At 41.4% G+C, this 144,179-nt stretch overlaps 1 protein-coding gene across 1 annotated transcript; it reads left to right on the top strand.

The window, feature by feature from the left end:
- Positions 1-37,218: 37,218 nt before the first annotated feature.
- On the top strand, positions 37,219-127,984 carry LOC124775372 (uridine 5'-monophosphate synthase). Its single transcript, XM_047250207.1, has 7 exons — positions 37,219-37,479; positions 38,060-38,317; positions 68,573-68,695; positions 82,006-82,129; positions 104,735-105,020; positions 111,073-111,287; positions 126,285-127,984. Exons 1-7 carry the CDS (start codon positions 37,330-37,332, stop codon positions 126,596-126,598), a joined length of 1,470 nt encoding a protein of 489 aa, XP_047106163.1. The 5' UTR covers positions 37,219-37,329; the 3' UTR covers positions 126,599-127,984.
- The last annotated feature ends 16,195 nt before the right edge of the window (positions 127,985-144,179 follow it).

Here is a 144,179-nt window from a genome sequence, read left to right as displayed (position 1 = left end):
CTCAGTGTAGACAGTAGGCAATGACAGGTACTCTGTGGCTGAAGCTGTTGCTATTTATAAGGGATCAACCCAGAGATATTATGGAAAAGCGCTGCTTCTTGTCATCTTTGGAGCCGGAGCAGCAAGTGTAAGTGCCCATGGTGTGGTAACTGTATATGCTTAAGTGCCAGAGTGGCAGATTTTGCCATGCCAGCTCAGTACTTTTCTGCTCCACATATTAGAACTTCATGGGCAGCAAGCTGGCCTATCTGCCCATGGATTGTTGAGTCCACTAGGAAGATGTTGTAAAAAAAGAATGTATGAGGAGGTACAGCAAAATTAATTGAAATGGGTGACTGGGATTTGATAATGGGAAAATGAAGAGAAGGGAAAATAGGAGAAAATGGACTGGGGAAAGAAATGAAAGAGGAAGGCACTGAGTAGAATTTTGCACAGAGCATAATTTAATCACTGCTAATGCTTGGCTTAAGAATGATGAAAGAAGGATGTATACACGGAAGAGACCAGGGACACTGGAAAGTTTCAGACTATTGTATAATGGTAAAACAGAGATTTCAAAACCAGATCCAAAACTTCAAAATATTTACAGGTTCAGATGCAGACTCTAGCCACAATTTATTGGTTATTGATTGAAACTGAAACAGTTGCCAAAAGCAGAGACTTAATGGGATGGAACCTGGTTAAACTGAAAGAACCAGAGGTTGTGAGAGTTTCAAAGGGAGGATTAGGCAATGATTGACTGAAACACAGGAGACAAACAAAACAGAAGACAAATGGGTGGTTTTGAAAAATGCAGTAGTGGAGGCAGCTGTGGATCAACTACGCACAAGGACAAGACTCAATAAAAATCCTTTGATAACAAAGAACACATTGACTGAAACTGATAAAAGGAGAAAATGCAGCATGTGAAAGAAAGTACAGAAATGAAAAAAAATAGATTGACAAAAAGTGCTAAGTGGCTAAGCAGGAATGACTAGAGGACAAATGCATTGCTGCAGGAACATTTGTGACTATGGGAAAGATATAGGCCGCCTATATGAACATTAAAGAGACCTTCGGAGAACAGAGAAGCAACTGTATGGATATCAAGAGTTCAGATGGTAAGCCAGTACTAAGCAAAGAAGGAAAAAACTGAGAAGTGGATGGAATATACAGAGTCTATATACATAAACAAACTTCTGGAGAATATAATAGAAAGAGATGATGAGATATAGAAAGAGAAGGTGAAAACAAGGTGGGAGATATTATACCTTGAGAAGACTTTGAAAGAACACTGTAAGACCCAAGTGGAAACAAAACCCCTGGAGGAGATGATATTCCATCAGAATTATTGATTTGTGTGGCTATATTGTCCGTAGTTGCTTTACGATTCTTGAGGGTATTTTTGTTCTTTCGTTGCAACTACAAAAATGCATGATTTTTTTCACCAGATGCATTTCGTTTTATTGAGGTAAAGCATCATCAGTACTTCTGAGAATTTCTTATGTTTTTCACAGCACACTTTTACGCATACCACTGTTTTATGTTTGTTTTTGTACTTCTGAGAAGTACAAACATAAAACAGTGGTGTAAGTAAAAGTGTGATGTGAAAAATATAAGAAATGCATAGTGCTGCAGAACAACTAAAAATTAGACAAAAATTATCAGTGTCTAATGTAGAAAAACAGCAATGTGCTAGCAGAACAACGATGTGCTAGCAGCGGAATTTCCTGACGTAAGCAAGAAATCTAGCTAAAATCACCATTAAGCTCAAATCAACATATTCTTAACTAACTTTTTTTATCTTAAAGCAAATCAAAATGTAAACAACTTAATTACAGACCACTGATGATGCTTTACCTCAATAAAGTGATATGTGTCTTGTGAAAAAAAATCACGCGTTTTTGTGGTTGCAACAACAGAACAAGAATCCCCTCAGGGATTATTGAAGTCCTAGGGAGAGCCAGCCATGACGAAACTATTCCACCAGGTGTGCAAAATACCTTAGGGTTCAGGAAGAATGTAATAATTTCAGTTCGAAGGAAGGCTGATGCTAACAGGTGTGAGTACTACCGAACCACTGTTGCAAGATATTAACACAGGTTACTTACAGAAGAATTGGAAAATTGCTAGAAGCTGACCTTGGTGAAGATCAGTTTGACTTCTGGAGAAATGTAGGAATACATGAGACAGTTCTGACCCTAAAAGATACGATATCATCAAAGGCAGGTTGAAGAAAGGAAAACCTACATTTATCACATTTGTAAATTTAGAGACAGCTTCTGACAAAGTTAACTAGACTACACTCTTTGAAATTTTGATGGTGGCAGAGATAAATACAGGGAATCGAAAGTTATTTACAACTTTTATAGAGATGGGAATGCAGTTACAACAAGAATTCTTTTTTGTCTTCTTATAGACAGTATCTGAAATGAGTATAGTGAAGTACTCTAAACACTTGCGTGCATGTGTGCACACGCACAGAGACACAAAACACACACACACACACACACACACACACACACACAGACACACACACACACACACACACACACACACACACACACATGGAGAGAGAGGAACAAGCAAGTGGAGAAAGGGAGACAGCTAAGAAAGCAGTGATGTTGCTGCCTTTTAGACCTATATTAATGTAGATAAAGCAGGAAACAGAAAACAATAAGCTGTTGATAATGGGGGAGGGGGGGGGGGTAGTTGGACATTGTGGTGGGAGCAATAGCAGAGGTAGGTACAGGGCAAGAAACTAGCTGATGCCGCCAAGCCCTCAAGAACATTAATAGCAGGCTCTGCCACTGTCAGGTCAGACTTGTCACTGCTAACTTTTGATGGTGGCTGTTCATATGGATGGACACTTGGTTGGAGGTCATTCCCAGGAGAAAGGCATGCAGCAGACTAAATATATTTCATAGTTGGTGGGTGATGGTGGTGGTGGGGGGTTATTATTATGCTGTTCCATTTCATGGTGGTAGAAGATTCAGGGAGATGCTCTTTTCTAGCTAGTTAGTAGGTGGAGTTGGAGTATTGGGAGCATGCGAGAATATGGCACAGAGTATTTGATTATGAACCAGGCTGGAGGTGTAATACCTGTATGCATGGCAGACTTGGAGACAAAACCTTCACTAATTTGGGATCAGGCTTTTTGAACACCACAGTGCTCCATTTGTGGATGGCAAGATTGTACTGGAGAAACATTTAAGTATAGAAAAGGCTGTCAGCCATCAAAATGAAGATTGGAGGTCAACAACCAGGGAGATAATTTACTGGGTCAAAGATGACCACCTTCCTGAATGTCAGTCTTAGCCTTTGATGAAACTATCTTCAGATAATAGAAGTTTCCAAGAAACACACTGCAGTTATCAAAATTATGAACTATACAAACAGCAGAAGCAATGCAAATGATTTAAAAAATGTAAAATGGTGTCACCCTTGTATTTATTTCCAAGAAATAATAATGCATTTCAAATACACGACATTGAGAAAACAGATTTTTATTTAGAATAAAAGTGTCTGTGATTTTAGTGCAGCACTAAATGGTGCTTTACATATTTCTTGGGCCATGGTATGACATCGACAAGTATACAGTGAAAGTAGTTTACATCTGTTGAACACATTTATCAACTGAAATGCTCAGAGCTATCCATTTCAGGTGTCACTGGTGTAGTGCTGCATGCGCACAGCAGGTGTGGTGACGTGGTCGGTGAACAAGCTGCCCCTTGCAGCCGCTTCTGATAGTTTTGGGCATGCCATTTGAATGTTGGTGCACACTCTCCTTGCTGTAGTGGCCCAATTTATGTTCACTGTGCACGGTAGGTTTAACAACTGGTGGGTTGCTACAAACAACAGTGGGTTGACCATAGACCCTGTGATGAAGCAGGCAGCAAACAAAGAAAATAAAGCAGGCAGAACTGCTACAACCTGAACACTTGCTGCAAGTGTGACAAGGTATTCCCCCTCCCGACAGATGCCTGGCCAAACACATGATGGAGCACCAACAATTTTGTGTGATAGGTGAAGCTGATGACCTCCAGTCGCAGAGGCACTGGAATACTGATGCGGGGAGTAAACCCTTCCATCAACAGAAGAATAACCCCATCCTAGAGGGAGAGGTGGTGGCACAACACACAAAATCATGAAACAGCTCCAATGCCCTGCTAGGCAGACAGTTGCTAGGCATCCGCATTGTATCATGCATTTGACCTGCCAGAGCACTGGATCCATTGCCATAGCAGAGGCAATATGGGAACTGGTGATGGGGAAGCCATCCACCATGTGTCTCTCCTCTGTATCCATTTGACAACACAGCAGTTTCTCCAGGTCGAACAAAGGGTTAGGGCCCTTGGGGAGCTGGGGCAGTGCATCCACGTTTGCATGTTGTGACATGGGATGAAAATGGATCTCGTAACTGTACAAAGACAAGAACAGAGTCCAATACTGAAGTCGATGAGCAACATTGTCCAGTAAGGACACTGACAGGCTGAACAAGGAAGCTGAGGGCTTATGGTCGGTAATCAAACGAAATTTTGCACCTTACAAGAACAGATAACATTTTTTTATAACAATGGCAAGAGCTTCTTTTTCCACCTGAGAATAATGTTTCTGAATCGATTTGAATGTTTTCAACAGAAGAATAATGTTTCTGAGCCGACTTGAATGTTTTCGACACAATTGCAATAGAAAGTTCAGAGCTTTCCAAATGGAAATGGGCCAGGACTGCCCCACCCAGTACTAGGACACATCCATGGCCAGAGCCAAATTTTTGCTAGGTTGAAATGATGCAAGACACAGCACAGAGTGAAGACTATTCTTAAACTGCACAAAAGCATACTCACGAGCTGCAGAGCAAACAACAGCAGCACTTTTCCAAAGCAACAGATGCAAGGGGTGGGTGACAGTAGCTGCTTTGGAAATAAACTTGCAATAGTACATCACTTTGCTGAGGAATGCTTGAAGTGTTCATAAATTAGACAGATGTGTCAAAGCTGTAATGGTGGCAACACATTGTTACCTGTCAAAATCTTTTGACAGTGTAAGTCACCATGTTCTCTTGAGTAAAGCCAAGACCCTAGGAATGGGTGGAACCGTAGGCACGTGGCTTGAATCCTATCTGTGTGGTAGAAAGCAGAAAGTAATCGTGGAAGGACTGCATGGTGGCCAGGTATCTTCAGAATGGGGCTCCATTACTGCAGGAGTACCTCAAGGCTCAGTATTGGGCCCACTGTTCTTTCTAATATTTATAAATGACTTAGCACTATGTACAGAATATGGGAAAATACTCATTTTTGCTGACAACACCACTTTATCAGTTAATAATCTCTCAGGGAATGTGTCAAATGAGGCTGCAAATAAAGCTTTTGCAGATTTGACAAACTGGTTTGAAACCAGTGGCCTTACAGTCAACCTAAAATGACAAATTGCATTCATTTCTCTTCTAACACAAATGTTACTAATGAAATGGACCTAAAACTGGGTGAGCACAAGATTTTGAAGGTTGAGTCCTCCAAATTCTTGGGTCTGCATATAGATAGTAAAATGAAGTGGCACCACCATATTCAAGATCTGTGCAAAAGGCTAAGCTCAGCAATGTTTGCCTTAAGAATAATTTCAAACACTAGGGAAATGAGCACAATAAAAACTGCATATTTTGGCTATTTTCACCAACTTATGACCTATGGTATAATATTTTGGGGAAATCAACCAATAGCAAAAAAAGTGTTCCATGCACAGAAGCGAGCAATAAGAATTATGTGTGGAGTACATCCTAGGTACTCGTGCAGTTTAGAGCTTTACAAATCCTTACAACACCTGCCCAATATATTTTTTCCCTGATATGCTTTGTTTCAAAAAATAGCAACTTATTCAAAATCAGTAGCTCATACCACAGTTATAACACCCAAAGGAAACTGGATATCCATTATGAGCTAATAACGAAAATCATGGTCCAGAAGGAGGTTTTATACAGTGGCACCAAGATTTTTAATGCCCTCCCACTGAACATTAAAGAACTGGTTGGAAACATGCCAAAGTTTAAAGAAAATCTGAAGCAGTTCCTTTTAGATGAATCTTGTTATAGTATTGATGAATTTCTTAGCAAAAATGCATAGAATCTCTTGTTTGTGCTTAAACCTTACTATGTGACCTCTACAATTGATTAATCATACTCTGTAAGTACAGTGTAACTTAATACAATACCCAAATTTATGTATGTCTGTATATGACGCCTGTATAGCTTAAGAACCATACCCAAATTTATGTATGACTGTGTATTCTTTTAGATGTCCTGTATCTTAACTAATATGTAAGGGTATATGCTAAACTTCATAGTTTCTTTAATCTAATGATAAAATCAATGTATCCGTGCACAAAACAATAATCTGTAAAAAACCTTGACTCATTCTATATCCAGGGATATGTTCCCATATGGATCTATGGAACACGAAATAAATAAAAACACACCCTGCTGCAAAATTTCATGACCCAAACAAACAACGGAACACTAGAAAAAGTGAGACTTAATGAGATCGCATGTGAGGCTTACACCCTGTAGAATAGTAAACAAAGAGTGCAGGTTGCATAGGTGATCCTCTGTGATAGCACCTGTCACAGCGATATCATGACGGAAATTAATGCAGTGCAGGACAACTGTTGTAACCTATTTTTATTAAGGTTGAAAGATGGCAGGTGCACTAATGACCCAAGACATGAGCTGTTGACATTGATAGAGTCTGAAAGTCACATTAACCTCGGCCAACTTTGCGAGCAGCTCCTCGGGCAAAGCAGGTGGTAAGCATCTATGACAACCTGTACCTTAATACTGACCTCGAAATCGTCAAAGAGCTGAAGCTGACCAGACAGCTTCCTTAGAGTCACTTGAGGAAAGTGGTCAGATCACTTGCACTGAGATTAAGCAATCCAGCTCCGTCTTCACCAAGCCGTGTAAAGCAATTGGTATGGGCCACATTGAAAAAAACAGAGGGCAGAGCTTGAGGGTGATGTGTGTGGTGTAATTGTTTGCACAACCTAACCCTGGAACAAACTGATCTGAAAACTCAGAACACAAGGGATCCCGTTCTTGATGTGGCACTTGATCTGACAACTGACGAACAGCATCCACAACAGAAAACCAAAACTAGCAAAGACATCTAACCCAAACAGATTTTCAATACTTACATCATTAACCACAAAGTACATAACAGAAGGGACTACAGAACTGTAAATTGTGTCTGCCATGAATTGGCTAAGAATAAAAATCTGCTGTTTGTTATAGCTTACCAACTGGTGCCGATGGTGCCTGACATACATCTGTGAGCTGAGTGGGGCCATGGCAGTCCCCATGTTGACGTGTAGGATTAGTGGATTATCTATCACTGGCACTTCAATAAAAAGTTTGTTCTGGTCTGCAGACAACAGTGAACACAACAACAAAATAGTATGAATGTCAATGTCCATTGATTCCTGCAATGCCTCCTTGAGAGGGGACATTGTAGAGATTGACATACTGCTGCTATGTGACTTTTCTTTACATTCATGATAACAGGCCCACCACTTGGCACAGACAGCCTGATCATGCTGTACAAAACGAGGGGCAAGAAAGAAGCGGCATTTGCCATTCTTGTTGCCAATGAAATGTTTGTCTGCATTGGCCCAGTTGGCTTGTTTGTACCGTGGCTACCTCCTCTATCCCCAGTGTGCTAGGCTCCATGCACCGGGACTGCCTGCTGTCAAAAACAGCAACATCACTCCAAGCATCTAATTGGTGGTGCGAGAGACCTCAAACAACCCCGCTATATTTAAAACCTCTGCTAATGTATGCTCCACTTAGTTGTGACAAACTGACACTTATGACTGAGGCTATGAAGCTCATCTGCACAAGCTCAATATGATTGCTGCGGCTGTTTGCTACATTGGTAGAATTCAACATGCATAGTGACCACATGTGTAAGTTTGTGGTCATAGGAGGACAGAAGACAACACATATCACCAGAAGGAAGTAGCAGGGGTTCTTGCAAAGGAGCTACCTGGCACATTAAGTGATACATATGAGGGAGTATCCACAATAAGAAAAGAGCTTTACATGTCTCTATGTCGACCAATCAGAATGACATGAAATGTTGATGAAGCCACTTCTCGTAAGTGTCCCAGTCTTCTGCACATTGGTAACAAGTGGGTAATGGCAGCAGGTGAGCAATCCTTCATTATGAGTATTGTGCCAGCTGTGCGCTGAAAAATGACTGATTTCTTCTTTATTTATCCATTTATTGATTTTTTGTAACTTGCTTAAAATCTGTCATTCGGCATGCTACATACTGTTTTGGCATTATCTGCTCAGATTGCTACTACATATATTTAAATTGATATATAAATACTTTGTTGACATTACCCCCATGACAGAAAGCGAGATAACCTTTCCTCCAGTTGAAGACATGAAAAAGTAGCTTAAGACAATCAAGTAAATAGTCAGTAAGCATGTTACCATATTTTTCACTGAGAAAATGTACTATAATTGTGAAACTGACTTTTTCCACAGCATAGCAGTGATGTACGGAACATTCAAATAAAAACTAAACTTTCTTATTTAACAACCTTCTTATGTTACAGTAGAAAGATCCAAAAGTACCATGATTGTTATCTTTTGTGCTGTCCAAGCTGCCATTTTTTGTTTCTTCACTGACTGTTGCTACTGTATTTATTTGGCAGCTCTCAATTTTGGAAATTTACTGTAAAAAGGCCAAGTGAAAATATTGGTAAACACAGGGGCTGGGTAGACAGTGCTCTGGCTATATTGGTTTTGACAGTAATGTGCCAGATGTCATCCTCAATTGTATAATTGAGGCTATGGTCCAACTGTTTCTCTCACTCCCAGTGACAACTACACTACTGGCCATTAAAATTGCTACACCAAGAAGAAATGCAGATGATGAACGGGTATTGACTGGACAAATATATTATACTAGAACTGACATGTGATTACATTTTCACACAATTTGGGTGCATAGATCCTGAGAAATCAGTACCCAGAACAACCACCTTTGGCCGTAATAACGGCCTCGATACGCCTGGGCATTGAGTCAAACAGAGCTCGGATGGCGTGTACAGGTACAGCTGCCCATGCAGCTTCAACACGATACCACAGTTCATCAAGAGTAGTGACTGGCGTATTGTGATGAGCCAGTTGCTCGGCCACCATTGACCAGATGTTTTCATTGGTGAGAGATCTGGAAAATGTGCTGGCCAGGGCAACAGTCGAACATTTTCTGTATCCAGAAAGGCCCGTACAGGACCTGCAACATGCGGTCGTGCATTATCCTGCTGAAATGTAGGATTTCACAGGGATCGAATGAAGGGTAGAGCCACGGGTCATAACACATCTGAAATGATATAACGTCCACTGTTCAAAGTGCCATCAATGCGAACAAGAGGTGACCGAGACGTGTAACCAATGGCACCCCATACCATCACACTGGGTGATACGCCAGTATGGCAATGACGAATACAAGCTTCCAATGTGCGTTCACCATGATGTTGCCAAACACGGATGCGACCATCATGATGTTGTAAACAGAACCTGGATTCATCCGAGAAAATGACATTTTTGCCATTTGTGCATGTAGGTTCATCGTTGAGTACACCATCACAGGTGCTCCTGTCTGTGATGTAGCGTCAAGGGTAACTGCAGCCATGGTCTCCGAACTGATGGTCCATGCTGCTGCGAACATCGTCGAACTGTTTGTGCAGATGGTTGTTGTCTTGCAAACGTCCCCATCTGTTGACTCATGGATCGAGACGTGGCTGCACGATTCATTACAGCCATGCGGATAAGATGCCTGTCATCGTAACTGCTAGTGATTCGAGGCCGCTGGGACCCAGCATGACGTTCCGTATTACCCTCCTCAACCCACCGATTCCATATTCTGCTAAAAGTCACTGGATATCGACCAACGCGAGCAGCAATGATGCTATACGATAAACTGCAATCGTGATGGGCTACAATCCAACCTTTATCAAAGTCGGAAACATGATGGTACACATTTCTCCTCCTTACACGAGGCATCACAACAACGTTTCACCAGGCAATGCTGGCCAACTGCTGTTTGTGTAAGAGAAATTGGTGGGAAACTTTCCTCATGTCAGCATGTTGTAGGTGTCACCACCGGCGACAACCTTGTGTGAATACTCTGAAAAGCTAATCATTTGCATATCACAGCATCTTCTTCCTGTCGGTTAAATTTCACGTCTGTAGCATGTCATCTTCATGGTGTAGCAATTTTAATGGCCAGTAGTGTACATGAAATACATAAATATAATTGTAAAACTGACTCTTTCCACAGCATAGCAGTTATGATGCACGGAAAATGCAAATAAAAACTAAGCTTTCTTATTTAACAACCTTCTTATGTTACAATAGAAAGATCCTCCCGAGAGAGCCTAAATCACAGGTTAAATCACTATGCCCTGCATTTCACTTAAAATACTAGTCACCCGGTATTCTCTATCAAAGGAGCTCTGTACTAACTTGGATTCTATCTTGAATATGTTGTTAGTGCTGCTATCAGTGACAGATACTACTTGGTAATAACACAGCAGCTCCACACATGGGTTCCTTCTGTGGCCTTGAAATTGGTCTGATGATGGCTGTATTGTAATCAAAACTGATAACTGTCAGTAAATCTAAAATTAATATGATTTGGAATACATCATACTTTTTATTTGTACACATTAGTGTCAGTGGCATTGAGAAACAGTTGTAATGGCTGAAACAAACAAGATTATGATGGAATCATTTCCATATTCTATTTAATATACATGAGTGACTTAGCTCCATTTTAACCATATTACACTGTAGAGTCCTCAAACAAAAAATTGTCCTGTAGTTGGGGAAAGCAGAGATGACATCTGTTTAAAAGAAGAGTAGGAGAAGATCTGCAGGTCTGTTGTACAGTACCATTGACATCCACCTTAGAGCATACTCAGAGCTCACACATAATCCAGTATCTCAAACAGAATGACCTCTGCTATGCCAACCAGCATGATTTCTGAAAGCACATTGATCATGTGAAACCAACTCGTGGAACTTTTTTCACATGACATCCTAGAAGTCTTGTGTCAAAGCAGTCAGCTAGATGTAGTATTTCTTGGCTTTCGAAATGCAATTGCCTCAGTACCAAACCAACACTTATTAACAAAAATATGATCATATGGGTGCTCCAGGGAAGCGTGTTCAGACCCTTGCTATTCATGTTACATGATAATTGTTGAATTGTGGCTTGGAAATAGGAACAGACAGTCCTAAAACAGTAGTTAATCATGATACAATCTTGGGTATATTTATTCTATAACCTGCAATGAAGTATTATCTGGAGAAAAGCTGCAAATCTTGACAATATTTGAAAGTAGTCCAGATACTGGAACTTTATTTTAAATGTTCAAAAATATAAAATTGCTCACTATACAAAACACAGAAAAATTGTAGCCTATCACTACAATACCAGTGAGTTACAATTGGAACCAGTCAACTCATATAAATACTCGGGTGGTTACAATGCAGATGGTAAGTATGGACAGAGTTGGTTTGCATGATGGCACTCTGAAGTCTTCCAAGAGTCAACTGCCATAATACACCACCCATAGGTGTTACCACACATTCACAAATGCATAACTCTCACACACTCATGGCCAATGTCATCTCTGGGCACTAAGGTTTGATTTCGATTGTGTCTTAGATGAGCAGTGATCTTTGTTGGCGAGACTGTGTGACACGTGCTACATCAAAAGTTCCTGCGGGTACATAGCATGTGTTGTTTCCTACTGCATGTTATTCCACCCCAGATATCCAGCTGTTTGATTTTTACCTAGTGTCTTCTCTTCCATTCTACAACCCAGTGCTGTTGCCCTTTGCTGCTACTCACTGTTGCATTGTCCGGCCCCGGTAGCTGAGTGGTCAGCGTGACGGAATGTCAAGCCTAAGGTCCCGGGTTTTATTCCCAGCTGGGTCGGAAATTTTCTCTGCTCAGGGACTGGGTGTTGTGTTGTCCTAATCATCATCATTTCGTCCCCATCGACACGCAGGTCGCCGAAGTGGCGTCAAATCGAAAGACCTGCACCAGGTGAACGGTCTACCCGATGGGGGGCCTTAGCCACACGACATTTCATTTCATTTCACTGTTGCATTACATTACATGGTGCCCATCCTTTTCTTTCTCTGCTTTCCACATTTTCTTGCTGTCTTCTAAACAGCACACACTTTGCATCCAATTACCACACCCATTTGAAGCTCTTATTTCTGAGCTACTCTCTATTAACAGTCTCATCCATGCACAACACACAGCTACATGCCTACATGAACTGTAGGTGCAATGCCTCATGTCCCCCTTTAGTGCCCAGAGATGATATTCACCATGTGTGTTGATGAAGGAGTTAGTCCTATAGCTAATAAACTCTAGCACTCTTTTTCAGTGCCCCCTTAAAAGAAATTTTCTTACATGTCTCATTTGTTTACCTGTCTACTTATTGTAAAGACGACATATTATGTTGTAAACATGCACAAATAAAAGACACTTACATAAAGCTTTCAGCCACAGTCTTCATCAGCAAAAGACAAACACACACCATTCATACACACAGTCATGCACACATGACCTCAAACTCCAGCAGCTCAGGCTGGAATTCATTTTATCTTTCTATCTTTGCCTGGAAACCATACTGTCTTGTTGATATTCCTACCTGTAGTTCCCACTATTTTCTTTTTTAAATTATATTTTGAGAAATTAGCCTTAAATAAAAGATTCCTGGTTGCTGCAGTAAGTTATGATTATCATCATGAACATCCTCTGAAACGTGTCTGAGGGAGTGCAAATTCCAAAATTGTAATTTTTTATGTAATTAATCAGTGAGTTTGAACTGTGTCATGCCCCAAGAACTAAACTGTACAGGAGATGAATGAAACTTTATCTGTTCCAAATGATTTGATGGATATATAATGAATATTTATTGTATGTATATTACTATGAAACCTGAAAAGTACACAGGACTCATTACACAGTATGTACAAATCATCACTTTTTATAACTGTGATATAATCATTTTGAATTGACAGGTGGTTTCCACACTGACAGAACTGAACCACACCATGTGTTTCATGATTCGAGGATGGCCAATGCCAGCTGAAACAGGTCATTCCATTTTAAGTTAGTATTTTGATGAGGACTGAGTCCACAACCTAAGTGAAATTTTTAGATGAAGCCATTATGCATTAGGCTTTAAAATATTATTTATTGTGATTGCAATTTCAACACAATGTTTTACAATGGCAATGAGTCAAAAATGCAATCGCAATAATAAATATTCTAAGAGACTATAGCAGAATGACTTCATTTAAATCAGCGTGATTGTTCTGGACGATAAAATATGTTCAGTATCATCATTCATGTAACTTTTTTAACTTCAAAATTTGAAATTATATTGTCAGTTAATTCCCAGTTCATACCTTCAGGTGGTGCCCCTTGTCATCACAGCAAATGGGTGCCTCTCACACTGGGGTCTGAGTGATCTGCTTTTTCTTGTATCCTTTCCAAAACTATCTCCTTCTATCCCAAGGAAGGAACTAATAGTTCTGAAAGCTATGATAATTTTGTTCATTTTTATATGTGTCTATTGGCAACACTAAAAATTTCACTTCCTGAAGGTACATGCTGGCTATCAATTCTGCCCCATGATTTTATTAATTATGTACTCATATGATCACATCCACCAAGCAGCTAACAAAATGATCAACAACTTGAGAAACAAAGGCATAAAATATTCACAAAAGTATTTTATTCATATATCCACGATGTTACACTGACAGTGAAAATTAAGACGCTGAAATAGAAAAACATGAGAGTAATGAGATATACTACTGGGTATCAATAAAAATAGCCAGTAACAGTGCACCATTGGCTACCATTTCTCAAAATTTGAGGAGAACAAACTTAAAAACTTTGATGTCATCTCTGGACTGCCTCTGGAAATTCTTAAATCTTTCAAGGAAAAATTCCTCATAGCAAAGCAAGACTAAAAGACCAGATAAAAATATGTTCTAAACTCTTCCATCTTGGAGTTATAATTTTAGATCAACGTATTTTAGGTAAAATTCAACAACTGCAGTTTATAACCAGTAATTATAATTATTTACATGAGAAAAATGATAAAGTTAACTTGCTTTTGTACTTGTCGTATCCTTGATGTTGATGTGGTGTTATGTAGATATATTTGACATTTTTGTCCATGTCTCTTATTGTATAGCACACAATCTAAATTATTTGCTTCAGGAACAGAAGACATGTCAAAACTATGGTAACACTTAGTTTATGGTAAAGTTTTACCGCAATGCTGCAAGCTGTATGGCAATGCTGTGTTGTTCTACTAGTTTAGCATAGACCAGTTTCTTCATCCCTTCCAGATGCTCAGCCGAGTTTCAGCTCCCTACAGCCATCATGTGACTTTTGAGAGCACCATCAGTGAAGTTACTTTCTTGTTGTGTGTTACGAAAATGGCACAGCAGAATTTATAGCAATGTTATGCCATCAAGTTTTGTGTCAAACATGGCAAATCTGTGAGTGTGACCTTTGAAAAGTTGAAACAGGCTTATGGAGAACATTCCTTATCAAGCCAACAAGTTTTTCTCAGGCACAAATCATTTTTCGAAGGCCAAGAACATGATGAAAATGAACCTCATTCAGGGACACCTTCTGCCGTATCCTGCTAGTAGTGTGTGTGAGTGTGAGTGCATCGTGTGTAATGTCTCCGCTTGCTTGTACTTAAATCAGCTGCCAACTGTATCAGCATGAGCTGGCTACTAGAGGCTTCCTGTAGGAATGTGCACATGGTACTGTCTTTGCCACACTGTCTGCTGCTGATTCGTGACTATATATGTGGGAAAAGTGCTGACCCACTCTTACTATGTTCTTTTAGTTTGTACTGCTCAATCAGTTGTTCTGTATATTAGCACCTTCTGTGTGATTCTTTTGTCTTGTTACTTGATGAGTCACAAGAGTTTATTTTTGTTGTGGTTCAGAGGTTTATGAATAGAGCCACATTTGTGTTACTTAGATCAGTTTTGTGCATTACTTGGTTACTACACAATTGGCAGTGAGTTTGGAATAGTTTTTGCATGGGCAGCCTTTGAAGTGCGGTTTCATCATCTTAGTCATTATGTACAACATGCTACAGGCCCTGATTGAACACCTTGCTTTGTCAGTGACCACTTATTGGCTTTCATTAACAGAGAGGGTACCATTCTACCGGTCTTTCCACCTACTTTTCATCCATATGATGATTCAGCCGAGGATTGGGAAGTGTACAAAGAAAGACTCTCAGGCAGCATTTTTTGGCTTTTGGTGAGACGGACTCAAATTTGTAAAAAGCCTTATTCCTCTCATGCATTCCACCTAAGGTGTATCAATTACTGTGTCAGCTTGCCCCTTTACAAGAACTATCAGCTCTTACTTTTGATCGCATCTGCAGTTTATTCAGCAACTACCATCAGAGATGAATGATGAATGCATGTCATCATGGCATGAGTTGAATTGTACTGATACCACATGAAACCAAACTAATCATACAGGGCTTGGGCAGTCGAACTTCACAGCCTTAGCCGTAAGTGTCAGTTCATTAATGATGCCCATAATGACTCTAATGCAGACTCTATAGTGCAAGTTGCAACTATCTGTTCAGCTCTGGATGAGGAAGTGTGCCAGAAGGCTTTACTCTGTGGAAAACCTCCACTGGCAGAAGTTTTGCAAATAGCACAATCTTTCGAAGTTTCTCGGGCAGCGGCTGATCAAATTGAAGAGTGGGGTGATGTGGCAGTAGTGTCACAAGATGTGCCCACTAGGACAACAGATAGCTTGCATGAGAAAGCGGCAGTGGCAGCTGTAAACATGGGGGCCCAGCACTAAGCAGACCAAGGCCAGCCCCAGAAACTGCAACCGCCACAACACCAGCATCAGTGTTCTCTGTTCCTGTCATGTTCTTTCTGTTTTGTCCAGCTTGAACGTTTGGCATGCTGGGCTATTTGTAATGCATACCAGAAGAAAGGCCACATTGCCTCCATGTGTTGTACATTGCCTCCATGTGTTGTTCGCAGAAGGTTGGTCAGGATATGGACACAGACATAAACTGTGTGACTCCAATACTTGTGACCTCTCCCAAGTTGTCTATTGAGTTATGTATTTTTCACCAAGTGCTCTGGCTACAGGTCAACACAGGTGCTGCAATGACATTGTTGTATTCTCAAAGCTATGTGAGTTTAGGCTCGCTGCTATTGACGATGGTCATGTGGAAGCTGGTCAATTGTAACAAACAGAACATTGCACTGTTGGGACAATTTATGGCTTATGCCTGTTACAAGTCAGTGGTTTCTTCCATTACATTTTTGGTGTTGCTGATGCCGGTGCTGAGAACTCGTACAGGATGGGATACATTTCATGCATTTGGACTTTCTATCACTGAGTGGCATTTGTCTGCTTTATTTCTTTGGTGATAGTCCTCAGCGTCAATGTTCTGTGTTGTTATACTGGCTGAAAAAAGGGGGGTGGAAGTTCAACACTGTCTACTGTAAATGATGTAGCCGACAGTTTCACAGTTGCATTCACAGTTCTTTACTTTCACTGTTCACAACCACCTAATATTACACAATTATATAGCCAGTTTACTTTTGGTAAATGTTGAAAAGCCTCATTAATAGGTTGCAAGCAACATCAGCATACTGCTACAAAAGTTTGCTGTTGAACGTCTATGAGCAGTAAAAACCCAACCACACAGTTCAAAGTTCTTGCAGAATAATACAATACGGTGACACTATTTTTCAAATAAATTAAACAGACATTGTCATTAATTGTTCTAACACATGGCCTATTTATGTTACCCTATTCCACTGTTAAGTTCATGCACTGCTGTTATTCTAACCAGTACATGTTTCATGTCTGAAAATCGGCCATGGATTGACTGTGTCGGGAGCAAAAATCGGTCCTTTATATATCCTCACAATAATAGGCACTGAAACTATATATTGTTTGATGTTTAAGTTACAGAAAATACAATTAAAATGTAACTCATTCAATTAACTGAATACACCAAAAATTCCTTCTACCACAAAGGCTAGGCTGAATTATTTATTTAAATAATGAAATTAATGGATATACTCTTGACAAACCTGGTAGTTATTCTGGAATTAATTAAAGGCTGGCTTTGCCAATATGTTTTTGAGTAGAGCAAAATAAATGCTTTAAGGATCCTAGTAGTTCTTCTTCCAAATGTTTTATAATAAGTACAGAATTTATATTTGTTTATAAGCCAACAATAGAACCTAATTCACGGAACAATTACTGATTTCACCCTATAGCAAAAGATATTAACTAGGAATGGTCAAAATAAATTAGGAAACTAATTACATACACAAAACTAAACACAAAATTCCTTAAGGCTGAGGGCCAATCTTTCTCTTTTATTGAAATGCATATTACACTCATGCATGTTAATGGATATTAGGCAGAAATGAAAATAAAATGAATTTAAGGAGGCAGATGGCAAAACAAGAGAGGAAGTAAAGAGATCCCAGCTTGCTTCATCACAACTGACACAGTTCATCTTGTGTCCAATCATGTGCTGTATACTCAATTGGAAACATTATGCGAGGAGTTTTCGGATTTGTTTTCAGAAGGAAGGTGTGCTACAAATTTTTCTGCTCATATTTCTTTGAAATCCACAGCTCAGCCTCATCTTTGTCATCGGCATACTATTCCTGTTGCTCTGAAAGGTCACATGGAGGCACAATTGGGCAGACTTTAATCTCTGTGAGTGGTGCAGCCTGTGTTGGCTAGTGAATAGTCTTCTCTGCTGGTTGTAGTTCAGAAGTTTTCGGGCCAACTTTGCCTCTGTGGTGACTTTGGCACTACTGTCAATGTGCAGTCAATCATGGATAAGTATCCTCTCCCACAGCAGGAGAAACTGTTGGCAAAAATATTGGCTGGCCAGTACTTTTTTTAAAACTGATATGTGTGAAGCATATCTGCAGGTTCCTGTGGATGAAGAGTCTTGTCAAGTTCTGGTTTTGAATACTCATTTTGGTCTCTATTAATATTTGTGCCTTCCTTTTGCTGTGGCTAGCGCCCCCTGCTATTTTCCAACGATTTTTCGAGCACTTGACTGTTCCTGTCCCAGGTTGCATTAATTATCTAGACAATATTATTGTCACAGGCTCCTCCACAGCCAATCACTTGAAAAATATGCACACTTTGTTTTCTGTCTTACAGTCCACAGGCCTACAGTATAACCCGATGAAATCTCAGATCAGATTTTTTCAACCTTATGTTGTTTATTTGGGGTTTGAGGTCTTGCAAGGTGGGGTTCGCCCTCTGCCAGATCACATCTCTGTTGTTATGTCTATGTGTCACCCCTCACCCATGAAGGAGCCTTAGGCCTTCCTAGGGATGAGAGCCCACTACCATAAATTGCTGTTGGAGGCAGCCACATTGATGTGCCTGTTGCATGCTTTGTTATGCAAGAATGTACCTTTTTGCTGAAGCCCAAATGGTGAACATGCTTTTCAGATGTTGAAATCTGAGCTACTCTCAGCTCCTTGTTTAGCTATAGTCTCTCTGAACCAGCATGTAGTTTTGGCAACTGGAACCTAACAGTATGGCCTTGGCATGGTCCTAGTGTACCAATATGCCGATGGCTCTGAATGACCTGTTCTTTCACCTATAAATCTCTCACTCTGAGAGAGCAGTGTTACTTTCAGGTGGAAAAAAAGAGTCTCTTGCCTTATTGTATGCTCTCCAGAAATGTCATATATTTTTGTATGGCTCCATGTTTCACCTTATTACTGACCAAAAACCCTTGGTTTCCTGGTTTAACACTTACTCACCCTTGCCTCACAAAGCAGCACACCGTCTACAGTGCAGGGCACTGTTCTTGGCTCACTAAAATTATGAAATCCATTTTCGACCTATGTCTAAACATGCCAATGCAGATGCCTTGTCCCACCTTCCCGTGGGTCCTGATCCTGACTTTGATTGTGAAGGATTCTTTGTTTCCATCCTGATATTGAAACACAGGCTGCTGTCGAGGGTTTCCCAATTATGAGCACAAGCATAGCAACTGCCTTTGCTGCCAACTCAGTCACACGCTAAACTATTAGCTAGCAGATATGTTTTTTGGCCAGGGATTGATGGTGAAAGTGTCCATTTTGTCATGGCTTGTGAGCAGTGTACCTGACAACAGGCAACAGGCAGCTCCCAGGGTGTCTCTGTCCCTGTGGCCCATTCCATTCCAGCTGTGGGAACACATTCAGGTAGACTTTGCACTTCCCTTCTTGAATCCCTATTGGCCCTTGTTGTGGATGCATTTTCCCAACTTTATTACAGTCTCCAGTATGCACCAATGTTAACTGAGGTCACAGTTGGTATGCTTTTGAGCGCTTTTTTATTCAGGGGTTGCCTTGTACCTTAGTTTCCTGTAATGGGTCCCATTCCATTTCTCACATCTTTCAATTGTTTTGCTCCCGTCACAGCATTCATCATGTTATTGCTCCAACATTCCACCCTCAATCAAATGGCGAGGTGGAACGACCAGTACGTTCATAAAAGTCCCAAATGAAAAAAAAAAAAAGATTGTTGTGGGTTCTTGGCTGGATTATGCCCTTCTCCATTTTCTGAGCACCTATCACTTTACTCCTACGTGGGAGCAGAGCCTGGTGGAGTTGCTTCATGGCTGACAGCCACGCACACTCCTCCACCTCCTGTGGCCTGCTGTGCACTTGCCGAGTCAGGTTTGTCTGGCCTCTTTGTACTGGTGGGTACTGACCACTGTTGTCCACCACCGGAGCACCTTCCATATGGCCGTTGGGCTAGTGGTGCGCCACTTTGATCAGTTGTGCTTCTGCTCGCCGCCGAAAGCTATCGGTTTGTGGCTGTGTCTCCTGTTGCCACAGCCTGCCCCACCACCCTCCACCTCAAGTTGATCGTCACCTAGTGTGTGGGTACATGTGGTGCTCTGGCATCACAGCTTCCTGGCACTGGGCACCGGTCTGTCTCTGGCCTTCAGTCTATGCCCACAGCCTGCTGTCACAGTTGCACTGCCTCCATTGGCCCCCTCGCCATCATTGCCCCAGCCATCATCGGCAGTGGGTGCAGCCCTGTCTCCTCCACACTAGGACCTGCCTGCTGATGACAATGTAGAGATGCCGATGGCACCCTCCTCCCCAGTGCCATCATCGGGCACCGCACAGGTCTACCACCTTTGGGCATGGCCACGTCTCTGTACATTTCAGCCCTATGCTCCACTGCCCTCCCAGCACATCATCCCGCACCCACTGTCAGCACCAGCTGCTGCCACTCCACATCTGATGGATGTGTCCCTCATCAGGCTGCTAGCATCTCCTCCATCACTTGGGCACCCTCCTCACATGAGGGATAGGTGTGCTGTATCCTGCTACTAGTGTGTGTGTGAGTGTGAGTGCACTGAGATTGGTGTCGCTATGCATGTGTACTTAAATCAATTGCCAACTGTATCAGCATGAACCAGCCACTACAGGCTGCCTGTAGGAAGCGTGCACACAGGATGGTCTAAGTTGCGCCACCTACCCGCAACTCGTGCCTATATGCACATGGGGCAGCACTCACTCACTTCTACTCACTCTTACTGTTTTCTTTTCATCTATACCACTCACATCAGTTGTTCTATATATTGCTTATGCTTCACCTTCTGTATGATTCTTTTGTCTTGATGCATGTGGAGTCACAAAGGGCTTATTTCTGTTGTTGTTCAGAGGTTTATGAATAAAGCCATATTTATGTTAGTTGGAATCAGTTTTGTGTATTACTTGGTTACTAGAATGTCAACTTCAAAAACTGATGAAAACAGCAAATGGGTGCATTCTCTTGTGAGATCGGACTGACTTTTAACAAGAAGTATGATAGGTGACCTGTAAACCTTAAACACTTTCACCTTACATCAAATTTTGACCAGAGTTTCACATATGTGAAAGGGTTGTGCCAAAATGGTGCTGGAAAACCTCACAACTAAGCAGAAGTAAAATCGAAGAAATATGTGCGTTGATCTTCTTGAAAGGACTGGTTCAGTTGTGTGATCACAGATGATGAATTCTGGAGTTTTGAGTATCTTCTTGAGACAAACCAACACAGAAAGGAGTGGCACACTGAGACATCTCCTCAACGAAAAAAAAAGTTTGAATGAACAAATCAAAGATCAAAGCAATGCTGATTTCCCTAAAATTGAAAAATGTGTTACAGCGACGCTATTTTGGGGATCTGGAGAACTTTCAAAACAATAAGACTGACATGTTAAGGGCCCTTAGCAGTTGATTCCTTTCAACACTGTTACCAAGACTACAAACGACGACTCCACCAGTGAAGCTGAAGCGAACTACTTCAAATGGAAAAATATTGTTGTTTGAAATAAATAAAAACTTTGGTACATAAAAAAGAGTCTCATAACTTTCCTGACACATCTCATACATTGCTACTCACCATATAGAGGAGATTTTGACTGCAGACAGGTGCAACAAAAAGGCTGCTAAACAAGCAAACTTGCAGCCAAAAGGCTTTCACCTGAAGTAGACAACACACACACACACACACACACACACAGAAACACACACAAATTCAAGCAAACACAAACGACACACACGATCACTGCCTGTGGCAGACTGCAAGCAACTGTGCATGATGGAAGAAGCAGACTGACTAAGTGGTGGGTGTAAGGACATGGCTGAGGCAGGGGGGGGGGGGGATAGCATGGTGGGGGGGGGGGGGCAGTAGAGTGCTGCTAGTGTGAGCTTGCAGGGAAGTGGTGGGTAGAGTGTAGGGCACTTTGGTGCAGTTGAGCGGTTAGCCTGAGGGCAGAGGAGGGGAGCGGATGGGGGTGGACCAGGAAAGGGAGAAGGAGAGAAGTAAAAAGACATAGGGCGCATTAGTGGGATACTAGGCTGTGTAGTGCTGGATTGGGAACAGTAAAGGGGATTGGTGAGTGAAGGACAGTGACTAACGAAGGCCAGGGGCTTATGGGAACATAGGATATTCTGCATGGAGAGTTCCCACTTGCACAATTCAAAAGAGCTGCTTTCTGTAGGAAGGATCCATATGCCACAGGCTGTGAAGGAGTCATTGAAGTGAAGAGCATTGGGCTGGGCAGTGTGCTTAGCAACAGGGTGGTCCAGCTGTTTCTTGGCCACAGTTGCCATTCACATGGACAGGCAGCTTGTAGATGGTGCAACAGTACAGGGTTTGCAGCTTAGCTTGTAGATCACATGACTGCTTCCTTTATTGGAATAGGTGATGTTCATAGCCAGACTGGAGTAGGTAGTGGTGGGAGAAAGTATGCGACAGGTCTTGAATTTAGATCTATCATGGGGCTATGGTCCTGCTCAACTCAACAAGCCACCTTCATTGATGATGATATCCACCTCAAAGATGGCTACATCAGTACCTCCACCCAAATCATATCTATCGATCACCAACAACACATGCTGCATTCTATATAGGAATGACAATGAACAAGCTGTCTGTCTACGTGAATGGTCACTAAAAAACTGTGGCCAAGAAACAGGTGGACCATCCAGCTGCTGAGCATGCTGTGCAACACAACATTCTTCACTTCAACGACTGCTTCACAGCTTGTGGTATCTGGATCCTTCCTACGAACAACAGCTTTTCTGAATTGGGAACTCTCTCTACAAAATATCCTGCAATATATCTTATGTTCCTGCAACCCCCTTGGCCTCAACCCTTGTTAGTCGCTGCCACTCAGCCACCTCTCCCCTCCCTACTCCCACTCTAGCACTCTATAACGCTCTGTTCCACCAATGCAAACTCTTGGTTTCAAAATATTGTAGAAAGAGAACCACTGCTCAAAATGACATCGAATTAGAACAGCATGTAATTGATGCAGAGGGGAAGATAACGGAACAAAAAAAATTGACAAAAATTTTACCATTAGCTGGCATTGCAAGCACCTTAATGTAAATGGGGGTGGCTAAAAATGACAGGTGAATCACAATACAATGATCATAATTTGATTTGCAAATTGCGCCACCTGTAATGTTGAATGTGCATGACTGCACTAGTTCAGCAGTCAACAGTTGTGGCCCTTCACTTATGTAAGCCCATCCACCACGGCAACATTGGATAGGAAAATTGGTTTTTAAATGTCCTGAGGCAAAAATCAACATAAAAAGCAAATGGCATCAGCTTTTAATTGTACTGGAGTCAAAAATCATATAAAAAGCAAAATGACATTGGTTTTTGATTGTCCTGGGGCCAAAAATCACATAGAAAGCAAAATGAAATCGGTTTACAATTGTCAAGAGTCTAGCACAAGACATGGTCAGTACACTGTCCACTGTTACCGCAAATTGAAATTGAGAAACAACGTGTTCCACAACAGATCAGAGTGTCTTGGGGGTCATGTTCAGAAGGTATTGCGCAATGTATGCCTTCAGTTCAACTACATTTGTAACTGGAGCACTGAACACAATGTCTTTGGAAATGGAAATTTGTGGTAAGTTCTGTGGGACCAAATTTCTGAGGTCATCAATCCCTACGCTTACTCACTACTTAAACCAACTTATGCTAAGGACAACACACACACATCCATGCCCAAGGAAGGACTCTAACCTCCGAAGGGGGGAACCACGTGAACCGTGGCCAGGCACCTTAGACCGCACAGCTACCCCACGCGGCCACAATGTCTTTAGATAACCACACAGCCAGAAGTCACACGGATTAAGATCAGGTGATTTGGATGGCCAAGATGTAGGGAAATGATGGCTTACAATTTTAGTATTTCCAAAATGCCTCTGCAGCTGCCACTTTCCTGGCCATGCAATGTGTGGAGCAGTGGCATCTTGATAAAAATGGTTCTACATCTATGCTGTTGAAAGCTTGGGATGATGTTGTTGCGCAAAAGACTCTCATAGCGTTTACCAGTGACATTACAGATAACAGGATTCGCAGGACTTGGCTTCTCGAAAAATACGGCACTATGATAAACAATGCTGTCAACCTGCACCACACAGTCGTCTTTGCAGAATGACATGGTATTGGTTGATGTGCATGTGATTTTCTATTGCCCATATTCTGTAATTCTGGATATTGCCATGTCCTTGGAGATAGAAATGGGGTTCGTCCATTCACAGAATGTTCCATGGCCATTCATTGTCCACTTCCATGTGGGAAAGAAATTTCAGCACAAACATTTGTCTTTCTGGCAGGTCACCAGGAAGTAGCTCTCAACATGGATGATTTTGTGTGGATAGCAATGCAGGATGTTTTGTAGGGCGTTATGAACTGTATTCACAGGCATGTCAAACATTGGGGCCATTTTTGGAGATATGTACTGTCTATTCAACTAACTGAAGGCAGTTTGTTTATTGCCATACACGTTTTGCTTCTTTTATTTGGGAAGCATTATCAGTGGCCTGTGATTGGGGCAATTCCTGTGCACTGCATTTTTGCACACCATGACTCAAACCTTCCTGCAGTGCTGTGGCCACATCTTTGACAGGCATCGAACGAACTACTTTCCCTCACCTGCCACACTGCACTTCAAAACAACCTGTCAATTGGAATTTTGTAATCATTTCTTCCAGACCCTTAGCAGACATTGGATCACTGCCCTTTATCATACCCTTGAGTGTCTGGAATTTATGCAGCGCTGCTGGTCACCATTCTTGTCAAATTGCCTTACCAACAGTACTCGATCCTTCATGGAGACAGTCATGTTAGGTACTGTACATCTTTTGGTGTGCATATTCTGATGCACACTGGGCCATCTCTTGGTCAAATTTTTTTTTTTTTTTTTTTGCAAATTTGAAATCATTCTAAAAGAGGTTGTCCTTCTGTAGAATATTTATTTCCTTTCAGTATGTTTTCCATACAATTGGCATCATCAGTGTGTTCAATACATTTTTTAAAAAAATTACAGTAATTATTATTGTACATAATTGTGCCTGTGCAGATATGCATGCTAAAGTAATATTGATAATACAACAATTATTCATTCACAATAGAAATAGTAATAATATCCATGTAAAAAGTCTTTGTTGGTACATTACTCTCAAAAACATATAGGTATAATTCATATGGCAGTTTTTTGTTTCATGTAGTGTATCTCTTTTGTGTCACTGTTTAGAAACTCATCAAGTGAGTAATATGGCATACATTTGAGCCACACTTCTACTGTTTGCTTAAACTTATTCATCGGTAGTTCGCTCACAGCCTTTGGGAGTTTGTTATAAAATTTCAAGCTAAGGTGTTTATGGCTCTTCTGTGTTAATGTCAGCCATGTTTATGGTAGGTCTATGTTACTATTATTTCGAGTATTATGAACATGCACTTCAGATCTTAAATTAAAGTTCTCTACATTCTCTTTAGCATATATTAAACAATTAAAAATGTATATATTAGGTAGTGTCATTATCTTTAGTTCTTTAAAATAATTTTTGCAACTTTGTCTTGGTGCTAGTCCTAAAATGCACCTGACTGCTTTCTTCTGCCACTTGAAGATGGTACTTGAACCCACTGAGTTACCCCAAAGAAGTACCCCCTATTGCAGTTGTGAATGGAAAAAAGCAAAGTATGTGGAGATTAGCAGATTTTCACTGATAACGTGTCTCAGCTTGTGTAATAAAAAGAGAGTTCAAGCAATTTTGCCACATAGATAATTTGTGTGTCTGTCCCATGTAAGTTTTTGATCTATATGTAAACCTAGTAACTTGACATTATTTGTATTCTGTTCAGTTGGTTTTAGGGTGAAGTAAATTTCTTCAGTTTTCAATTTGTTTATTGATAAAAGGTTGGCTCTGCAGCAGTCACTGCTCATTTCAGTTACTACTTTGTTGTATTCTATGACATCTTGCATATTTTCTCCATCTGTTACTCTCTTTACTTTCATAGGTGTTGACTTTTGATAGTTTGTTTTTACTAATTGTACCCTATTGCTTAAGTATGATTGAAAAAAATGTAATGGTTTATTTACAATACCATAATGTTCTAGTTTTTTTATCATTATTTCATGTGTGACTGAGTTGAAGGCCTTTGTTAAACCTAACATGGTAGCACAAGTGAGTTTCTTGTTTTCATATCCTTCATATATATTACTACGAGGCATTCAACTGCTTTGGTTGTCGATAGTTCAGATCTAAAGCCAAACTGCTTCTTACTCAATAATTTATTACTTTCAAAATAATTATAAATTTGGATATGTATGCAGTTTTCTATTACTTTTGATATAATGGGAACTATTGATATAGGTCTATAATTGTTTGGTATTTTTCTGTCACCTTTCCTATAGATTGGGAGTGTAACTCATTTTCAGACATTCAGGGAATATTCCTTCTTCAAGTATGTGATTCGTCAGATATGTTAGTGGCATTAAGATTGCAGTGGCTATGTGTTTAACAATACTGTTACTAAGCCGTAATAGTCCTCTGTTTTGGAGTTTTTAAGTTTCTTTATAGATTTGGTGGCCGGAGGTGATTTTTGACCAAGAGAATTTCTTGGTTGCTGGTGCTTGTTGTTTAAGAAGGGTTACAGCAGCTGAAATATTATCAGAATTATTTTTACTAAAAGAAGAAGAAGAAGAAGAAGAAGAATGCGAGCTGGCACAATTTATAAAATATTCGTTAAGGATGTTGCAATCTATAGGCACTGTGGCTTCCTGTTTGCTCATATTGATTTCACTTTTTATTATACCCAAGCTGCTTGACAGGCATTTTTTGAGCATTCAATATGTTCATCATTTACTTTACATTTAGCTGATTTTATTTCATATTTGTACAACTTCTTAAGGGTCACATAGTGTTTCCTGGCTTCCTCATTTTTATTACTATTATTATTTTAATTATGGATACCCTGTATGTATGTGTGTGTGTGTGTGTGTGTGTGTGTGTGTGTGTGTGTGTGTGTGTGTGTGTGTACGTGGTATAAAGTTACTTTTATTTATTGTGTCATATGTGTGGTTAAAATGATTCTCCAAAAATCATTTTTGTCTGCTGTGTAGGAGGATTGCAATTTCATTCATTTATATTGAAAGAAGAAATTTCGTTGATATATATGGAAGGAGGAGTTAGGATTTGTAGTTTCCAAAATAATGAGTGACAAGATTCTTTTTACTGAACAGTACACATGTGTCCAACAATTTTCTTCTCCAGTTACATTATCTGAGATGCACTATTTGAACTTACCCAGAAAATTGTACCATACCTTATAACAGATTCAAGGTAACTAAGATATCCTATTTTTCATTTATTCATGTCACCAGAGTTTGCTAATATTTGCAATGCTGTTGCAAAACTGCTTAATTTGTTTGATAGGATACCAATAGGGGGTGTATTCCAGCTTAAGCTCTTGTCCACATTTAGACCAAGGAATTTGATCATGTCAACTTCTTTCATAAATTGGTTGTTCAGTTGTATTTTAAGTTCCAAACATTTCAAATGTACCTTATGAGTGTTAAATTTCAACCTATTTAACTGGAATTAGTTTTCTAAAGTATTCATGTGCTCATGATAGAGCTCAGAATTTTCTCTGGATCATCATCTTCAGTTAAACCAGGAGTATCATCTGCAGTCAGAAGCGATGAGGAATTTATAATTAAGGGTGTGTAAAATAGGAAAGGAGTGGCCCTACAATGGTGTCTGAGACACATCTTGTGATACTGTACTCCATTTAGAATAATAACTCACTGCATTTGAAGTGACATCTACCCTTTGTTTTCTGTTCTGTAGATATGATGTAAGCTATTTCAGAATATTGCCCTTAATCCCATATCTGTTTTCATTGTAGATGAGCAAGGCTTAGTTTATGGCTTTTGTAAGATCACAGAAGATAGTTGCAACTTTACTCCACTGATCCAGGGCTTTGTATATCTCCTCAGTAACATTATTCTCTGCATCCAAAAGGTTTTTTCCTTAAAATAGACTAACATTTTCTCATAGTCATAACAACAAAGAATGCATTTGGCTGGCTGACAGAGAAGCTTTGGGTATTAGAGTATGACACATTACTGTGCCATGTGAAACATGATGTAGTACCACAGAAAGGGTATGTCATAGACAGTTTATGGTGTCTGGCTCATCTTCAATGTGGGCAGGGTCTTTGCCAACCAAGTACCTACTATGGAAGAACTTAAGGCATGTTCTAAGAAACATTCTAAGTAGGCTTTTATGAGATAGCTTGTGTTTAGCTTGAAGCACCTGCCAGTTCATTTCTCTCAGCATCTCCAAGACACTCTCTCATGAGTCAAACAAACCTGTGACCTTTTAGCTGCTCATCTTTATATATGTTTAATATCCCCTGTTAATACTATTTGTTGTGGGGTCCCACACACTTGAGCAGTGTTTAGAATGGGTTGCACAAGTGTTTCGTGTGCGATCTCCCTTGTAGACTGATTGAAGTACCCTAGTATTCTACCAATGAACCACAGCCTGCCATCTACATTACCTATGACTAAACCTACTGATTGTTCCATTTCATAAACAAATTGCTACACCCAGGTATTTGTACGTGTTTGACTAGTTCCAGCTGTGACTCACTGATATTGTATTTATACGATACTATGTCTTCTTTTTTTTCATTTTTTTGCAGTGATAAACTTTTCACTTATAAATATTTAAAGTAAGTTTGCACCACCTTGAAATCTTATCAAGATCTGACTAAATATATGTGAGCTTTTTTAGAGAGTCTTAGATTACTAAAATTATTGTCTAAAAGGTCATTAACATACAAAATAAACAGCAAGGGTCCCAATACACGTTACCAGGGCACACCTGAAGTTATTTGATATGATCGTACGTTTTATGATCAATGTTAGTACAGTACCAAGCCAATACCTTTTGGAATGCATTTATCTGACTGCCTGATCCATGGTATCAGGACATCATGTGACAAAAGTGCAAGTGTTTGACATCATTGATCATCTGGGACTCTTACTAGGTAGGACTAATAGAAGAGATAGAGAAGATCCAATGCATAGTGATGTGTTTCATCACGGGATCTTTTAATTGGTGCAAGAACATTTTAGAAATGCTCAACAATCCAGTGACAGACATCGCATGAGAATGTAATGCAGCAAGTTATTATGAGATAACATTCGTTGCAGTAAGGCACGCAGCCATCTAGTATGGTGGCTGCAGGATGGCTATGTTTTTTTTTTTTTTTTTTCCCCCCTCGCTTTTTTCACAGCACAGCTGACACTGCCTGCCGTGAGAACTGCATAGCGTAACAATCAGTCGATACAAAGATTCATACCCTCTATGAATCTAAATAATCCAATTAGTTATTATCCGATTTTGTTCAAATTTGGTACACAGCCTTTTGTTACTAATGGAATGATGCTGTCAAAATTTCAGATTTTTATGTATTATAGTTCTGGAGATAAAGAGAATTACCTAGAAGTCCTAAAACCTACGCTTGTTTTTTAAAACCAAGTTAGGAACAATAACAGATTGACCTTCCTTATCATTTGAAGCCATTACAAAGTTATCAGTGCATAAAACTCAATTAATTAGAATTTTCTTTTTAAAACTTTATTCACTTTACATTGCGTAATACAAAAATCGGTCAAAATTCTTATTTGATTATATTTTGTTGTGTGAGTGCATGAGAATGATTGAGAGAGTTTAAAATTTAATATATCATTTTATGTAAAATGAACTGTGGGAAAGTTATGTTGCAACCACGATTCAAGTGATGTATGTCTGTGTGAGCATGCTTTTGTATAAAAGCAGCCAGAATGGAAGTTAGAGACAGAATAAGTTGATTTATCAATTTGAAGAATAATTTGCACTTTGCTTAGTTTGATTAAACATAATACAAGAAATGGAAGTTTTGCTGATGTTAATTACTATCGAATTAGTGATTGGATAAGGCAAGATTTGGAGCGAGAATGATCAGGAAGGAAAGTTCTGATTGGTCCTTTAGATCAGCAGCCAATCAGAATCAAGCAGTTCCTGTGTGAATAGAGGAGTGTGCAGTAGAGATGGGCAAACTGAAACACGTAACTGTTTCGAAACAAATGAAACAGTACAATGTAATGTTTCGATACGCTGCTTCGAAACAGTGAAACAGTTTATGTTTTGTAATCTAATAAACCTACACATTTTATGATCTTGACTGTCTGCTGTATAAGTATGTCCACATAAACATAAATGAGGTGCGAGAGCGCTAATCATATCGCAGAAAGTATGAAATTATTAGGCGTCTTGGCAGTTCCGTATTTCTGTAGCAAATGCGCTGCTTTCGTGTCGTGTGACTTTCATACTGTTCAATTGGCTGAGGACAGCCATAGCTAAAGACAGAAGAGCCACCACGAACGGAACTGGAGGTGGGAGCAAACTGCAGAAACAACGGATATGCTACTGGGATTCCCACATTCCCTTAGTATGGGTAATATACCCATCCTGCTAATTTCCACGCACACAAAGGGAATCACTGAGGATAATAGGCACAGTGACTATAGACTCACAAATAACGCCAAATAATTCGAATAAATAACAAAATATAACAGAACAAAATGTTGTCTTTCAAGGTGTTTCGAACCGTTACTATAAATTCACCATGCTTCCTAGTCCTTCCCGTTCACCATTACACTATCAGTGATATGTCAAACAGGTTGCTTGCAATTATACCTACATCAAATTTATGTATATGACTAATACCTGTCACTCTACGCCTTTTTTTATTCAAAATGTTGTAGGCTTACTTACGTTTCTTAATATGATTACTGTACATGAACAGAGAAGCGTATGTTATCAAAAAGTGTAACTTAACTGAATGATTTTCACATATTTATTATTTTGAATGTGAATAGTATGCGTTGTTTTATTGCTTGGTTAGTGTTTATAAAGCAGGTGTTATGCCATTTCGGAATATGACAGTCAGCTAGAAACGAAGCTTTATTTTCGGATGTCTTAAGCTTCATGCTATTGCTTGTCAAAAAGATTTCGACACTCTTGAAAGTGTTTCATGAAGAGGTATGTTAAATGTGTTTCAGTACCTGTGCCGAGCCCGAATCTCGTCCGACACAGAGGGGAATAAAGGTGGGCAAACTAAAACACATAACTGTTTCGAAACAAATGAAACAGTACACTGTAATGTTTCAAAACGCTGTTTCGAAACACTGAAACAGTTTGTGTTTTGTAAAAGTATAGGCTGTCACATTATATCACCTTGGTTGTCTACTGTATAAATATTGTCATAAAAACACAAATGAGGTGCGAGAGCACCAATCATATCGCAGAAACTATGAAACTTTCACTTAGGCGTCTTTGCAGTTCCGTATTTACTATAGCAAACGTGCTGCTTTCATGTCATGACTTTCATACTTTCCAATTGGCTGAGGACAGACTTCATATGTTTGATATAACAGATTTTGCCAAACTTGTTTCACTGTATTCTACTGGCTAATTTTGATAGGTTTTATGAGTGGTAATCTGTATGTGCTCTTGAAAAGGCATATCATGAGATATAATTTATTGAGAGAATATTCTGGGAAGTGAGGCATTGAATTAACATTTATGAGTGTACCACACACACTTTTCTTACTCACAATTAAATTATCCATTTTTTGTCACACATAGCAGGATGCAATGACTGATGCACACAAATCAAAAAATTACCTTAACAGACTGGAGCATATAGCACAGTGGCGAAGTATGGCAGTTTTTCATAAAACATTCACAAGTTATCTGGATAATCTCATAATATGTACACATGATAGAGCTGTAAAACATGTTAAAATGTTTCAAGGTAACTGAAATGCAGAGATCGGTATGTTTCCTCGAAGTATAAAATCCAGACTAAAATTTAAAACAATTCATACAGTGTAATGCCTTTGTGACACCTATATCATGGCAGATCTGCTAAAGAAGTTTGTTTGAGGTACCAGTATAAGGTGTTCCATCAAGTACTGACAGCAAGCAGATGTATTATCATTTTATTATAAACTTCCCCAGGCATTCAGAGATGAAGTTAAGTTGCTGTTGCAATGCAATTTTTATCACAGCATCTGTATGCCAAAAATGGAGGTATCGAAGTATCATTGTTGATTTGCCTGAGAATTATTTATGATACACACTATAATGTAATAACCAAACATATCACATTTACAAAAATAAACACACAAACATATACATTCATAAATCAGATAATTATTCTCAAACACATAAATAAATAACATACTCAAAAAAATTAAACTCACTGAATGGTGAGCAAAAACGTGTCTTCTGTGCACAACAAATATCAGAAAAATGTTCTTGTAAGGTAGCTACATGTAGGATTTAGTGGACTAAATAAAATACAATCAAATACAAATTCAGTGCACATTGTCCAGAGAAGGGCAAAATCAACTGAAATTTTACTGTTCCATTTCTGAGTAGATCTGCTGTACCTGTTCTAAGTTGTAGTTAAGAAATATCATTTTTGATGCTTTTTCGCTTGAAAGACAGGATCGTCTGTCTGTTATTGTTTACTCGTACTTTGAAAATATGCGCTCACATTGAACAGAGGTGGCCATAATACAAGAGGTAGTTTCATTATTTCAAACAGTGTAGGAAACAACACATGATTTTCTTTCCATCACAGCAGTGGATCTCGTGATCTGTGTATCAGTGGCATCTTCATATATTTATCAAGCTCGACTGTACTTGCAGCACGTGGATTGTCTACACTTTGGATCAAGCCACCTACAGCTTGGTCAAAATGTTGCCACTGCTAGTGTTGAATGTGCTCACCACAACTGATTTGGCTGGTGGTGGATTGTCTGTAGAACACCAAGAGTGTTTCTGTCATACTGCACAGCACTTGTTAATTATGACATCTTTTGTTTCTTTTAGTAGATGCCGAGGTTTTGGAAATCCATGCTCCCTGAAGTGAGCATCCAATAATGTTGATTCACAAGCAATTGCTTTATCTGCAAACTTTTGGACGAGGTGGGTACAGATTCCATCCTCAAGTTTAGCAATTACTGTATTAGTGGCTTCATTGCTGTAATCTGAGTTTTTCAGTCTCAGGCAATGACTTTGTAAACCTTGGCTTACTAAGGCAACTTTTGACAAAGTTACATTTCTTTCACTGCTAATTTCTGCTGTGACTTGTTCAAAAGGAGATCATATTTCACAAGATTTTCCAATAACTGACCAGTCTTCATTGGACAGTTTTGTTTGTGAATCCACACTGAGGATGGTGAGAGTGCTTTACAATGGCTCTTTCATTTTCAAAAGCCTGTCAAACATTTCACATGTGGAATTCCATCTCACAGGGCAATTTTGTTTCGGTGTTAAAACAGGAAGCCCATTTGCTTCTGAATATTGTGTAATTTCTCAAGTGCTTGAGTACTTCTTTTGAAAAATTTCACAATTGACTTCACTTTTGCCCTTGTGTCTGTAATTCGTTCATGGCTTGGTTGCACATTTAAATTCAGTGCATGTGCAAAACAAGGTACATGCCACCATTTGCACATCATCACTACTATCATCATATTAGGTGCAGTATCTGTAGTGCAAGCTACAATTTTATTGGTAATACCCCAAGCTGAAGTCACATTTTGTAATTCACTGGAAATGTTCTCTGCTGTATGCTTGTCATGGAATTTAAAACTACACAACAAATATGACTTCAGATTGCAGTTTTCATCAATGAAGTGAGCAGTCAATGTAATATAATTATCATTTTTCGCAGATGACTATACATCAGTCATAATGCAGATGTAGGATGCAGCTTGCACTCCAGTTCTTACTCGCACTAGTGTGCCGTCAAATACTTGAGAGAGTAAACTGTGGGAGAGTGTTTTTCTACTGAGAGATACATAGTTTTCATTTAATAGTCCGCCCCCAGTAGCTGAGTGGTCGGCGCGACAGAATGTCAATCCTATGGGCCCGGGTTCGATTCCCGGCTAGAAGGGACTGGGTGTTGTGTTGTCCTAATCATCATCATCGCCGAAGTGGCGTCAAATCGAAAGTCTTGCACCCTGCGAATGGTCTACCCTACTATTATTTCATTAATAAGTCAATTAGAAACAAAGCTTTATTTTCGGAAATTTTAAGCTTCACTGTTGTGTATCAAAAAGATTTCGACACTCTTGAAAGTGTTTTATGAAGTAGTATGTTAAACGTGTTTTAGTATGGTTAGACACTGGACTCGCATTCGGGAGGACGACGGTTCAATCCCGCGTCCAGCCATCCTGATTTAGGTTTTCTGTGATTTCCCTAAACCGCTCCAGGCAAATGCCGGGATGGTTCATTTCAAGGGGCACGGCCGACTTCCTTCCCCGTCCTTCCCTAACCCGATGAGACCGATGACCTCGCTATCTGGTCTGCTTCCTCAAAACCAACCAACCGTGGTTTAGTATCTGTGCCGTGCCTGAATATCGTCCGAGACAGAGCGAAATAAAACATCACTGTTTCGATACAATTAGTCCGTTCCAAGCACAAAAGGACCGAAACAGCGTTATTCGGAAACAACGAAACAGTTTCTTTGTCTGGCTCGAGTTCGAATCTGGCCCCGTTATCCGACACACAGCGGAATAAAACACCACTGAAAGTCGCCACGTATCGATGCACTGTATCGAAACATAGAAACAGTGGCCCAATCTACTACACAACAAACGGAAACTACAATTAGTGCAGCGGGTTGCCACTAGATGCCAGGAGCGTACAGAAAAGGTAACTCATATTCCCTAATGAAACAGATTTAGTGAATAGTGGGGAATATATCCCCCACGGCCCGCGAAAGGGTTTACGCGCAGTCATGAATTATTAAATTCGTCTGAAATCGTTACTCGCTCCACGCCAAGGACGGCTGCTGGCACTCGTAAGACCTGCAGGTCAAGTGCTGTGAAGTACGCGCCATGGCCTGTCTTCCCTGTGGGGGAATTGTAGTGAAACGAGTGATAACCGTAAATGTTTAGAAAAGAGATCCAACCGGCTCTGCTTGTGCATTGGTACTCTCAATTTCAATTCTTGGCTTGTATATGAATGCTTGGACCAACAAGTTTAACTTAGTCATTAAATACAAGAATTTCTTACAGGTTTGTGAGAGCTCTTCCGACAAGGTTCAGGCATGGTACTTGTTGAAAACTTCACCTATTGTCTTCAGTGTAGTGTGGCGTGACTGGCCTAGAAACCTACGCCAAGCCAAAGAAAACTGCATAATTATCGCAAACAGCACGATAAGCAAGCAAAAATTATGGAGCGATTGAGAAGACCACATAATTTCCCAACTGGCTCGGAATAACAATCATTTCCAAAAACGCATGAGGACTCTGCACTGAACAGGAAGTCTGTGTTCCAGATTCTTACAGACGGCAAGAGCCACCTCTTGCAGATACTTATGATTTGTACAATACAATTATCGGACCGACTTCGACGTTTTTGGAAAACGCAAATTATTCTATTTTCTTCAAGAAGAAGTGTCACCACATCTATGGTATCGTTATTGTATCCTTTGCAATACAATGTGATTGCTAGTTTGAGAATTAATAAATCTTCTACAAATCAAACAAACTAGTAATAAAAAATGAAATACAATAAGAACCTCTTGGAAAATGACGCTGTAGTTATCAAACATGTTTGGACAAATCACTTGTATTTCGCAAAATGAGGCATAATCCGGTCTTGTTTTTGTGGTCTTCAGTCCATTACATTTTTATTGGTCCTTTTGATCATTTGTTGTACAAGATATACAATACATACATATTAATGTTTTTAAATCATACAAGAATATTTACATTTATTTAGGCTTAATATTATCACAACTCACAACTGAAGGTTCAGCTTTCATACATTATTTTTAACTAAAGTAATTCAATTTATTTTTTTTATGCAGCTCTCCGAGCTACTCTGTCTTGTGCAAGCTTCCATTCCTACAACCTTTTTTTGAAATTTTCTTATTCATTCAGCGGCTGTCTTGCAGTAAACATGTTTACTTATTGTTTGATAGTACGCACTACTGTAAATGCATTATAAAAACAAATAAATATACTTGACAAATGTAAACACATCAAAATATTTGTTTTTAAAGGTTTTTCTGAAGAAACTTGTTTACGATTCAAGAAAGTTCGTAAATCTCATTACAAGCTTTAGGAAAGGAATACTTAATTTTAAGCTGGTTTAGTGACACACATACTAACGCCGTTTACATTTCGTAAATCGATTTTCGAATACCGTTTTTAGATGAACATGTAAACACTTCAAAATCGATTCTCGAAATTTATTTAATTTTTTTATTTATTTATTTATTTACTTAGCATCCTTGTATCTCATCATTATAAAAATGATGAGATCCACTTCTCGTTGCCGGTTTTCAAATTCCACTGTCGATTTTCGGTCCCATGTAAAAGCACAGTACATTTACTCACTAATGAAATTTGTTGTCAACAACATGGACCAGTTTAAAAACAATAGTGATATTCATGATTATAATAGCAGGAAAAAGAAAGAGTTCCACTATCCTTTACTCAACCTAGGTTTGGCACAGAAAGGGGTAAAATATGCTGCTATAAAAATTTTCGACAAATTACCAGATGAAATAAAATGTCTGACAGACAGCAGTAATAGCTTCAAAACTGAATTGAAATCACATCTCCTTGACAACTCCTATACCATACATGAATTCTTGAATAGGTTTAAATAAATCTTTAAATATAGTATACGCATTTTGTGCCATTTAAGGGAATGGGGTAAATGATAGAAATATTAACCTTTAGCTCTGTATTAAAAAATCTTGTATCATATGTGCATTGCTTGTGCTCATGACACGTTTCACATCATAACGGCTACCGTACCGTGTGATTGATCAATGGAACACGCAACTAACTAAGTAGCAACATATTTTGAAACGTGATTGAGGTGTCAGGTTTCGTCTCCTTTTCAAAAATTTTCGATTAACATGGACGGAGTGGCTTTATGTACAATGATGGATAAGTTGAAATATTAGATTCAAGCTGTTTACATCTCTTCTAACTCAAGGAAAATAGCGATTGTGCTGACTAAATCATAAACTATAACAGCTGTTATTCACGCGCCAAATTTAACTAGGCTAGCAAATCCGCTTCAGGCCTTTTAAATGTAAACAAGACAACTTGTCACGTATTATAATCTGTACAAAATTTTTACTTTCCATATGTTGGTAACGGGCTGTCACGTGGATTTTCTTAGCGGCTTGTTTTCATAAATGCGGTTGCACAGTACAGTACACAGCCGCAAGTGGCGAGGGGGTAGTGGATGAGTTGTAGTGTTGTATTAAGTGACCAGAACATACTACTCCTAACGTTTGAGTGAAAATGTCGTCAGTCAGCGAAGAACTTAAAAGCCTTGTAGTACAGTTATACGAAATTGATGCTTTAAAATTTGGGGATTACAAGATGAAAGTGGGAATTAATTCCCCAGTGTACTTTGATCTGAGAGTAATTGTGTCACATCCTTCCCTGATGGTTAGCAACTATTAATGAAAGTATTTTAAAGAAATAGATTAACATCCATTCATATGTTTGTATAGATGTTAGATCTGATAATTACCTTTGCGTCTCTTATTAATCACTCACGTAAAAGTTTCTTCCTCGTCTGTGGACTTCAGTTTACGTTTCACTGTGGTCTGCAGCCTTGTTACACATTGTTTGTGCAGTACATCGATTTAATACTGGAAAACGTCCGAATGTTGTTAATTGTATGTAGTTTAGATTAGATCCTGTTTTCCTTCCATAGACCCAAGAATGAGATGATTCTCGTGGGTGTGGAACGTGTCAGAAAGTGAAGACTAACATAAAACCATAGAACATTTGAATATGATACTCACTTCACTGATCATTTGTCAGGAGTTGAATACATGAATACATTGCAGTAAAATTGAACTGCTAATATTTACAGAATTAATACACTGTCTGAATGAAATGTAGTTATGCTTTTCACACACCAGTTTGTAGAGCTGATGTATGCCTTTCATTCATAAATATATTGCAGTGCCGGTCTATATGTGTTTGTCTTCAGAACGTAATTGGTACCTTATATTTTCAGAGCGTACTGTCAAAACTTCTCTGGAACTTTGCACAAAATCGTGCAAAATGTAACCATATTTGTGGCGTTCCATATACAGCTTTACCTATAGCATCTCTCATATCTGTGAATGCAAACATACCAATGCTTATACGAAGGAAAGAGACCAAAAGCTATGGCACCAGAAAACTGATTGAAGGAAAATTTAAGAAAGGTGACACATGCATAATTATCGAGGATGTGGTTACCTCTGGCTCGAGCATCTTGGATACCTATAGGGTAGGTAAAGTAAATTTATGTATTTATACAGCTAATTCTTTTTTAAAAGCAGTTAGTAAACCTACAGGAAGCAGTGCAGCAAGTATTTTGTATTTTTACTTACACCTTAACAATAATTGCTACTATGCTGACGTCAAGTTTAACAAACTGAACTCTGACAATTCAAAACTCCATTCAGACATAAATATTACATTAACTGAAGCATTAGATGCCACTTCATCAGTTCACAACAAAATTGTCATCTTTCAATCGTACCTAGACCTCAAGCTCTGCTGTAAGTAAATGTGCCCCCATAACCTGCATTCCAAAAACTATTACAGATACAAAAGAATTATTGCCTTTTTTCTTTACCCTGTTTGTAAACTATGTCATATGCCATATCCTGATTACAGGACAGAGCTGACATGCAGTATTGGTAGATTCAATCGATGCAAAACATTCAGTAAAACTGCGTACTGGTACCACAAATGAAGAATGTCGATTCATTCTCACAATGACCAAGGTTCTGTATGAAAATGAAATTTATATTGTAATGTAAAACACAGAATTTGATGGAGAAAGGTGTGGTGGAGGGGATGTTAACCTTCTGTTAGGAGAAAGAGACAATATCTTAAAAGGGCTAATCCATATTGTTCAGTTTGGAGGAAGGGATTGGTGAGGAAGCTATGTATGCTAATGGGAACTGGAGTGGAGTTCATGAAAGTAAAACTAAAAATTGTGTTTTAAAGTGCCACACACATTTGTAATGGCATCTAAGGCACTAAACTGGCATCTCATGCCTTGTAATGTACAGCTGCCTGTGCAGTTTTGTTTTTATTAATATTTGAGATGAAAGGGGCATTATAAGGTCATTGGACTCCTTAATGTGGGAAATAGAACAACGACTGGAGTGTTCTCCAGGTCTTGCAGTCATTTTGTCATATATATTGAGAAAATTTCGATAGTAGGCTGAGATCTTGAATCTGCAAACTTAGATTTGATGACCAAATCCACTATATACAGCACAGCAACATTCTTGACATATCCCATGCACGTGACACTGTGGGGCAGAATGAGTTCTAGAAAACAATTCTATTGTAATGTTTCTAATTTCTGAATTGCGCAGGTGGGAACTTTCCCTATCCTGTGTTCCCATAATCCTCCTGGCCTCGTCCTCACCCATCCAGTCCCCTCGCTATTCCCAATCCAGCACTACACAGCTATCATTTCACCGCCACACCCAGTCTTTTAATTTCTTTTATTTTTATTTCTCTCCTTTCCGCTACTTACCCCCCTTCCCCCTCTGCACCTTCTCTCCTACCCTCCGTCTAAACTGCAACACTTCACTGTCTGCCACTCCCACCATACTATCCCTCCCCCTCCCTGCCCCAGCCTCCTCCTTACCCCCACCCAGTTGCCACTCCCATCATGCACTGGTGCTGCTGATCAGTGTAGTTTCAGCTCTCTGAGGCTGCAGATGTGTGTGCAAGTTGTGCTTGTGTGTGTGTGTGTGTGTGTGAGTGAGTGAGTGAGTGAGTGAGTGAGTGAGTGAGTGAGAGCGAGCAGAGGGCTCGCCTTAACCACTCGGACCGTGAGGATGGGAATAACTTCCTTTATTATAATAAAAAAAAACCTAATCATCAGTGCATATTGTGTGCCAATGTGGTGGTTGACTGGAAGCAAAGCAGTCGTTAGTGATCCACTTCTGGAGCACATGGTTCACATCAGTTTTATTATAATTACCAAAGCTAGTGAATCTCTAGGTGAACATTTAAATCCTTGCTTCTTGTGGGACCAAAATGAAACTCACTACTTCAACCAATAAGATTCCCAACTGCTCAGGTGAACTGATAGTAATAAGAGAGGACGACGAGACCTCCGAATTTTCCTTAAAGGTCCTACGACTCTTTCATGGGTGTATGGGGTAAGCATGAGGCCCCAAGTTACTGTAGCTCCTACTTCCTTTCCTCTGCTGCTATCTCCCATCACCAACTGTCAGCACTCTTGTCTTTGTCATGGTGGCAACCTTTGATGTTGACTCAGCAATTTCACTAGGTTACCCTTTCTTTCACACACATCTTCATTCATTTCTCTTATATCACTCTTGGGCTGAAGTAATTTTGGTCCTCTTCTGGGGTGTGACATCCAATTTCTATAGTGTGGACTGACTGGGGAAGAATGCCTTAAATAGAACCTACTGCGTACAATGATGATGACCCTCTGTGCACAGTGACTGCTTAGACACGTATATGGACTTGATGGCCAATCCAACCTGGTGATATTGTTATGTACCCTTGTGATAGAACGCAGTTACATCATAGGGATCGCACTTCTGTTGCCTGAGCTGGTAGCTCCCTACGCCTGCCATGGGGGAGATGCCAATCTTCCTGGAGCATCAGGACTCCTGGCAGTGGCCGTTGTGCCTGATGACTTTTGTTGTAGCTGGGTGGTGCCTGTGAGAAGGCCCCTTGATTGGAGTAAGTGGTATCTGGGTGGACATTTTGCACGTAAAATGTATCCAGTTTAACCAGTACAATGGTCATTCTGATTTTCCTGTTTTGACAGACAGGGCTTGGTATTTCAATGCGGACAGTTAAAATACTGCTGCTTTGTCTACGTTGGCTACCCCATGAGAAGAGGGACAAGCTAGACGACTGGTAGTGAAACAATTTACTCAGTATGTGATGTGCTCTAGAACAGATGCAGATACTTCTGTGATGCTTAAACCATTATTTTTTTGGGGAACACATAGAAGACAAATTTGGAGAAGTTGGCTCATTGGGAAAAATGTTCAGTGGATCACTATTACAGCCTCCTCTGCTGTACAGTCTGAAGCTATTCAGGCTTATGAATGACTGGGTGACATAATGTGACTATTGCTCCACGTGAAACTTTGAAACATGGTGAGCCTGTATTGAATGGCAGGGTGTACATTTTGTCAAATGTGCACAAAAAGGTCCTAAGGACAATTGAATAGATACAGGTGCTTTCACCTTAGTGTTTGAAGGAAATGTCCTACAGAAAAAGTTAGAATTACAGTGTACAGTTGTGATATGAAACCTTATGTCCCGAGACGCATGAGGTGTTTCCAGTGACTACATTTGGGTCGTATGTCATCCCAGTGTATGGCAGACCCAAAAGGTAGAAACTTCAGACGATCACTATACGGAAATTGTCCTTTTAAACAGCCAATTGTGTGTGTCAGTTGTACTAAGCAGCATACTCCATGTTCACCAATTTGCACAGTCTTCAAAAGAGGAAAAAATACGAGAATATAAATCATTTGACCACAGTCATATACTGAGGAAAAAATATGAATGGCTGCATCATGTTAACCTAACCAATTACGCAGAAGCCACTGCTGTTGTATTGTATGGAACTGGGGATCTAGAAACGATGGAGAGGCTTCGTCCCCACCATAGCCCTCAGTGGTTCACATCCCACAACAGGCTACAGCAGTCCACTCATCCCACTGCCGCCCCACACTGAACCCAGGGCCAGTGTACGGTTCAGCCCCCAGTGGACCCCACATGGAAAGCAGTGCTTTAGACTGCACAGCTAACCGGGCAGGCCAGTCACTGCTGTTACTCTCCTGTAGCTCAGTTTTTTTCTGCACCAGATCAATCACTGCCCTCCACCCTTGTGGATCCCGTGACATTGTCTTCGGGAGTTACTTCCCACATCCATTTGTAGAAGCAGCTTCCTCCTCTGGAATCTACCAGTGAGAGGGCTCCCTGTCTGTACTCCCTCACCCTGGAAACCCAAAGATCAGAGGATTGATACCAGGTAATGGCCAAAGCAACCGTGGCCTGCGAGTCCCATTGCTGCCTACTCTTCATCCATCCCCTTGTGTACAGTCGATGAGCCCTCGCAAGACTCTGAGCCACTAAGATTGCTACTCACCATATAGAAGAGATATTGAGTCACATAGAAGCACAACAAAAAGACTGTCAACAGTGAGCTTGGCCAGAAAGGCCTTCATCAGAATTAGGCAACATACCCTCACATAAACGCAACTCACACACGTGTCCACAGTCGCTGGCTGCCAAGGCCAGACTGCAAGCAGCAGCGCATGATGGGAGAAGCAATCTGCATGGTACGGATAAGGAGGAGGCTGGGGCGTGAAAGGAGAGGGAGGGGAATAGCAGGGTAGATGTGGGGTACAATAAGGTGCTGCTTGTGGGAGAATACAGGGACGAGGTGGAGAGAGTGTAGGGCAGTTAGGGCAGAAGGGTGGTTAGATGGAGGGGCAGGAAAGGGGGGGAGGTTAGACGGAAAGGGGACAGCAAAAATGGCGAGAAGTAAAAAGACTGTGGGTGCATTGGTGGAATAGGGGGCTGTGTAGTGACAGAGTGAGAACAGGGAAGAGGACATGTGGGTGATGTACAATGACTAATGATGGTTGATGCCAGGAGGGTTACGGGAACATACGACATACTGCAGGGAGATGTCTCACATGTGCAATTCCAGAAAGCTGGTATTGGTAGGAAGGATTCAGATGGCACAAACCTCAAGCTTCACTGGTCATTTTTCTATCCCCTTCCCTGTCTTTTTACCTCTCTCTTTTTCTGCTGTCCCCCCCTTTCCCTGTCCTCCATCTAACCGCCTGGCTGCACCTAGCAGCCCCATCATCTCCTCCTTGTCCCTGTATGCCCTCACAAGCAGCACTTTATCGTCCCCCACCCCTATCCTGCCATCCCTCCTCCTTACCCCTACTAGCCAGATTGCTTCTCCCATCGCGTGCAGGTGCTCCCAGTCTGGCCTTGACAGCCAGAGACTGGTCATGTATTTATGAGTTGAGTTTTTGTGAGAGTGTGTGTGTATGTTGTCTAATTTCGATGAAGGGCTTGTTGGCCGAAAGCTTACTTGCTGTAAGTTTTTTTGTTGTGCCTATCTGTGACTCAGCATCTCTGCTGTATGGTGAGTAGCAATCTATCCTTCTCATAATACTGTTGTTGTTCCTGCCTGGAGATTTTCTGTTGTGTCCAGCCAAACACCCGAGTCTTCATCTAACTGCAAAGGCTTAAAGAGGTCCTCCAAGGGTAAAGGGTCTTCTCCTTCGCCACCTCGTAGATCCTGTTCGATGGTGTCGGCACATGATACCTTAGCCCGGCCAGCCTCCATGTCATTGGTGCACACCAACAACCTTTTCTCAGCAAAAGTAAGCTGATGCTTCTGGGGACCCCATGAAGCAGGATCCTCCTGCTTCTGTGCCCTGTAGTAGCACCTCTTCCCCAGCTGTCACTCGGCAGCCGCCGAGGTGATGCCCCCACTCTCCTCTAATGGAACATTCGCGGCCTTAGGTTCCACTAAGTGGATTTACGGCTGCTTGTAGCGTCACATTGTCCCCTTGTACCCTGCCTTTAGGAAATGAAATTGTGCCCTCACGACCGCTTGGAGCTTTATTTCTTACTGATTCATTTTGACCTTCCCCCTAAGGTCGGCATTCCCTCTCATGGGGTGTCATGCTGCTCATACGGCATGACATTCATAGTCAAACCATCTCACTGACTACCAATCTTCAAGCTGCGGCAGTTCGCCTTTTCCTTCCCCATGTGACGTTTTCCCTCTGTACTATATATGTCCGTCCATCATTTGCTGTCACCAGGGCAGACTTCCAGCAGCTTATTGCGCAGCTACCTCCCCACTTTTGCTTTTAATGCGCATCATCCCAGTTGGGGTTCTCCCAGAACCTGGCAGAGAGGTGCCCTTTTGGCTGACTTTCTTAACCAACTTAACCTCTTTTCCCTTAACACTGGAGCACCCACTTTCCCTTCCGACTCCTTGCACATCTATTCCCATTTGGACCTATCCTTCTGCACTGCCCAGCTTGCCCATTGTCTTGAGTGGTCTTTTCTTTCTGACACCTACTCGAGTGACCTTTTCCTGTGTGCTACCTGTTTGCTGACCCCTACTCCATCCGCATGCATGCCTAAATGGCAGCTTCCTATGGCTGACTGGCAGCTTTACTCCTCCCAAGCGACCTTCGAAGAATGAGATTTCCACCAGGTCAAATATCTCACCAATGTTATCCTTACTGCTGCAGAACGTTCCATCTGCCGCACTTCCTTTCTACCATGTCGTGTCCTGGTCCCTTGGTGGACTGAGGCATGCCGCAACACAATTCGCGCACTTAAACATGCTCTCCGCATTTTAACCACCACCCTACACTGGCAAACTGCATTCGCTATAAACAGATGTGTGCAAAATGTCATTGCGTCAGCCTGGTTGAGAGTTTGTATGCTGAAGCTGCTGAACTACCACTGTCCTACCACTGTGACTTTCTCCTCAGCAGGTATGCTTGCTGTTTGTCTGCCAAGTGTGGCCACCCCTCCTATGCCTCCTTCTTTGATGATTCCTTTGATCGTCAGTATGGGGCTCTTACCTCTTCTCTGTTACCCCCTGCTGGAGTCCACTTTCTCCACTTGCTACGGTGGCTTAACTTCACACTACCTGCAACACTCCCAGTGGGTGTGAACTCATCACCTTGGCTTCATGAAGCGGCCCATGTTAACCTTGTCCTTTATTCGCTACACCAGCCTCAGTCTGTCGCCTCCAGTTTCACTACCTTTGCGTGGAACTTTGCGATAGTACCTTTGTCTACACTGATGGCTCTCGGACTGACCGTGGGGTCGGATATGCCTTCATCATTGGCACCCATATCTTTCAATATCGGTTTCCGTCACACTCAGCAGTAATTACAGCCGAGCTCATCAACTTGTGTTAGGCCACGGAGTACATCCGGTGACACAGCCTTTCCAGTTGTGTCCTCTACACAGACTCATTCAGCGCCCTCCAAAGTCTCTGTGCGCTGTACACTGCTCATCCCTTAGTGCAGCAGGTCCAGGAAAACTGTCACTTGCTCACTCTTGGTGGAGCCAATGTCGTGTTTCTGTGGGTCTCTGGTCATGTCTGTCTGTCTGTCAGGAAATGAGACTGCTGACGCTGCTGCCAAGGCTGCAGTCCTCATACCTCAGCCCACGAGTACCTGTATTCAGTCTGATGCTCTCTGCGTTGCCGTCTGTCAGGAGGTGATGTTCCTTTGGCATCATCAATGGTCCTCTCTTCGTGGGAATAAGCTTCGGCTTATCAAGGCTCTCCCAGTGCCTTGGACGATCTCCTCTCAGCCCTCCCGCCGGGAGAAGATTACTTTAACTCGGCTGCGTATTGGGCACTGCCTTTTTAACCATCATCATTTGCTAAGTGGCGCTACCCCACCACTTTGTACACATTGCACCCAAACTTTAACTGTCCACCACTTCCTGCTGGAATGCCCCTTTTTTAACAATTTACGTTCCAGCTTGGGTTTGCTGTCTGATTTATCAGCAGTTTTTGCGAATGATGTGCGGGCTGTCAACCGCGTTTTACTTTTTAGCCGTGAAAGCAATATGGCAAAGGACATTTAATTTTTAGTTTTGGACCTCCATTTCTGTGTGGTGTCTTTTATAGCCCTTTCTCCTGTCCCTGTTTTTGGCTGTCTTCTCTTATGTCAATTGGGATTGACATTTAATCGCTTTTTAACTCCTCTCTGAGTTCGTGTTCTATAGTTTTGACTTGGGCACGTATGACCCCAGTTGTTTTTTGCGCCCTAAAGCAAAACAAAACAAAACAGGTGACCAGAAGTCCAGGTCCTCACCCTCTCCCTGTGCTGAGGCTCCTTTGTCGACTTGATGGCAGCTGCTCATTTGTGGTTGATCTCTTGTGGTTCACAGTTGATGCAGTGTTACATATGAACTATAGGAAGCTGAATAGATTTGTTAGTGTAATAGCTAACAATTTCTTAATTTGTTCTAATTTCCTGAGCTTACTGTAATCAGTGCATCATACCAACAGAGAAATCTGTCCAGTTCATCAGCAGCAGCAATTTTATGTCCACTGTGGGATAAATGCAGTGTAGAAACTTTTCCATGCATAACAGTCATCAACTCTACGACTCTGTGTTGCTCTTGTATGTTTTCTAATGTCATCTACCTACTTTTCCTTTGTTCATTGTCTTGGTCACTTTTATCTTTTGGGTTCCAACAAAATACTTCCATGGAATATCTGCCATCCATTTGCCCAACTACATGTCCAACACACTTCCATTTTGTATCAATTAAGTCACAATTCTATCAGCCTCTCCAATCAGTTTGTAGGTCAGTCTGTTTTCTTGTCTCTCTAACCAACTCCAACACCTTTGTCTCAATTACACACTGAGCAACCTGCAGTTTTTGGATTTTTCAGATTGAAATTTCATCTTCCAGTACCAGACAGAGCTAGTAGTGCACACTAATTGTAAACTTACCATTTTAGACATGTTAAAAGCTCAATTTGGAAAATGCAATTTGGTTGCCCAAAACCACTCCAGGTCGTTTACATGCCTCTTTATTTCTTTTCTGTACATACAGTCATCATCCTCATCTGCATAACAAACACTACCTCGTCCACTGACTGAATTCAATATTAATTTCCCAAAACATTAAAATTGTGCTGTAAAATGATGGGGCAAAATGTTAAAACAGCTGCCTGTAGCATGCCACCAAGTGACATTGCAGTTACTTGATGAGGTATGGAAAGTATATTGGTAGCGGAAAGATTAGCAGGGAATCATCATAGTGATGATACAGACCACAAATGGGGAAAATCCATTGACGTAAGTGACCTTGGCAAAAGGGCAGTATGCTGTGGCCCAGCATTTGGGAACAAGCATCTTGGAAACAAAGAAGCTGATTGGCTGTTCATATGCTGCTGCTGTTGTTAGTGCCTATGGAATGTTGGTAAAATATGGTAAAAAAAATTACCCATGGGCAATGTGGTATTGAACATCCATGCCTCATCACAACGTATTTTCAGAAACTTGCCTGCTTAGTAATATAGGATAAGTGGCAATCTATAGCAGACTTAATGACAGAGTACAGTGCTAATGCAGGCACCTGAGTCCCATTTTTTGTAACACCAGGTCGTAATCCAGAGAAATGGCTGCAGGAAACATGCGCCGTGCTACTGACTCGGGTCAGTGGGGGCAGTATTATATTATGAGGGCATTCACCTCAGCTTTTCATGGGACCTCTGGTTGTAATTAAAGGCACCATGACAGCTGTGAACTACGTGAACACTATTGTGGACCACTTGCAACCCTTCATGCTTGATGTCACCATCGCCAATAGCAGTGGCATATTCCAGTAGGATAACTCTACTACAAGGTCATCATTTTGCTACAGTGCTTTGATAAGCATAATAGTGAACTCGCGTAAATGTCTTGATCACCAAATTCCACTGATGTGATCCTGGTGGAACTGTCATGTACCAGTTCATGCTACGTACCTCTGAACATGTCGAATTTATGCCATACAGAATAGCTGCTGTATTGTATTGATGCTATTAAGCAGGTAGTCATAATGTTTTGCCCCACCAGTATATATCTTTAATGTGTTTAAAATAATGAAATTGTGAACAGCCAACAAGCTACTATTTTAGTAATAATTTATTTTGCTACTGGTTTTTGTTGTAAGACTGTCGTGCCACCTCTGACATATCAACAGCAGTGTGTGATTACATTTAAAAAAAAATTATATATAAAAACAAAGATGACGTGACTTACACATACATATGTGTGGATGGATATGTGCGTGTGTGCGAGTGTATACCTGTCCTTTTTTCCCCCTAAGGTAAGTCTTTCCGCTCCCGGGATTGGAATGACTCCTTACCCTCTCCCTTAAAACCCACTTCCTTTCGTCTTCCCCTCTCCTTCCCTCTTTCCTGATGAGGCAACAGTTTGTTGCGAAAGCTTGAATTTTGTGTGTATGTTTGTGTTTGTTTGTGTGTCTATCGACCTGCCAGCACTTTTGTTCGGTAAGTCACCTCATCTTTGTTTTTATATATAATTTTTCCCACGTGGAATGTTTCCTTCTATTATATTGATATCATTTAAAAAAAAACCTTGACATCTGATTTGCTATCGTATAGCATAGAGTTTATTTATCTGTGATATTGTTGCCGAGTGAGGTGGCACGGTGGTAAGAAATTGCTTTTGTATCTGGTAGGATAGTATTTGAAATCCATCTCTAGCCACAGGAATGATAAATTTTACAAAAGAAAATAGTTTCTTGCATTGGCTTTTTTATATATATTTTATTTTTATTTTATAAACGACCACATTTCATTTGTGCAGCCATTTTCAAGCAAAATGTTTAACCTACGTTACAGTAATTTTATGGACTGTGTGTAGTTTGCTGTGTTTGAGAGGTAGAGATTCTAAAGTTCAAGCATGATGGTAAGTTAGTGAACATTTATGTGTTTAATAACTCCTGATCATCTGTCAGCATGTCTAAGTACTTTCAGTTTGACATTGTTTACTTCAGCCATTATCTTCATTTTGTTACTGACATATATAGAAATTTCTGTGTAAAAGCTGTGTGTATGAAGCATTTTCTCTTAAATTGTTAGATTTATTAGTTAAACTTAGAGTAATAGTAATTTTTCAGAAAGGAACTTGATTGAGCAAAAAGCATTTGCCATTCAGTACTGTATAATTTGCTAATAAGCTGCAATATGTTAATGTTTTTTGTAGGCATTACATGTTCTGAGATGATGAAACTTGTCAGATGTTACATTTAGGATACTTATCTTTTCACTATCTGATATACATACATGCGAGTGGTGTCCAGACATGGATATGACAAGATTAGTAATTTGTTAATAATTGTTGCCACATACATTTACGCGGTGGCCAGTGCTGAATGAGATCACACAGTATTTAAGATAACAGATTTATATTTAAGAGCAAACTTGAAATCCTTGACAGACAATTCTAATTTATGTTTTCCACAGTTTCTATAAATTATGTCCAGTAATTAAATATTGTTGCATCTTTGTGCAATGTGAGAGTGTTTTGCACCACTTTTGATTATAAAGTTGCAGAGATGTGTAAACTTAATCTTCTTTACTTTTTCCGTAAACATTAATCATTCATAGTGTGAAGTTCCATTGCAGCAAATAATAATGAGCTTATGAACTTTTTCAGGTGAAGAGCTGAATTTCGCATGTGATCATTTTTCATAATAGTGAAAATTGTGATAATGTATCTTATTTTTGTCTCATTTCACTTGTGTGTGCTCAGTACTTCAACACTTCTGTCTTGGAAGAGAAAATACACAATTTAGACAGTAACACAAGTTGCTGTTCAGTGAACTCATGCGTGATCAACATACTGAATGTTTTGGCTGTTAAAACCTGATGATCTGATTCATATTCTTTATTTATTCATAAATCTTTGTCCTCGGTTTCCAAATCTCCAAAAAATTGACCTTAACAATGAATTTACAAGATCTCAAAACTCTCTATTAATTTGAGAGAGAATTTCTCATTCCATCCATTTTATCTACATCTTAGAAGACATGTCAAACTGCAGACAGCCACAAATAAGACAGTTGCCTTTTACGTGTGCCTATCTGCAACTTGACATGTCTGCTTTACGGTAAGTAGCAATGTGTTGTTTCCTACATTGTTGATATTCCTACCTCGAGTTTTGGTCATTTTATTGTGTACATCTTTGGTGGTGGTGGTGGTGGTGGTGGTGTAGTATTGTTGTCATCTTCAGTCCAAAGACTGGTCTGATGCAACTCTCATGCTAGTTGGTCCTGTGCTAGCCTTACCTCTATGCATAACTGCTGTCACTATTCATGCATTTGAACCTGTCTACTGAAGTCAAGCCTAGGTAGCCCTCTACAATTTTTACCCTCCAGATTGTCCTCCATTATAAAATTGACAATTCTTTGATGCCAGAGGATGTTTTCTATCAACCAAACCCTTTCGTTTTCAGGTAGTGCATCAGCTTCAGAATTAGATGAGAGTGTACTAGTGAACCTTATCAGTCATCTTCTCTAAAATCCCCCCACCCCCCACCCGGTGGGCTCGCCCGTTTTTGATGGGTTTGAGCTTGGCTACCATGGGGCCCAAGCCTTTGCATCATATTTTCTCTCCCGTGCTGTATGTCTATCCTCATGCTATTCTTTTTTCCCTCCCTTGGGAACACATCTAGGGTGCTATTGTGAATGTTCTGCATTGTCTTTTGCTGACATAAGAACAGTCTCACTACTGTTTTTCATTCCGTTTTTCTTTCTTTGTTTTCCTTCTCCTCTTGTTCCTCCACTTTGGCATTTGAGGTTCCTCTTTTTCTTCTTCCTCCCTGTGTGCTCCTGGAGGCCGGCCCATGCGTCTAATGCATAACAGGTGACTTAGTTACGCGTAATCCCTAGGCCTGGGTCAATGCGTAGGGTTCTCATGTACCCCCTGGTACAGGCCAGGACCAGGAAGAGGTGACTGCCTGAGGTTCTACCTTCCCAAATTGCTGATTGGTCCCTCTGTCAGGTATTCAGAAAGTGTGACCTGAGGTGTGAACAATCACCTAATGCGGCTGCACCACGGTTCTTCGTGGTCTCACATACTAAAGACAGTCAGTCCTTCACCACAGTAAATCCGTTTATTATTCAGAAAGGTGTTGGTGCAATTCTCGGCCCTGTTATATCCTGCTGTCATTTACGGAATGGCACTTTGCTTTTGGAGACTATTTCTGATTCGCAGACACAACTGCTTGCTGCCTTGCTTCTCAATGGCTACCCTGTTCGTGTCGAGGCCCTTAGAACTCTGAATTCTTCCCGTGTTATTTACACTAGGCTGCTCAACGGTCTGACCGAGACTGAAATCCAATCTTACCTCTCTGATCAGGGTGTCAGTGGCATTGATCGGGTGATGAAAAAGGTAGATTCCTCCTTAGTGCCCACCCACACACTTTCTCTCACCTTTGATCAAGTGGTGCTTCTGTCAAAGATCAAAGCAGCCAATGAAATTGAAATTGTCAGTCCAATCGTACATTCTGAACCTGATGCGCTGCTACCAGTGTCATCATTTCAACAACACTAGACTGTTTGATTGACACCCAGCCAAATGTGTAACCTGTGGTACGGATACGCATGAGGGATTGTCCGACGCATCCTCCCCACTGTGTCAACTGCAATAGTTGTCATACTGCCTCCTCTCAGGATTGTCCATTGTATCTTGATGAGAGTGTTGTCCAGGAGATCCAGGTAAAGGAAAATGCGCTTTACCCAGTCGCTCGTAAGTTATTGGCTAGTCACAAACCCTGCGTCCAGCCATCTGGCACTTACAGTTCTGTTCTTCTTACCTCTCTCTCCGTGTACGATATGGTCACACAGACATGCGACCTCGAATTCAGCTCTGAGCTTGTGAAATCGCACAGTGCCAAAATAGCATCGCCATCACCCTGTTCAGCTGTACAAGCAGCCATCAAATCCTCGCCTAGAGGGACAAAGCCACCAGCTACACAACCAGTAGGCCGGAAAGGACAGGAGGAGTATTCCCGTGAAGACTTTCTATGTCCCTCCAACCAAATAACACCTGGGTCTTCCTCTGCTAACTGGAAAGTCTTGATTTCCAACAAAGGCAAACGGTTTTCTCGACGACTCAAAGAACCTCTTCAATGGTGTTGTTAAGTGATGCCTTAGCTCGGCCAGACTCCTTGTTGCCAGTGCGCACCACCAACTATTTTTCTGCAATGGACTCCACAGACCAACAGCACAAGCAAGACAATACTTCTGTGGACCTAATGGAGCAAGATCCTCCTGCTTCTGTGTTCCGTAGCAGCGAGTCTTCACAAGATGTCACTCGGCAGCCACCGACTCTCCTCCAATGGAACATTTGTGGCCTTCGGTCCCACAAAGATGATTTGTGGCTGCTTTTAGCATTGCAGCGTCCCCTTGTACTCTGCCGACGGGAAACGATAAAGTGTCCTCACAACCGCTTTGAGCTTTCACATTTTGTTCCAGTTTGTTTTGACCTTCCCCCTGAGGTCGGCATTACATCTCATGGGGTATCATGCTGCTCATGTGGGATGATATTCATAGTCGACCCATCTCGCTGACTACCAGTCTTCAAGCTGCGGCAGTTTGCCTTTTCCTTCCCCACCTGACTTTTTCCCTCTGTACCCTTTATGTTTGTCCATCATTTGATGTCACCAGGGCAGACGTCCTTCAGCTTATTGGGCAGCAAGCTCCCACATTTCTGCTACTCGGTGACTATAATGCACATCATCCCCGTTGGGGTTCTCTCAGAACCTGTCAGAGGTGCCCTCTTGGCTGACCTTCTTAACCAACTTAAACTCTTCTGCCTTAACACTGGAGCACCCACTTTCCTTTCCGACTCCTCGCACACCTACTCCCATTTTGACCTATCCTGGTGCACTGCCCAGCTTGCCCATCGTCTTGAGTGGTCCATTCAGACACAATGGCAGCTTACTATGGCTGACTGGCGGCTTTACTCCTCCCTGGTGACCTTCAAAGAACATGAGTTCCTTAGTTGTGATGACCGGGTGGAATATCTCGCCAACGTTATCCTTACTGCTGCAGAACGTTCCGTTCCTTGCACTTCCTCTTTACCATGCTGTGTTCCAGTCCCTAGGTGGACTGAGGTAAGCCACGATGCAGTTCACGGACGGAGATGTGCTCTCTGTGATTCTAAATGCCATCCTACAATGGCAAACTGCATTGATTATAAACAGATGCGTGCAAAGTGTTACTGCATTGTTTGGGATGGCAAAAAAGCTAGCTGGACTTCATTCACTAGTTCTTTTAACAGTTACACCCCTTTCTCTGTCGTTTGTGCCAACCTCTGACGCGCTCTGGCACCAAGTCCATTCACCAGTTTCCGGCCTGACAGTCGCTGACGATGTCATTGTGGACCCTATTGCTACCTCCAACACCTTGGGCCGCCATTTTGCAGAAATTTCGAGCTCTTCCCACTATCACCCAGCCTTCTTCCATGAGAAACGAGCGGAGGCGGTTTGGGCGATACCCTTCTCTTCCCAGAATCATGAGTGCTACAATTCCACCTTTACTGTGAGGGAGCTAGATCAAGCTCTCAGTTCATCCCAGTCCTCCACCCCAGGGCCAGATGCTGTCCACATTCAGACACTGCAGCACCTTTCTCTCCCGAGCAAGCACTTTCTGCTTAACAAATACAGCCGCATCTGGGCAGAGGGCACAAGGCACATTTCCAGGGCGTTGGTGTGAAGCAGCCGTCATACCCACACCCATACCTATGCCCAGTAAGATCAAAAACCCTCCTTCTAGCTACTGCCCCATCCCTCTCACCAGCTGCATTTGCAAGGTATGGAACGTATGATTCATGCCCGGCTGTTATGATGGCTTGAGTCTCACAATTTACTAACGACTGCATAGTGTGGATTTTGAGTGCGGCATTCTGCAGGTGACCATCTTGTTATTTCATCCACCCATATCGTGAATGGTTGTCTGCGAAAATCCCAGACACTGGTAGTGTTTATCAAGTTGCAGATGGTCTGCGACACCTGCTGGAGAACTGGTATCCTCTGTACTCTACACGTGGGGCTTCCGTGGCTGCCCGTCCTGTTTCCTTCACGAATTTTTAAAAGACCGAGTTTTCAAGGTGTGTGTGTGTGTGTGTGTGGGTTCTGCCTTGTCAGATATCTTTATCCAGGAAAACAGTGTACTTCAGGGTTCTGTCCTCAGCATTGTCCTCTTTACTATCACCATTAACCCTATAATGGCTTGTCTCCTGCCAGGCATCTCCGGCTCCCTTTTTGTTGATGATTTTGCCATCTGTTGCAGTTCTCCACGGATCTGTCTCACTGAGCAGCGTCTCCAGCGATGTCTTGATCGTCTTTACTCCTGGAGCAGTGACAATTGCTTTCATTTTTCCCCTGACAAAACTGTCTGTACAAATTTCTGGCAGTGCAAATGGTTTCTTCCACTGTCTTTACATTTTGGGCCTGTTGCTCTTCCGTCCATTGAACCTATGAAATTCCTGGAGCTCATGCTCTATAGGAAACACTCTTGGTCCTCCCATGTGTCTTACCTGGCAGCAGTCCCTCAATTTCCTCAATGGTGCTTCCTGGGATGCCATTCAAAACTCGATTATGGGTTCTTTGTCTATGTGTCTGCATGTCCGTCCCTCTTGTGCTCCGTCTCGACACTATCCACCTTCGTGGCATCAGTTTGGCCACTGACGCCTTTTACACTAGCCTGGTTGAGAATCTGTATGCTGAAGCTGCTGAACTACCACTGTCCTGCCGCTGTGACTTTCTCCTCAGCAGGTATGCATGCCATTTGTCTGCCATGCATGGCCACCAAATCCTATACCACCTCTGATGATTCCTTTGATCGCCAGTATGAGGCATGTCCCTCGTCTGTTACCTCCTGGAGTCCATTTTCGGTGCTTACTTCAGTAGCTTAACCTCACACTACCTGCAGCTTTCCCATTGGGTGTGAACCCTTCACCATCTTGGCTTCGTGAAGTGGTCCATGATAACCTTGGCCTTCATTCGCTTCCTAAGGACACTACTCCCGCTTCGTTCTATTACATTCAGTTTCAGGACCTTCGCATGGCATTTTGCGATAGCACTTGTATGTACGCTGATCGCATTCTGACTGACCGTGGTGTTGGGTGTGCCTTCGTCATTGGCACGCATTGTTTTAGACATTGGCTTCTGGTGCACTGCTCATTATTTACAGCCGAGCTCTTTTCAATGTTTCAGACCACCGAGTACATCCATCGACACAGACTTTTTAATTGTGATCTCTGCTCACCCTCCCAGTGCCCCTCAAAGTCTATGTGCACTGTACACCGCCCATCCCCCCCCCCCCCCCCCCCCAGGGGATCCACAACTCTTTTGTGGATATGTGTGTAGCGAGCACGGGACCCCGAGCTAATGTGGCCTTCCTTCCTTTCCGGGCTGCATACCTTCCCTTTCCGTATCCTTCCCCATCCCCCATCTTCGCCCCCCCCCCCCCCCTCACCTCTGGCTCTTTCCTTCCCTTTCTCCCCCTCTGGGGAGTATGGTTTGTGCCTACGTCCGGAGACGGACGCTTGTAAATGTACCGCACTCTTCGCCTTCCTTGCTTGTATGTCTTCATCTTTCTTCGTCCTTCTCTTTTCCTTACCTCTTCTCTTTACCTCTTCTCTTTACCCTTTTCTCCGCTGCGGCGTTTGAGACCCCTCTTCCTTCCTTTCCCTGTCTCTTTCTTCCTCCCTGTGCGTGTCTGAAGGGCGACCCACGCACTTCCATGCGTAGCCGGTGACGGGGTAACGCGTAATTCCCCACCCCGGGTAGACAGGTAGGACACGTACGTACCCCCTGGTAACGGCCAGGCCCAGGGAGGGGTGATTACCCGAGCTGATACCTTCCGAAAGTGCCGATTGGTCCCTCCGTCCGTTTGTCGGGAGGTGTGACCTGAGGTGTGAATAATCACCTAAGGCGGGTGTGCCCTCGGTGAGGGCCCCCACAAGGGAGGAGCGCGCCATCGGAGACGCCGGTAATCATGGGGGATTCTTCCGCAATGGTTTCCTCACCTTCCACTATGTCTGCTCACAAACGTAAGTTCACTGAGTCTCAGCCACAGACGGTTCTTCCATCGTTGCCACAGTTCCTTGTTGTTTCTCGGTCTGACGAAGGTCACGACTTTTCCACAGTCAACCCTTTCATTATTCAGAAAGGTGTCGACGCAATTGCGGGTCCTGTAAAGTCTTGTTCCAGATTACGGAATGGCACCCTGTTGTTGGAAACACACAGTGCCCTCCAGGCTCAAAAATTGCTGCGTACTTCTCTGCTCCACACCTTCCCTGTACGGGTGGAACCGCACCGTACCTTAAATTCCTCGCGTGGAGTCGTTTATACACGCTCCCTCGATGGATTGTCTGACGAAGAAATTCAGCACTACCTGTCTGACCAGGGCGTCACAGCTGTTCATCGGGTTATGAAAAGGGTTGACTCGAACATCATTCCAACCCGCACTGTCTTCTTGACATTTGACAAAGTTCAACTCCCATCAAAAATCAAAGCAGGCTATGAGATAATTTCCGTTCGCCCTTATGTCCCAAACCCTACGCGTTGCTATCGATGTCAGCGGTTCAATCACACCAGCCAGTCCTGTTCCAATCCGGCCAAATGTGTTACGTGTGGCAAGGATGCCCATGAGGGTGCTTGTCCACCTCCATCCCCTCGCTGCATCAACTGTATGGGTGACCACGCTGCTTCCTCTCGAGATTGCCCCGTTTTTAAGGACGAAAAACTTATCCAGGAAATAAGAGTGAAGGAAAAGGTGTCGACCTTTGCTGCTCGAAAGTTACTCGCCAGTCGACAGCCCACTGTGCCTCAGAAAGGAAAATACAGCTCTGTCCTTGCTTCTCCTCGGCCAACAAAGGAGGCGGCCACGCAGACTTGCGACCTCACCTTTAGTACCATGGTCGTCAGATCGGCCAGCACAAAGATCGCCCGTTCAACCTCACCACTTTCGCCTGCCCACTCTATGGCTCACCCTTCGTCGGGTTCTGCTAAATCTCGAGCCCAAAAGTCAGATGCCAAGTCTTCGAAAAAAGAGCATTCTCGTGAAGAGTTTTTACGTACCGCAACTTCACAACCATCGGTTCCTCCTTCCTCTAAACATCATCCTTCCAAGAAGGCTACGAAGAAACACAGTTCCTCTCCTTCTCCGCCAAGGCGTGTCCCATCTACAGCACCACCTGGCGGAAATCGCCCTCGGCCGTCTTCTGTGTCGCCGGGGCGCACTGCTGGTGGCCGGTCAACTGGCCGATCGTTGGTGGCTGGAGCTGCTCCTGACCAACCTATGGATCAGGATCTTCTGCCTTCGACTGAATGCCATTCCATGCTGTCGGTCGCAAGCTCTGAGCAGTCGTTGAGTTGACAACACCCTTGGTCACGTTCCTCCATTTTCTGTTCACCCTATGTCCATTATCCACTGGAATATCCGCGGCATTCGAGCCAATCGGGATGAATTGTCGATCCTCTTACGATCCTACTCGCCGGTCATCTTCTGTCTTCAGGAAACAAAGCTGCGTCCCCATGACCGCTTTGTTCTCCCTCATTTTCAGTCCGTCCGATATGACCTCCCCTCTGTTGAAGGCACTCCAGCCCATGGAGGACTCATGATTCTGCTCCACGATACTCTCCATTATCACCAAATCCCCTTAAACAGTTCCTTCCAAGCTGTCGCCGTCCGTCTTTCCCTTTCTGGATACACGTTCTCTCTTTGTACGGTATACATTCCATCGTCCACACCAATGGCACGAGCTGATCTCCTTCATCTTCTTGGTCAGCTTCCACCCCCCTATTTGCTGGTCCCCCCAGGGGGTCCACAACTCTTTTGTGGATACGTGCGTGGCAAGCACGGGGCCCCGAGCCATTGCAGCCTTCTTTCTCTCCCGGGCTGCATTTCCTTTCCCTTCCCCTCCTTTCCCCTCCATACCCCTTTCCCCTCGCCCTCTCCTCTCCCTCTATTGGTGTCCTTGCTTATGTTGGCCCCCGCTATCCTCCTGGTTCTGTTGGTTTTACACTCCGGCTTTGTTGCGTAATCATCTCCTCCTTTTGGCATTCCTTGGTCCCCCTCTGGGGTTTGACCTCCATTCCAAAATTTCTCTTCCGTAGTGTGAGCCATTTGGGGAAGAGCACCTTACCTAGTGTCTCCGACGTGTGCCCTCCTAGTACATTCCACCTTTTGTTTTCCGTCGTTGTCTGATGCTAGGGTGCATAGCCAGCACGGTAGCCAGCCCGTGTGGTGGGGTCGCTATGTACCCTTTTGGTTGAGCCCCCTGAACACACAGGGATCACACTTCTGATACCTGAGCTGTGACCTCCTCATGCATGCCTTGGAGTGGTTGCTCGTCATCCTGGAGCATCGGAACTCCCGGCAATGGCCGCCGTGCCAGACGGCCCTTGCTGTGGCTGGGTGGCGCCCGTGAGGAGAGCCCCTGATCGGAGTGGGTGGTATCAGGGTGGACGCTATGCAGATGAAACGCATACGGGTCCAAAACTCTGGCCGCTCTTCTGCGGCCGTCTCTCTGCGTGGTACTGATTCCTCAAGTGCTTCTTCTCTTGCCCCTTCGGCCTTCCCTTCCGTGGCTACCCCCTGGGAGGAGGGTCAGGCCCGTCGTCTAGGGGCAAAACCTTTCCCCCGTTATCTAGTTTGCACCAGGACTGATGGAGATACTTTCACCAGTGTCAAACCTTTATTCTTTGTGGAACACATTGAAGACAAGTTCGGCGAAGTGGACTCCCTGAGCAAGATGCGGTCGGGTTCGTTGCTGGTAAAAACTGCTTCGGCTGCCCAATCTGCGGCCCTTCGTGCCTGTACCCATCTTGGCACAATTCCCGTGTCCATTACCCCTCACCAGTCTCTAAATATGGTACAAGGTGTGATTTTTCACAGAGACCTCATCCTTCAAACTGATGAGGAACTTCGGGACAATCTCGGACGGCGGGGTGTTCATTTTGTTCGGCGTGTTCAGAAGGGTCCTAAAGATAATCGTATTGATACTGGTGCCTTTATCCTGGCCTTTGAAGGGGATACCCTTCCTGAGAAAGTTAAGATTATGGTCTATCGCTGTGATGTGAAGCCGTACATCCCACCTCCTATGCGGTGTTTTAAGTGCTTGCGTTTTGGCCACATGTCTTCTCGCTGTTCTCAGGACCCTCTCTGTGGTGACTGTGGACGTCCACTCCATGAGGGGAGTCCCGGTGTTCCCCCTCCTGTATGTGTAAATTGTCATGGTAGTCATTCTCCACGTTCAGCGGATTGCCCAGTCTATAAGAAAGAAAAAAAGATACAGGAGTATAAGTCCCTTGATCGTTTAAGCTACACAGAGGCCCGTAAGAAATATGCACGATTGCACCCTGTGTCCATGACATCTAGCTACGCCTTGGTTACATCTTCATCCCTTCCTCCCCCTTCCTTACCCCCATCCCGGACCCCTCTCCTTCCCCCCTCCCCTGCGGCTCCCACACCTTCTCCTCTGGGCGCTGCTCCCCCTCCCCAGCCGGAGAAGTGTCCCACTCCTTCGGCGTCTGCCGGTCAAGGGCGCCTCTCCCGGGATGCCCCTTCCCGGCACCTTCCAGGTCAAAGGTCTGCTGCAGCGCGGCGACCACGAGAGCCGCGGTCTATCGGCCCCCAGGTCGCCCGGTCTCTTTCTGTTCCTGATCTTGCTGCAGCTGGCTCCATTATGCCACACAGCCCTCCTCGATCTCAGCCTGAAAAGAAGAAGAAACATAAGTCCCGGGACAAAGAGCCTCTGGTGTCACCGGAGGTCCCTTCCCCGACTTCACAACCGGATTCTGACCTGTCGTTTATGGATGTCGCCCCCTCCTTGTCGGTGACGGGTGGGGACCCGGCGGTATGACTGGATTTAGCATGTTCAGCCCTCCTTTAAACCATCGTTCTGTGGTTCTCCAATGGAACTGTAATGGATACTATCGTCACCTTCCAGAATTAAAATCCCTTCTTTCGTCCTACTCTGCAGCTTGTGTGGTTCTCCAGGAATCTCATTTTACTGATGCTCACTCACCGACCCTCCGTGGGTTCCGTGTTTTCTGTCGAAATCGGGTCGGACCCTTGCGGGCTTCTGGTGGCGTTCGTACGTTGGTCCGTACAGACATTGCTAGCACGTGGATTCCTCTCCAGACTACATTGGAAGCGGTTGCTGTTAGGGTCCACTTAGACTCTGCAGTCACAGTTTGCAATCTTTATCTCCCTCCTGACAGGACTCTTACACCTGCTGCCTTATCCACCCTTCTTCAGCAACTTCCTCCTCCCTTCCTCCTCCTTGGGGATTTTAATGCTCATCATCCTTTGTGGGGCAGTGCCTTTCCATCTAGACGAGGTCTTCTTATAGACCAATTTATTGCAGACCATGACCTGTGCCTTCTTAATGATGGCTCCCCTACTCATTTCAGTGCTGGTCATGGTACCTTTTCTGCCATTGATCTTTCTCTTTCTTCTCCCTCTCTCCTCCCTTCATTACACTGGTCGCCACACGACGACCTTTGTGATAGTGACCATTTCCCGTTGATTATCACGCTCCCTTCCCGCTCCCCGATGGAGAGGTTACCTCGTTGGTCTTTCCACCGCGCCGATTGGCCTCTATATACTGCACAGGTCGAGTTTCTCCCTCTTTGTCGGGTTGTATTGATGACGTCCTACGTGACGTGTCTGACGCGATTGTTCGCGCTGCTAACCTTGCTGTCCCGCGCTCATCTGGACAATTTCGTCGTCGGCAAGTCCCGTGGTGGAGTACGGCCATTGCCATTGCCATCAGTGATCGCCGTCGAGCTTTGCAATACTTTAAGAGGCACCCATCTGTAGCCAGCCTTTCTACCTTTAAGCGCCTTCGCGCTAAAGCCCGTTATTTAATCAAACAGAGCAAGCGGATATGTTGGGAACGATTCGTTTCTTCCCTTGGTTCCACTGTCCCTCTGTCACGGGTATGGGCTACACTTCGCTCTCTCCAAGGTTGCCATCGGCAGTCCACCCTCCCAGGCCTTCACCTCCCAGATGGCATTTGTACGGACCCATTAGTTCTCGCAGAACATCTTGCGACTCATTTTGCAGTGGCATCAGCGTCGGCCTCCTATCCAGCTGCTTTCCTTCATCAAAAACAGCAGGCTGAAGCTGTCACCTTATGTTTCACCACTTGTGAGTCAGAATCTTACAACGAACCTTTCACTGAATGGGAATTTCTTTCTGCTCTCTCTTCTTCTCATGATACGGCCCCTGGCCCAGATTCCATTCATAACCAGCTGCTTCAACATCTCAGTGCTCCACAACGGCACCATCTTCTTCGGGTGTTTAACCGTATCTGGCTCCAGGGTGACTTCCCTTCTCAGTGGAGGGATAGCATTGTGGTTCCTGTCCTTAAGCCTGGTCAGAACCCCCTATCTGTTGACAGCTATCGGCCAATTAGTTTGACCAATGTTGGTTGTAAGTTACTTGAGCGGCTGGTAGCCCGTCGGCTCACTTGGGTCCTCGAATCTCTGGATCTATTGTCCCCTTACCAGTGTGGCTTTCGAGAGGGACGATCTCCAATCGATCATTTACTTCGCTTGGAATCCGCAGTTCGGCAGGCTTTTTCCCAGCGCCGCCATTTGGTTGCAGTGTTTTTTGACCTTCGCAAGGCCTATGACACGGCCTGGCGCCATCACATCTTACTAACCCTTCATCAGTGGGGTCTTCGGGGCCCACTCCCGATTTTTATCTGCCAGTTCCTGATCCATCGGTCATTCAGAGTTCGAGTTGGTACTGCTTTTAGTTCTCCACGGACCCAGGAGACGGGCATCCCACAGGGTTCTGTCTTGAGTGTCCTTCTTTTCCTCATTGCTATCGATGGACTTGTGGCCTCTGTCGGTCCCTTGGTCGCCCCTGCCCTGTATGTGGATGATTTCTGCATTTGGGTTAGTTCCTCCTCGATGCCATCTGCAGAACGGCAGCTCCAGGTGGCTATACGGCGTGCCTCTGCATGGACCCTCTCACACGGGTTTCAATTCTCTCCTTTAAAATCGCGGGTGGTCCACTTCTGTCGCCGTACTACGGTCCACCCTGATCCAGAGCTCTATCTCGCTGCCCAAAGATTGCCTGTGGTTCCACAGTTTCGTTTCCTAGGTCTTCTTTTCGACAACAAGCTCACTTGGCTGCCCCATATCAGACTCCTGAAGGTAGGATGTTTCCGTAAACTCAATGTCCTTCGCTTCCTTGCCCACTCCTCTTGGGGTGCGGACCGTTCCCTCCTCCTCCGTCTTTATCGTGCTTTAGTTCTGTCACGTTTGGACTATGGTTGTCAAGTTTATGGTTCAGCTGCTCCTTCCACGCTGCACGTGCTGGATCCGGTCCACCATCGTGGTATCCGTTTGGCCACCGGTGCCTTCCCTACTAGCCCTGTTGATAGTCTCCTGGTTGAAGCTGGGATCCCCCCCCTTTCTGTTCGGCGGTCCCAGCTTCTGGTGTCTTATGCCCTTACTATCCGTTCTTCTCCCGCTCATCCTTCCTATTCTATCCTATTCCCAGACCATGGACGTCGCCCGCCTGACTCCCGCCCTCGGGCGGGTTTACCGGTTGGACTGCGCCTTGCGTCTCTTAACCGTGATTTTCGGCTTCCTTCTTTGTCCTGTCTTCCTCACTCCCTCCCCTCCACCCCTCCTTGGTTAGTTCCTCGGCCTCGAATTCGGATGGATCTCCACCGCGGTCCGAAAGATTCCATCCCCCCGGTGGTGTTCCGTTCCTTTTTCCGCCAAATTTTATGGGAGTTTCGGGATGCTGTTGTTTTTTACACTGATGGCTCTAAATCTGCTGATCATGTTGGGTATGCCTTCACGTCCTTTGTTGGAATGAAAAATCATCTACTGCCACCCTCATGTGGGGTGTTTACTGCGGAATTGATGGCAATTTCCCGGGCCCTTACCTTTATTAAACAATCCCAACACAACCGCGTTTTGTTATGTACGGACTCGATGAGTGGCCTTCTTGCTATTGACCGGTGTTTTTCGCGCCATCCCTTGGTCTCTGCCATCCATGACCACCTCGCTGATCTTCACCGTGCTGCTTGTTCCATTGGCTTCCTGTGGGTCCCGGGCCATGTGGGTATCCCGGGTAATGAGCTCGCTGATCGTTTGGCTGGGGGAGCAGTTACTTACCCCCCGTTTTCTGTCACACCTCCTGCAGCGGATTTACGGCTTCACATCAAATCCCACTTTGCACAGTCATGGGCCAATTCTTGGGAGGCTATTCCACTGTCTAATAAACTTCGTGCCATTAAGGTGAATCCAGGCCCATGGCGTTCTTCCTTTCGCCTCTCCCGCAAGGACTCGACCACACTGTGTCGTCTCCGCATTGGCCATACCAGGCTGACCCATGGTTTCCTTTTGCGTGATGAGCCACCCCCACTATGTGGTTGTGGAGCCTTCCAGTCAGTGGCCCACATTTTGGTTGAATGCCCCCTTCTTTTGGCTCTGCGTGCTAAGTACCGACTCCCACACACTTTACCTTTGATGTTGGCTGACGATTCCCGGATGGTCTCTCTGGTTCTAGGTTTCCTCCGGGAGAGTGGTTTTTATTCTCAGTTTTAAAGTTTTTAATCTCCCTCTGGTGTTGGGGCAGGGCGGTGAGTGTTTGGGTGTCTCCCACTGTAGGCAGTGTTCAGAGATTCCCGATTCACCTCCCTGACCGGAATCCTCTTTTCTTTCCCTTTTACTCTGTTTTTACCCCCTCTTTTTAAGGCTTGGTTAGTTTTTCTATTCCCATACGTACTTTCTGCATTATAGCAGTTGTACCTTTTAAGTCACGGGTGGTCTTGGCTATGCTGCTTCAGCATAGTGTTGGGTTCGTTCTCTTGCCAACTTCCCTCATTTGTTTTTACTATTGACAACGTGACTGCCCTTTTACGTTTCCCCTTTTTCCGTTTTATTGTTCTGACTTTTCTGAGATGTCCCGTTAGCAGAATGGAGTCTATTTGAAACAAGGGACTGATGACCTTGCTGTTTGGTCCCTTTAACCTCAAACAACCAACCAACCTATTTGCTGGTTGGGGACTTCAATGCCCACCACCCGCTTTGGGGATCTCCACATCCTTGTCCACGTGGCTCACTATTGCTAGACGTCTTCCACCAAGCGGATCTAGTCTGCCTCAACACTGGGGTCCCCACATTTTTGTCTGCCTCCACGACAAATTTATCTCATTTGGACCTTGCGGTCGGTACTGTTCCGCTAGCTCGGCGCTTCGAATGGTTCGCCCTTGATGATACACACTCGAGTGACCACTTTCCATGTGTTCTTAGACTGCAGCCTCAACTGCCATACATGCGCTCGCAACGCTGGAAGTTTGCCCAAGCCGATTGGACACTTTTTTCGTCTCTAGCGACATTCGATGACCGTCGCTTTCCCAGCGTCGACGATGAGGTCACACATATTACCGACGTTATTCTCACAGCTGCGGAACGTTCAATACCACGCACCTCCGAATTGCCCCGGCGCCCCCCAGTTCCTTGGTGGAACGAGGCATGCCGTGACGCAATACGTGAGCGGCGACGTGCTCTTCGCATTTTCTGTCACCATCCAACTTTGGCAAACTGTATCCGATATAAGCAGCTCCGTGCGCGATGCCGTCGCGTCATCCGCGATAGCAAGCTGGAAATTCTTTATTAGCTCATTTAACACCTTCACTCCCTCCTCGGAAGTTTGGAGTCGGCTTCGACGGTTCTCAGGCGCGCCTAGTTTCTCCCCGGTCTCTGGGCTCACTGTCGCACATGATAGCTTAGTGGACCCCGTCGCAATTTCTAACTCATTGGGTCAGCACTTTGCTGAGATTTCGAGCTCTTCAAATTACCCGCCAGCGTTTCTCCTGAAGAAACGTGCAGCGGAAGTGCGACATCTTGCTTTCTCCTCTCAAAATCACGAAAGCTACAATACTGTTTTCTCCATGTGGGAACTCCAACATGCCCTCTCTTCTTCTCGCTCCTCCGCCCCAGGACCGGATGGTATCCATGTCCAAATGTTGCTGCATTTATCAACCCATAGCCTGCGTTACCTCCTTCGCCTTTACAATCGAATTTGGACCGACAGTACCTTTCCCAGGCGATGGCGGGAAGCTATTGTCGTTCCCGTTCCGAAACCTGGAAAGGACAAACATCTCCCCTCTAGCTATCGCCCCATTTCTCTCACGAGTAGTGTCTGTAAGGTTTTGGAGCGTATGGTGAATTACCGTTTAGCTTGGTGGCTGGAATCCCGCAGTCTTTTAACACCAGCCCAATGCGGATTCCGAAAGCATCGTTCTGCCGTTGACCATCTTGTTGCTCTCTCCACTTATATCATGAACAATTTTCTCCGGAAACGCCAAACGGTAGCAATATTTTTTGATCTGGAGAGAGCATACGATACCTGTTGGAGGACAGGCATCCTCCGCACACTGTTCTCTTGGGGCTTTCGAGGCCGGCTGCCCCTTTTTCTTCGCGAATTTATGGCAGAGCGCACATTTAGGGTGCGGGTGAACACTACTCTCTCCCGTACGGGGTACCCCAGGGCTCCGTGCTGAGTGTTGTACAGTTTGCCATCGCCATTAATCCAATTATGGATTGTCTCCTTCCTGATGTCTCGGGCTCCCTCTTTGTGGACGATTTTGCGATCTACTACAGCTCTCAACGGACCAGCCTGCTTGAACGACGTCTTCAAGGATGTCTCGATTGTCTCCACTCGTGGAGCATCGAAACCGGCTTCCGTTTCTCACCCAGTAAGACTGTTTGTGTTAATTTTTGGCGACGTAAGGAGTTTCTTCCGCCCTCCTTACATCTGGGTCCTGTCAACCTTCCGTTTTCCGACGCCGCTAATTTCTTGGGTCTTATGTTTGACAGAAAACTGTGCTGGTCCTCCCACGTTTCCTATCTTTCGGCTCGCTGTCTGCGTTCCCTTAACACCCTCCGTGTCCTGAATGGTACCTCCTGGGGAGCGGACCGAGTGGTCCTTCTCCACCTCTATCGCGCCTTAGTGCGCTCGAAATTGGATTGTGGAAGCATAGTCTACTCCTCTGCTCGGCCGTCTATTCTTCGGCGTCTCGACTCTATCCACCACCGTGGATTACGTTTAGTGTCTGGAGCTTTTTACACCAGCCCTGTGGAAAGCCTTTATGCTGAGACTGCTGAACCTCCGCTGTCCAATCGGCGGGCAGTCCTTCTGAGTCGTTATGCTAGCCATCTGTCTTCCATGCCTGCTAATCCAGCCCATGACCTTTTTTTCGACACCTCCTATGATGTCGGGTATGCAGGCCGCTCCTCTTCCCTACTACCCCCGGGAGTCCGCTTCCGTCAACTGCTCCATTCTCTCTCCTTCCGCTTTCCTAAAACCTTCTTGACAACTTGGGGTACAGCACCGCCTTGGCTCCGTCCCCGGATCGACTTGCTCAGAGACCTATGTCAATTTCCCAAGGATGGTACCCCTACACTTGTCTACTGTCGGGAATTTGCTGCTCTATGTGCACAAATGACGGAAGCCACATTTATTTACACCGACGGCTCGAAAACATCGTTAGGTGTAGGGAGTGCCTATATTGTTGGCGACACCCCAAATCACTTTCGGCTTCCCGACCAGTGTTCGGTTTATACTGCGGAGCTTTACGCTGTTCTCCAGGCTGTCCACTACATCCGCCGCCATCAGCGGATACAGTACGTAATCTGCTCAGATTCTCTCAGCTCTCTCCTAAGTCTCCAAGCTCTTTACCCTGTGCACCCTCTGGTCCACCGGATTCAGGACTGTCTGCGCTTGCTCCACCTGGGGGGCGTCTCAGTGGCGTTCCTCTGGCTCCCGGGACACGCTGGTATCTGTGGGAATGAGGCGGCCGATATAGCGGCCAAGGCTGCAGTCTCTCTTCCTCGGCCAGCTATTCAGTCTCTTCCGTTTACCGATCTACGGAGCGGTTTATGTCGCCAAGTTGCCCATTTATGGCATGCGCATTGGTCAACACTTCCCCATAATAAATTGCGGGAAGTGAAAGCCCTTCCTTGCGCTTGGACCTCTTCCTCCCGAACGCGTCGTCGGGAGGAGGTAATTTTAGCTAGACTCCGGATAGGGCACTGTCTTTTTAGCCATCGACATCTTTTAAGCAGTGATCCTCCCCCACTCTGTCCCCACTGCTCTCAGCTGTGGACGGTCAGACACCTTTTAATTGAATGCCCCTATTTTAATCCGTTACGCTCCCGTCTACAGCTATCGCCTGATCTATCTTTGATTTTAGCAGATGACACGCGCTCAGCTGACCGCGTTCTACAGTTTATTAGTGACAGTGAAATGACGTCAGTCATTTGATTTTTTTTTTTGGGACAACCAACCCCTTTCTATAGTGGATTTTTAAGCATTCCTTCTGCCTTTAGTTTCTCAAATTTTCTGACTTTGTTCTCCTTGCTGCTGATTTTAAATTTCGTTTTTTTCCTGTTTCCTACGTCACGGGCTGGGCGCTAATGACCATAGAAGTTTTGCGCCCTAAAACCACAAACAAACAAACCGCCCATCCCTTACTGCAGCAGGTCCAGGAAAACTTTCACTCATTCTTGGTGGAACCAGTTTGAAGTTTGTGGGTTCCTGGTCATGCCAGGAAATGAGTCTGCTGACGCTGCTGCCAAAGCTGCAGTCCTCGTACCTCAGCCCACTAGAATTCTGTGTTGCTGTCTGTCAGGAGGTGGTGTCCTTTCCTCATGGGAATAAGCTCAGGATTATCAAGCCTCTCCCAGCGGCTTGGATGACCTCCTCTCGGGCCTCCCGTTGGGAGGTGGCCATCTTAACTAGGTTGTGTATTGGGCACTGCCTTTTTAGCCATCATTATTTAGCAAGTGGTGCTCACCACCACTTCGTACAAATTGCGCCCAAGTTTTAACTGTCTGCCACTTCCTGATGAAATGTCTATTTTTTAACCATTTATGTTCCCGTTCTGAGTTATCGAGCATTTTAGCAAGTGACGCGCAGGCTGTCGACCGCGTTTTACTTTTTATCTGTGAAAGCAATATGGCAAAGGCTATTTAATTTTTAGTTTTGGGCCTCCATTTCTGTGTGGTGTCTTTTGTAGCCCTTTCTCAGGTCCCTGTTTTTGGCTGTCTACCCCTATGTCAACTGGGATTGACATTTAATCGCTTTTTAACTCCTCTCTGTCTTTGTGTTCTGCAGTTTTGACTCGGGCACATATGACCCCAGTTGTTTTTGTGCCCTACAACAAAACAAAACAAATCTTCTCTAAATTTACAAAAATGCTATAAATGAGCATTCCCCTTATTTCAGACAAACTAAGAAATTTTAAGCGAGATTTAAAAAAAGTAAAACTGAGCGGCAGAAAAACATTGAAGTATCTTAATAAAGAATTTTTAGATAAGCATAGTGGAGAGTACAATTATAGAATTGGAATAAATAGTATCAGCCATTGAAACATTCTTTCATTGCCAGAAATGGAGTTAATATATGGAGGTGTAGTCTTTTATTTGCTGAGACTGTCATCATAGAGTATTTATTTAACTGAATCACCTGCATCACACACTCGTACTAAAAATAAAGATTTTACATTTAATACCAAACCACACAATTTGTTAAATACAAAGAATGTGTTGTACAAACAATTTATAGAAAGTCTGTTACACTTTATTGGCCAAGCATATTAACAGAACTGGTCTCATAATATACGTTTTTAACATTTAGTGTTGCTAATTGTTTGAAATAAACATTTGTAGCTGTAGCAACTGAAGCACTTATTTTCTGATGTAGAATTTATAGATGCTATATTCTGTAAAATTTTGTTGTACTGATTGTAATGCTAAGTGTGCCAATTTTGTGACTGTCATTTGTTATTGCTTCTATTTGAAAGAAGGTTTAGTCATGGTAACAACATTAATTATAAATATTTGAACCATGTAAAAAAATCCTTTTTTCCCCAAAACAGGATTTGACACAAGAGGGCCTTGTTGTCACAGAAGCAGTCGTTGTTGTTGATAGAGAGCAAGGCGGTACACAAAATGTTGCTCAGTATGGAATACAAATGAGTAGTCTATGCACTCTTTCACAGGTAATGTGTTCATAATTTTCTGTTTGCTTACTGTATTATCCTAGAGTGTTTAATCATCATTCCTGCATGATTAAGAAGGAATGAGCCTGTCTCTCTGTAGTTATTGTTTACAGTGACAGTATTTCCAGCAATGTGTTTGTTTCCGTGTGCAAATATCTCTGTATGGCTGACATATTTGTTAGCATTTTCCAATAATGAAAACATGATGTGATAACAACAAAGAAATGCCACAGTAGTACTCATATAAAGCATTACAGACTGTTGATACTAAAACAATTAGCAACAAATAGGAATATCAGCAGTATATAAACTCAGAAAGAAAATCAGCTGACCATTGTTTCACTTTTTTATGGACATTTAAAAATAGAAAGGACATTGACAATTATGGACAAAGTGCTGGATGTGTATGTACGCTCATGGGCTTGTACTTTATTTCTTATCTGCAATTTGAAATCTTGAGAAAGTATTTTTTTTATTTTATATCAAAACGAAATTGAGTGAGGACATCAAATTTGGGCAAGAATAAAGAGGACCGTGTGCAGGAAACTATATGCATATGGCTTATTGGAATCTACCTCAGCCCCTTTGTGGTGGCGCGGTTCCTTTCTTCCTTTTACCTGCACCTACCTGTGAATTCGTTGCAGCCGGCTGTGGTGGCCAAGTGGTTCTAGGCGCTTCAGTCTGGAACCGCGCAACTGCTATGCTCGCAGGTTCGAATCCTGCCTCGGGCATGGATGTGTGTGATGTCCTTAGGTTAGTTGGGTTTAATTAGTTCTAAGTTCTAGGGGACTGATGACCTCAGATGTTAAATCCCATAGTGCTCAGAGCCATTTGAACAATTTTTTTGAACTCGTTGCAGCCGATTGCCACTAGGAAAGCCGAGCAGAAACCTACCATACTGCAACTTATACACCACGCTGCATACAACATAACTATTCCAAGAATTGGGAAAAGGTCTTAATTTTGAATGAAAGGTGGAAATACTGGCAAACCTTTGGTATATTCTGAACCTTAATAATTTACGCTTTCACTGCCAAGCCCATGCTAATCTTACCACAGTCATGCACAAACCCTTTCATTCACATTAGCAAGTTTATGGTAACATATTTCCCGAAATCTGAATAGCTACTAAGCACTGATTGTTCTTAAATGAAAATGCTTGCTATTCTATAAAGTTAATCGGTGTCTAATGCACTCAGGTTTTTAGTCGCCGATCTGCCGTGCTTTCTAGAAAACACACCGGAATAAATATGCCTTCACTTTAAAACACTTTTGGAACATGTAGCACAACTAAAACGGGCAAATTACAATGTCCTTTGGAACTCATCCCGCACACAACCATACCATTGGAAGGCTGGGTTCCAACTCTTTGACTGCTGACAATATTCTATATCTCTAAGAGAAAAGACGCATGAAGAATGCTCCGTTCTGATTGGTCCGTTTTCTTTAAGGCCAATAGAAAAACATTATTCTCTTGCATTAGTCCACACTTTTCATGACTAACCAATCAACAAATAAGACTTTCGAAGTGTACTTTTCCCGAAATAAATATTTAACATTCTGATATTTTGTTCATACTTTACGTTACTAACCATTTTCATTTGCACTTGAATTATTTTTCCTTTTACCATAAACTTACTTAACATATTATGGTACAAAATTCCCTGTCTGCATTCACACTGTCTCAAAAATTTCTCATGCTAGTTCGTACAGTGTTTATCAGCAGAACAACGATCTACATATTTACTTTAGACCACATTCATGTACCATTCACACTACTAAAAGCATATACAAAACTGTACAAACATAAACAAACAAAAAAACCTTCAAGAAATAAACAGAACAATTCAAAAAGCATTCTCTTGACCTTTTTCTTGAATGTCTGTGCACTACTGGACTATGGTAGATGAATAGTAGAACTACATACTAAATTGAACCTGCTTCAGACCATCTGTCACTATGCACGCACGAGTCATTCTCCCAATACGTGGGCTCCAGGCAGGAGTGATAAAAGGTGCCATGCCTTACCTTTACTTTGTTACCAAAAAAGGTGAACACTAGTCTCACAGTCATCCAGATTTAAATTTTCTGAAGTTGCTGAAGGCAAATTCCACGACAGTTCCTTTGAAAAGACTACAACCAATTTCCTTTTGCATCCTTCCCTGGGCCAAGCTTATGCTCTGCCCTTTGCTCTTGTTGTTGAGAGGATGTTTCACCCTAATCTTACTTTCTTTTCCTTCAAGGAAAGACAGAGCAAGGTGGCGTAGTGGTTAGCACACTGGACTCGCATTCGGGAGGACGACGGTTCAATCCCGTCTCCAGCCATCCTGATTTAGGTTTTCCGTGGTTTCCCTAAATCGTTTCAGGCAAATGCTGGGATGGTTCCTTTGAAAGGGCACGGCCGATTTCCTTCCCCATCCTTCCCTAACCTGAGTTTGAGCTCCATCTCTAATGACCTTGTTGTCGTCGGGACGTCAAAGAGCTAACTAACCTAACCTTCGAGGAAAAAGTAAAAGTAGTGCAGTGCTTAAGCTACAATCCTAGTAGTAGCTGAAGTTTTTGCGTTCAGTTGTCAAAACAAAAATGCTAGCAATTATTTATTGCCGATGTACTTCTGTGGCCATTTGTAAGTCTTCTCTCCCTTCCCCATCCTTAGTTACTGGAGTAATTAGCATGTTGGATAACTTATTGTAATACAGGATCACAGCCTCTATAAATTCTTTAAGCAATGAAAATTTCCCTCTTTCTGCTGTAACTGTTTTTATTATTCAAAATGTTAAATATATGCCTGCTGTTGTTCTCCTGTTATGTCTTTCTTAGTACATTGTATTATATCTTTATAGACGCACAACAACAAAAATTTACAGCTAAAAGTGGGAAATTACGTCGTACATTACATCCTGGTGGTTAAAAGTTCCTGTGTTCTCACAGGAATTTCTCCAGTGACGATACCGGCCCCTCCCCTCCCCTCCCCTCCCCTCCCCTCCCCTCCCCTCCCCTCCCCTCCCCTCCCCTCCCCTCCCCTCCCCTTTGCCACTGTTCCCTCCAACCAAAGCAACTTAAGCTCAACATTGAACTGTGCCACTCCCAGTTCATACTACCATCCAATTGTGATCTCCCCCCCAGCCCTACCCCCAATTAACCATATGCTGGTTACCTCCCAGGAGTTCCATAGCTCCAGCTTGGCCTCACCGTCCTTTTCCAGGTCCCTTCCTCAGAACACCAACCTTTCAGCTGAAGAAAGAGTAGCCATACACAACCTAAAAACAAATCCTGACCTGGACATCATACCTGCAACAAAGGTTCCACCACTGTTGTTATGAATCACAATCTACAAAAAGATCTCCCATGCCATTCCCCTCATACCTCTGTCAATTATCTGTCTCCTCCAACTATAAGCTCTGTCAGAGTGATCCCATTCCAGAAGTCCAACACAACCTCCAATACCTGCTTAAAGGCTTAGGCCTCTCCCAGAACCACTCCCCTGAATCCATTCCCCTCCTCATCCCTGCATCACCCTGCACACCCAGCTTATACATACTCCCCAAGATCCGCAAATCCAACAATCCTGGATGTTCCATTGTGGATGGTTATTGTGCCCCACTGAATTTTGGTTCTCATTGACAGTTGCCTGTACATCTGCCCCCCCCCTCTCCCTGCCTCTCCCCGCCCCCCTCTACCCCCCCTCTACCCCCCCTCTACCCCCCCTCTACCCCCCCTCTACCCCCCCTCTACCCCCCCTCTACCCCCCCTCTACCCCCCCTCTACCCCCCCTCTACCCCCCCTCTACCCCCCCTCTACCCCCCCTCCCTCTACCCTCCCTCCCTCCTCTCCCCAAAATTCATTGAGGAGAAGAATGTACAAGAAATTGAGGTAACATGGAGAATACCACAGACAGAAGTAAAGGAAGCTTATGCTATTAAACTTTCAGAATCCACATTACCATACAAGTTGTGAAGAAAGTGTTTCCTACAAAGGATTCTTAAACATAATGTCAGTAGAAGCTGGATCAAACATCCATAACTGAAAGTTTTCTCGTAAAGATACCCATGCAGCAAAATCAGCAGGCCCTAAGGAATGCAGAAGATAACATTGAGGATCAAAGTCAGTTACGTTGACTAGAATGATGGTTAGAAAAATCAGCTAGTATATCAAGAATAATATAAATGCCATTTGCTTCCCTGGAGCATTGAAATTCAGGGTTAAACAAGACCAGACCTTAAGACCACACCACATAGGTTTTCTTTCTGACTTACCAGAATGTAATTATCCAGACTACGAGGACAATTGAAGAAAACAATTAGACACTCATCAAAACTCTCAACCACTGTGGGCTTAACAACATTTGCAGAATGTGAAGGATAGCAAAAAGCCATACATCGAAAATGGCTCCCATTTTACAGTGGATCACAATGAGCTCAGGATTAATGTGTAGGTGTTTGGCCTCTTACCACAGATGCATTTTTTGTCCAAGGCTTATTTCCTCTCAACCGTCATTCCAACTTGCAAACAGCTGCTTCAGTAATGCACTTGGCATATGGATGACTGTTCTTGCTCCTAATGAATCGCTTAGACAGCAAGATTCTCAACAGCCACATCACACAGTTCCCATAACTATTTCTCCTTTTGAGAGACTTCAACACACACACAGTGTGCTATGAGGCTCCAGTAAAAAAATTGCTCAGAGTAAGTGTTGGCCTCACAAACAGCAAAGGAAAGGTCTTGCCATGACAGTTGAACTACCATCTTGTCTGGGTTTTTTAATAAAAAAAGGTCCATAGTCATATCCAATGTGAATCCAAGTGATGTCATTATTGGTAAGCTGTTCCTTTTGTTGGTGACAGTATTCAGGATGAGTGCTCACCCATTAAGTTATAAGGGATGTGCTCAAAATCAGGTGCAGTGGCCTCTCCTGTGGACTGTATCTTAAGATTTATGCAGTGTGACTCTGACAGATACCTTAGAACAAGGATATAGCCAGGATTTTGTGACAGGAGGCGTCCAATTTGTTGAAGAGGACCTTATAAGGTTCATTTTTTTATTGTATGCTGAAAAAAGATGTATTTATTTTTTATTTATTTAATGTAAATAATTTGCCTTCAGCTAGACTTCTAATGTATGCAACCTCATAAATGAGTTCGTATTTATCCATGATAATATGGATATACAGCCGTTGATGCCAATAAACTCCTCTACAATTTGTTCTGGAGATCTAAGTGATGCCGGAATTGTAGTTCAGTTTGTCCTGCCTCTAATAAAGCCCACTGAGTGAAGTATTCAGTGATGAACTTGAAGGGGTGACACATGATGTCTGCTGAGACCAGATGATAACAATAACTAACAAAATGAAGGCAAAAAGGGGGTGGCATCTTTGACTAGTAAAAAAAAGGTCTTGAGTACTAGGTTCAAACCTTGCCACTGCTTAAATTTTGAAATTAGCAATGGGGGCTGAAGACTTCCACGGGAAGAAGTCGTCCTCATTCTACCAACTGCCTTGTCAAAGGGGGCAGATGAGAAAACAGAATTTCAAGGCACTTGCTTGCCCTTGAGGTAGGAAATTGCCCCTAAAAGGCAGATTAATCAGCAATGATCAATGGCATGAAGACACAGAAGGCAATAGAAACAACTGCATTAAAGACACATAATGTGTATCATCAGGACCTGTGCTCTGTAATTGGAAAAAGGTGTCATGTTGATCTCTCCATTGGCAAAATATTCCACATCAGTCTCCTATTTGGATCTCTGGGAGGAGACTGCCATAGGTGGAGGTGACCATGAGAAAAAGATAAAATAACCAACTAAAGGCACCATTCTAAGAGTTAGGGTGTGGTATGTCCCACGTTTGAGCATGCTAGGGAAGCTAGAATATCTGAAGTGGGAAATCCTACAGCTCAGTTTAGATATAGTGGGGGGCCAGTGAAGTGAAATGGAAAGAAGACAAGGATTTGTGGTCAACGAGTATAGGGTAATATCAACAGCAGCAGAAAATTTTATAACAGGAATAAGATTTGCCATGAACAGGAAGTGGGCCTGAGAGTGGGGTGCTATGAACAGTTTAGTGACAGGGTTCTCCTCATCAGAATTGACCACAAACCAACACCAAAAAGAGTAGTTTAGGTACACATGCCAACAAGATCACGAGCAGAAAATGAAGCAATAGAGAAAGTATAAGAGGATATTGAATGGGTAATTCATTAAGTAAAGAGAGATGAAAATCTGATAGTCATGGGATATTGGAAGGGGAAGGAGCAGAAGAAAGGGTTTGCGGAGAATATGGGCTTGGTAGTAGGAATTGGAGAGAAGGACTAATGGAGTTCTGCAACAAATTGGAGCTAGTAAAAATGAATGCTCTGGTCACGAACCGCAAATTGAGGTGGTGTGCTTGGAAATGGCCAGAAGATACTGGAATATTTGTTACATTACATTATGGTCAGGCAGAGATTTCAAAATCTGGTATTGGATTGTAAGGCAAACCCAGGAGCAGATACAGACTCAGTTTATAATTTAATAATTATGGAGAGGAGGCTGAAGTTTGAGACTTGTCACGAAGAATCAATGTGCAAAGAAGTGAGATGCAGAGGTAATAAGGAATGAAGAGATACACTTGAAGTTCACTGATAATGAATAGGGTTTGGAGGGAAAATGTAGGCACAAGGAACAGTGAAAAAACCATGGATAATAAAGAAATACTTCAGTTGATCAATGAATGAAGTAAGTACAAAAAAGGTTCATGGAAATTCAGGAATACAGACTTACAAATCGCTTAGTGATGAAATACATAGGAAATACAGGGAAGCTTGGGCAAAATGGTTCCATGAAAAATGTGGGGGGTAAAAATGATTGAAGATATGACTCGTATAGAAAATTCCCAACTACCCTCAGTGAAATTAAAAGCAGGAGTGGTAACATCAAGAGTGCAATGAGAATTACACTGTTAAATGCAGAGGAGAATGTGAATATGTGAAAGAATACACTGAATGCCTCTATGAGGGGGAGGACTCGTCAGATGACATGATGGAAGATGGGACAAAAGTCGAGAGGGAAGAGTAAAAGAGTTTTGGACTTCTTAACATCAAACAAGGCAGAAGGGAAAGGTAACATTCCATTGGAATATCTAAAATCATTTGGAGTGCTGGCAACCAAATGTCTATTCACTTAGGTGTGAAGAATATACCTTTAGACTTTCAGAAAAACATCATCCACACAACACCGAAGATAGCAAGAACCTAAAAGTGTGAGAATTAACAGCTCATGTATCAGAGTTGCTGACAAGAATAATGTACAGAAGAATGGAAAAAATACTGATGACCTGTTAGATGATGAAAAGTTTGGCTCTTGGAAAGGTATTGGCACCAGAGGAGCAGTTCTGATGTTGCAGTTAATAATGAAAAAAGACTGTAGAAAAATTGACACACATTTGTCAATTTGGAGAAAGCATTCAACTATGTAAAATAGTGCAAAATGTTCAACATTCTGAGAAAAATAACAGATAGGCTATAGGGAAAGGTGGATAATACACATTATTTATAAGAAGTGTGAGTTAACAACAAGACTGGAAGATCAACAACGAAGTGCTTGGATTAAAAAGTGTATAAGACAGGGATATAGTGTTTCGCCCCCTACTGTTCAGTCTATACATCGAAGAAGCAATACTACAAATAAAAAAGGGGTTCAAGAGTGAGATTGAAATTAAAGGTGGAACGATAGATTTGGTGATGACATTGCAATCCTCGGTGAAAGTCAAGAAGAATTGTAGGATCTGTTGAACAGAATGGACAGTCTAATGAGTACAGAATATGGATTGAGAGTAAATTGAAGAAAGACAAAAGTAAGGAGAAATAACAGAAATGAGAACAGTGAGAAAATTAACATCAGTATTGGTGATCAAGAATTAGATTAAGGAAAGGAATTCTGCTACGTAGGTAGTAAAATAACCCATGACAGGTGGAGCAAGGAGGGCATAATAAGCAGACTAGTGCTTGCAAGTAGGGTGTTCCTCGTCATGACAAGTCTGCTACTATTAAACATAGGCTTTAGTTTATGGAAGAAATTTCTGGGAATCTCAAGAATGAAGAGGTTCTCTGCAGAAATGATGAGGAAAGGAGTATATGGAAAACACTGACAAGAAGAAGGTGCAGGATGATAGGACATCTGTTAAGACATCAGGGAATAACATGATAGGACATCTGTTATGATATTGGGAATAACTTCCATGGTACTAGAGGAAGTCAGAGACTGGAATACATCCAACAAATAATTTGAGGACATAGGGTGCAAGAGCTACTCTGAGATGCAAAAAGCACAGGAGAGGAATTTGTGGCTGGCTGCTTTAAACTAATCTGAAGACTGATGACTCAGAAACACATGTAAAACATACGTTGTCATTTTTTAGAATGTTTATTTAAAAGTAAGTTAGAGGTGTGATGATTGGACTAAAAGCTAAAAGCATTTTATGGATAAGACATTTCACAGTAGATCATTGTTCTTGTAGTAAAATGTGAAGACGTACTATTAGTTCTGCAACTGAGCCATCTTTACACAGATACCTAGCACAAAATGATGATCCAATGTAAATATGGCTTTCAGTGCCAGAGTCTCTGAAGAGATGTTCAGCTTGCCTTCGATACAGCTCTTTTCATTTAAGCAGAGAAGCTGCTGCTTTAATGGAACTGGCATCTTTCAAGAAAGAAGTAGTTGGGGACCAGTACCAGCATTTGCCTGAATTTAAAATAGGAAACCACAGAAAACCATTTCTCAAGGTTGCCGACAGATAGATTTTGATCACCCTGCTCCCTAAATCCTGATGTTGCTAGCTCAGTCTCGAAGTTGGTAAAACTGGTTGTTGTACATTGTTCTCAAATAAAATAAAATGCATCACAACAAAAGATGGAATTCTGATGTTGCATGTTTTCCTTTAATTGTACATGTCTCGCCATTTAATAGTTCATGAAAGTGTGCATATTTTAAGATTTAGTGACCTCAGTTATTGTAATATTAAAAGAGCATAAATAGATTTTGGACACGGGAAAGGGGGGGGGGGGGGGGGATGCAGAATGCAGTCACCATCGGCTAGGACAAATTCAAACACCCTGCTGAAAAAAATCTTTTAGAAACGAACTAACTATAGAATTTAATGTCTTCGCTTACACCTTATGTTCCTCACAAACTTCACCCCGTCACTCTGTATTGGAACGGTTTCCATACCTGAGTATTGTCCGGGTGACCAGATTGGCCGATATTTTGCCTTTCGTGCTAATAATGATAAAATTTTGAGCAAATTTTTTCAAGAAATGCACCATAGCCATTTGGGTGATATTTTTGGTGGTCAATGTGACTTCTGGGTGACACAAGCAAATCACTTTATTTTTAAGCACTAATTTTAAGTGAATGTTGTTTGGAAGATGGTTTACCTCTCTGCTGCCTTGTGAAATACTGAATATTGCAACCTCAGAGTTCTGTTCATCTCCAGATAATGACTCCAGTGTTAACATTAAACTGTTAGAGATAGGTAATTAGTCTATTATAGGAGAGCATGCATATTTTTAACTTATCGCAATGTTAGTGAACGAATCAGAATCGAATCGGAATTGGTTTCTCTCTGCTTTCTTGTTAGAGCCTTCTCCATAGTTAAAAACTATTAGAACAGCACACAGTACAAAAATAATAAACAGCAGCAATTGTATTACGAGGGTGAGTCAAATGAAAACCTTAAATATTTTTTAAATATTATTTATTGTGCAGAAGTGGTACAAAGCTGTATCACTTTTCAACATAATCTCCTCAACCCTCAATGCAAGTCCTCAAGTGCTTACAAAGTGCATAAATTCCTTTAGAAAAATATTCTTTTGGTAGTCCGCGCAACCACTCATGCATTGCGTGGCGTACCTCTTCATCAGAACGGAACTTCTTTCCTCCCATTGCGTCTTTGAGTGGTTCAAACATATGGAAATCACTTGGGGGCAAGGTCTGGTGAGTATGGTGGATGAGGAAATTGTTGCAACTGTTGTACGGGCAGTGTGGGGCCTTGCATTGTCATGTTGCAAAAGGACACCTGCTGACAGCAATCCATGTCGCTTTGATTTGATTGCAGGCCGCAAATGATTTTTTAGGAGATCTGTGTGTGATGCACTGGTGACAGTGGACCCTCTAGGCATGTAATGCTCCAAAATGATGCCTTTTTCATCCCAAAGGAGAGTCGGCATAACCTTCCCTGCTGATGGTTCTGTTTGAAACTTCTTTGGTTTTGGTGATAAGGAATGGCAACATTCCTTGCTCACTCTCTTTGTTTCCGGTTGGTGGAAGTGAACCCAGATTTCGTCCCCAGTTACGGTTCTTACAAGGAAGCCATCATCTTCTCATTCAAAGCGCCGAAGAAGTTCTTCACAAGCATCAACATGTCGTTATCTCATTTCAGGAGTCGGCTGCCATGGCACCCATCTTGTAGACACATTGTGAAACTGGAGCACATCATGCACAATGTCGTGTGCTGACCCATGACTAATCAGTAAACATGCTGCAATTTCATTCAGTGTCACTCGGCAGTTTTACTTCACTATGGCTTCAACTGCTGCAGTGTTCTGCGGAGTCACAGCTCGTTGTGCCTGACCTGGACAAGGAGAATCTTCCACTGAAGTAACACCATTTGCGAACTTCCTACTCCATTCGTAGACTTGCTGCTGTGACAAACGTGCATCACCATACTGTACCTTCATTTAGCGATGAATTTCAATAGGTGTCACACCTTCACTACGCAAAAACCGAAAAACAGAACGCTGTTCTTCCCTGGTGCAAGTTGCAAGTGGGGTGGCCATTTTTATACTGATACTGCGACGGAGTGTGTCCATCTGCACTATGCTGCCACCTGCAGGCCATTCTGCATGCTGTTTGTAGCACACTTACCAACTTACAGTTTAACGGTGTGAAATTTCGTTTTGTTATTACAAATCTAAGGTTTTCATTTGACTCACCCTCGTAAATTCAGCTGTAAGCAAGCACTGAACTGATTAACAAAACAATTAAATTCAAGTAAGGCCAACAATGTAAAAGAGTTGGTCTTGGCTAAAGTATGGATATGTGATAGCCAATAGTGCTACTAATGTATTGATAGTTTAAACTTATTGATTGCACTGTTGACTATTGATAGTGCATATCCCATTTTTGTTGTATGACTGAACTTCAAAATACAAAGGCCGATCCAAATTTTCCGCTCGAAAGCCGTACAGTCCATAATTGGCATGTCGTTCAGACAAAAGCGCCTTGGACGTTGAGGCAATCATCCTACCGATGCAGAAGGTTAAAGATACCCATTTGGTGAAATACAGTGTCCTGATGCGTGAAGAAGTCTGTAACTGCTTGTTGCCTATCCTCGATGACGGGAATGGTCAACTCTTAAAGGACTAAAAACATGCTAATCACATGGGAAGAGATCAACACTACATGGCCAGTGCTAGAGTATTTCCCACCTGAGTTCCTGTAATTTCCGTGTTATGACATTTGTGAAATGGGTATGTGCGTTTTCATCAAGCAGAAGCACCCCTTGTCAGATCATTCCACAACTCTGTTTTTTGACTAATATGCTGCCCCATACACTCTCCATTCTCTGATAGATGTCTACCATTGTCTGTTCTTCTGTACTTTGCCAGCCAAGAAAAAGATAAACAGTATGCTGGTACTTGTCGCACACATTTGGTAATAACATCACCATAGTTCATGTTTCCTCATTTAACACACACACACACACACACACACACACACACACCGAAAAGACACAAATGTCACTCTAATTCCTTGCCCACATATATGTACTTATATACCAACATATGTTGCACATAAGCTGCAGCACTGTTGTAAAGTGGAAACTTTTTGATCGCTCTTTGTATTTTTCAGCCATGTCGTGTGTAATTTCATTTAGGTTATTGTGGGGGGGGGGGGGGGTGATCTGGACCTGCTTTGTGGCTACATCCTTTTCTAAAAGCTGAACCAGCTCGAGATGATTTTAAAACTACTCAAATGCACATGGGGAGCACACAATTGCACCCAGACGATATTATTTTATCACACCTTTTGTACACCGAACTGTGGATTTAGTTGACTGCTCTGCAATCCATCCTCAAGCTTTACTTGTGAAGTCAGTTTATATGACCTGGAGGAAAATGCAGTCTGAGGGTTTCTGGAACACATGAGCTGTTTTAGAACTATGGAACTCATCTCCTCAGATTCTGAGTACACTGCAAGCCATATTGTCTAGTCTGTCGTAGACATTCTGCGTCATTTAATAAACAAAGAAAGATAATATTCTACTGGGTGCAGGGAGATGTGGGAATTCAGCATAGTCAGATTGTGAATGTAGCAGTCAAAGTGATCTGTATATATTCTAAAGTCTAAAAATACAAAATCCCACTACATCCAGTTGTTGGGGCACAGGGCAGTATGTCATTGGGAGGGGAAATAATTGGAAGTGTGGGCAAGAAGCTGCAGGTGGCAAAGTCAGTTACACAGTCACACCATATTAACTTCTGACCATGAAGGTGAATGGAACTCTTCATTTGCCTCCTCTGACTTGTGGATTTGTACCACAAAGTAAAACACAACAGTGTGTGGTGTGCGGTCACATAAGTAATGTCCACACAATAAATTTTGGTTCATATCATGAGCTTTTATACAAAGTCTTGGGAAGTAAAATTTAATCATCGTTAACTAGGCGAACTCTTCCCATTTGGATATTTTTCACAGTTTACTTCAATTTTGCACACATTTATTTTTGTGTTTTTCGTAATGTACACTTAAGTGTGTGAAAAGAAATATTGCTACTTATCGTAAAGAAGGTACATTAAGTTGCAGACAGGCACAATTAATACACGCTTCCATAAAGATTTCAGCCACAGTCTCCATCAGCAAAAGAGAAATGCACACCATTCGCACACAGGCAAACACATCTTGTGGCACATTTGACAACAGACTCCAGCAACTCAGTACGGAATGCAGCTATCACATGGGACACATTTCCGTGGCATAATTTACACTTAATTATTCTCTAATTTAGTGTGAAAGTACATCGCGTTGGCTCGGGAGCTGACAGCTTGTAACCTACGTCCGTACGACAACACAGTGTTTGACATTCTTCAGAACACTGATTTTCACCGTGTATTTATGGCCATGTGATATGTGAATATGCAGAGAAATATCTATTACAATCATTTAAGTTTTATGTAATTGCTGCTTTCCTCTCATTTTCAAGACAGTCTTCTTTGTCAACCGCCCTGTGCTCCACTAATTTTAAATGATTTTTTTTTTTCTTTTTGTTTTGTCAGATTATGGATATTTTACATGAAGCTGGAAAAGTGGATCTGTCTGTTGTGGACAGTGTAAGGAAATACATATCAGCAAGTCAGATTCCTCTGATCAATTACATCAATACTACAGTTGCACCTGCAGGTAAAGTCTGCACATTTTAGCATTCATAATTGTAATTACATTGTGAAACTCCTACTCTGTACTAGCCTGTGTGGTGTGATGAGCCTCACTGTCAGATTAAAAATTTGTTCCAAAGTAAAGACTCTCACTCATCTGTAGCCATATTCAGGTTCAAGTCATGGTCTGTCACACAGTTTTAATACCTCAGAAACAGTTATAACTGTAATTATTCATTAGTCCCTATTATTAGCTCGTCTGCCCCATTATAATATCAGTTGTTTTTCATCAGGATTGGGCAAACTGTGAACATGGTAAAAGGAAGTTTTGATGTAGTTATTCCAGTTTCTATGAAGTGGTCAAACCATATATTTGAGGTCATTTTCTTTTAAAATTATTTTAAATTAGAATTCTATCCATAATGAAGCCTCATATTATGCACTGTTAGGACATCCATAAATTGGAATGTCAGTTTCATTACTATAATGCTGTGTCCAGTGTGGTTCTATTGGAGACATTGTGTTCATTTATTCCTGTGACCTATAACCCGGAGAGGTCACACAGTATTGAAGACTTAATTGTGAACTGCTAACTTGAAGACAGGCATAAACTATCCAGAGAAAGTCTGTTAACAAAGTTTCAAGAACCAGCTCTAAATGATTACTGTAGTAATATACTACAACCCCTTACGTATCACTCACATGTGGATCGTGAGGATAAGATTAGAATAATTACTGCGTGCATAGAGGCATTCAAACTATCATTTTTCCTGTGCTCCATACATGAATGCAACGGGAAAAAATCCCTAATAATGGGTACAATGGGATGTACGATCTGCCACACACCTCATGGTGGTTTGTAAAGTATAATTGTAAACATAGCTGTAGAACTTGATTAGTTTTATTGGGTGGGTGGGTGGGGTGGGGGGGCTACTGTTTATTGTGGAATCTCGGCACAAATCATTCCCAGTGGTAAAAAAAATTTATGTAAATAACATTTAATATTTGGAGTTGCGAAACTATAGTCTTTACTGAGGTAAAAGACACATATTTTATACTACCCTTACAGAGAGATCATTTTTGCCTTCAAAACATTTACTGGAGTCAATACACATACTTTGGACAGGGGTGGGCATAAAATGATTGGATCCTTTTATCACCCACTAGACTCATCTCATGATGTAACTGAAAACTTAAGAGAGAACGTCAGTTTTACTTGTACATAAGTTCCACAATCGTACTGTGATTAGCGGTGGAGACTTTAATCATCCAACAATCAATTGGGAAAGTCACTGTCTTGTTAGTGGTTGGCGTGTGAAGACATCCTGTGAAACATTACTGAATGCCTTCCCTGAGAATTACCTGCAGCAGATAGTTCAGAACTCCACTGGTAATGGAAATATATTGGATCTGATGGCAATAAATAGTTGTGATCTCTTTGAGGACGTCCACATTGAAAATGGTATCACTAGGATGTGGTCTTGGCAGCAATGACTACCAAAGTACAAGGATAACTAAAACAGGCAGGAAGATATACAGGGTGTTACAAAAAGGTACGGCCAAACTTTCAGGAAACATTTCTCACACACAAAGAAAGGAAATATGTTACGTGGACATGTGTCCAGAAATGCTTACTTTCCATGTTAGAGCTCATTTTATTACTTCTCTTCAAATTACATTAATCATGGAATGGAAACACACAGCAACAGAACGTACCAGTGTGACTTCAAACACTTTGTTACAGGAAATATTCAAAATTTCCTCTGTTAGCGAGGATATATGCATCCACCCTCCATCGCATGGAATCCCTGATGCGCTGATGCAGCCCTGGAGAATGACATATTGTATCACAGCCGTCCACAATACGAGCACGAAGAGTCTCTACATTTGGTATCGGGATTGCGTAGGCAAGAGCTTTCAAATGCCCCCATAAATGAAAGTCAGGAGGGTTGAGGTCAGGAGAGCATGGAGGCCATGTAATTGGTCTGCCTCTACCAATCCATCGGTCACCGAATTGGTTGTTGAGAAGCGTACGAACACTTCGACTGAAATGTGCAGGAGCTCCATCGTGTATGAACCACATGTTGTGTCGTACTTGTAAAGGCACATGTTCTAGCAGCTCAGGTAGAGTATCCCATATGAAATCATGATAACGTGCTCCATTGAGCGTAGGTGGAAGAACATGGGGCCCAATCAAGACATCACCAACAATGCCTGCCCAAACGTTCACAGAAAATCTGTGTTGATGACGTGATTGCACAATTGCGTGCGGATTCTCGTCAGCCCACACATGTTGATAGTGAAAATTTACAATTTGATCATGTTGGAATGAAGCCTCATCTGTAAAGAGAACATTTGCACTGAAATGAGGATTGACACATTGTTGGATGAACCATTCGCAGAAGTGTACCCGTGGAGGCCAATCAGCTGCTGATAGTGCCTGCACACGCTGCACATGGTACGGAAACAACTGGTTATCCCATAGCACTTTCCATACAGTGACGTGGTCAATGTTACCTTGTACAGCAGCAACTTCTCTGACGCTGACATTAGGGTTATCGTCAACTGCACGAAGAATTGCCTCGTCCATTGCAGGTGTCCTCATCGTTCTAGGTCCTCCCCAGTCCCACGAGTCGTAGGCTGGAATGTTCCATGTGCCCTAAGACGCCAATCAATTGCTTCGAACGTCTTCCTGTTGGGACAACTTCGTTCTGGAAATCTGTCTCGATACAAACGTACCGCGCCACGGCTAATGCCCCGTGCTAATCCATACATCAAATGGGCATCTGCCAACTCCGCATTTGTCAACATTGCACTGACTGCAAAACCACGTGCATGATGAACACTAACCTGTTGATGCTACGTACTGATGTGCTCGATGCTAGTACTGTAGAGCAATGAGTCGCATGTGAACACAAGCACCGAAGTCAACTTTACCTTCCTTCAATTGGGCCAACTGGTGGTGAATCGAGGAAGTACAGTACATACTGACGAAACTAAAATGAGCTCTAACATGGAAATTAAGCATTTCCGGACACATGTCCACATAACATCTTTTCTTTATTTGTGTGTGAGGCATGTTTCCTGAAAGTTTGGCCGTACCTTTTTGTAACACCCTGTATATCTTCAGAAAACTAGATAACAAATCAGTAGTGTCATATCTCAGTGAGGAACTTTAAACTTTCAGGGCAGGAGCATGTAGAGAAACTATGGCTCAAGTTGAAAAGAATAGTTGACCGTGCACTGGATAGATATGAACCCAGTAGAACAGCTGATAATGGGAGAGAATCTCCATGGTATACAGTCAACATAAAGAAATTTTCAGTGACTGCCATAGCAGAATATTGTCAAATGATCTTTCACAAAATCCAAGGGAATTCTGGTCATATGTACAGGTTGTTAATGACACCAAAGTTAGTCCAGTTCCTTCAGAATGAGTCAGGAACTGAAATTGAGGATAGCAGAGCAAAAAGCTGAAATGCTTAACTCCGTTTTCAGATGTTTCTTTAAAAGGAAAACCCAGGAGAATTGCCCCAATTTAATTCTTGTATCACTGAAAAGATGAATGAAATAAGTATTAGTATCAGTGGTGCTGAGAAACAGCTGAGATCATTAAAATTGAACCAAGATTCAGGGCCCAGTGGAATCCCAGTCAGATTCTGTACTAAATTTGTGGCTGAGTTAGCCCCTCTTCTAACTATAATCGGTCATAGAGCACTTGAACAAAGAACCGTGCCCAGTTCTTAGAAAAAGGATAGAAGAAGTGATCGACAAAACTGCCGTCTGGTGTGCTTGACATCGATTTCTTGTAGAATCCTGGAACATACTCTGAGCTCAAACATAATGAGGTATCTTGAACAGAATGACCTCCTCCATGCCAACCATCATGGATTCCAAAAACATCGATCATGTGAAACCCAACTTGCACTTTCCTCACATGACACACTGAAAGCTTTGTATCCAGGTAGTCAGGTAATGAGATATTTCTTGTTTTCTGAAAATCATTTAACTCAGTACCACACTTATGGTTATTGCCAAAAGTACAATTATATGGATATCAAGTGGAATTTGTGACTGGATTGAGGAGTTTTTGATAGGGAAGACGCAGCATGTTATCTTGGATGGAGAGTCATTGTCACATGTAGAAGTAACTTCAGGTGTGCCCCAGGTAAGTGTGGTGGGATCCTTGCTGATCGTGTTGTCCGGGGTAAGAATAGGGCCGAGGTATTCCTGCCTGTCGTAAGAGGCGACTAAAAGGAGTTTCAACCGTTTCGGCCTTCCATGTGATGGTCCCCCTTGGGGTTTGACCTCCATTTTTCAAAATTCTACAGAAGTACGAGCCTTTTTGGGAAGGACGCCTTACATGGTGTACCACTGGTCCTCAGTGCACTAAGACCTTGGCACTCAGCATTGTACCGGCGTTGTAACCATACCCACTATTCCTCAAATTGGCCCTAAACGCCTGATGGGTTGTAAAAGTTACGCCCATAGTGCGTCCCCATCTGCACCTACGATCATGATGGACTTTCCATGGCACCAGAAATCCAGCACGGTAGCCAGCCCGTTGTGGTGGGGTAGTCATGTACCCTCTAGGTTGTAGCCCCCTGACAACACAGGGATCGTACTGCCGATGCCTGAGCTGCACCCTCCCCACGTCGGCCAAGGAGTAGATGCCCGTCTCCTTGGGGCATCAGGACTCCCGGCAACGGTCATCCTGCCAGGTGCCCCTTGCTGAGGCTGGGTGGCGCCCGTGGGGAGAGCCCCTGGTCGGAGTGGGTGGTATTGGGTCGGACGTTTCGCAGATGAAACGTCAACCCATATCAGGTCGCTCTGCGGCCGAGTCTTTCAAAAGGAAAGGTACTGTTTCTAGTTCTGGTTCTCCTGCCCTTTCCCCCTTGGCCACTCCCTGGGAGGAGGGACAGGCCCGCCGGCTTGGGGTGAAGTACTTCTCCCGCTATTTGGTCTGTTCTCGAACCGATGGGGGGACGTTTGCCACCTCCAAGCCCATGTTCTTTGTTCAGCACATTGAGGACATCTTCGGGGAAATCGAGGCTCTCAGTAAGATGCGTTCGGGGTCCGTTCTTATAAAGACCACCTCCGCCACACAGTTGGCGGCGCTCCAGGCGTGCGACTGCCTAGGGGACATCCCAGTGTCCATTGTCCCACATCTGGCACTAAATAGGATGCAGGGGGTTATTTTTCATCAGGATCTCCTGCTGCAATCTGATGAGGAGCTCAGGGCCAACCTGGAGCGCCGAGGTGTGCATTTCGTCCGGCGAGTCCAGCGCGGCCCCAAAGACCGTCGCATTGACACCGGGGCCTTTATCCTCGCCTCCGAGGGCGATGTTCTCCCAGAGAAGGTAAAGGTGATTTTCTACCGGTGCAACGTGCGACCTTACGTCCCGCCTCCTATGCGCTGTTTTCGGTGTTTGCGCTTGGGGCACATGTCGTCATGGTGTGAGACTGAGCCCCTTTGTGGCGATTGTGGACGTCCTCTTCGTGAGGAACACACATGCACCCCACCACCTCGGTGCGTTAATTGTCCTGGCATCCACTCGCCTAGATCCTCAGACTGCCCCGCGTATCAGAAGGAGAAGAAGATACAAGAACTCAAAACTTTGGATCGGCTCTCTTATTCTGAGGCCAGGAAGAAGTATGACCACCTCCATCCCGTGCCGTTGACCACTTCGTTTGCCTCAGTTGTGTGCACTCCTTCCGCGGTATCCTCACCCCTATCCTGTCCCTCCTCCACCTCCTCCCCCCATCCGGAGTCTCTGCCTCCGCCTCCCAAATCCCTCCCTTCCAAATCCTCCTCCCCCGTGGCCCCCGCCTTTTTAACGGATCGAAAGTTTAGGGTACGTGTGGGTTCCGTATTGTCCGACGTCTTCCTCCAGGAGAACGGAGTGCCTCAGGGCTCCGTTTTGAGCGTAGCCCTTTTTGCCATTGCGATCAATCCAATTATGGATTGCATTCCACCTAATGTCTCAGGCTCTCTCTTTGTCGATGACTTCGCGATCTACTGCAGTGCCCAGAGAACATGCCTCCTGGAGTGCTGCCTTCAGCGTTGTCTAGACAGCCTATACTCATGGAGCGTGGCAAATGGCTTCCGGTTCTCTGAAGACAAGACGATTTGTATCAACTTTTGGCGATATAAAGCGTTCCTTCCACCATCCTTACATCTCGGTCCTGTTGTTCTCCCATTCGTGGAAACAACTAAGTTTCTAGGGCTCACGTTGGACAGGAAACTGTGTTGGTCTCCGCATGTCTCTTATTTGGCGGCCCGTTGTACATGTTCCCTTAATGTCCTCAGAGTTCTTAGTGGTTCATCTTGGGGAGCAGATCACACTGTCCTGCTTCGCTTGTATCGGTCCATAGTCCGATCGAAGCTGGATTATGGGAGCTTCGTCTACTCGTCTGCTCGGCCATCCCTCTTACGCCGTCTCAACTCCATCCACCATCGGGGGTTACGTCTTGCGACCAGAGCCTTCTACACTAGTCCTGTCGAGAGTCTTTATGCTGAAGCTGCTGAATTACCGTTGACCTACCGGCGCGACGTACTGCTGTGTCGGTATGCCTGCCGGCTGTTGTCTATGCCCGACCACCCCTCCTACCAGTCCTTCTTCGCCGATTCTCTTGACCGTCAGTACGGGTTGTATGTGTCTGCCCTGCTGCCCCCCCGGAGTCCGCTTCCGTCGCCTGCTTCAACAATTGGATTTTGCCCTCCCTGCCACCTTCAGAGAGGGTGAGAGCCCGACACCACCTTGGCTCCAGGCTCCGGTTCATATTTATCTCGACCTCAGCTCACTCCTGAAGGAGGGTACTCCGGCTACAGTGTATTGCTCACGGTTTGTCGAACTTCGTGCTCGACTTGCCGGTCACACCTTTATTTACACCGATGGCTCCAAAACTGACGATGGTGTCGGCTGTGCCTTTGTCGTCGGGGCCGCCACCTTTAAATACCGGCTCCTCGACCAATGTCCGAGCTTTACGGCCGAGCTTTTTGCTCTCCATCAGGCCGTTCAGTATGCCCGCCGCCACCGCCATTCATCGTATGTACTCTGCTCTGACTCACTCAGTGCTCTTCAGAGCCTTGGAGCTCCCTATCCGGTCCATCCCTTGATTCAGCGGATACAGCAGTCCCTCCATTCTTTCGCTGATAATGGTTCTCCTGTCAGCTTTCTGTGGGTTCCCGGACATGTAGGAGTGCCTGGGAATGAGGCTGCGGATGCTGCAGCCAAGGCTGCAGTCCTCCTGCCTCGGCCAGCCTCCCGTTGTGTCCCGTCATCTGACGTTCGTGGGGATGTTTGTAAGAGGCTTGTGTCGTTGTGGTGGGATGCTTGGTCATCCCTCCAGGGAAACAAGCTCCGGGCAGTAAAACCACTCCCAACTGCTTGGACAACCTCCTCCCGACCATCTCGGCGAGAGGAGGTCCTTCTGACCAGGTTGCAGATTGGGCGTTGCCGGTTTAGCCACCGCTACCTGCTCTCCGGTGACCCAGCCCCGCAGTGCCCTTGTGGTCAGGCATTAACAGTGCGCCATGTTTTATTGTCGTGTCCCCGCTTTAGTCAATCTCGTGTTGTCCTGTCCCTGCCATCTACTTTACCGGATATTTTAGCTGATGACGCTCAAGCCGCTGCTCGTGTTCTGCGTTTTATAACTTTGACTGGCTTGTCCAAAGACATCTAACCTTTCTACTTATTTTATGTGCATCTTTGTCAGGTCTTTCTGGTGTCCCCCCCCTCCCCTTGAGTTTTACTAGATTCCATCTGCTCTAACAGCGGTGACTGGGCGCTAATGACCTCAGTAGTTGAGCGCCCTTAAACCCTACAAAAAAAAAAAAAAAGATATTGATAAGATTTCAGAGTGGTGCAAAGGTTGGCAACTTGCTTTAAATGTCCAGATATGTAAAATTGTACACTTCACAAAACAAAAAAACATAGCATGCTATGACTATAAAATCAATGAATCAGTGTTGGACTTGGCCACCTCAATCAAATACTGGGTAATACTCTATAGGGATATGAAATGGAACGATCACATGGGCTCAGTCGTGGGTAAAGTGGGTGGTATAGTTCGGTTTATTGGTAGAATACTGGGGAGGTGGGGGACCTGTACCAAATAGCACTAACAGGGGATATTGAACATATATAGAGAAGGGCAGCATGGATGGTCCCATGTTTGTTTGATCAGTGGGAAAGTGTCACAGAACCGGCAGACTCTTGTAGATAGATATAAAGTATCCCAAGAAAGTCTGCTAATGAAGTTTCAAGAACCACCATTAAATTGTGACTCTACGAATATACTACAGCCCCCCATTATCGCTCACATAGGGATCATGAGGATTAGATTAGAATAATTACAGCATGCACAGGGGCATTCAAACAAATAATCCTCCCCCACTCTTTACATGAATGAAACAGGAAGGGACCCTAATAATTGATACAATGGGATATAACCTCTGCCATGCACTTCATGGTGGTTTGCAGAGTATAAGATGCAGATTTAGTTTCACCCCTCAGGATGGTACACCTAACCACACACTCGTAGACGTTTCTGAGCAATGTGCTTTCTTAACTTCATTAATACCAACGCTACTGCCAACGCACTGAGGCGGAGTGGTACTGTGTATAAAGTGACTACTGTTAAATTCCAATATGGCTATCCTTAATGAAATGATTTACGTCTTGTTTTCCGTAAATTTCTTATTGAAGTTAAGTTCGTTCATTATTCCTAGTGAACAGTCTGTGGTATAGTGAGCCATCAGTAGAATAGGAGTGTGAAATATCAAATGCCATTGAGTGCTCCAGCGTGCAGCTTCATAACTGGACTCATTATCAAACAGTGAGAGATATTCAAAAAAGATCATAATAAGCAACTTCAGCCAGTGGTGATAATTACCTATTGCTAGGGACTGAAAATGTAGCATCTTATTTTGCAAGATTAGCATATATTTTGTGCAGAATTAGCATCTATTTTTTGCCAGAATTAGTATCTTCCTTCTCTTTTTTGTGAATTACTAGACGTATCGATTTAAATGTATCAATTTAAAATGTTGCCAATCATGTGCCTGTAGACTAAATTGATCACAAATCACAAACAATAAAAAAATAATAAAAGGAAACACCATTATCTAAGGTGAAATAATAATAATAATAATAATAATAATAATAATAGTAATAATAATAAACCCAATACCACAACAGATAAATGCAGACTTTGCAAACAACAAATAGAAACAGTAGATCACATCACAAGCGGATGTACAATAGTAGCAAATACAGAATACCCCAGAAGACATGACAATGTAGCAAAAATAATACATCAACAACTTGCCATACAACAGAAACTAATAAAACAACACGTTCCCACATACAAGTATGCACCACAAAATGTACTGGAGAATGATGAATACAAATTATACTGGAACAGAACCATTATAACAGATAAAACAACACCACATAACAAACCTGACATCATACTCACCAATAAAAAGAAGAAATTAACACAACTAATCAAAATATCCATACCCAATACAACAAATATACAGAAGAAAACAGGAGAAAAAATTGAAAAATACATCCAACTGGCTGAGGAAGTCAAGGAAATGTGGCATCAGGAGAAAGTTGACATTATACTATCAACTACAGGAGTCATACCACACAATATCCACCAGTACATCAACGTAATACAGCTACATCCAAACGTATATATACAACTACAGAGATCTGTAATTATTGATACATGTTCAATTATCCGAAAGTTCCTAAATGCAATGTAACATATACCGTACAGTTAAAAGGAAGTCACGCTTGATCAAGGTTCGCGTCACTTTCCATTTTTAACCAGACATAACGTCTGAGACAGGAAAGAGAAATAATAATAATAATAAATAATGGTTTTTATTCTCTCTAAATAGAGTTTCTTGTGTGGAATGTTAATTTTGCAAAGGTTTAAACATATTTTGTCCCGAAATTGTCTGGTTTCTCTCTCTCTCTCTCTCTCTCTCTCTCTCTCTCTCTCTCTCTCTCTCTCTCTCTCTCTCTCTGGGTTCTTGCGACAAATGATTGACTGTTGAGAAGCAGCAGCATTTCCTAGCTGGTCAACAGAGTTCTTCTTATTTAAGGAGTTTTTCAACATTATTTTCTTTTCAGACCCAGTTTATTAACGGCAAAACCTTCAAAACATTGGTTTCAAATCTGTAGCATAGAAACCCTGATTAATATATGGCAGAGCCCTACTGCAAGTACTCATAGATACGTAACTTTTACTTGACAGTGTTACAGATAGAACCAACAATGTCTTAGCAGCATCCTCACTCATTTCAAAATAAGAAAAGAAAGAGTTACGCACAATGCAAAGTAAAGCAAAGCAAAGCATTCGGTAACTTCTACCACACAGTTGTTTGTCAGCTTGGCAGCATCTCTACAGAAATCGTACAAATCGTATGCAACCATAGTTCAACAGCCGCACTTAAAGCTTCCATTTTAAAGTATCAACATAATACCAACTTTAGCTAACAGGCAAATATATGTATTTCTTTTTTCTGAAGTGCTAGTCCTGTGGCTGATTCCTCAGTTACAATACATGGTGTATATCTTATAGAGGCTATTCACCATCTCACAGTTGACATGGGACCAGAGCTTAACTTACGAGCACACTGTTACATCATTGAGCTTGTCCATTAATGTGATCTTTATTTTGCAAACATGTTCTTATGCACATGCTCTTTCCAAATTTGCATTTGGCAGATGTTGTGCAATACCAGTAATTAAAAAGTGATTACTTTTTGGATATTGTTCTATGCAGAAAATAAAGTTACTTGAAACTATCTTGGATAAAATAGTATATCTAGATAAAGCTTGCTATGGACTGTTATTAATTAGATAAATTCCCATCATCACATTTTGAGGCAGAATTTGCATCCATATTCACATTTATCACAAATGCAAATTTTTCAGTTCCCTAACTATTGTTCGTAAATCATCGTATAGCATGCAGAATGTATCTACATTGCAAACACTAGTAGCCCAAAACTGTTAGAAGTCCTCTTCGTACAGGTGGCCATTATCCTCATATCCCATTGATATGTGGTCCATTAGTCAGTTGGCATGGCAGTATCCAAAGACATGAGGTGCAGAAACATGGACAGGGGCACACCCAGTGGAGCTGCCTTTTGCTGTCCCGTGAATCTAGATTCATTGTATAGCCTGACAGTGATGAATTTGCTGGTGGAAGGAATGTGAAATATGGAAGAATCCAAAAATTTAACACATGGTGTGTACATGAATCAGTATTGACTGGTGTAAAGACTTCCACATCATTCAGAAATATTCTTTATCAACACAGAGGTGTGGGAACAAGATTCTACCACCTCTTATTGTATGTGTATGTGTGCTGGTGCAGTTGTTGATTCTTACAGACACCAGTGAGACTATCATTGAGGCCAATTAGTGAAGACATGCTAGAAGGTAAGGGGGTAATGATCTGCCATGACTGTCCCTTTTTCAGGACTAGAAACTTGAAACTGGTGGAGTATCATTTGGTAAACAAGTAGTTAGGTAGTTAAACAGAAGTTTATCTTCAGATTGCTACGCCTCCATAATAGCAAAACAAATGTCCTTCTGGAGCTTGCACTGAATCCATACTGTGCTAATCTGTACCAACCTTGTCTGTTCAGTGCTTATATGCCTTATTATGAACACGTGTTATGCTTGATTGGCTTGCTTTTGAGCTATTATGTTAATGCAGAAATTGGTCTCTTCTGAATTTACTCATATAGACACTGATCAGTAAACCCCTCTGTTCATCTTTTTGTTGCAGCGTGGGGTAGCCACGTGGTCTGAGGAACCTTGCCGCAGTTCGCGTGACTCCCCTCATAAGAGGTTAGAGTTCTCCCTCAGGCGTGTGTGTGTGTGTGTGTGTGTGTGTGTGTGTGTGTGTGTGTGTGTGTGTGTGAGAGTGAGATTGTGGTCTTAGTTTCAGGGACCCTGCCGCATTGTGCTGATGTTTGGCCTGGGTTCAGGTTTCATCAGCCAATCTTGCAGAAGGTTTTTGTGGGAGGAACGGTCAAGATGCAGAGTTCCATCAGGACCAAGATGGCATTCACTTCCTGTCATCATATAGTGGGCAATGGATGTTGAAACCCATTGAAAGAAAGTAAAAGGATTTATTCCATTCCAGCATCGACACTTAATAATCCAGCCTTCCATTCCTACGATACCAGGAACAATGAGATACACTTTTTTTTTGTTATGAACTGGGTAAATCGTTACACTTCAAATAATACTGTTAAGTATTAAAAGCTACACATAAATAAACCAATAACCAATTTTGATTTTTAATCTTCGGTGCATCTATAAAAAAGCATGCAGGGCAATGCTTCAGCTAGTCAGAGGCTAATGGGTAAACTGTCAAGATCTCTGTGGGGGGAGGGCGCGCGCGCGCGCGCGCGCGCGCCCACACACACACACACACACACACACACACACACACACAGCCTTTCTTAGAACATGGCATTGGACCCACAAAATCTACAAATATTCTTTCCATAGGACACTTGGCTGGTCATGAGGCCCTGTATCCCGTCAAGGAATGCAGTGCACGCTTACTAGAAGTACACTCTTGACATTCCTTGAAAAACCTTCTTGTCCTTGTCCATACCTACCCAGACAAAATCTTCCTTAACCTTCTTCCTAGTTTTAAACAATCTAATGTGACTGCCCATTGGCGACACATGACAGTAACATAGAAAAATAGCAGACGCAGGGACCACAGCTCTTGCACGAGTTTCACCCCATGTCTGAAAACACAAAATCTCATAAAAAGGTGCTTCATTTCAGTTCAGTGCATGACACAGTTACTATCAATGAATGACAGTCTAAAAAGCAATCAGAATCAGAGGCGCACTACGAAACCAAGTACTATGTTGATTCTATCAATGAAATTACCCGACTTTACAATTTGAAGAATGGCCAATGCAGATGTTTCACCCCCCCCCCCCCCCCTCTTAGGTGTGAGTTATTAATACATGAGTAAGGATGTAATGAAGGAAAAAGTAAAGACACGTCAGTTCATATGCAAGTTGGGAAAAGAGTTGACTCCATTACATGAGTCTACATCGGTACTCCTGTGCACTCACACTCATAAATTAAGGATAATTGCAGAATGTGGTGCCACACAATGTGGCACTACACAAAACTGGTGCTAATAGCATAGGCACATAGGTAACACACATGCCACAGATTTGTAAGTCCACAGTATTTGTGATAAGTTGAGAAAACCATCCCGAAACATATGTGCTACAAAATGTCACTGTTTCCTGCGCATGTACCCCGACACCCATACGGGATATGATCACGATGCACACGTACACAGCCCACACAATGGGTTGGCATACTTTGGATCAGGTAGTCGAGCAGCAGCCGGGGTATAGCCTCCATTCTTGCACCAGTGCCTGTCGGAGCTCCTGAATGGCGTAGGGGTTTGAAGACATGCAGCGATATGTCAACTGGAAGCATCCCAGATGTGCTCATTGGGGTTTAGGTCTGTGGAACAGGCAGGCCATTCCATTCACCTGATATTTTCTGTTTCAAGGTACTCCACCACGATGGCAGCTCGTTGGGGCCGTCCATTATTATCCATCAGGAGGAAGGTGGGACCCATTGCTCCCATGAAAAGGCAGACATACTGGTGCAAAATGACGTCCCAGTACATGTGACCTGTTACAGTTCCTCTGTCAGACATGCAGGGGGGTGTACGTGCACCCGTCATAATCCCACACCACACCACACCACGCCATCAAACCGCAACCTTCATACAGGTCCCTTTGAAGGTCATTAAGGGGTTAGTATCTGATTCCTGGTTCACGCCAGATGAAAACCCGGCGAGAATCGCTGTTCAGACTATACCTGAACTCGTCCATGAACATAACCTGAGACCACTCTTCCAATGACAATGTACTGTGTTCTTGACACCAGGCTTTATGGGCTCTCCTGTGACCAGGGAATGCACTTTCCACTCTCCAGGTGATAAACCATATTCTGTTCAGCCGACTGCAGACTGTGTCAAGAGACAATTGTTCCAGTGGTTGCGATAAGGTCCCGAGCAAGGCTACCTGCAGTGCTCCGTGGCCGTCTGTGGGCACTGATGGTTAGATATCAGTCTTCTTGTGGTGTTGTACACTGTGGACGTCCTGTACTGTAGTGCCTGGACACGTTTCCTATCTGCTGGAATCATTGCCATAATCTTGAGATCACACTTTGTAGCACACGGAGAGCCCATGCTACAACCTGCTGTGTTTTACCAGCCTCCAGTCGCCCTAGTATTCTATCCGTCATAACGTCATCAATGTGTGTTCTTTGAGCCATTTTCAACACACAGTCACAATTAGCACGTCTGAAAACGTCTGCATACTTACTGGCTGCACCGTACTCTGACAGGCACCAACACACTTCTGCGTATGTGGACTGCTCCCAGCACCACTGTGCGATGACCGCAGGTCAAATGCACCGTATGGTCATACCCCGAGGTGATTTAAACCCGCAAACTGCCCACCAGAGTGTTGTTTCACCATGTATCAGCATTATCCTTAATTTATGAGCATGAGTGTAGATGTAGAAACAGATTTGCTGATACAGTATTGCAATATAGCAACATTCACGAGACTTGGAGGATGTACAGGGAAGAATAGGAGCCAGCAATTATGTATGAAGTACAGCAAGTATGTATGTGGACCATGTTTAGGCAACGCTGAATACTCGTATTTGTCACCCTGCAGCAGGTAGATTTGAATGAGCGGAATGAAGGTTATAAATGTTTTCTGCACAATATATTGTGCTATTCAAAATTTAATATTAACACTTGTTTTTACTAAGGGGAGTTAACCATTCAACATTTTGTTGTCATATGTATTTGGATTAATTATTAGATATAAAATGTTCATTCTACCATGTGATTCTACAGAAAAAGCGAAACTTTAGTCACGTAAACTGTATAAATATTAATATAATAGAGGGAAACATTCCACGTGGGAAAAATGTATCTAAAAACAAAGATGATGTGACTTACCAAACGAAAGCGCTGGCAGGTCGATAGACACACAAACACAAACATACACACAAAATTCAAGCTTTCGCAACAAACTGTTGCCTCATCAGGAAAGAGGGAAGGAGAGGGAAAGACGAAAGGATGTGGGTTTTAAGGGAGAGGGTAAGGAGTCATTCCAATCGTGGGAGCGGAAAGACTTACCTTAGGGATTTAAAGACTTTAAATATGCCTGCTTGTGTCTGTATATGTGTGGATGGATATGTGTGTGTGTGCGAGTGTATACCCGTCCTTTTTTCCCCCTAAGGTAAGTCTTTCCGCTCCCGGGATTGGAATGACTCCTTACCCTCTCCCTTAAAACCCACATCCTTTCGTCTTTCCCTCTCCTTCCCTCTTTCCTGATGAGGCAACAGTTTGTTGCGAAAGCTTGAATTTTGTGTGTCTATCGACCTGCCAGCGCTTTCGTTTGGTAAGTCACATCATCTTTGTTTTTAGATATAAACTGTATAAATAGTATGAACTAAATTAGTATACATCCAAATTTGTTTACTATTTTTAAAAAAGGCAAATAAAACTACACCCATCAAAATGACCAGTTGGTCCTTCCAGGCTGTCCATAAGCCCCTGTCCTAGTGTTAAGGATGGTCACAGTGTAGCAAACAAACATTGCCAACCTCAGAAGACAAAATTATGGAATTTTTATCTAAAATTACCCTATACTGAAAGTCATAAACCATAAAAACAATAATGCTGATAATATGACATAAGCAATACATGTTTTCAATCGCGAATAGCAAAGTCGTCATCTCTTAAAATTTTTATCCATAAAATTTGTGAATTACGAACCCAAACATCTCAAATCGCGATCCTTTGCACTAATCTACTTCAGAACAAGATAAACTCAGAAGATTCCAAAGCATCACAGACTTTGTGCAAACCTGATTGAAAAGTAGCATGGGTATGTAATATAATTACAAATAGTAATATAATTAAACTCACCCTAATAGGCATCGTTATTGAACTCCACCTCGGCATCACTATCCCGAGGAGATTCCTTCTCCTTGACATAAATGTTGGACGTGTTCATTGATCCAATCATTATACTGGTTGGTTCGAACTGTACAGAATTCTTGACAAGCTGGGAAGTGAGCTTACTGTACCTTAATGTAACTTACTTCTCAACAGCGTCTTCACTACATTCATTTTTTAAAATACTCGCTCACAACCAGAATTGGAATCTGGTGAAACTAATATATCTTGCACAGTTTCCTATTTGGAGGAATTCTTGGTTACCATGAAGGTCAGTAGCGTTCTTTATGAAAATCGTCTACCTCTTTGATTTTCGGGAAAGTCTGCATGTGGCAATGCTCTCCTCTGATAGTCATTTGCACAAGCATCTTGTCTTTTCGAGAAATCCTCTGAACCTATTTATAGAAGTGGAACAAGCATTGATGGCCTTTTAGCACTTTTTGCCAATGCTATTTCTGGTGTTAGCCAACTCAACATTTTTAGAACAGAATTTTTGAAATAATACCACTCCTTTTATCTCACAACAAGACATTATAAGGAACTGTTGCACTGTGTAGTGGAAATGACTAGATTTTTGTGAGATGTTTTCCGATTGGCTCATGAACTTAATCACACCTACATCTAAATACGAGAGTTGGAACTTTAATAGTGGCAACTATTTATTTACAGCTCGTACGAAATAGATACCTGTTTCAAAGTTTTACTGACATTCAAAGTAGTCACCAGCATTGTGTATAACCAGTTGCCAGCCATGTGGAAGTCGTAGGATCATAGGATACTCTTAGCAGTGACAGTTGCATTGACGGTTCGAGCAGCTCGGTCTATTGCCCGACGAATTTGCAGCAGTTCTGAAGTGAATGCCGTGAAGTGTTTCCTTCAGTTTAGAAATAGAGTTGAACTCACGAGGGCTCATGTTAGGGGAGTGCAGTAGGTGGTATAGCACTTAGTAGCCCTTCAGTCTGACAAATCAGTATGTGCTTGAGCATTGTCCTTCAAAATGATGGTCAGGTCCTGCAGAAAGTGTCATCAATTCTGTCTCTCTGCTGTTTATTTTTGGAACACAACCTACAACCAGCTTAGAGACAGAGGTGATGACACTTTCTGCAGGACCTGACCATCATTTTGTAGGACAATGCTCAAGCACGTACAGTGCAAGGTATTAGGGCCTACTGATTTGTTTGGCTAATGGGGCTGCTAAGTGCTCATGAGTTCAACTCTATTTATAAACTGAAGGAAACGCTTCACGGCATTTGCTTCAGAACTGCTACAAATTCGTCGGACAATAGACTGCGCCACTTGAACTGTCAACACAAGTGACACTGCTAAGGGCATCCTACGATTTCCACATGGGTGGTAACACGTTATACACAATGTTGGTGACTACTCTCAACATCAGTAAAACTTTGAAACACGTATCTATTTTGTACAAACTGTAAATAAATAGTTGCCACTATTAAAGTTCCAACCCTCGTACACTTGTGTATAAAGCACAAGTTGGGCTTAGTTTGCTGGACCTACGTTTGTGGAATCAGTTTTGTTGATATAATCAGGAGACATGTAGCAGAGAATGATTTCTTTGTGTGTTTCGTACATTCTATCATGCGAAGAGCAAATTACTAATTTCTCTCTTTGAAAATACTGATTCAGTGACACAAAGTTGGGTAGAATCCACTCAAGAAATATAAAAATTACACATTCAAAGTTGCCTCGGAATGACTTTAACTGTTCAGCTGCGTACAGGGTTTCTTCTTCCCACTTGGAAGCGAAAAATAATTGCAGTGCATTCCACTATTCTATAATACGTGAAACAAGTTAACAAAGACAACATCTTGTTTGAGACGGATGCAGTGTCGTGTTAGGTTCGATATTACAAAACTCTTGGAATTCTGCAAACTAGACGATTCTTTTTTATCTATGCTTAAAGAATGAATATGTATCCGTTGCTATGTCTTCGCATATCCTTTGTAATTGTTTGCAATGGATGGCATTTACATTTCTCTATAAAATTGCCAGGAAAACCTCAAATTAGTCGACTAGCAACAGAATTTCTTTCTCCATCATTGTGTTGCACCCTCTGAAGCAGATCCTACCAAATTTTCTAGAGAAATATTATGTACTGACGAGGTGTTACGTAGGAGATCGTACAAACCATTAGCAGTAGCACCTACATGAGCGGACGTGCATCTTTCTTCTCAAAAACTTATAACAACTGCCAAAATTTAGTATTTATTTTGGAGCTAACTTCATCAAAATACCGCACAAAAATGGCGGTAGATTCGTCAATTTTGCAACCTAACTTTTGTTTTCGTAGAACTTCATTCGATTCATCCAAATGACACTTACCTATGACATTCTTTATCAGCCCTGTGGCTTTTGTTCTACTTAATTCTATGTTTTCATCAATTTTAGAATCGGGAAAGGCACTTTTTCTACAGTTTTTGCCCTCTACAGCTCCCTTTGGAATCATGGAAGTCATTTCTGATGTCTTAACAGATGTCTAATCATCCTGTCCCTTCTCCTTATCAGGGTTTTTCACATATTCCTTTCCTCTCCGATTCTGTGCAGAAACTTCTCATTCTTTACCCTGTCAGTTCACCTAATTTTCAACATTCGTCTGTAGCATCACATCTCAAATGCTTCAATTCTCTTCTGTTCCGGTTTTCCCACAGTCCATATTTAACTACCATACAATGCTGTACTCCAGATGTGCGTTCTCAGAAATTTCTTCCTCAAATAAAGGCCCATATTTGATACTGGTAGAACTTCCTTTTGCCAGTGCTAGCCTACATTTGATGTCCTCCTTGCTCCGTCCGTCAATGGTTATTTTGTTACCTAGGTAACAGAATTCCAAACTTCATTCGTTATTCTCACTTCTGCTACTTCTTATTACTTTAGTTTTTCCTCTGTTTACTCTGTCCTTATTCTGTACTGATCAGAATATTCATTCCATTAAGCAGATCACGTAATTCTTATTCACTTTCACTCAGTATAGCGATGTCATCAGCGAATCGTATTATTGATATCCTTTCACCTTGAATTTTAAATCCATACCTGAAGCTACCCGGCTTTAATCCGAGCACTGCGTTCTTGGTTGTCCACTCTCATTATTCCCTCTTGGCTCTTGTGCATGATCCTCCTCCACCTATAGCTTACCCCTATTTTTCTCAGAATTTCGAACATCTTGCATCATTTTACATTCTCGAACGCGTTTTCCAGGTCGACAAATACTATGAACCTGCTTTCTTGATTTTTCTTTCCATTATCAACCGCACGTCAGTCAGAATAACCAAATTGATCATCGTCAACACATCCTCGATTTTGTTTCCCATTCTTCTGTATACTATTCTTGTAAGCAAGTTGAATGCAGGAGCTGTTAAGCTGATTGTGCGATCATTATCGCACTTGTCGCCTCTTGCAGTATTCAGAATTGTGTGGATGATACTCCTCCGAAAGTCAGATGTTATGTCGCCAGACTCATACATTCTACACACCAACGTGAAAAGTCATTTGTTGGCACTTCCCCACTTATGTTCTGCCAGAAATCCACGTAGCAATATTTCAGCCTTCTTGCTCTGCGTATCAAGTGTATCGGACGACTTCGAGTGTGGTGAAAAGTCAAGCGTCTTTTATAGGGGCCCGACACATTTTACGGCACGTAACTTTTTAAATATATTTTACTACAGTCAACTCCGCATTGAATTCACATTTGCAGACTATACACCATCACTCTTTGAAAGACAAATCAGTCAATCATTCCTGTCTGAACTTTTGCTTCAAACATTTAATTTCAACTCACCATGCAGCCTCAATTTCGTCAGTGGAATCGATGGAGAATATAAATTACTGTTGCACACACACTCTGTTACAGTATTTAGTTGAAGAATACCACACTTAAAGAGAACCCGTGTATTCATGTCCCAATCTCGCCGGCAACTTATGACGATGACCTAATGGTTGATGGCACATATCGGTTGTGTAACAATATTCGTTAGGAAGTGAGAGTATTCCCCGGAAGAGAATATACAGTTGAGACACGTGGGACTGTTGCGGGGAGCGGACGGATGAAAAAGGAGAAATTGCTTTTATTGAATGGAGTGTGGACTTAAATATATGAAAACACATTATTTTTGTATGAAATTACTACAAATATCAATTTATTTTCATTTTAAAGCATCACAAAAATTATCACGGATTCCACAATTATCAGCAACGTACTATAGTATATCGTGTTCACATTGTAATTATCGTATATCGCGATAATTTGTCATATAGTTGGCAACGCTGTAGCAGACAACGGGCGATTGTACCAGCTGCCGACAGCAGCTCACCCGATCAATGCTAAAAACATGACCACGGTTTCATTGTTCTTGACCGCCTCTGGCATAACACCGACGTCGGACGGAATTCATTCCAGATCATCGCCATCATCTATGTTCGAAGGAAAAGATAAATGTAATTGTTTGTTGCTAAAAGATTTTTTAACATACCGCGCCCCACCCCTTGCACGCCATCCAGGCCTCCACACTGGGAGACTCTTGAACATAGACGTAAACTATCCCGTGAAAGTCTATTAACAAAGTATCGCTCACATAGGGATCGTGAGATAGGATTAGAATAATTACTGAACGCACAAAGTCATTCAATCATTCTTCCCGCGGTCCACATGTAAATGGAACAGGAAGAAAACCTGATAACTGGCACAACGGGACATACCCTCTGTCCTGCACCTCACGGTGGTTTGCGGGGTATAGATGTTGAGTAACCGTGCATTGTACTTTGAAGCTACCGTTCCAGCGGAGGAGGGTATTAAGTGTTTAACGTTCCGTCGACAACTGTTGGAAGGACAGACGCCTCCTATTTAGTTAGTTCCTTGGGTTTTCATGTTGTGTATGCCCTTAGTTTTCACGTTTTGTATGCTCTTTGTTGTAGGCACGTATTTCTCTGAATAGTGACGTACAAAGACACGTTGTGTGACGTTGTCCGAAGTGTAATACGCCCCACACTTTTTGACACAAAGTGATGTGTTTCGTGTAGCAAATTCAGTCTTTTATGATGTAATTGACACAGCATTTTTCCCTCGGGCATGGATGTGTGTTCTGTCCTTAGAACTATTTAAATCTAATAAACCTAAGTTCTAGGGGACTGATGACCTCAGATGTTAAGTCCCATAGTGTCAGAGCCATTTGAACCATTTGAATTTGAACATAGCATGCTTCATTGAGAAATGATCATAACTGCATTTCTCCGAAAGGACTGATATATCGCACAACGGACTTTTCATTTTCATATAACTATTCTCCGAAGCATGTGCGTTTCATTCGTGACGTATTAAATTGCGCTCCTGTTTACCCTTAAACTACCCAAATATGTCTAAAACTTTTGCACCTTTAACTGTGGAGGGACAACACGTAACTTTCCTTGGTGTGATGTGCATATGATAAGAATTTTATCAGATTCTTGTTATAATCGTAGCGTCTTCCACACGCTGAACATATATATGAACGCAATTCATCATCATTTCGGTGGTTCTGTCCTAGTTCACGTGACGGCAACGAAAACTATACACTCGATAGATACGCAATAGATAACGTACGCTACTAGGCGGCAGGCGGCTACCCGCTGCACAGAGAATTTTCCATTTGCTACCTCGTGCAGATTCGGCAGTATCCGAAAGAGATCGGCTCGTGAAGCCGTAGTTGCACGTCAGGCGTTAGACAAGGTCATAGTTCATATTCCTGCATCCGTCCGCTACCCCTCCCCAACGCTTCTCCCCCACATTTTGTTGCAGCGTGCCGACCGGTTGCTATTTGCTGGCGTGTGAGTGCGAACCATATTACCAGCAGATCTGTGAACACACCAAAATCAGGAGTACATCACTTTCTCAAAAATTTTGGGAAATGTCGTCAGCAGTGAAAGAAGTCGGTAATTGTCATCACTCACTGATTAACTTGGTTTGTTTATTTTTATTCAACCAAGTATTAACTCACAGTGATAAGATTTGTCAAGATAATACAACACAAATCAAAATATAGGTACAGGATACAGCATACGCAACAAGCTTTATGAGGATAGTACAGGCTGTCCTTGAAGATAGGACATGTGGTTGACCATGGTCATAATCAGGGAACTATCCTGTCATTTGCCTTAGTGGTCAAGGAAAACTGTTGAAATCCCAAATGAGGATGGGATGGTATAAATTCAATGTGTATAAGGGAGACTGACTGAACAATAAATGTATTTGCAAATGAAGAACATGTCAGAGATTATAAATGTTCTAATTATATCATTAAACGTTTAAATATTTTGTGAAATATGATGGATATTGCTGGAGCTAATGCACATGTCATGTTTGACTACTGAGAATTCCTATGATACTACATTGAATACCACTTTTGCAGCAAAAAGTCTGCTCTTTTTGTATGTTTCTGTTTTGCATTTTATACCGTGCTACATTTCTGTTACTTACCATTATCGTATAATTCTCCAGTGTTTAATGAAATATTTGTGTGATAGAAATGGGTTGGCGCACAATGCTAATCGTGATTCCTTTCGTTTTTAGATGAGCAATCAAACCGCCTAACGATGTCATTTGCACAACGTGCTTCCTATGCTGGCAATTCTGTAGCTGCAGAACTTTTTGCTGTAATGACGAAGAAGAAGAGCAACTTATGCTTAGCTGCAGATATGCCAAAAACTGCAGACTTGTTAACTTTGGCCAGAGCTGTAGCTGAACACATATGTCTCTTGAAAATACACTGTGATATTATTGAAGATTTTAGCAAGAGTTTTGTACAGGAATTAACAACACTTGCTAAAGAGCATAGTTTCCTCATTTTGGAGGACAGGTAATGATGAAAAATTACATGTAGTGTGTCACGGAGTTTGTTGTTACTATCATTTTAAGGAATGAATGGAAATTTTTTGATGGAAAAGACAGGTTGCATATCTATAGTCTGCAAATAACTATGAGTTACATTTGTGTGGCACTGTTGTTGTACCATAGATTAACATCTCTTGCCATTGGGTAATCACAGATACATGGGAATAATTTTGTAAATTGTTAGTCTAATGTTGTCCTTGTAGGCCCCTGGTAATAATCAAATCTCTCTAACTGTTTTGTATCCACAAGCCCATCAAACAAGTCATAGATGTACGAATAAAGTTTGTCAAATTTGACCTCACTCTAGAAGCAGCTGTCACACAGTGCAGTCATATAGCGAGGTACTTTGACTCTAGTGAATAGCTACCAATGCAGACAAAGCGTTTATTGCATAGGTTTTAGCACTGTATAGAAAGCAGAAAAAGAAAACAAAATGCTGGTCCAAGGAGTGATTGAAATTAAGAGATAAATAAATCCATGAAAATCTAAAGGAAGTAGACTTACCACACCCAGATCCTGCTGTCATCAGCTTTCTCCAAATTGACGGTCAAGATTTTAATACTTGTTATTATTGCTTCTTACCCACATTAAAAAGACACAGTAGCCAAAAATTTGTTCTTACACTTGGCCCTCTAATTAAAAGAAATAAATGATGAGAAATAAGGTGAATTTACAGTTTGAATGTAGTATTTGTAACAAAAGCTTAATTTAACAAAGGGGAAAATGGAAATTGAGTCTAATCATTCAACACTAGGCTGGCATTGTGTTTGTTGATATCCAGCAAGGTCATGTTTCTTCTTTTCATCACAGAATGTAGAACTTCACATTCTACATCATATGTGACTGGCTTTCTGCTAAAAAAAATTACCAGCAAAGGCTAAATCTGACTTCCTTAATTGCCAGCATATCTCATGTTCACATAGCCCAATTGCCACAGCTCTGCCCAACTGACCAATATACACTTTTTCATACTGCTTGCAGGTTATATTATATTCACCAGTCTCTCAGGGGTTGCAATTTTTCTTTGAATAATTTTTTTATGTGTCGTTCGTGCTATGAAATGCAGGACTGTATTTGCAAGACTTTAACTTTTTTACGAGATTGTCTGAAATGTTGCCAATAAACAGAATTTTGCACCAGGCTTAGTGACTGCTGTTGGTCAGTGTGCAGAAGTGATGTAAATTTATTCATTTTTTTTTTTCTTAGAGTATTATCAATATGAACAGAGCTGCAGCCATTGCTAGAAGCAATTTGTTTGATGGCTTGTAGTTGTCTGAAAGGCTGATTTGGGTAATGGAACAGACATGAGGCATTGCACCATTCAATGGAAACGTGCATGTTTGTGGCTGTGTGGATGCTGGAAGCTTGCAGGATTTACATATCATTATCTACATTTTTTTCTGTAAATAGTAGCATTGATTATGTCATGTAATTCTACAGGATTTATATGGATTTGTGCAAAATATCTGTTAATTTGTTTGTACACCGAAGAGCCAAAGAAACTGGTTCACCTGCCTAATACTGTGTAGGGCCCCTGTGAGCATGCAGGAATGCCACGGCAAGACATGGCATGGACTTGACTAATGTCTAAAGTAGTGCTGGAGGGAATTGACACCATGAATCCTGCAGGGCTGTCCATAAATTCATGAGAGTACGAGGGGGTGGGAGAGTGGAAATCTCTTCTGAACAGCACATTGCAAGGCATCCCAGATATGATCAATAATGTTCATGTCTGGAGATTTTGGTGGCCAGCAGAAGTGTTTAAACTCAAAAGTGTGTCCCTGGAGCCACTCTATAGCAATTCTGGACATTTAGGGTGTCACATTGTCCTGCTGGAATTGCCCAAGTCCATCAGAATGCCCAATGGACATGAATGGATGCAGGTGATCAGACAGGAATACTTAAGCATGTGTCACCTGTCAGTCGTATCTAGATGTGTCAGGGGTCCCATTTCACTCCAACTGCACACAACCAACACCATTGCAGAGCCTCTTATCAGCTTGAACAGTCCCCTGCTGACATTCAGGGTCCATGAATTCATGAGCTTATCTCCATACCTCTACATGTCCATCCGCTCGATACAATTTGAAATGAGACTCCGCCAACCAGGCAGCATGTTTTCAGTCAACAGTCCAATGTCGTTATTGGCCAGGCCAGGTGTAAAGCTTTGTGTTGTGCAGTCATCGAGGGTATATGAGTGGGCCTTCGGCTCCAAAAGCCCATATCGATAATGTTTCGTTGAATGGTTCGCATGCTGACACTCATTGATGGCCCAAAATTGAAATCTGCAGCAATTTGTAGAAGGGTTGCATTCTGTCATATTGAATGATTCTCTTCTGTCATCATTGCTCCTGTTCTTGCAGAATCGTTTTCCATCCACAGTGATGTCAGAGATTTGTCGTTTTACTGGATCCCTGATATTCATGGCACATTCATGAAATGGTCGTATGGGAAAATTCCCACTTCACCCCTACCTCGGAGATGCTGTTTCCAATCGCTTGTGCGTCAGCTATAACACCACGTTCAAACTGTCTTAAATCTTGATAACCTGCCATTGTAGCAGCAGTAACCGATCTGACATGTGCCAGACACTTGTCGTCTTGTATAGGCATACTGATCACAGTGCCGTATTCTGTCTGTTTGCATATCTCTATATTTGAATATGCATGCCTATACCAGGTTCTTTGGCACTCCAGTGTAGGTTCATCAGTAGGAACATTTGGAAATAAACTAGCGACATCAAGCAATAGTGGGATTTGCATATCTTTAATATGAATAAAAAAAACTGGAAACAGAAAGATGCGAACAAACAAACCTTGTCATAGTCAGTCAGTGTCTTTATCAACTATACTGCAGTAAACTTCCATACGTACGTTTCTGTATCTTGTGGTTCACCTGAAGGCATGAATTGCCAATTCATCGTTAATTGATATTTTATCACAAATTATACCAAGAACAACCACATTTTGTGGACTTTAAGATGCACTTTTTTCTACAAAAAATTGCGTCCAAAATTCAGATGAGTCTTATACTCAAAATTAATAGAAAAATTTCCAGTGTTTGGTTTAAAATTCCCACTATTCTTAAAAATGGCCATATATTTGATGCTGCTGGAAACTTGTATCTGCCTGGCAACATTGGATTCGACTGGCAGCAGCAGTGCACCGAAGCGATGAACATGAGTTGAGTTGCGTGGATTCACAAGCTTGCTAACATTGTCTCCCTCCTGGCTTGCCATGACATACCCAGAACACAGTCTAGCCTATGCTGTATGATTGCAGTCTATGGTGTCAGTGAACTTGAACTGAAAGTGATTTATATTATCTGTAACAGTGCAGTATTTTTATTTGTAGCTAGCTTCCTAATGGAAAAACGTAAAAGGTATTCATATGTCGCAGGCTATAAATTGAAAGTAATAACATATGCAGAACAACATGAAAACACAGCAGCTGAATGGCATTTCGGCTCTCCACCAACAGAGAAAACCATTCAACATTGGTGAGCTGGAAAACAACAACTGAAAAAAAATTAAGAAGAATAAATGTGCAAATAGAGTACTAAATACAAGATGGCAAAACTAGATTATGACAAATTGAAATGGATTAAAGGACACTGTCCAAATGCCATTGGCACCAATACAAAAAATGATCAAATACCCACCCATGAGCTAGTGCTACAAAGGAACTTAGCAGGCTTTAAGGGTGGAGTTTGTTGGTGCTACAGGTTTGTGAAGTGTCATGGTCTTAGCCTGCGAACCAAAATCAAAATATCTCATAAAATGCCACAAGAGTGTGAAGAGAGAATATTATCTTTACATCACTTTATTATTCAACATCTAAAGAAAACCAGTATGGAACTAAGTCAAATGGCAAATATGGACGAAACTCCTCTGACTTTTGATCTACTGAGTAACAGAACTGTTGCCATGAAAGGTGCTAAAACTGTAATTGTAAAAACAATTGGACATTAAAAATGCATTAGATTGTTGGCCTTTCATGTAGTTCTGACTGTACTAAACTTAATACATTGATCATTTTAAAGTGAAAAATCTTCTGAAATACCACCAGGTATTATTGTTCACACCAGTACTTGACAAGGGTTGGATGGACAAGACTGGTATGAAATTATGGGTTAACTGAGTATGGGAGAGAAGAAAGGTGATTCACTGAAGAAGAGTTCTCTTTTTATGCTAGACCAGTTGAGACAAGGAAATACAGACCTTGCTTTTATTCTGAGAGGACTTACCTCACAATTGCAGCCTCTTGATAAGTAAACCATTTCTATGTCTACATCTACGTAGATACTCCTCAAGGCAGCATATGGTGCATGGCAGAGGGTACCTTGTTGCTTCCTGTCCTGTTCCACTCTCAAATACAGCAAAGGAAAAACAATTGTCTGTATGCCTCCATATGAGCCCTATTTTCTCATAGCTTATCTTCATGGTCCTTACACACTATATACGGGGGGACTGATGACCTTCGCTGTTTAGTCCCCCTTACACATCCCAACAACCACCACCACTATATACGTTTGCAGCAGTAGAATCTTTCCGCAGTTGGCTTCAAATGCTGGTTCTCTATATTTTTCCAATAATGTATCATCGCCTTCCCTCTATTTGAGTTCCCAAAATATCTCCATAACGCTTAAGCATAGTTTGAACCTACTGGTAACAAATCTAGCAGCATGTCTGTGAATTGCTTCAATGCCTTTCTTCAATCCGACCTGATATGGATCCCAAACACTCGAGCAGTACTCAAGAATAGGTTGCACCAGTATCCTACATGCATTCTCCTTCATAGGTGAACCACTCTTTCCTAAAATTCTCCCAGTAAACCAAAGTCGACCATTTGCCTTCCCTGCCACAGTTCTCAAAAAAGTAGAAGAAGAAAACAACAAATCGTACCAGTAATTACACTTTTTTGAGAGGTCTTCAATATGTTGATGCTTTAAAAAGCATGTATTCATAGGACATAGTTATAATATAAAACCCACCAATTATGGACTTCGAGTGATTAGGACGAAATCTAATATGGCGTCTTCAAAGTTCTGCTTGTGACATAGACATGACATGGGATGGGTAGGCTGGAGGGACTGGACTGAGCCTTCAGGAGACCCAAAACAGCTGCACTCTATAGCAGCCACACTTCCAAATCTCTGTTACAAAGAACTAGCTGATATTCATGGTGCAACCTCAAGACAACTCCTATCCATTTGATAAACGTCACTATATATCAGAAGTTCCAAAAATGTTAAATATCATGTAAATTCATGTGGGAAATATTCAAAATCCTGATAAATTCTGCAGTTCATTATAGAGATATGTATTTTAATATACATGTTGGCACAGTTGTGCTTCAAAGCCTTCAATTATGAAACACACGTGCTTCGCGTTATTAATGTTTGTTGTCCTGTGGTAGTTTACATTGCAGTTAACTAAAAACTTACTTTTATTACAGCCAGAAAGATCATTATGAAGGAACTGTACAGTTATGTGAATACAAGAATACCAAGTTTCTTGATGAGACCCCCTGCATCGTTGGTTTACAACATTTCTTAAATGGCAAAGAACTGTTGACATTTATGTGCTGGCCTCAATTTACTTTCAGGAGGTACTGCAGATATACACAAAAATAAATAACAACTCTCATAGCTTTTGAAACCATACGTCGCGTCATCAAAGGAGAAAAAGGAAAATAAGTGAGGGGGGAGGAAGGTATTTAGAATCTCAGCTAAGAAGGGACTCACCTAGTGTCACAAAGGAGCAAGGTAAAGATAAAAGGAAATGTGTGCAAAAATAAGAAGTCAGAGATACTACAGGATACAGAAGATGTGAGTGCCTTTTTTACCATATAGCTGTTCAGGTGCCCCCACACAGCACTAGTTTCCCTGAACTCCAGAGATAGAAAATTATTCTCCAGCTTGTCCCCCCATTCTACCATCATTCTGGACTCAACCTATGCTAGTGTAACCAGCCCACTTCTTGGTAAAATAATATGCTTCTCTCTCTCCATTTTCAGAAAATTTGCTGACATAGGTCACATAAGTACCTTGCAGTATTCCACTGGAACTCATCACATAGTATCCTGGGCTGATGCAGTGACAGCCCATGCACTACCGGGTGATGGAATACTAAATGGTCTCAAATCTCAGATTGGTGGACGCAAAAGGGGATGTTTTGTAGTTGTGGAAATGAGTTCTGAAGGAAATCTAGCTTCCCAGCAGTATATATCTGGTAAGTTATCAGCGTGAACGTTTGTATTTAAATGTTTGAGACACAGTTCGTCTTAGTATCCCTATTCTTACCCTTATCATCCATATGCTGCTTGTGTAGCCTTCATTCAGAAAGACAAAACTGATTACAGCAATACAGAAGTGATTATTACATATTTCAAACACACAGTTAAAGCAGGAACCAAACAGTGAAATTATTTTTATTTGCTTTAGTCTACAGTCATACTTTCATTTTGTCAGATGATTACAAATTTTGTTACCAGGTACCATCATCATGCTGTCCTATAGTCAAAAACCTCACAGTTCACAGTTGAAATACTTGTTAGGAAACATTTCTAAAATTTCCATATATAGCTAAGATACAGTACCAAGGTGGCAATTCTTCTGTCATCATCATCATCATCATCATCACCATCATATCATAATCATCAAAATCATAATCATTATTTAACAATTTCAGTTTCGTGAGTACTGGTAATGAGACTCTTCCACTTCGTCCTGTCCAAATGGGGAACATCATCCACTGTCCATCCTCTGGTCACTAGATCAGCCTTTATAAAGTCCATCCATCAGGTTTGAGGTCTTCCTTGAGGTCTTTTCGCATCCACCTGTCTTCCCAAATTTATTTTGACTGATCTAGTTGGCTCCATTCTCATCACATGCCCATACCATTGAAGTCTGGATCTACATCTACATCCATACTCCGCAAGCCACTTGACAGTGTGTGGCGGAGGGTACCTTGAGTACCTCTATCGGTTCTCCCTTCTATTCCAGTCCCATATTGTTCATGGAAAGAAGGATTGTCGGTATGCCTCTGTGTGGGCTCCAATCTCTCTGATTTTATCCTCATGGTCTCTTCGTGAGATATACGTAGGAGGGAGCAATATACTGCTTGACTCCTCGGTGAAGGTATGTTCTCGAAAATTCAACAAAAGCCTGTACCGAGCTACTGAGCGTCTCTCCTGCAGAATCTTCCACTGGAGTTTATCTATAATCTCCGTAACGCTTTCGCAGTTACTAAATGATCCTGTAACGAAGCGCGCTGCTCTCCGTTGGATCTTCTCTCTCTCTTCTATCAACCCTCTCTGGTACAGATCCCACACTGCTGAGCAGTATTCAAGCAGTGGGTGAACAAGCGTACTGTAACCTGCTTCCTTTGTTTTTGGATTGTATTTCCTTAGGATTTTTCCAATGAATCTCAGTATGGCATCTGCTTTACCGACGATCAACTTTATATGATCATTCCATTTTAAATCACTCCTAATGCATACTCCCAGATAATTTATGGAATTAACTGCTTCCAATTGCTGACCTGCTATATTGTAGCTAAATGATAAGGGATCTTTCTTTCTATGTATTCGCAGCACATTACACTTGTTTACATTGAGATTCAATTGCCATTCCCTGCACCAAGCGTCAATTCGCTGCAGATCCTCCTGTATTTCAGTACAATTTTCCAGTGTTACAACCTCTCGATATACCACAGCATCATCCGCAAAAAGCCTCAGTGAACTTCCGATGTCATCCACAAGGTCATTTATGTATATTGTGAATAGCAACGGTCCTACGACACTCCCCTGCAGCACACCTAAAGTCACTCTTACTTCGGAAGTCTTTTTCGAAACCCATGCTGATTTCTACAGAGTAGATTTCTAGTCTCCAGAAAAGTCATTATACTCGAACATAACATGTGTTCCAAAATTCTACAACTGATTGATGTTAGAGATATAGGTCTATAGTTCAGCACGTCTGTTCGACGTCCCTTCTTGAAAACGGGGATGACCTGTGCCCTTTTACAATCCTTTGGAATGCTATGCTCTTCTAGAGACCTACGGTACACTGCTGCAAGAAGGGGGGCAAGTTCCTTCGTGTACTCTTTGTAAAATCAAAGTGGTACCCCATCAGGTCCAGCGGCCTTTCTTTCTTAGGATTTTCTGCCAAGTCAGTACATAGAACTTTACTTTCTAATTCATTGAATGCTTCTTGCATAGCCCTCCTCACACTACATTTCGCTTCGCGTAATTTTTGTTTGTCTCCGAGGCTTTGGCTATATTTCTGTTTGTGTTAAGTTCCCTTTGCTTCCGCAGCAGTTTTCTAACTCGGTTGTTGTACCACGGTGGCTCTTTTCCATCTCTTACGATCTTGCTTGGCACATACTCATCTAACGCATATTGTATGATGGTTTTGAACCTTGTCCACTGATCCTCAACACTATCTGTACTTGAGACAAAACTTTTGTGTTGAGCTGTCAGGTACTCTGAAATCTGCTTTTTGTCACTTTTGCTAAACAGAAAAATCTTCCTACCTTTTTTTTTAATATTTCTATTTACGGCTGAAGTCATCGATGCAGTAACCGCTTTATGATCGCTGATTCCCTGTTCTACATTAACTGTTTCAAATAGTTTGGATCTGTTTATCACCAGAAGGTCTAATATGTTATCGCCACGAGTCGGTTCTCTGTTTAACTGCTCAAGGTAGTTTTCAGATAAAGCACTTAAAAAAATTTCACTGGATTCTTTGTCCCTTGCCGCGTCTTAGGAGGCGTCTTGTCGGGCCTAGGGAGGGAATTCTCTAACCTAAAAAACCCACATGTGCACTCCACACGTACTTCGCTACCCTTGTAGCCGCTTCCTACGTGTAGTGCATGCCTGACCTATTCAGGGGGACCCCACATTTCTCCACCCTATAGCGGAGGTCGAGAAATTTGCACCCCAGATCTCAGCAGAATCGTCTGAGCCTCTGGTTCAAGCGTTCCACTTGGCTCCAAACCAGAGGGCCGCGATTGGTTCTGGGAACAATACTACAAATAATTAGCTCAGATTCCACCCCGCGAGCGAGGCTTTCCACCTTCACCAACTCCGCCAACCACCTGTATGAACTGAGGATGACCTCTGAACCCAGACGGCAGGAGTCATTGGTGCTGACAAGAGCAACAGTTTCCAGTGGGGTGCAAGCAGACAGAGTGAACACTGGCCTTCTTCCCCAACCTTTCCGCTATTTCCCTAAGGGGCTCCATCACCCGCCTAACGTTGGAGCTCCCAATCACTAATAAACCCCTCCCCCTATGTGCCTGCTCGGACCTTGCCAATTCGATCTAATGGGGATATCTTTATTCCATCTTCTTTCCTCTTCTCCTCATTCCTTAACCTGTCCATCTTGGTCTTCTGGATGGTGGATCTAAGAAATTTCTTCTCTGATGCTTGCAGCCTTGATGATGATCTTTTTGTGAGGTTACATGTTTTGATATCATAGGTAAATACTGATATGAAATAACCATTAAACATCATCAGTTTGGCTGGTTTTGGAATAAAGTCATCCCATAAAAGCTATATTACTTGTTGGTAGAATTCAGATCCTTTTTGCACTCTGGTGGTGATTTCATTTCTGTCCAAATTATCACTGGAGATTAAATTTCCAAGGTAAGGAAAACTGTCCACACACACTAGTTGGTGTGGTCTCCTAGTTTTACACGTGCTGGTTGTCCATCTCTGTTGACTGCCATCACCACTGTCTTGGTCTTACTGATATTGAGGCTATATTCCTGGAACTGAGATTTCCATTCATCCAGTCTGATCTGTACTTCCTCTTCAGTTTCATCCCATGTCATCAATAAAGGCAAATGCATTCAGTTCATGTGACCTCTCATTGACATTCTTCATTATAGTATCCATAACAGTGATGAATGGTAGTGGGGTCATTGCACTTCCTTGCTGAACTCCACTCCTGGTCTCAAACCACGATGATTATCCTTCCCCAATTTGTACACAGCTAGTACAGTCTTTGTACATCATCTGAATTTTTCTTATTAGTCCTTTAGGCACATTCTTTTTCCTCAGGCATTTCCAGATCTTATTTCTTATAACACTATCATAGGCTTTTTCTATATCCAGGAATGCAATGACCAGATTCTTGCCTTTCTCCCAATACTTTTCCATCAAAATGCGGGTGCTAAAAATTAATCTATTGTTGATCTACTACTTCTGAAGCCATCTTGTTCCTCCTCCAGTTGTGGTTCTATGATAGTTCTCAGGCTCTTTTCCATGATCTTCTGAAGTATTTTTAGCCCTTGAGACAATAGGGTTATTCCACTATAGTCTTCTGTAAAACCTGTAATTCTGAGGGACTTACATTGTACTTGGAAAAATTGGGGAAATTTCAGGAATTTTGAAAAATCTCATGGAGTTCTGTATTTTTAACCTAACATTAGAATTTAATTTTATATAGGTTTATAAGTCACAAATTGTAGAATATGTAATATTTCAAAGTGTGTTTGTTATTTGGATATTGTTCCGTATAAATTATTGATGTTTAAAACATGCCATTAAACTACAGCTGAGAGGAAAGAAGTCATTTCTGTGAGATGCTCAACGCCCCCTCCCCACTCCTCATCGTTAATTTCTCAGCAGTTTAAGACGTAATCTTGTTTCAGCGTTTAATTAGCACCCTGAGTTCAAAGTGAGCCTAAAATACAGGCAGTCCCTTTCCTTACTCTACAGTCCCCCCCCCCTCCCCCCCCCCTCCCCCCTCCCCCCCCCCCCGCCCCCCTCCCATTCTCATTCCCCTCTCCTGTGCATTTCATAACTTATATAATATCTTTTATGATGTGCAAATGTATGTTATTTAGTGTGACATACCCCATTATTAACTACGTTTTGAGTCATTGATGCACGGATTGAATTTAAGATGATAGACACCCCTTGCTAAAGTAGCATAATGGTAGAAATTTTGAAAACACTAAACTTTCTGTTTTAAGCTGCAAAGGCACAAGCAGACTATGAATGTAGAGTGAGTTACTGATTGTCAAGTGTTATAAACAGAATTCGGACATAAACATTGAATTTGCATGACATAAGAGGATTACATTTACCCCACGAAATGATAATACGGATCACTGGTTCGATATTTCTGGGCTTCCCATAAAACACTATAAGACTCATTGATGTAGCCTCTTAAAACTGCATGTAGCATACAAGAAATGTCTTTCATTATCATGGATTATTTGTGCTGTGTGATGCCACCCATGAGGTTCATCAAATACATGGGCACATCTGGGATAAACATGAAACTGGAATTACTGCCATAGATGGTCAGCAGACAGTTGCAGAATATTGCATTGCCAAAGTGCACCACTATGCTGGCTAATCTTTTCAGTACAAATAATTTTAACTGATCAATAAGTTGTGCTATTGTCGTGAACAATATCGACCTGGTTTGTTCAATGATTTATAGAGGAATGCGCTGTGTGTAAATGGTTGATGAAAAAATTAGCAATTTAGATGCTTAGTTTTTTGCTCAGTGTTTTATTATAGTGGGGTTTGTTTTGTTCATTATGTGTCATTAATTTTTGCATTCCATGTTTCATGTGATGTCGTATATTTTATACATACTTTACATTGTGCTTTTTAAAAGCTCTGTACATAGGGGGCTTCTTTGTCCCTACTGGTGGCAGTTTACATTATGTAACACTTTGCATTAATATTTATTTGGGTAAGTGACTTTGAGATGTGAGTGCTGGGGTAATGGACTGCCTAATTTTAAGACTGCACTTCGCACTGTGTGTGTGTTCTTCGAGTCTTTTGCTTTTTCATGCCTCAATAAAATTTGCAAGCCGTTTGACTCAACCTTTTGATAGTTCTCTCTGCCATTATTGACAGGAGTTAAAAATCACTGATTGCATGCACTGGCACGGTGTTCTGCTACGGCAATGTATATAGCATTCCAGAGAGGGCCAGAGTGATGCACACTTGGAAAGCAATTTGGGCTGCTCCCAGCAGGTCCGTCCTGCCGTGGGACCAAGTAATGTCAGATGATGTGAGAGGCCAGTGCCATGCTTAAAACTGCCCCTCCAGTGGCCCTACAATCATCAAGCCTCTCTCTCTGCTTTTGCTCAATGTCTAAAGCCCATCCCCCCCCCCCCCCCCCCTGCCCTGCTAAGTGTGTACCCCTGGTCTCTGTTAAAATTGTTGCTGTTCGTTCTAATATCACCTGTGTCTTTTGTACCAGAATCCAAATATATTGATGTTTGATCAAAAACTCTTGTTTTTTCAAATTGTTTTATGCCCATTTTCTGGACAATTTTCAGCCATGGCTGATTTCTCCAGTTCCTGTTTTTTAATATGTGGTGAGTGCTCTGCACAACACTCAGCAAAATTGCAAATAGTTAAATCAGTGTAAATGCTACCACATTCACAGCAGACACCATACACGCCAGGAGCTCGAAGACCTATATAAACATGGAGTAACATCTCTCTTATCTTGGAGGCAGGCCAGGACACGGTCTCAGTACATGTCGATTCGGCATGCATCCTATCTTGCTAGTAGCTGCTGCATAGTATGAATGCAATGTATCTGGCTTGACCCCGTCCACCTGTTTGAGTTTCTTTCATTGGTGACACCTGAAAGCTTCTGCAGTTGCTGTAGCCATTTTCTCTGAACATGCGCTTCAGATGCTGAAATGCAGACTCGAGATGGTCATTGTCAGAAATAATATTTGCCCTGTGTACTAACTTGTTTAAGACCTCTTTCTTATGTACAGGGTGGTGAAAACTGTTGGTGTTTAAGTACTGGTCAATGTGCATAGTCTTCCTGTATAATGAATGACCAAGCTAGCCTCCTCCTTACCGTTCAGCTAAAACATCAAAGAACGGAAGCTCCACATCCCTCGTCAACTTGACCACATGAACAGTGTCCATCCCAATATGTAATTTACTGTGAATTTCAGCATTTGAAGCTCATATTCAGAGAAACCAGTTACAGCAAGGGAGAAATTGCGAGAGACCCTCATGAACTGGTGGAAGAGGCCAAGTTGGCTGCATTCTGTCAGTACTTGCAGGTACTAGCAAAATAGGTTCCATGATGAACAGATATAGACAGAGAGTGGTGTTTTGGCCTCCATTCAAGATAAAATATGTTATAACCACATTAAAGACAACTTAGGTGTTCCTGGCATGTATGGTGTCCTTTGTGAATGTGGTTGCATGTGCATAGAACAAACTATTGGCACTGATGTTGAGCATTGTGCAAAGCACTAGTGACATATTAAACATCGGGAACTGGAGAAGTCAGTTGTGGCCAAAAATCAACCAGAAAAAGAGTATAAAATACAGTTTGAAAAGGCAAGCATCATAATATCAGCATTGTGTTATAAAAGTAGAGGACAACATTTTTTTATTTATTTATTTTTTTTTTTTAAGGCAATAATTTTAACAGATACTGGGCTTTGGACATTGAGTGGAAGCAGAGACGGAGCCTTGATGGTTGTAGGGATGCAAGATGGACAGTTTCAAACGTGGTGCTGGCCTCTCGCGTCATCTGGCATTATTGGTCCCATGGTGGGATGGAGCTGTTAGTTGCTTGTTAAGTGCAAAAATTAACACAAAATGTGGAGTTTATAAGATTACATGCAAGGAGTGGCAATCTTGCTACACTGGACAGATGTGGAGGTCAATCTGCACCAGGCTTAAAGATCATCATACAAGCTGGCGGTTGAAGAAGCCTGATTTCAACCTTTGCGGAACATTGCTTTAACAAAAACCACAAATACATAATAGAAGTATAAGTCTTACATACTGAGGAGAAGGGGTTAAACTAAGCCAGTTAGAGATTCTATAAATTAAAAACAGGTGTGTATATACCCACAATTCTTACTAAACGAGCAAACCCAATTCAGTTATTCGCCTCTTTTAGGTAATTTCGCATGATAGAAGTAAAACTGTGGACTTCGGTCCATCAGTAGATAAAAAGTTCTCATCTGATGCGTAACTTTATTCCTAAGTATGTTTAGTCATGTTAGTGTAATTGCTGAATTGTGTTATTCCATGCCTTATCATCATGTTTATCTCTGTGTTATGAGCTTCGGAATCAGTAAAGTATTTGAAAATGGGCTTAAAACTCAATCTAGGTCATGCAGTAAACATAATAAAATCTGTGAACCAAGGCAAGTTAATTTACAATGGTTCACCAAGCATCCCCAGTTGTTTCAATTAAAATGATATTGTCATACTTATTGCTCAAAGAAAACATTGAAGAAGAAGACATTCTACACCAACAGTTACATAATGGAAAAGCTGAACACATCTCATATTTTGGGCAGAAGATTCTTTATGACGTGTATCAATCATCACTTATTAAATGAATATGATTCACATTACATAATATGTTGGAGTGAAATTATCGGTCTGGGCCTAATCCAAAATATCAGTCGGCCTACAGGCTTCATTTAAAGCAATGCTATGTGTTACTTTCCAGTTGAAAACATGAATGAAACTTCCGTCAGTGATGCATACATTGAAACTCCTGCAGTGTGTTAAATAACAGCTGCTTCTGTTGAAAGTGAAGTTGATTTATTAGTCTGGTCCCAGAAAAGAAAAATTAAGGAGTAAAATAAAATTACTACAAGAAAGAACCAATATTTACAAAACAAACCAGCTTCATTGTCATCTGAAGCAAAGAGAAGTGGCTGTTTCACAGCTTGCACGTGTGAACAGTAAATTAATTTAAAAGCTCATGGGATAAGGTTTTAACTAAAGATTAATCAACCATTGTTCCACTGATTGATTGAATATTTGATTGTTTTATTGATCTGTTTCATCATCTTTGTAATAGTTACAAACTGATATTGGACAAATCAATTTTTGTGAGATGATGTGGTGAAGAATTTGTAGCACATCTTGACTAGGAGAAGGGATCGGTTGGTAGGACCTGTTCTGAGGCATCAAAGGATCACCAATTTAGTATTGGAGGAAAGTGTGGAGGGTAAAAATTATAGAGGGAGACCAAGAGATGAATATTGTAAGCAGATTCAGTAGGATGTAGGTTGCAGTAGTTATTTGGAGATGAAGAGGCTTGCACAGGATAGAGTAGCATGGAGAGCTGCATCAAATCAGTCTCTGAACTGAAGACAACAACAACAATGATGTGGCGAGACAACATGAATTAATGTGATGATTATGAATTCTATACCTGCTATAATAGAAGTAAGTTTATATACATAAAACTGTGAGAAAATGTATACATATACACATGCTCTTCTGAAGGACTTGACAGTTTTCTAGTTAAAAAAGCAAGAGGATTTTTACCACAACAGTTAATCTTTTTAATTAGAAATGTAGAGTAATGTTTACAGTTTTTGTGGCATCTTCATGAGTGTAGTTTATATAGCTTTTGCATTTGGCCAAAAGACACAAATTTAAAGATTAGAAAATATTTACAGTTTATATGACATACACCTACACTGATTGTGTTAATGACTAAAGTATTCTACAGGAGCTCGTCCAGATTTCAGAAGCAGCTAGCTTCACTAGCTTCTATACAGTTTAAGATTGTATATATTCATCGACACTGTAATGCAATTTAATTAAAAGATACATTTTTAGAGCCATTTTAAAATTCCTTTCTCTTAATATGTTGTGATAACCAGTTGTAAAGTTTTTTTCCTTCTAGTTGAGACCTGTCTTCTCTTAAGTTTTGTTTTTGCATATTCAGTATGCAGTTCCATTTTCTGTCAAGTGCCATAGTTCAAAGTAATAGCAGAAGATGGTACTGAAAGCATGAAACTTTTCGTTTGTGTCTGCAGTGTTGTAAACTTCTTCCCACTTTTCCCTAGTTAGGAAATGGAATGGAAATGAGGTCCCATGCTTCTTGACAGAGAGTAAGAGAACGATGCGGGAGATCCGCGCCACCGTACTAGGCAAGGTCTTAATGGAAGTGGTTTGCCGTTGTCTTCCTCCGACTGTAATGGGGATGAATGATGATTATGAAGATGACACAACACTGTCATCTTGGTGCAGGTGAAGATCCCTGACTCCGCTTTGAATTTAACCTGGGACCCCGTGCTCGAGAAGACCATGAGCGGTGGACAGTTAGTAAATACAGAAAGGAATTTATATTTTGTTCATTGTAGCTTTCATAAGAGTGTTTATTTAATTGGTTAGATTAGTTCTGTTTCATAAGAATGTCCATTTCGAACCATAGTAGTAAGCAGCTATCGTTTCATGTTTATTCAGTTTCGGTATGGTTTCAAGCACAATGCTTGGCGTCATACAATTAAAAGGAGCCATCTTCAACTTTCCCTGCTGTATAGTCTGTATTTTCCAGTTTGGTAGTATTTGTATTCTCATAATACAAAAAAAATGTTGTGTGCATGTTACTGCCCATCACTGAGCTTTCCAAGATGTGATCCCCCCACTGCCCCCTCCCGTGGGATTTCATTTCCTAAAGTGCTTGGAAGTTCTGTGGAAAAAAAAAAAAAAAACTTTATTATTCCAAGGAGTGATAAATTTTACATTGTAACGGTCACATAACATGAAAAAAGTGTATTTATAACCACGAAATCCAGGATATTTCCACCCTTTGTCCGTGTATACACCCTGTATAAGCAGAACACCATGCCAGCCCAGATAGTCAGTAATTTTTAACTCCTGATGATGATGGAGGGACAGCTATTGAGGGATCAAGTGTTTTATTCAACATGTAGACAGAGAAGATTTTATTGAACTTTGTATCGCATTTTAAATATGACTGCCATACAGAAAAACTATAAATGTTTCCAAATACTTTAGTGCCTTTGATTATGAAGTACCCTGATGATGCCACCAGATACTGAAACCCATTACGCATTACACAAAATGAAAGTAAGACTGTAGACTGAACAAACAATTTTTTTCTGAGAAGTGAAAATGCAGCGGCTCCCCATTTCTTCATTTTAGGCCACAAATAGGGTAAGAACACCTCATAATGCTAGGATATTGATAAGTTCCCTTTCTCCATTTTAAATAATGTAAATGTCATGTGACTAGGGCCTCCCGTTGGGTAGACCGTTCGCTGGGTGCAAGTCTTTCGATTTGATGCCACTTTGGCGACTTGCACATTGACTTTTCCATTGTATAGAGCGTAATCTATTGAGCTTATTGTAGATTCTTTCTCATACTGCTCTCTTTTTCCTCCCCGTCTTCCACGGAGGAGGAGGCTAGGATGTGGGGGATGTGAGACTTCAGAGCATTTTTATAGCTGTTCTGAGCTATTGTTTTTTAGAAAAAGATTAATTTGGTGTGATCTGTGAAACAGCTATTTAAATGGGTTTTGTTGAGCAGAAAACTCTGCAGCTAATTTGTTACTTTTTACCCTTGACTTTTCTTTTGTTGTGAACAACTGCTACATTTTTGTACAACATATCATTGTTTAGTGACTTTAGTCAACTCTGAGTGACACATTATTTTACCTTTGTTTAGGTTGTAAATCATTTAGGCGACCACTCACTGACTAGTAAACGTTCAGGTTCTGTGGAAAGGTCTTGTACAAAAATTGGTTGGGGGTGGGGGGGGGGGGGGGTGGTATGACTTACAGGGCAGAGTTGGCAACAGGTTTTGTAGAAGAATGAATGAGTATATTACACTAAGGAGCTAGTAGTGTATTGTCTGACAAATGGCAAGATGTACCTAAAGCAACTATGGTGGCTTTTTTAACTGAAAGTTGATGTACAGCCATTACAATCAGTTATTGTGAATAAATGAACGTTTGGTGATGCCAGTTGGTAAAGGTGTAAACCAATGAGAGTGAATCTGTTCATTTTAATATTACTATGTACATAATTTATTATTTTTGTCAACTGATTATTGATAAATGATATTCAATAAATGACAAGTAGCTGTTGGAGATCAAATGCTAAGGATGGAAAGTTCATGGATTGACAGATATGTACAATGAGAGGTGCATCTCTTGGAATGCAAAAAAGACACAACACTGCAGTTTAAATGGATTGTTTCTGTGCTAGTAAATGCTATGCTACAAACTATAACCTGGAAAAATTAGAAGTCTTGCAAAGGAGAATGTTTCTTGGACACCTATACAAAATGAGTGGAAATAGATTAATCAAACAGGTATTCAACTATTTCCTGTAGAAACTATCAAATGGATTGATGATGTTAGAAGACATTTAGAAAATACTGAATGTCAGAATCCCAAATGTTAGAAATAACCATGATTAAAAGCAAAGTGAAAATATGGAAGGGTTTCAAGCTGAAGGAAAATGAGACGTGGATGAACTTGAACAGAGCAACAAAGGAAGTAAGGCAGCAAATGTGTGGAATAGTACTGGAGACAGGCAATATCACACAAAGAAAATTATATTAAATCATCAGTGTGTTTATAATAGCAATAAATTTATTGTCTTATTTTTATTTTTTTTTTTCTCTCTCGTGTACTTGCTACAAATATTTGTTACTTCTGCTTTTTCAGTTTGATCTCTCTCTCTCTCTCTCTCTCTCTCTCTCTCTCTCTCTCTCTCTCTCTCTAACACTATGCTTCAATCATTCTCGTGCAGCCACTTCAAATGGCCTCACTATAGGAATGTTGTTATTATGGATCATGGAAATACAGAATTTGTTGTTGTGGTCTTCAGTCCTGAGACTGGTTTGATGCAGCTCTCCATGCTACCCTATCTTGTGCAAGCTTCTTCATCTCCCAGTACTTACTGCAACCCACATCCTTCTGAATCTGCTTAGTGTATTCATCTCTTGGTCTCCCTCTATGATTTTTACCCTCCACGCTGCCCTCCAATCTAAATTTGTGATCCCTTGATGCCTCAGAACGTGTCCTACTAACCGGTCCCTTCTTTTTGTCAAGTTGTGCCACATACTCCTCTTCTTCCCAATTCTATTCAATATTTCATCATTAGTTATGTGGTCTACCCATCTAATCTTCAGCATTCTTCTGTAGCACTACATTTCGAAAGCTTCTATTCTCTTCTTGTCCAAACTATTTATCGTCCATGTTTCACTTCCATACATGGCTACACTCCATACAAATACTTTCAGACACGACATCCTGACACTTAAATCTATACTCGATGTTAACAAATTTCTATTCTTCAGAAACGCTTTCTTTGCCATTGCCAGTCTACATTTTATATCTTCTCTACTTCAACCATCATCAGTTATTTTGCGCCCCAAATAGCAAAACTCCTTTACTACTATAAGTGCCTCATTTCCTAATCTAATTCCCTCAGCATCACCCGACTTAATTCGACTACATTCCATTATCCTTGTTTTGCTTTTGTTGATGTTCATCTCATAGCCTCCTTTCAAGACACTGTCCATTCCATTCAACTGCTCTTCCAAGTCCTTTGCTGTCTCTGACAGAATTACAATGTCATCGGCGAACCTCAAAGTTTTTATTTCTTCTCCATGGATTTTAATACCTACTCCGAATTTTTCTTTTGTTTCCTTTGCTGCTTGCTCAATATACAGATTGAATAACATTGGGGATAGGCTACAACCCTGTCTCACTCCCTTCCCAACCACTGCTTCCCTTTCATGCCCCTCGACTCTTATAACTGCCATCTGGTTTCTGTACAAATTGTAAATATCCTTTCGCTCCCTGTATTTTACCCCTGCCACCTTCAGAATTTGAAAGGGAGTATGCCAGTCAACATTGTCAAAAGCTTTCTCTAAGTCTACAAATGCTAGAAACGTAGGTTTGCCTTTCCTTAATCTTTCTTCTAAGATAAGTTGTAAGGTTAGTATTGCCTCATGTGTTCCAATATTTCTACGGAATCCAAACTGATCTTCCCCGAGGTCGGCTTCGACCAGTTTTTCCATTCATCTGTAAAGAATACGCGTTGGTATTTTGCAGCTGTGACATATAGTTCAGTAATTTTCACATCTGTCAACACCTGCTTTCTTTGGGACTGGAATTATTATATTCTTCTTGAAGTTTGAGGGTATTTCGCCTGTCTCCTACATCTTGCTCACCAGATGGTAGAGTTTTGTCAGGACTGGCTCTTCAAAGGCCATCAGTAGTTCTGATGGGATGTTGTCTACTCCCGGGGCCTTATTTCGACTCAGGTCTTTCAGTGCTCTGTCAAACTCTTCACGCAGTATCATATCTCCCATTTCATCTTCATCTACATCCTCTTCCATTTTCATAATATTGTCCTCAAGTACATCGCCCTTGTATAGACCCTCTATATACTCCTTCCACCTGGGTTTCCATCTGAGCTCTTTTCTCCAAAGGTCTCTTTAATTTTCCTATACGAAGTATCTATCTTACCCCTAGTGAGATAAGCCTCTACATTCTTACATTTGTCCTCTAGCCATCCCTGCTTAGCCATTTTGCACTACCTGTCGATCTCATTTTTGAGATGTTTGTATTCCTTTTTGCCTGCTTCATTTACTGCAATTTTTATATTTTCTCCTTTCGTCAATTAAGTTCAATATTTCTTCTGTTACCCAAGGAGTTCTACTACCCCTCGTCTTTTTACCTACTTGATCCTCTGCTGCCTTCACTACTTCGTCCCTCAGAGCTACCCATTCTTCTTCTACTGTATTTCTTTCCCCCATTCCTGTCAATTGTTCCTTTATGCTCTCCCTGAAACTATGTACAACCTCTGGTTCTTTCAGTTTATCCAGATCCCATCTCCTTAAATTCCCACCCTTTTGCAGTTTCTTCAGTTTTAATCTACAGTTCATAACCAATAGATTGTGGTCAGAGTCCACATCCGCCCCTGGAAATGTCTTACAATTTAAAACGTGGTTCCTAAATCTCTGTCTTACCATTATATAATCTATCTGATACCTTTTAGTATCTCCAGGATTCTTCCATGTATACAACCTTCTTTCATGATTCGTGAACCAAGTGTTAGCTATGATTAAGTTATGCTCTGTGCAAAACTCTACCAGGCAGCTTCCTCTTTCATTTCTTAGCCCCAATCCATATTCACCTACTATGTTTCCTTCTCTCCCTTTTCCTACTCTCGAATTCCAGTCACCCTTGACTATTAAATTTTCGTCTCCCTTCACTACCTGAATAATTTCTTTTATCTAATCATACATTTCTTCAATTTCATCATCATCTGCAGAGCATATACAGAGTAATAACACCATTAAATAATATGGTTGAGTTTTTTCATAATAAATGAAGCATTAGTGTATTTTGAAACTAGTAATCCTAAAAAAATCATAAACGTGTCTTATTTTTTCTCATGTTTGATTTTGCATTTTAGATGCATTGGATATGTGTTTGAAACACGAAGATTTTGTATGTGGAATAGTTTGTCAGAGTCCCCGCCTGCTGCAGTCACCAGGCATCGTTCAGTTGTCACCTGGTGTCAGTCTAAGCCAAAGAAAAACAACAGACGGCCTTGGGCAGCAATATACAACACCAGAAGATATTGTATTGGTAAGAGGTGCAGATGTAGTCGTGGCTGGGAGAGCTATATCAGCCAGTGATGACCCAGTGGCCTCTGCATCTGAAATACGTTCACGCCTGTGGAATGCATATGAACAGCGCATAAAAATAAGTGACCAAACTGAATAAATGAGATAATGGAACACTCAGTGTTATCAATCATCAATGTTTTGTAAAAACCTTAAGTATTATTTGAAGTATATTCTATTCCCACCTCAGAATTAATTATATTCTGTTATTTTCAAATAGTTCACCCTCATTGGATTTAAGATTTTGTAATGATTAATAATTGAATAATTCACCCATTGGATCCATAGTCAATAATTTGAAAAGCAGCAGTTGTGCCATGAGATGAATCTTGCTCCTCTTATTTTTTAATCAGATCTGTTAAGAAAACACCTGTTAGGTCTCAAGTCTGTTTTATAGTTTTGTCTATGTATAAACATAAATACTGTGGTGATAAAAAATCTAAAATTTCTGTATATTAATGTTTTGCTTTGGAAAAAGGGTGATGCGTATATATTGCTGTTATTGTAGGTATAATTACTTGAACAGTTAATAACCACTCTCAATGCTTTCGAATTAGATTTCTTCACCATTACCTTCACTTGGTCTTCCTCTCTTCCATTCCACTCTTCTCCCCTCTTTCATCAAATTCCTGTTAGGTCTATACCCTATAAATAGCTATAGCTAGATTGCTTTGTTCTGGCAGACCGACTTTCAAACATTGTTGGTAACATAGCACAGAATTCCTAACATTAAATTCTGAAAGGTAAGGTTGCTGTCAACTGTAGGTTTGAACACCACAGTATTTTCTTACTGAAGGCTGAAGTGGTATCTCCATTTCTCTCATGTGTCATAATATGTGTATGCAGTTTCTTAGTCATGTAAAAACTGAGTACTACTGAATCACATGGTTTCAGAAAGAATTGTACCAGGGCCATTCTTTTGGACACAATTTTGTGGGGCCACCTTCTCTGTATATTGCAATACTTTTTATTTATATTTTTTCATTGTGAAGTCCACAGTGTCATTTTGTATCTGTACTACACATAAATTCACGAGTATTTGTATTCTCACCTCAGAATTAATTATAAGCTGTTAATATTCAAATAGCGTATTGTCATTGGGCTGTAGATTTTTAATGATTACCAATTGAATATTTCACCCACTAGAAATATTTGTTGTTTTTCATATTCATATGAAGTGATTAACTTATTTTGGCTGGCAATCGTGTAAAGCTCATCTTTTGCCACAAGAATCTCATTATAATCAAATATCTGATTCGAACATGACCATTATATATCCCAGTAGATAAAATATTTATTTTCTCATATGAATGTTGTATCTGTGTTACAAAAATATTGTATGAAAAGGATAGTTGCTACCAGCCATATAGCAGACATACTGAGTCGCAGATAGGCACAACAAAAATACTGTCAGAAAGTGAGCTTTCGGCCAACAAGGCCTTCGTCAGAAATAGACAACACAAGCAAATGCGCTTGGCTCCCTCCCCCCCCCCCCCCCCCCCCCAACCCCCAAACTCTCCCACCCCCCACCCCACCGTGCGCACACACACACACACAACCACAGTCTGGCCACTGAGGCCAGACTCAATAATAAATTTATACAGGAGCAGCATGTGGAACTGATTTCTGGCTAGGGACAAGGAAACTTTTCTGTATTGATGCAGATAGAAGGAGCAAGGGTCCAAGGTGGAGGATAAAACTATGTAAATAACATAGAAATACGTCAAAAAAAAATTCACAAAAATACACCCAAACAGGCAGAGAAAAAATGAAAGGGATGGAATGAGTGAAGTAAGGGGAAAGAAGATGAAATCTGAGGGAGTAGGCTGATAGTAAAGACAGAAACCAACTGAAATTGCCATGAAGAGCCAATGAAATCAAAGAGAGAAATAAATTAAGAGATATTAATGTGGGTTGTGCAGTACTGTGGGTGGATAAGTGTGGAAAGGGGGACGGCAGATGTGACTAGATTAAGTGAAGTAAGTAGGTGCAAATTGGAATAGAGAGGAAAAGGAGTGGGGGTGGAGAGGGGTTGGTAGGATGAGATAAAAGTTCATGTGGCACGGGAGGGTAGAGGAAATAACATGCAAGAGTGACACAGGAGCCTGACCTCGGCAACTCTCTCTCTGCCTGCCTGTGTGTGTGTGTGTGTGTGTGTGTGTGTGTGTGTGTGTGTGTGTGTGTGTGTGTGTGTGTAAGAAGGCCTTGTTGAGACTGAAAGCGCACTTTCTGATGGTCTTTTTGTTGTGCCTATCTGCGACTCAGCATGTCTGTTCTATGATGAGTAGCAACTATCCTTTTCATAATATTGTTGCATTCCATCCTGGATTTTTCATTGTTTCACATCTGTATTAGATTTTTGCTCATGTTGTCCTTTTATCACCCATTTCTCACATTGTTTAAATCTGCATTGCCTCACAAGTAATTAGTATTTTTAAGTTTTGAGATGGATTTTGATGCTCATTAAGTATAGAAATTTACGAGGTGGTAGCACTTACTATAATTCTTGTGTAGTCTGCAAGTTAACATTCCACAAAGATTTTTTTTCTGTAGTTAGGGCAGCTGTGGTTTATAAGGGAGACCAGAGTAAAGAGAACCTCCTCGCTTTTGAAAAGAGGTACCAGACAAATAAAAGGAAAAATCTTTTATATGTGTTGTTTAAATAAAAGATTTTTATATTGTTTAAATGAAAGATTTTTATTGTATTCTTTTTTATAAATTGTGGCCATTTTCAAACATTCTTATTCACTTTCATGTATGAAAAATGAAAACATAGATTTTATGAATAGTTAAAAAATTCTATTTTCATAAGCAGTATTTTTATAAACACAATTTGTGTTCAGATACCCATTTTCTGTTGTGTTAGTGGAGTAATGCATGTGGTGGTATGATGTGGTTGCACACTGTATTTACCTAGAACAAGGAATTCTTTTATTCTTATTCCCTAGTGAGGTTTCCTACTTAGACTAAGTTTACTCTTCAGACAGTTAAAGGGAAACTTCCAGTGAAAACTGAAGGTACATGGATGAAAATCTCAACTCTAGATTGTCCTCATATTGGCAGATAAAAAAAAACTGCATTCCCATTGCTGTCAGTGCATGAGGTTGACACAGATTGTCTTAAAAGTGCGTGGTATTTTAATATACTTAAAAACTAAATATTAATAACACAAGCATTCCATCAGTGGACTTAACTTAATTGTTTTGATGTTGTTAGGGTATTGGTGTATAAGTGGCAAATCTTTCGTTATGACATTCATCGATATTACTTCATGGATTGTGGGTTTGATGACTTATTGCCAATGGTCTTACTTGCTGCATGTCATTTTGTGACCATATTAAGCTTAGTTTCCACCTCCCCACTCAGACCAACATCTCAGTCCCACTGTAACGTTAATGGGAGAGCACAAGGGATAAAAGTAACATCACATGTAGGTGCAGCAGTGTGCTCTCATTGTAATCAAATCACATATCGGTTCTCTTCTCGTACTGTTTTGAAGTTTTTAATTTACATGTGCATTGAAAAGTGAAATTTTGAGTAGAAATAATTAATTACTTTGAAAATGCACTTTCTGAACGATCAAAACCAATTAAATTATATTTAGTGAAGAGTTTAAATTATCTGTCTTTCTTACCTCATGACTTTATTGTGCAGATCCATAACATTATGCAGCCAGTGAAATTAAATTGTAACTGTATCATAAATTTTAAAATAATTTGATTTTTGAGCACATAATGTGTGTGTGTATATTCAAATAAATTGTGATTAAAGAACTTATATTAACAGGTGTAATGAAATGACCTAAGAGTATCACTGCCTGTAGTGCTCATACTTTAAGAAAAGTGGAATTGTTGCATTAGTAATGCCTTAGTAACTGTAATGCTTGAAAATAAGCTGTACAATTTCAGAAAAATGTTGCACTTAATGAATAAATGCTCAGGTATTTCTAATAACGTACAGTTGCTTAAATTTAAGGGCAACATAAATTTTTTCATTGTAAGTATATCAGTTGTGCGCCACTGTATGGAATTGATATTGGGTATTGCAATAATTTCTAACTGTATTTTTTAAAACACCTCTTTGTACTGACTACTGAAAGACTGTACTATTGTGCCTGAAATTGTAATATTTTGAAATTCCATTTTAATTATGAATAAACAAAATAAAAATACAACATATTTTTTCAGTGTTACATAAATTATTTAGGTAAACCAGTTTCAAAGACCATAAATAGTATTGAGATGAACCTCTAGGACATGAAAATTTCTTTTCCCTACAATTTGTTAGCACATCCACCACAGACACAGTTTTTAAACCATTTTCATGCACATAAATAAAGTTTCTGATCACCAGTAAATGTAGTGTGTTAGCATTACCCAGAAGAAAAGTGAATGTTTAAGTGGTGGTTGGTATTCATTCTTGCATACATGTTTGTATCAAGTGTATCACTGTATATGAACAAGAAAATGAAGAATTTGTGCAGCATTCACACTTTATGTAGATGTAGTGCCAGTCAACAAGTAGGAGAAACTAATTAAATGGGATGAAGACATGTTATGTCCGTGTTGGTAATTCAGCTGATTAACCTTGGCACAAAATGTTGAGAGAAGGGACGAGTCTTACTGTGTGCTCAGGGAAAATACCCTTGAAGTTGTGACTTTACTGCTAATTAAATTGCTGATAATGTTGTTGTTAGGTTTCTGAATGCATGTTTGCTTTTAAGTTATTTGGCTTTGTTTATTGTCTAGAGCAGTGGTTCCCGACCTTTCTTAGACCATTACCTGAGTGCAGTCAGACATTAGTTTGTACTCTCTCTCTCTCTCTCTCTCTCTCTCTCTCTCTCCCCCCCCCCCCTCTCCCTCCCCCCTCCTCCCCTGCTGTCTGTTGCCGCACCCTCCTCCTCTCCCTCCACCCTCTGCCCTGTCCCACACATTGTCACCAACTTTTAGTACCTTACTAAGCTGTAGAATGAAAGACTTTTCTTGAAACACTTTTATTTTCAAAATAAGGAAAGGTGAATGATATTGTGTGTGTGTGTGTGTGTGTGTGTGTGTGTGTGTGTGTGTGTGTGTGTGTGTGTGTGTGTGTGAGAGAGAGAGAGAGAGAGAGAGAGAGAGAGAGAGAGAGAGAGAGAGAGAGAGAGAGAGAGGGGGGGGGGGAGGGGGATGAACGACAAAGGAATTTGTGGTGCCTCACATGTTATACAAAACTCCTTATCTGATAAGAAAGCTAACTATCCACAATGAGGTTGGGCATTGTTGCAAAACATACTTCTGCTGCATTACTCCTCTCCATTGCAACACTTGCTTGACCTGCACTCTGCAACTCCTTTTAAGCCAACCAATTTAAAACATGTGCACTATACTACTTACTGTTCATAAATCACTTGATCACACCCCCTTACTTCTGAAGTGGCAGAAACTGGAAGACTAAAGGCTGTTCATGCTTCGCATCTGACCACAGCCACTAGTAATAATAATAGTAGTAGTAGTAGTAGTAGTAGTAGTAAAATTTCGTGTGACTAGGGCCTCCTGTCAGGTAGAGCATTCGCCACGTGCAAGTCTTTTGATTTGACACCACTTCAGCGACTTGCGCATCGATGGGGATGAAATGATGATTAGGACAATACAACACCCAGTCCCTCAGCAGAGAAAATCTCCAACCCAGCCGGAAATCGAACCCGGGCCCTTAGGATTGACATTGTCGTGCTGACCACTCTGCTACCGTGGTGGTGGTGGTGGTGGTGTACAGCACTATAGTTAGTCCTTATGTACTGCAGGTACTATCTACAACTTGGAGAAGACATGTTCTTGAGATATTGAGTGTTTGTTACATATGTGTCTCATTTTTATCATCAGCAATGAATTGGACAAAGCACAACATACCTGCGTAGGGTTTGGACTATATGAGGAACCTGTAACCTCCATCACATTAATGCTACTAACTGAGAAAAAGTAATTACTGGTAACTTATATAATCAGTATTAGAGTCATACAAAATTGTGATAATAGTAACAATCTTTTGAAACTAATGTAGTGTTGTGGCTGAAACAGAACTGAATCGCTTAGTTTCTACCCCTCAGAAAATTTCATTTTGCCCCTGATGGGGTAATTACAGACAATTGGGAACCACTGGTCTAGATCATCGTTTCCCAACTTGTGGTTTGCAAACCCCATGGGGGTTCACTAAATATTTCAAGGGGTCGCCAAAGTCGTTTTCCATGATGGCAGGTTTTGAGGTTAGGCCTATTACTGTTTCTTTAGTTTCTGCGGCATTGTCATAATAGAATAATAATAATAATTATTATTATTATTATTACTATTATTATTTCTATTTTTCTCAGACCTTAGGTCTGGTTAAAAATGGAAAGTGACGCGGATCTTCATCAAGCGTGACTTCCTTTTAACTGTATGGTATATGTTACATTGTATTTATATAATAGAGGGAAACATTCCACGTGGGAAAAATATATCTAAAAAGAAAGATGATGAAACTTGGTAAGTTTCATCATCTTTCTTTTTACATTGTATTTAGGAACTTTTGGGTTATTGAACACGTATCAATAATTACGGATTTCTGTAGTTGTATATATATGTTTGGATGTAGCTGTATTACGTTGATGTACTGGTGGATATTGTGTGGTATGACTCCTGTAGTTGGTAGTATAATTGGTATAATGTCAACTTTCTCCTGATGCCACATGTCCTTGACTTCCTCAGCCGGTTGGATGTATTTTTCAATTTTTTTCTCCTGTTTTCTTCTGTATATTTGTTGTATTGGGTATGGATATTTCGATTAGTTGTGTTAATTTCTTCTTTTTATTGGTGAGTATGATGTCAGGTTTGTTATGTGGTGTTGTTTCATCTGTTATAATGGTTCTGTTCCAGTATAATTTGTATTCATCATTCTCCAGTACATTTTGTGGTGCATACTTGTATGTGGGAACGTGTTGTTTTATTAGTTTCTGTTGTATGGCAAGTTGTTGATGTATTATTTTTGCTACATTGTCATGTCTTCTGGTGTATTCTGTATTTGCTAGTATTGTACATCCACTTGTGATGTGATCTACTATTTCTATTTGTTGTTTGCAAAGTCTGCATTTATCTGTTGTGGTATTGGGATCTTTAATAATATGCTTGCTGTAATATCTGGTGTTATTGATTTGCTACAATATATTACTTTTACAAAAAAAATATGTTTTGTTAGGTCTCATAAAAGTGTGGAAATGGATAAAAAGAAGGCATTTGATAGGCACCGTCTTACTGTACGCCCTGAAGACTATGAGAAAGTATTGCTAGAATTGTCAGAAGAGGAATTACAAGAATTGTCAGATTCATGTGAATCTGAGTCTGAAGAGGAAGTTATTGAAGAAGAAAAACACAGCAGTGACTCCAAATAATCAACAGAGGAAACAGATGATCACCTGGTTGAAGAGGGGAGACTAGAAACATGATTACCGATTTCATGTAGGAAAAGATAAACTATTTGGATAAGTGAACCTCTTCCCTCTTCTAAAACCAAGGCCAAGAACATCCTAAAAGTTTTGCCAGGTCCAAAAGCAAGTACTGAAATTATGGAAAAAGAAATTCATGCGTTTTACCTATTTATTACTGATGCGATGATTGACAACATTGGGGAAAATACAAACTGATACATCCAGAATAGTAAAAGAGTTGAAGTTCAATATTCAAGAGAACGAGACTGCACAGACACTACAAAACCAGAGATAAAGACTCTTTTAGGTGCATTATATCTAATAGGTATAAAGGACACACGAATTGATGTGAACTGTGGGATGCAGATGGTACAGGAATGATTATTTTACGAGCTCTCTTCAGCTACTAGAGCTTTCGCTTTCTGCTTTGAAATCTTAGGTTCAACCACCTGGGTACCCGGAATGAAAGAAAAGAAAGTGACAAACTAGCATCTATTCGGGACTTCCATCATGAATATGGCATCAACTGCCTTGCTCACTACAGTGTCGGCAAGTTTGTCACTATTGACGAGATGTTGCATCCTTTCAGAAGACGCTGTGGATTTGCACTGTATATCCCTAATAAGCTTGCAAAATATGAGCTCTAGATTTATGCCTTGTGTGATGCCAAAACATTTTACACGCTGAACTTTGAAATTTACTGTGGTAAGCAGATGCCAGGACCCTACCTGAAGTCTAACAAGCCTGATGACATTGTGCAAAGATTAACAACACCAATTGAGAAAACAAACAGAAAACTTATGATTGCTACAGTACCTACCCTCTGGCTGAAAATCTCCTCGGCAAAGGTTTGTCTTTCTTGGGAACCATGAAAAAAAAAGGAAATACCTCAAGAATTCCAAGCAAATAAAACCTGAGAAGTCCAGTCATGTCTCTTCGGTTTCCAAGAAGATTTTTGTTTAGGTCTCAACTGGTCCTATAAACAATAAAGCTGTGATTTTTTTTTTATCAGCAAGGCACAACACAAATGAAATAGATTAAGAGACTAAGAAATCAAGAGTGAATTTGGACTAAAATGCTACCAAAGGAGGAGTAGACACTGTATATCAGATGTGCTCATCCTACAGTACTTCCAAAATAACACGATGATGGCCACTTGCATTTTTCTACAGACATCTAGATATTGTTTGCATTTATCCCAGCATTATTTTCAAATTCAACAATCCTGATAATAAAGAACGAAGACGAATCTTTTTGAAACATCTTTCTCTGGACCTAATGGAAGAACATTTGAATCAACGAGTATTGCTTGAGACACTTCCCAAGGATATTCACGCCTTCTTGACCAAGTATAGGCGTGAAGAAGAGAAGACCAAGGTGCCAACAAAACCTGGAATTTGTTACATATGTGCAGGCATAGAAGCAACAGGATCAAAACAGTATGTATGAAATGCAAGAAAGTGTCATAGATACAAAATGTGTGCAATGTGAAAGTGAGCTGCAGATGGAAGTTGACTAATTTATTCAAAATCATAAACATGAGTGGGATTTTTGAGTGCTCCATTTCGTAATGTGTGCCCTTGTTACTTTCTTTTCATGTGAATCAGTGCAGTTAAGTGATATAACTAAAAGAACCATGAAGGCAATAAAGAATATTGGCTTGTTATAAATTGCAATGACAATAATAGACAATTGTGAAGGTAACAAATAAATAATCCTTTATTTTTAGAGCGCCACGTAATGTTATGTTACGTTTTCTCCAATAAAATCTAACTGGCGATTGTATACAGATTATTTTTCCTTAGGCTAAAAATGTAATACTAATAGCGGTGTAAAAGCCGCAATGTGCCCCCTCATGGAAGTATGAAAGGCATGCCCACCGAAGGGTTAAAAGGTATAACTGATTGCAAAGGGGAAACAGGGTTTAACAAAATTGCAAGTTAGTGTTGTGTCAGCAGGTCACTCAGCTACTAATGACGTGTGTCAATCCAACAAAAGTGAACCGTGGGTAAAGAAAATAAAGTACAATGATAATTGCACTAGGTTTGGATTTTCGTATATAGGTGACAAGGACTGTCCAAGATCCCAGTGTGTTATTTGTCGTGATGTGCTTACCAACGGTAGTCTGAAACCTTCTCTATTTAGATGTCATTTAGAAACTAAACACCTCACCCACGTAATTGTATCTGCTGCTTCTTTTTTTTTTTTTTTTTTTTTTTTTTTTTTTTTCTCCAAAAAGCTAACGAGTGGAAAAATGATTTAACTACCTTTATATCCACTGCATTCAGTGACAATGGGAATGCTCTTAGTGTCTTATCATGTTAGCTACAGAATTACTAAAACTGCAAAACCTTATTCAATAGATGAAGAGTTAGTGTTTCCATGTATAAATGATGTAGTACAGTGCACGCTTGGAGACTTTCACGAAAAGTCAGGATGGTACCATTGTATGACAATACAGTCAACCATGGGATTGAAGACGTGTCAGATTATGTCAAAAATGAAATTTGGGAAAGAATTTGTGCCAGTCCTCCTTTTGTTATTCAAACTGGCGAATCGACTGATGTTGCCAGTTTGGCCATTTTGTTACTTTTCGTCCCTTATATTAATGGGGAGGCTGTAGAAGAGGAGTTACTATTCTGCAGACCCTTGAAAGAGACCTACAGGAGGAGATATATTTAAGTGCACTGGTGAATACTTTCGGGAAAATTCAATAGGCTGGACCCGCTTTGTAGGCATTTGTTTGGCTTACGCGGAATGTATGACAGGATGCTGAGCTGTGCTTTTTGCCAAAGTAAAATCGGTAGCACCAAATGCTTCTTTGACCCAGTATTGCATTGAGAGACAAGCTCTTGTTTCTAAACACTTGCAGTATGAATTGAAATATGTGCTGGATGATGCAGTGAAAATAATTAATTTTATTAATGCTCACTCCACAGATTCCCGCATCTTGGCAGTGCTTTGTGAGGAAATGGGAAGCATTTATAAGTGTTAATTGTTTCACACTGAAGTTAGGCGGCTATTCTAGGTAGAACTGTTTCCAGACTGTATGAGCTTGAAGACAAAGTTTACATTTTTATTACCAGTCATGCCTTTCACAAAGTAAAGTGCATGGAAGATGAAATCTGGCTTCAGAATTTAGCTTATTTGCGGATATTTTCTCAAAAATTAACAGTTGAAACCTCTCTCTGCAGGGGTCAAATACAAACATTTATATTGTGCACCCTATCAAATCATTCATTAAAAAACTTAATTTTTGGGAAATGTATTTCAGTAGAAATTAAATGGAGTACTTTCGTACCCTTCACAACTTCCTTGCGGAAAATCATCTTTCCTTGGAAGAAAATGGCAAGACTGTGGTTAAAGAAAATTTAAAGGGATTTGGAAAAACCTTTTGGAGAATATTTCCAATAACAACAGTTGGATTCATAATCCCTTCGAAGAGTCGACAATTTTAGACTCCACATTAAGTGTAAATGAAAAAGAACATTTTTGAAATTCCACTGATTTTTACTTGCAAAAAAGTTCTAAATGTTTGTTGTTAATTGATTTTTGGTGAATTTTAAAGCAGTTTCCAGTGTTAAAGCCATTATTCACAAATTTGTGCAAAAAGTTGTTTATTTAAAAAAATAAACATGGAAACAGACTTTGTGCTGAAAGTGATTTGAGACTTGGTTTCACTTCTGTGGTTGCTGACTTTGAAGCTCTGTGCCACGGAAAGCAGGTGCAACCTTCTCACTGAATTCCAAGGAAGAGGTGAGTAAATAAATGAAAACTTGTATGTGCCAGGCCTACACATTGTGTAACTTTTAAGTTGTAACAAGAGTACTTTAGGTTTTAATTGTTAAGGGTTAATTCAAGGTTATTAAACCTTTTGCTTGCATTTAATGTATGTCTATTGTATGTATATTTAAAGTCAGTGGTTCACCCTGCTCAAACCACTGTAGAAGGGATTTGCAAATCGAAAAAGCTTGGGGATGACTGGTCTAAGGGGTTGCTAATGCATCTGTCACATCACCTTATTAATCGTTGTACTATGTGCTATAACAAACCACTTAGGTAAACCGGTGTGTTACCCAACACCTATGAGTGGGTAGTCACGACATATGTAAGTATTTTCATTAGTTGAATAATTATTTCTCAAACTGTTTGGAAGTTTTTGTCATTGTTTGTGTGTGTACGCGATACATTGATGGGTGCTATGTGTCTTCAAGGCGAGACAGCAGTTGCAACTTTACCAATGCTAGGCACTGTTATTCCGCACTGTTGCAGTGTCCTAATGTAGAGACATGGGGTGTGCCATGGAAAAAGTGTCCTTTGACAATACAGATGATGTCATCAGAGATAAGAGAAGAATCTCATTATCTGTGAAATATGTATGGCCTGTAGCTGTATCTTAATTTTGTCAGGTTTACATTTTACATGGAGATTATTGCGATGTAACCTATAAAGAGATATTAACACAAGAAGTCATTGTATTTGAGAGTAAGAACATATGTCACATTAATTTGAGAAGTGTCATATTTATTTTTGAAATTGGGTGTTTTGCTGTGCTCATGGTTTCCCGTGAGTACTGCAGAATTTGGAAAATGAAGTCCAAGCTTCTCAAGACTGACAATTATAAAGAAGTAACAAGGTGAGCTAATATCATGAAGTTATAGCCCTATGAACAAACTAATTTTCTATGACCAACACGAACAATGCGACTACTGTTCAGTAGTGTAAACAAAAATAAAAGGGGGGGGGGGAGGGGGGGAATGACAAAGGGAGTACCACACGGTTCAATTTTGGGCCACTCCTATTCCTTATAGATGTAAATGACTTTCCACTTAACATTCAACAAGCAAAATTGATACTTTCTGCAGATGATGCTAGTGTTATAACAAATATCATTAGGGAGAAAGCAACAGAAGACTTGGTAAAGGTACTTTCCAAAGAAGCATTAAGTGGTCCTATGGAAATGAACTCCCTAAATTTCGGAAAAATACTCTACAGTCAGTTCTGTACAACAAATAGTCATATCAACAATTGATGTAGCATGTGAGTGGGAGTCAGCACATAGGGTAGAATGCTCCAAATTGTTTGGAATATATATTTATGAAACTTGAACTGGAGGGGTTAAAGTGTCTTGCGATAGGAACAGGGAAATGTATCTTTTGGCAAGAACAAGTAGGGATCTTGCAGTAGTTGCACACCACTGTAAGTACTCAAAATTATTAAGAAAGGTTATTGAAAAATCAAAGAACATGCGCATAATGTCAGAAATCAGTACTCCTGACAACAGACTTAAGGCAATACGAAATGTAGTGAAATGAGAGACAGGACAACCAGCCACAGACCAAGACATCAGCACTATTGAACTGAATGGAAGGGCAATAAATGATGTGTCACAGGTAGAAAATGCATTTAATAATCATTTCTTTAAATATAGTTGAAAGCATAGGGACAAATAGTTCAAGACCAAAATCAAAGCAGTTTGCTGAAAGTGAAACTCATAAAATTCAATCATATAAATGTATCACCAACTTCTCCTTATGGAATTAAGAAAATTATATGTTCTCTCAAAAATAAAAGACATGGTTCAAACGGCTCTGAGCACTATGGGACTTAACTTCTGAGGTCATCAGTCCCCTAGAACTTAGAACTACTTAAACCCAACTAACCTAAGGACATCACACACATCCATGCCCAAGGCAGGATTCGAACCTGCGACTGTAGCGGTCGCGCAGTTCCTGACTGTATCGTCTAGAACCGCTCGGCCACTCCGGCCAGCATAAAAGGTATGGTTTTGATGGTATTTCAGATAGCGGCCTAAAGATTTGTTCCCATGTAATAAGCCCATGTCTTATCCGAAATCTGTAATGCATCACTAACTCAAGGAATTTTTCCAGACAGACTGAAATATGCCATTGTTAAAACACTCTTTAAGAAAGGTGATGATAAAGATACCAAGAACTACTGGGATGTTTCACTGCTGACAACATTCTCCAAAATTTTTGAGAAGGTATGTATTCTAGAATAGGATCTCACCGTAGCAACAATAGTATCCTTAGCAAATCACAGTTTGGCTTTCAGAAGGGATGCTCTACTGAAAATGCCATTACATGTTCACTCAGCAGATATGACAAGCATTAAATAATAAGATAGAACTGGTTGGTATTTTCTGCAACCTCTCTAAGTCATTGACTGTGTGAATCACAGTATTCTCTTAGATAAATTAACATTTTATGGGATTGATGGTATAGCCGTGGCATAACCAAAAGAATGCAGTAATTTGTACTTAGTAATTCAAGCAATCAGGGACATAATTATGACAGGAGAAATCATGTGTAGGTTTCCCCAAGGTTCAATCTTAGGTCCACTACTGTTACTCACATATGTAAACGATGTTCTGCCTAGTATACAACAAGCAGAATTAGTTCTTTTTACAGATGACATCAGTGTTGTAATCAATTCAAGCATACATACAGAAACAGAAGAAATGGTAAACAAATTTCTTCAATGTATCATGGACTGGTTTTCTGCAAATGGTCTCACCCTTAATTTTAAAAAGGTACAACATATTCAGTTCTGCACATATAGGGGCACTACACCAATGATAAGTGTAACATATGGTGAGGAATAGTTCAGCCACATTTGCACCTAGAGCTGTTGCTGACCTTGCAGAGATACGTATCAGTGAATTGACATACTTTTCATATTTTCATTCAATAATGTCATATGGAATAATGTTCAGGGCTAACTCATCTTTAAGAAGGTAAGTCTTCATTGCAGCAAAATGTGCTGTGAGAATGACGTGATGTTATCCATGGTCATATTGTAGACATCTGTTTGAGGAGTTGAACATTCTGCCTACTGCTTCACAGTATATTTATTCCATCATGAAGTTTGTTGTAAATAATCCATTGCAGCTCAAGAGGAACAATGAGATATGCTATTACGATATCAGAAGGAGAAATGACATTCATTACGCCACATAAAGGTTGTCTATAGCACAAAAAGGGGAGCAAAATGCTGCATCAAAAATTTTATATCATTTACCCAGTGATATAAAATGTCTGATAGACAGCAAAGTAAAGCTGATAACAAACTGAGAAAGTTTCTCCTTCACAACTCCTCCTATTCCATAGAAGATTTTCTTCTATTATTGTAATGTGTAGAAGGTGGCAAGTAGGAATTACTAACTTAAATTTGTACATATTTTTTTCTTTTTGTCAAAAAATTAAGAATGCTTAGAATTAAATTGTTATATGAATGTATAGAGACTTGTTCCACATCATCACAGTCTATTGTGCAAAATGATCAATGGAACATGTTACTATCTAACTAACTCAAGCAGGCTTATTAACTGTGCCTTCACAGTACATATATTTGCTAATGAAATCCATTATAAATAATCCATCACAATTTGAGAAGAACAGTAATGTACATACCCCAACACTAAAGGGAAAAATGAACTTTATTACCTGTTGTTAAATCTGTCGCTGGCACAAAAGGAGTTCAGTATGCAGCAACAAAAATTTTTGATCATTTGTCCAATGACATAAAATGTCCGACAGCTAATGAAGCAAGTTTTAAATCTAATTTAAAATCATATCTCATTGAAGGATGCTTGTAGGGAAAGTATGCCACAATGAAATCCAAAGACAGCTGGGTAGCTGGCTAAAATCATATCTACATGTGATAGTCTTGGGTGAGTCAGCCATGACAAAACTTTCATTTTGTGAGCAAGATGTGTGAGACAGGCGAAATACCCTCGGACTTCAAGGAGAATGTAATAATTCCAATATCTAAGAAAGCAGGTGTTGACAGGTGTGAAAATTACTGAACTGTCAGCTTAATAAGTCACAGTTGCAAAATACTAACATGAATTCTTTACAGATGAATGGTAAATGGAAAAACTGGTAGAAGCTGGCCACAGGGAAGATCAGTCTGGATTCCGTAGAAATGTTGGAACATACTAGGCAATACTGATCCTGGATTTCTCACAGAAGATAGCTTAAGAAAAACCAAACGTACATTTATAGTATTTGTGGGCTTAGAGAAAGCTTTTGACAATGTTGACAAAAATACTCTCTTTTAAATTCTTAAGGTAGCAGGAGTAAAATACAGGGAGCAAAAAGCTATTTACAAGTTACACAGAAACCAGATGGCAGTTATAAGAGTTGAGGGTCATGAAAGGGAGCAGTGGTTGAGAAGGGAGTGAAGCAGGATTGTAGCCTATCTCCAACATCATTCGGTCTGTGTATTGAGCAGTCAGTAAAGGAAACCTAAGAAAAATTGGGAGTAGAAGAAATAAAACTTTGGGCTTTGTCGATGATGTAATTCTCTCAGAGACAGCAAAGGAGTTGAAAGAACAGTAGAATGTAATGGACAGTGTCTTGAAAGGAGGCTGTAAGATGAACATCAGCAAAAGCAAAATGAGGATAATGGAATATAGTCAAATTAAACCATGTGATACTGAGGGAATTACATTAGGAAATGAGATACTTAAAGTAGTGGATGGGTTTTACTACTTGTGTAGCAAAATAACTGATGATGATAGAAGTAGGGGGGATATAAAAATGTAGACTTGCAATGGCAAGAAAAGCATTTCCGAAGAATTTTTTTTTTTTACATAGAGTATAGATTTAAGTCATCAACAAAAGCAAAATGAGGATAAAGGAATGTAGTCGAATTAAGTCGGGTGATGCTGAGGGAATTAGATTAGGAAATGAGACACTTAAAGTAGTAAAGGAGTTTTGCTATTTGGGGAGAAAAATAACTGATGATGGTCAAAGTAGAGATGATATAAAATGTCGACTGGCAATGGCAAGGAAAGCGTTTCTGAAGAAGAGAAATTTGTTAACATCGAGTGTAGATTTCAGTGTCAGGAAGTCGTTTCTGAAAGTATTTGTATGGAGTGTAGCCATGTATGGAAGTGAAACATGGACGATAAATAGTTTGGACAAGAAGAGAATAGAAGCTTTCAAAATGTGGTGCTACAGAAGAATGCTGAAGATTAGATGGGTAGATCACGTAACTAATGAGGAGGTATTGAATAGAATTGGGGAGAAGAGGAGTTTGTGGCACAACTTGACAAGAAGAAGGGACCGGTTGGTTGGACATGTTCTGAGGCATCAAGGGATCACAAATTTAGCGTTGGAGGGCAGCGTGGAGGGTAAAAATCGTAGAGGGAGACCAAGAGATAAATACATTAAGCAGATTCAGAAGGATGTGGGTTGCAGTAAGTACTGGGAGATGAAGAAGCTTACACAGGATAGAGTAGTATGGAAAGCTGCATCAAACCAGTCTCAGGACTGAAGACCATAACAACAACAACAACAACAACAATAGATTTAAGTGCCAGGAAGTCTTTTCTGAAAGTATTTGTATGAAGTGTAGCCGTATATGGAAGTGAAACATGGAAAATGAGCAGTTTAGACAAGAAGATAATAGAAACTACTGAAATGTGGTGCTACAGAAGAATGCTTAAGATTAGATGGTTAGATCACATAACTAATGAGGAGGTAGTGAATAGAATTGGGGAGAAAAAAAAAACTTGTGGCACAATCTCACTAGAAGAAGGGATCTGTTGATAAGACACATTGTGAGTCATAAAGGGATCACCAATCTAGTACTGGAAGGGAGTGGGGGGAATAAAAATTGTAGAGGGAGGCCAACAAATGAATACAGTAAGCAGATTCATAAGAATTTATGTTGCAGTAGTTACTCAGAAGTGAAGAGACTTGCACAGATTAGAGTAGCATGGAGAGCTGCATCAAACCAGTCTTTGGACTGATGAAGATGACGATAACAACAACAACATGGATGTTCACAGTTTACAAATAAGTAACAGGTGACATAACGGCTTCTTCAACTCTAACATAAACCTGGTGCCCTGATCCGGGATTATTATCTCTGGAGCACTGAACTTTAAGAACTAATTATGCACCATCACACAGGCTGCTGTGCACACTTGTCAGTTTGGAATAGGGATCGTTGCCACATACTAAGAGAAATCATCTATAATAGTAAAAAAGTAGCAGGTCTGTGGCTAAAAGGTCCTAAAATATTAGTTCCAAACGTATCAAAAGGCTTAATCACTTCTGGTGACCTCTGTAGTGGCACATTGTTGATTTATCCACACATTGTGCACATTACACACAGTTTTTCACGTACTGATCTACATCTTTTTCTGTGTCCTCCACTGATAATGCCCAGCTACCATCTTTTCTGTGACTCGAAAAACCCTGCAACTAGGCAA

This window comes from Schistocerca piceifrons, chromosome 2 (genome assembly GCF_021461385.2).
Source record: "Schistocerca piceifrons isolate TAMUIC-IGC-003096 chromosome 2, iqSchPice1.1, whole genome shotgun sequence".
Lineage (NCBI taxonomy): Eukaryota > Metazoa > Arthropoda > Insecta > Orthoptera > Acrididae > Schistocerca > Schistocerca piceifrons.
Note: the sequence above shows the minus strand (reverse complement) of the source record. Positions and strands in the feature narration are given on the sequence as shown.

Bases quoted from the DNA above. Each gene is read 5' to 3' on its own strand.
- LOC124775372 (XM_047250207.1), top strand. From the start codon at position 37,330: ATGTCGTCAGTCAGCGAAGAACTTAAAAGCCTTGTAGTACAGTTATAC. The intron at 37,480-38,059 runs GTTAGCAACTAT...TTATATTTTCAG, and splicing joins TGTCACATCCTTCCCTGATG to AGCGTACTGTCAAAACTTCT. The intron at 111,288-126,284 runs GTAAGTTATCAG...TTTGCATTTTAG, and splicing joins TTCCCAGCAGTATATATCTG to ATGCATTGGATATGTGTTTG.